The following is a 144,179-nucleotide window of genomic DNA, read 5'->3' as shown; positions in this document are numbered from 1 at the left end:
AAGCCGCCGATCAATGACTCTCTCATCATTGATGTTTCCATCTCTCTCTCCCTCTCCCTTCCTCTCTCTGAATTCAGTAAAGATATATTAAAAAACAAAACAAAACACAGGATTTGCAACATTTGTCAATTCCTGTGGTGTAAATTCTCTGACAGTAGCCCATGACACACGGCATCATTGACCATGGGGTTGGGGAGAGGTGTACACAGTCGTGTCTCTGGAGCCTGTAGGAGTCCAGACCAGCGCACCACCCCTGCCCCTTAGTGGCGTGGCCTAAGCCCACCTGTACATTCATTTCCTTATCTATAAAATGCGATAACGATTGTACCTTCTTCATTGGAATAATGTGTAAGAAGTCCTGTGCTTCATTCACAGTCAGTACGCCATGAATGCCAGTTGTTATTATTAGTTATTGCTAATATAGGCACAAAGCACAAACCACCTCAGAACAGCAAGAGTGTTCAGCCTTACTCAGGTCCTAGCACAATTCTTCTGAAATGTGTGAGGCAGTGTCGTGATCCTTCAAACACATAGCACTTACTCCTCCCCCCACCTACACTGAATCTGTTAGTCTTTCTCTGACTCCAAAGTTTTTCAGTGAAAATTCTGCTTCTTTGCATTTTTGCTTTAACTGAAGTATTTAATAATTTTACAAACCAGTTTTCTCAAAGAGCCTCTTAATGCCAAATCATTCTGCCAGCCTATTATTATCTCTCCTGTTTATAAATGCAAATTGCCTCCAGCAGAGTTTGTTTAAAAATAATTATTCTGTTGTGTAGGTGGACAGAAAAACCACTGTCCCTGTGCTCACTCCTCACTTTGTTACTACATTCTGATCCATACACTCCTTTCAAAGATAATATACGCACATATTAAACTAGCTAAATAAAAGTCCCCAGCATCTGGGGTTGGGGTGAGTTTTGGGGCCCTGAGGGCTACCACACCCACCCTTCAGTTCTCTTCTGCGGGAACACTATGCATAGAAAGAGAGGAGCCAACAGGAAAGAAAGTAGTTTATTAATCCCCAAGAGAGCTCTATTTCCACTCCCTGCTTCTTACACCCACTTGCTTGATTCTAAAATGTCCAGGTTTGAGGAGCAAACTCCAATGTCACCTTCTTTCCAGCCCCGTGAGCAAGACACTGGAAGGAAAACTGAAACCTAGAGCACAGGTATGACCACATCTGCTTCTGGAAGTGAGGCCCCAGTCACAAGGCAGTGGGGTGGGAAGTGGGTGGAAAGAGTGGAATCCTGCCCACTAAGGACACGAGGCCCAAGAACAAGCTAGAATAGCCAGTTCTCCTCAGTTTTGCTGGTAGGGGGCAGGGAGTCATACAGACAAAGGACAGCAGTGAACCAAAGGCAGTTTCTTCTTCTCTGTGGGCACAAGGACAAATACGAGGACAGAAGCAGGCATTCCCCTCCCTTCCCCTCCCCACATAAATACCGTATGTGGGTATAAGTTAGAAATTAATAGTCCTATCCATGCTGTCACAAATAATAAGATTTCATTCTTTTTTATGGCCAAGTAATATTCCGTCGTGCCACAGCTTTTTTACTCATTTGTCTGTTGATAGACACGTGGGTTGCTTCCATAGCTTGGCTATTATTGTAAATAATGCTGCAATGGCCCAGCCAGGAGTGGCTCAGCGGTTGAGCATCGACCTAGGATCCAGGTGACCGGGGTTCGATTCCCGGTCAGGGCACATGCCCGGGTTGTGGGCTCGATAAATGACTCTCTCATCATTGATGTTTCTATCTCTCTCTCCCTCTCCCTTCCTCTCTCTGAAATCAATAAAGATATATTAAAAAAAAAAAAATGCTGCAATGAACATGGGGGTGCATGGATTCTTTCAAATTCATGTTTTGGTTTTCTTCAGGTATATAGCGAAATAAGCCAGGCATAGAAAAACAAATGCCATGTGATATCACTTATATGTAGAATCTAAAGAACAAAATAAATGAACAAACAAAATAGAAATAGACGTATAGGCACAGGGAACAGACTGGTGGATGCTGGAGGGAAGGGGGGTGGGGGGTAAGGTGAAAAAGGCAAAGGGATTAAGAAGCACTAACTGGCAGTTACAAAATAGGCATGGGGTTGTAAAGTACAGCACAGGGGATACAGTCAGTAATATTGTAATAACTCTCTATGGTGCCAGGTGGGCACCTGAATTATCTGAGGAAACACACTGTAAAGTATACGAATGTCTACCCGCTGGGCTGTACACCTGGAACTATTACAAAATAGTGTTGAGTGCAAACTGTAATAGAAAAATAAAATAATAATAAAATGTTTAAAAGTAATAATTCCACCAACCTCCAGGCCTACTCCCCAAAGGTAACCACTTTTACCATTTTCTAGTAAATTCATCAATTCAACACATATCTATTTGAACATCTGTTATATGTCAGGCATCATCTCACAATACATCAGTGAACAGAGCATGGTAAACAAAACAAAAAATAGACTTGCCCTAGGAAGCCTACATTCTAGAGGATCTTCCAGAAATGCATGGGCAAATATACCCAACATCCACCTTCCCCGAGCAAGTTCTGAATAAATTGGTAACTATGTCTAGAGAGTAGTAGTTAGTTAACACTGGTTTACTGCTTACTGGAGGTAGGTGTTTTTCTAAATGTTCTACATATATCAACTCATCTAAGTCTGTGATAATTTATTTAGTTGCCCCCACTAAGTCTGTGAAGTAGGTTCTATTATCTCCCCCTTTCATAGAAGAGAAACTGAGGGCTCAGGGGTTTGCAAAGTTCCCATACCAGTTGGTGGCAGAGGTAGAATCTGAACAGTTACTGTGACTCCAGAGTCCAGTCTCCTAAGCAGGACGCCACGATGCCTCCGGAAACCACACTGTCCATTTTATTGCTGACAAAGCTTCAGGTTGGAGGAGACAGTTTCTATCTCTGGGCAAACGAGCTTCGTGAGGGGCCGCCTCGTGGGCAGTGCTGGTTGGGGGCACCTAATGGGGGGCAGATGGGGCTGCCCAGGAATGACACTCCCTGCAAGAGCAGGCAGAAGCGCTGCGGCCTGGGCCACCACCCCCAGAAGCGTAAAAAGAGCCCCAGCTGAGTCGGCCCAGCCTGTTGTTTCCAACTTCTCCAGCCAGACTGAGCTTCTCCACGGGGTGAGGGAAGGAAAGACGGGGTTTGAGGAAGAGCCTCTCCCTCCAACAGGGAGAGCACAGGAAGCTCCGGCAGGTCAGGGAAGCAAGGGGCCCCCACGTCCAGGAAGAAGAAGATTCAGGACAGTCCGAAGACCCGGGGCTAAAGCGAGGCGGAGGCTGACTCCCTGCAGATGGCAATACCCCAGGCAGAGTCAGCAACTACACCATGCCTCAGGTGACTCCAAGCACCTGCACGTGGCAGGCACTTGACACACTGCCCAGCCCACTCTTGACCGGCACCTTTAACAGTATATTCCTTGTGCAGATGAGGAAACTGAGGCAGATCAAGATTTGGGCGCCTGCTCCCAGTTTCCCAGCTGGTGATTGCCAGAGTCACATTTCCTCTGCCACTAATAAACCTCGATTTTTGGCAAAAAAGAAAGAGAAAATTGCTGTAATGTGAAATATCCCTATGCTACCCTAAATTAGAACATTGCTTTTAAAATTCTCCACTGAGGGTAATAAAGCTTTTAACGAAATGTTCAATGTAGCTTCTCTGTAAAAGCATATTCGCAGCCCACAGTTGACAATATTCTCTCATCCCCAAATTAGGACATGTGCTTTTCAAAACAAGACAGGATATTTAGATGTGGGACATCTCTGGACACACGATTGCTTAGCATAGTCAGTTTACACTCTCCTATGCTCACGTTAAGTAGCCCCTAAGCTAATTTCATGATCCCATGAGTGAGCTGATATAATCTGATTTCCTGACTTTCGGAAGCCAACGAGAGACCCAGCACCAACAAAATGTAGACACCACCATAAAGGCCCTGAAAAGTATTATGCCTTTTGCAACTACTTCCAGTTGTGGGGGCTAAAAAAAAATTAATACTTCTCCTCCCGCCTTCTAAGTTCTTCTAGGCTGAGCTAATAAATTATCAGAGACCGATTAACAGGGGGAAAAATCAAGTTTTAATACACGTGTATGAGGAATTCACATAGGCCTGAAAACTCCAAAGACAGTGAGGCAACATTGAGTATATAAGACATTTTGACAAAGGAGAAAAGCTGGGGAGGAAAATTCTTGCTAGGCAGCTCAGAAACAATGGGGCATGGGTTATCTAGCCAACGGGCACCTGCCTGAAACCTTCCTAGGGACCATAATTCAAATTAGGCTAAGGCAACATCCTAAGACCTTCCTGAAGCAGGTTTCTGTTTGAATGTCTTGGACAGGAAAGGGGGCAGAGTCAAAAGTTCTTTCTTTTTTAAAAAAATAAAACATATGTATATCTATCTTTTATTGTTGACACTATTACAATATCTCCCATTCCGTCTCCCTTTGCCCCCCTCTGCCCAGTACCTGCCCCACCCCAGGCCTTCACTACATTATTGTCTGTGTCCACGGGCTATGCTTATATATTCTCTGGTTAATCTCTTCCCACCCACCACCCCCGTCCCCTCAGATCTGTCAGTGTTCCACGCATCCATGCCTCTGAACCTATTTTGTTTGTCAGTTTATTTTGTTCATTAGGTTCCACATTCTTGTTTTTTTATTAAACAGCTTAAAATCAATATTCCAAGAGGCACCTTTAGGGTGGCAGAACTTTGATTCCTACACAGCCTTGTAGCTGGAAGCCTCCTATAAGACTCAGATCTTGAAATTCTCCAGAAAGTAAATATTGCTTCCAGAAAACTTTCCTCCAAGAACTCTCATCTCAGGAACACTCTTTCTAATTGCTTGTGAAATAGCGCCAGAGTTAATACTCTTGTCCGCAGTTAGCTGGAAATTGGGGAGTTACTGATTTAATCGCTGCTTACAACCCATACGAAGGGCGGGAAAAGTCCTGTCATGTTATGATAAATATTTAGTGAGGGGGGAAAAAGAGACTCTCCTCTCCAGGCTCAGTGCTCTGAGGACACTAGGGAATTTGAGGTGTGAGGAGAACTCGCAGCCAAATTTGGAAGAGGCATCTTCAAGTCTGCCAGCAGCTGTAAAGCTAGAGGAGAAAATGCTAGAGCAAAGCAGGGAAGGCGAGGCTCTCGCCCTCAGGGAGGTCTCTGGGCACCGCTCTGGACGGCAACCATCGGAGAAATCACAGACAGCAAAGAAAAATTACACGACTGCCAAGCACGGCCTTCCCGCTCGGGGTTCAGTGTCTAGGGGGGCAGCAAAGTCCTCGGCCTTGACCTTCAGGGGCCTCGATGCAGGCATTCTGGGGGCCCGGGGCGGCAGGGGGGCGTGGGGGCCCACGGCCTGCTGTGGATGCTCGGCTTCCCACGGGCAAGTGAGTTTATTAGTGAAGCAGTGAGACGGAGAGTGGCTACTCCACAGACAGGGCAGCCCCTTTCAGGGGAATTTGCTTCCTTTATTGGGGTTCTTTTCATCGAGGGGTAGGGTGGTCAATAAGGGGCAGGAATATTCAGGGTCTTCCCAGGGAAGGGGGTGGAGATTTCTCGGAAGAGTTCTGTGGACCATTGTGTGTCCTTCCACGGCACAGGGTGTGTCCCCCAGCATGTGGATGTATTACAGTGAGCATAGAGTGAGGCTGGGGTTACCTGTGGGGGAAATTAGTTGCCAGGTTGGATGAGCTGGTCTCTACTGGCGGGGTGGGGCTGTGTGTGTGTGTGTGTGTGTGTGTGTGTGTGTGTGTTACTTCCCTGTCGACAGTTCCTGTAGCTTTTCTCGATGCAGCTGTTTCACCACATGCCCTATCTCAGCCTCACTTTGGAGATGGCAAGAAATTCATGAGGCCAGGTGACTCCCCCCCAACCTTCTATACCACATTCCAGTGACCCCGAAGTGCCCCAAATGCACTGCCCAGATGGCTCTGAGATTGTTTCCAAAGCATGCCCAGGCCTCTTCCCCAGTATGTTCACTCAAGCCCAGGCCAAGGGGACCGTGTACAGGTTAATAAAATAAAATAAAGAAACACCTAAAAAATACACATAGACACAAACAAAATTATTGTGATTACCAGAAAAAAGGAGGGGGTGTGTGGTAGAAGAGTTTAAAGGGGGGATAAATAGTATTGGAAAGAAACTTGACTTGGGCTGCTGAACACACAATACAAAGTGAAACCGATAAATTTTTATTAATCAATGTCACCCCAATAACGTCAATTAGAAATAAAAAAGGGAGAAATGTATATTTTTAAAAAGCATTCCTTTCTTTATTCATTCAGCTTCAGTATTAAAAACCTAACATTCTGGAGCTAATGTTATATAATTAATATTATTCTAAGTGCTTTAGTACAATAAATATTTATAACCAACCTGTGATATATAAACACTACTATATTTCTCCAAAATACTGGTTAGCAAACAAAGGCACAGGCAGGTTAAGTAATTTGCTGAAGGTCACACAGTGAGAAATAGAACTTAGGCTCAATACCTGGCGGTCTAACTCCAGAGTTTGCCCTCCTAACCATACTCATAAATGATGAAGTCAGTAAATAGGACACAAACTAATTCTTTTTTTCTTTTTTTAAATATGTTTTTATTTTAGAGAGAGGATAGAGAGGGATAGAGAGATAAAAACATTGATGAGCAAGAAACACCGATTGGCTGCCTCCTGTACGTCCCCTACTGGGGATCAAGCCCAAAACCCCGGGCATATGCCCTGATTGGGAATTGAACTGGTGACCTCTTGGTTCATGGGTAAATGCTATACCACTGAGCTACACCTGCCAGGCCAGAACTAATTTTTAATAACCACAGAGTTGTTTATGTTATATGTTCATAGCATGAGTTCCTTAACCAAGACCCATTGTTTGATATTTAGGTTATTTCCAATTTTTGCCTATTATAAAACACTTCATAAACAATCTTATGGCTAAATCTTTACACATGTCTCACTTAAGCTAATAAATGGAAGTGAAGTAAAATTTCTGGCTGAAAACATATGCTTATTTTTCAGTTTCAAATAGGTGACCAATTTGCTCTCCAGAAAAGCGTGTCAGTTTTGCCTTTCTGATGCCCCTGCTCACACACCGCTCATTCTAGGGTTATTCTATCTTATTTCTTTTCAACCTGATAGACCAAAATGGGATCTGCTAAGTAAGCATATTTGACTCCTGGGAAGGTAAAACATTACTTCATAAATGTAGTGACAATCTGTATATCTTTATTCCTTTGTCTCCTTTACCACTGCGCTGTTTGCTTTTCTTAGGCAAACGGTACAGAATTGTAAGAACTCTCTGAATACTAAGAAATTCACTAGTATTAGTAATTACATATTGTGCAAATATTTCCTGTTTTGCTTACCTCTAAACTTTGTTTATATTGTGTTTTTGTGTAATCTTCTATTTTGCTTCACTTAAAAATTTTTTTTAAGCAGTCAAATCTGTTAATATTTTCCTCTACAATTTCTGATTTGGGTTATGTTTTGAGAGAGACCTTTGCCACCACAAGATTTTTAACTGCATCTGCTTCTCATTCTTTTAAGTATTCATGGGTTTCATTAACTCTTTCAATTTGAATTTATTTGGGTTTATGATGTAAGATCAGGCTTTGAATTTATTCTTTTGTAAATAGTTATTTAATTATTCCAACAGATTCCGGTGGCTGACTTTCAGTTCCTGTCAAGGCTTCTGTGAACCCACCTGGAATAGAGGAGATAATCACTCAGTCCCCCAGAACTTTCTAGAGGTGCCTTTTCTATTATGCCCACAAATCTTTTAATTGGACTGATCTCACTACCACAATAAATACAAATCAAGAAGCCGCTTCATTTAGTTTCCATACCCAGTTATACTCAGCTGTCTCATCGCCCAAACTCAACACATGAGCTACTTCCTTGTGCTCCAGCTATTTAAAATGTCTCATCACCATATAAAAATTTTACATTGTAAGCTTACTTTTCTATCAGGTCAATGCCCTAGTCCAGCGATTTTCAACTTTTTTCATCTCATGGCACATAAACTAAATACTAAAATTCTATAGCACTCCAAAAAACATATTTTTTGCCGATCTGACAAAAAAAAAAGCTATAATTTTGATTCATTCATTTAGGACAGCTACTGTTGTCCTTTGTTATTTGACAATCTAGGGGAGAAGAGGCCAGTGCCCTGACTAAATAGTCAGGTGCCGCCTGTTTTACAAATCCCTGTGGCGCACCAGGGGGGAGGGGGGATCGCGGCCCTGTTCCCATGGAGAAGCCATAGCACCACAAAAGAAACCTTCCCATATGCCTCTAATGTAAGTTATTAAATATGAGTCAAAACAGCAAAACAGGCCCCATTTCCATTTTTTCCCATCCAGGTACCTGGGCCTTGAGTCTGCTCTTCAGCGGCCAGGCCAGGCCAGGCCAGGCCACCCTTGGGAACCCCCAAAATTGCAGCAGACCAAACCTGGCCGCCCACCACGCACACTTTGCAAAGCTCTGTGTGTCCTTCCAGCCTCGGAATTAGAAAAACTGAAGCAAGTTGAGGACCAGATGGGACTCCTTGCAGCAGCTTCCAAGAAGCATTCATTCCTGTATTTGGCTGGACATCCCACACAGAGCGGGGTTCGAGACCACACGTTCCTGGTACCTGCTGCAGGTCGTCATTGGCGCTTGGTATTTCCAAGAGGAATAAATAGAGAGAAAATGGAGAGAAGAAAAAAGAAAATAATTCATTTTCCCAGGCTATCAGCAAATCTAAAAGACTGTTGCTGGGAATTCAAACTCATTTGGGAGATATTGTCAAATAAAGGGTTAATTTGTACTTGGGTGTTTGGGGGAGGGGGCAGAAAGCAACTTCTCTGTCATAAATAGGCATTTGAAGTAGCTGGGCTTATTTAATATTTTTAGTAATGTGAATCGTGGCCCTTCTCATTCCCAAGCCATTTCGCAGGACCCCTTTATTCCTTTCAGTGTCTCTTCCACTTAAATTTTATTTTCAATATTTCAGAAATTCTCTCCATCTTTCTATTGATCCCCGAGTCCCTGGCACCTCAAAGCCGACTTCAGTGTACGCTGTGTCCAATGACACAGTCTCCACTCTGACTACAAACAGGGTGTTACGGTCTGAATGTCCGTATGCCCCCCAAATTTCTGTGTTGAAAACCTAGTGCCCAAGGTGATAGTATTTCGAGGTGGGGCCTTTGGGAGATGACGAGGTCATGAGAGTGGAGCCCTCATGAGTGGGACCAGTGCCCTTATGAAACAGACCCCAGGGAGCCCCCTCTCCCCTCCCACCCTGCGAGAGCACAGCAATAGGCCAACAGCCTGCAACACAGAAGAGAGCCCTCACCAGGGCCCAACCCTGCTGGCACTCTGGTCTTGGACCTGCATCCTTCAGAACCATGAGAAATAAATCTCTGCTGTTTATAAGCCACCCAGTGTGTGGTGTTTTGTTGCAGCGGCCCGAATGGAGAAAGCCATAAAGCATCTATCTTTTATACAAAGCAGCCCACAAAACGGAAGGCCACAGCTCAGTCCTAGCTCCTCATTCTAGAGAAGCATATGGTAGAGCGTTTGCCCTCATGGCTTTTGGTACTAGGCTGCCTGGTTCAAATCCCAGCTCTGCCCCTTACCAGCAGCAACGTGCCCACTCTGTGCCTCAGTTTCCTCATCTGTAAAATGCAGGAGGCTCAGACTCATAGGTGGCCTGACACATAAGAAGCATTAGATGAGCGTCAGCTGTCATTCTAGTGATGTCTCTAGGTAGACGATAAATCCCAAGGCTGGGTAAGTTGTGTGCTGCTTCTGTGCCCTTCTGTCCCGGGTGCCGCCAAGCCTGTGCCTTTCTAGAAAGCCATTCTGCTCTCTGAGTTCGAGTCCTAGAATAGACATCACCAGGTTATTGGAAACCTAAATAGATATATTTTTTTGAGTTTTGTGAGAGCTTTAATGGCACAAAATGATTATAGCTATGCATTCTACGTGTATTGTAAACTGTACACAATGATACAAAGTGCTAACGAAATAGATGAAGAACGCATATTCACTTTGGCTCAGTTAATTCCAATAATTTCAACAACTGGTTCACTCCTGGCTAAGTCTTCAGTTTTCACTTTTTAGAACAGTAAATATTTGTACTGCAATCAAAGTAAACTTGTTGCACTTTTTAATGTGCAAGTTTGTACAGTTTTACTCTTGACTCTATTTATAAATACTTCAAGCCAGTTCTCATCACACAGCAGAAAAATGAAGCCTGCCCTTTCGTCTCCAAATTGTAAACAGGTGTAAAGCTTTTTAAACATCACTCTTAAAATGTCAACTGTTAATTGCTGACATTCACATAATCTGTTTCTGCTCATAAATACCTTTTTTTAAAAAATTTTTACTACAGTAGTACCCAGCTAAATGTCTTCCTTCTGGAGTGCCAGTTTGAGGAACTGTCGGCCTGGTTAAAGGACAGGATAAAAAGTAATAAAGTGATGGGGGAGATAAATGCCAAGCCATCTCCAACCTTAAAGGCCTGCACCCTGAGATCATAGGAGCTTAGTCTACTGTGGCTTTTCTTCTGAGTCCCCGTTTCCCCAGGGCCAGATCTTGCTGCTGCTCTGGGGAAATGCCCTGCAGGATGTGGTTGTCCAGGCTGACTCTGCCCTGGCTCAAAATCGATTGATCGTCTCCAGCAATATTACTTCTTCCTTTGAGAACGTCCCCTATCAAAAGTGCCGCTCTCATGGGATGGGAATTTGTCAAAGACAAGAGCACCTGGTCCCACAGTGACAGCACCTGGCAGAACAATGCTGAACAGGTCACAGTCCCTGCTGCCCAGCAGTGTAGGTTAAGGCTGCGATTCTGACGAGGGGGTGATGAGGATCCAGAAACCTGGCATCCTATTTTGTCCACAGCTATTCCTGCTGGGCTTTTAAGCCATTTAGGCTAAAAGGACAAGGCCAGGCAAGTGACAACTAATCACTGCTAATGAGGATTTGGCCCAAATCCTCCTGTGGTCTCCTGCCAAATCAGTCATGCTACTCCTTGCTTAAAACCCTCCGATGACTTCTTATGGCTCTTAGGATAAAATCCAAAATCCTGAGCAAGGGCTCGGCTGAGCAGGCTCCCTTCCCTGTCCTCTCTGCCCCGTCACTCTGCCTTACGGGGTGAACTTGCTCGCTGCCCCCCGCCTTCATCAGGAAAGCTCTGCCCCATCCACTCAGCCTCTTCCTACTCATCTCTCAGAGCTCAGCTTCTGTGTCCCTGGCCCCACCCCACCCCAAGACTAGTTCCCAACTTCTTTGTGTGCATCCCATACTTCTTGGTGGTGCTTATTAAATTATAATTACTTAACTAATTTGTAATTATTTGGCCAACATCTGTCTCCCTGACCAGACGGTGAGCTGCATGCAGGCAGGGACCATGTCCATCAGAATTCCTGCGGCATCTCTGTGTCTAGTACAGAGCCTGGCACGTAGCAATAGATCAAGAATATCTATTGACTGGGTGAATAGATTAAGTGAGGTTCCAGTTTTAATACTAACTAAAGAGTTCCTAACTTTTTTTTTCCATTCTGGCTTTAAATTTTTCTATCCTTCTTGAAAATCTCAGTCTCCCTGAATGACTTGAACAGTCTCCTAAGCCCCCCTTACCAGGCTTACGCACACGCAGAGACACGGTCAGCCAAGTCACGTGATTTTATTCCTCATTGTCATTCTAAAACTGCATTTTTAGCTCCAGTCCCCATAAATCAATCTGTCCTGCTCTTCCCACAGACATCAGCTTTGACCTTTGAATTACTGCTATTTTTCCTAGAAAGCTCTTTGCTCTTAAATGACAAATGAAGGCTGTTAAATCCTCCCCGTGCCATACCATCTTTGTCTCTGTAAAAATAAAGTGTACAGAGTATGTCCTCACTGGTAAGCCCTGGATCCTGGTCCCAATCACGTGAGACCACACTCTGAGGCCTTGGTGTGTAGGCAAAGCTCAGCCCACAGGCTAGATGATCTCCAACAGCAATTCCAACATGAATGCTCTGCAATCCCACGATTATATGATTACTCACAGAGGGTCGGGTTAGGAGTTAGATAAGCCTTTGGGGTTGAACGGATTTAGATTTTAAGTCTGGCGGGCATTAGCCCGTGTGACCCTGTCCACCCCCTGAGTCGCTCGCAGCCTGGTGGTCTTCTTCTATAATAAGAGGGTAGTAATACACCTCAAAGGGCATTTGGGGAATAGAATGAAATGGTGTCTGTGAGTGCTTAGAACAGTTCCTCGCCCTCAAAAAGGTAGTTTTTGTGAATGTCACCAATATCACCTTCCTGGCTGAATCCCCTCGCCCCAGGCCACAAGGCCTGCATTCTAATCCTGCGGGTGCTCATCAGCTGCGTCCGGAGTGACTGAAAAGCAGGAGGCAAACCGGCCAGCTTGTAGAACTTGGTCTTTCAGGACTTACCCATCCAAAGAAATGATCTCACTAAATTTAGTTAAACACAATTGTATTGGATTAGTCAGGGTTCTCCAAAGAAACAGACCAAGAGGACGAACATATATAAAGATTTATTTTATTATAAAAGGATTTGTTATAAGATGTTGACTCACACAAATCTGGAGTCCGAGAAGTCCTACAATCCGCCGCCTGCCAGCGAGAGGCCCAGGAAGGCCGGCGGTGTAGTTCAGAGGCCCGAGAGTGGAAGAGCCCATGGTATAGGCTCCATGGTATAGATTCCAACCCAGGGTCAGGAGAGCAGAGGGCAGGAGGGAGCAATATCCCATCTCCAGCCGTCGGGGAGGGGGGCGCGTCCCACCTTCCTCCGCCCTTTCTGTTCTGTCCAGGCGCTCACAGGCTGGAGGGGCCCGCCTGCGTGGGTAGGACCATCTGCTTCATTCGGTTCAGCAGTTTCAGTGCTAATCTCTTCCAGAACCACCTTCACAGACACCCCCAGAAGCAATGCTTGACTAGGTATCCGGGAGCCCATGTCCCACCCAAATTGTCACATAAAATTAACCATGTCAACAATTGCAAACATTGAGTTATATATATATTTTTTATTTTGTTATTTTTTATTTTGTTTTTGTTTTTTGTATTAGTTATAAGCATTTTATTTATTTATTTGTTGTTTGTTTAAAATATTACAAATGTCCCTTTTTCTCCCTGAGTTGTATTTTTTAAATTTTCAGTTGGGATTTGGATTTTATGATAACCTAAAATTCTGACTATTCTTTTTTTTATTTTTTAACCAGTAGTAATTACGTCATGTGGACAGAGTTTATGAGAAATCAACATAGGGACACTGTACGGGTCTTGATAAAGTAGCACTTGTAGAAATAACTTGGGTTGTCAAAATATCCTATTACCAGCTAGCTGCCCCTTTAGGCTCACTGTTGTATATAATCTGCCTACACACCCCTCTGCATTAGTTTCTGAGGGCTGCTGTAAAAAATTACCCCAGACTTGGTCACTTAGAACAACAGGAATTTATTCTCTCTTGGTTGTGAAGGTCAGAAGTCCAAAATTAAAATGTGGTCAGGGTTGGTTCTTTCTGGAGGCTCTGAGGGAGAATCCATTTCATAACTCTTTCTTAGATTCTTGTACTTGCTGGAAATTCTTGGTGTTCCTTGGTTTATAGCTGCATTACTCCAATCTCTGTCTCTGTCTTCACATGGTCTCTATCTCTGTGTGTCTTCTCCTTTTTGTCTCTTGTATGAACACTTGTCATTGGATTTAGGGTCCAACCTAGTCCAAGATGATCTCATCTTAAGATCCTAAACTAATAACATCTGCAAAGACCCTTATTCCAAACAAGATGGTCACATTCTGAAGTTCTGGGTGGACATACCCTTTGAGAAGCTACTATTCAACCTAACATACCCATCAAACTAATAGTTCTGAAGTAGCACTTGGGAGGCAAATCTGCAGTTGCAATATATAATCTATAAAATTAGCTGAGACTCTTTAGCCTGGTTTTTGGCTAATCCTACCTCAGCTGCCTGCATTTCAGTCTTATCTCTCATTTTCCCTACATTGGGTAAGCACTTCTGCCAGAATTTTCTACTCACTGACAAGCTACAATTTTCTTTTCCACATCCACACTTAGAAAGCCCTCTCCTGTTTTTCTCTCCCTTTATGACATCTTAAATCCCAACTTCTCCAAAAAGGCTTGTGTGATAATATCTGCATGAAGCACAAGTATTCATTGCTAGCGTTTTCCATCTGGGAGACTCTTGTACTGCCTTTCGACACCTTTTGTATTAGTCTTTGAGCATTTACTTAAATTATATTGTAATTTAGCTTTTTATATGTTTCTGTTTGTCTCCCCATGTTTTAAGTTTTTTGAGGTAGGGCAACCTTTACTTAAATTCCTTGCATCCACCCCCCAAAAGCATTCTCCAAATCAGGGTTCTCCAAGGAAATTGAACCAGTAGGATATATATATATATATGAGAATCATGTGATTATAGAGGCTGAGAATCCGAAGATCTGTAGTGGGCAAGCTGGAGACCCAAGAAAGCTGATATATCAGTCTGAGTCCAGAGGCCAGAAAAGACCAAGTCTGAGCTCAGGCACCTAGGCAGGAGGAGTTCCCTCTTCCTTGGCCTTTTTGTTCTATGCATGCCTTCAGCTAATGGAATGAGGCTCACCCACATTTGGGGTGGGCAATCTGCTTTACTCAGTCTACCTACTCAAATATTAATCTCATCCAAAAACATCCTCATAGACACACCCAGATCATGGTTGACTGAATATCTGGGCACCTTGTGACCCAGTCAAGTTGACACATAAAGTTCATCATCATAGAGAAATACTTAGGGATACCAATTGACCCCCACTCTATTAATGAATAATGCGTCACAGAGCCCTAAAATCAGTCTCGCAACTTGAAACCACTAAATCTTCCGGCAGGGTTTCTGTAACTACAGTTTTAGTGAGATGTTTTTACAGAATCTCCCCTTTGTCAGGGGAGGTGGTTGCCCTTCCCCTAGTGGTACCTGAAACAGAGCAATGAAATAAAGTAGTACTTATTAGCAAATCAAATAACAATGTAAATATCAGTTGGCCTCTTTTCTTCCCAACCCATACCCCACATGCAATTAGCTCTGATGATTTATGCTTGAGAGAGACTGAGAAATCAAGCTCATAGCTTCCAAGAGGAGTGTTTTAAGATCCCCTTGCAAATCATTACATTTGCGCTGATGTACTGTATCTGAAAGGTCACTTTAACTCTAGTAAAACATGCTTAAGACCCTGCTCTTTGCATGTAACACATAATAAATATTCTTGAATCAGTGACTGCAGAATATCCCTTTTTACTTTTATGCTCACACTGCTAAAGTACTTTTCTCCTATAAATGTAATATTGTATTTCATTTCATCACTTGGGGAGATTTCTAGAAGAGATTAACACTTTGATGCTATGATTAATCCTTCAAATGAAAATGTACTGAAAATAAAATAAGCTCTTTCTGTCCAATAATCCACTTTCCACTGCCTCCACTTCTGAGCTCTATGTAATGTCTTACCTCACCCCACCTTTTCTTATGCTAGGCTTGACAATGTTCTCTTGTAACAACCCCCAGTGCCTTTGCTTCCCATTTACTTTAGGATAATGCCATCCTGCGTCTGTACCTATGAACGTCCAGCAATAATTTAATTCATTTTAAGTAAGCATTTCTTATTCATTCATTACATGCTGAGCACTGGGCTATACTCATAAGCTTATTAATCAAGAAGATGCCACCGTGGCTGTATCTGTCCATGTCCAGCCAGGAAAATAAGCATCCCTTTAAATAATCCAAATAACAGTATAATGCAGAATTAGTTTAAAATGTGTTATACTGGCTGGAAAGGCAAAGCAACAAGGGTATGAAAGGGAGACTAAGAGAGCAAAAGAATTGTCACCCAAATATTAGAGAGCCGTCCTGGAAACCCCAGGCCCACAGTAGGTGCTGAGCTACTTGACTCATGGCCAGTGCTGCTGGAAGAGTCATGCTGCGGGCTCAGTCCCAGGGGCCCATGCACCCACTGTGACAGCGGAAATACACCTCTGCTGCTAGAGCCCAGGATGCCTGCAGTCCCTCAGTCCCCTGCCACGGCTACTTTACTGTCCCCACGGCGCTCTCATGTTCCTGTGTGCCTGGCCGGGTATGCCACCAACTAGCATAGACATGCTGTTGTGCCTGGCTTTGTCAGATTTAGCAAATAAAAGTACAGGGTGTCCAGTTAAATTTTAACTTCAGATAAACAACAAATAACTCCTTAGTCTAAGTATGTGCCAAGAGTAATGAGGTCCTTCGTGTCTGACTCAGAAGACTTGTGTCTTCTGCCAGATTCCATGGAAGAGAAAGACTAATTTCTTAACTTGACAGGAGGGTAAACATCAAATCCCAGACGTGGCCCTAGGCAGCCCTCAGTGCTAAGGCCCTCCAGATCCGCAAGTCTGATATTCATATTTTTACATGCAATATAAATTTCTGACGCCAAGTAATCGGCACCCTCCCATTTTCAATAACCCAATTTGCTTGTAGAGAAGAATCCGGTAAGAAGGATCACACTACAGGGCACGTCTACACACTTCCAGTCATGCTGTCAACTCTGGAAGAAAACTACTCCAACCAAATTGAAAACTTGAGTGAATTAGTTGGTTGAATCTTTCACTTTCCAAATGATTGCCCCTCTGTGGTGACAATCACCTTAGTCTACTGACTCTTTAGCTTGATTTTGGTGCCCCTACAATCTACCTACAAGTACCCAATAGAGGGCTAAGTTATTTGACTCAGGCCCAAGTGCAGTCAATAACTTTTCATTGCGCTCAGCATGTACTAGACCATATCAAGTGTAGCAGACAGAATTCTTGGCTATAAGCAACAGAAATCAGTTCTCACGGACTTGAAATTTATGAAAAGACTATCAACAAGCTCAGAGAATTGGCAGGAAGGCTAAAGAACCAAGCTAAGAAAATGAGCAATATCCATCAAGTGGGTCCAGGCAGGAACATAGACAAGGTCACGGCACAGGGTCAATCAGGTGGGGACACTATTCCTGGCTCTGATTCCTCTGCCACGACCAAGAGCTGTTTTCAGTGGGTAACTCTCCCTGCACTGACCTGCTGGTGCTGCCATTGTCACCTTGAACAATTTGTCAGCTTTTTTTTTTTTTTTTTAACCTGTATCTTTGCAGTACTCTGCAAATTCCAAGTTCCAGGCCAGCTGAACTCAGGCTGTGCATCTAATCTACCCGCCGGGAATGAAGAGAAGGGAGTAGAGAGTTCCTGGCCTCTTCGGCTTCCACTGGAGGGAAATTGTCCTCCACCAAGACTCACATTAATTTAGGTTTCCCTCATAATAAGAAAAGAATTGATTCAATTACTGGAAAGAAAACTGAAAAACAGTCATTTAGGGGGATATCAAAAGTATGACATGGATCTTGCTCTAAAGCAATTTAGCTCTAGTGTCCATAACAAAACAAAACAAAAAGGAATAATTATGACCTTGCCCCTAGGGAATTTAGGTAGAAGGACTAAAAGAACTATGAGAAAAGGGAGAGATTAGTGTGAGCTGGAGCAGCCAGGATGTCTCATGATAGAGCCTGGTCATCATTCAGGATTAGAAAGATAGGAAGACTCTGAGAAGAAGTGGGAGGAAGGTACTTTGTGTGGGGTAAAACAAATGAGCAAATATGTAAAAATGAGAAGGAGTGGAGTCTGTGTAGTGATGGATAGTAGAATGCCTAGGTTGGCTGGAGGAGGTTTTTCTTGGAAATCAGTGCTACGTGGGTTGAAGAGTCGGGGAAGGAGTCTAGGGGAGATTTGTGCTTGATGCAAGAAGCAATAGGGAGACATGTACATTTGGTAGTAAGAGAAGTGCTACACTCCAAACAATGATGCTTCAGAAAGATTTATCTGGCATTATTGGGAAGAATGGCTTGGACAAAGAAAACACTGACATTAAGGTCTGTTATGGGGTGAACTTCCTTGCCTGACTTCATGTTGAGATATCCATTAAAGTAATACTTCTGACCTCCCTCCACCCCTTTCCCACCCCATCCCAGCTTCAGGAGTGCTTAGTTCATTTGGATCTAGAAGCTGAACATTCGAGGCTCAGCCCCTTTCTCTGGCCTTCTCTTAGGGGCTCTTCATGGCTCTTCCATGCCCTAAGTTTCACAAAGGTAAGCCCCTACAAGGAGGCCCTGCTGTTGCCAATGTTACCTGTGACTGTGTGGGCAAATGTGGCTCATTCAGGGCTGATCTATGAGCCAATCCATTTGGTCTTCAGACCCAAGTCTTATTCCTGGTCCCATTTCTCATTTGGTTCAGAACTCGGGCAGGCAAAAAAAAGTATGTTGGAGGACAATGTATTAACCCAGGAAGAATATGAGGAAGACTTAGATCAGAGTATTTATGAGGTGGATTTGAAATCAGGACTCAGAACACCTGGAATCTGGTGATGGATAGCTTGACTACTAAAATGCTGTGTGGCCTTCATTTAATTTCTCTGAATTTCAAGTTCTTCACCTGCAAAATGTGACTAACTCCTGATCTCATCTCTCGGGATTGTTATGAAGGTCATGCAGAAAAGAATAGTTTACATCACTCAGTGTCTGAGTATCCCTCCCTCCCATGGGGCCAGAAACTTGGTCAACACAGGGTCCTTACAATGACCCTATAAATTATTGAAGCCTCTAAAGCTTGTATATGGAAGGTTGCAAGTAATTTCTGCACTTTACAGTAAAAGAACAAAAGTATCTTCAAGACAGAGCTTCTCTTTTTCTGGAAGCGTTGCCTTTGTGAGATCTGTTTAGTCCTGCAGCTGTTTCTGTAGATGCTCTGAACACTGGGAAATAACTCACGAGCAGGTGCTTCAGGCCCAGATGCTTAAGTGTCTTATTCAGTAGGTTCACTTGGGTAATTTTGGAGCATAACCAGGCTTGCACCTGTGAAATCCAAAAAGGTTTTCCTTAAATTTATTTTGACTTTCCAATCCTTAAAAATGATCATTTGCCCTTGGGGAATGTGTGTGTGGCATTTTGTCCTGGAATTTGAGGCCTTGAATGCAGTAGAAGTGTAGACTTGGTCTTTTCAGGAGGAAAGATTATGAAAAGGTCAGATTGAAAATTGGTGCAAAGCACACTGAACTGGACTGTTGGTATCATGTGCAAGTAATTATTTAGAAGAAAATAAGCACAGTTTAAGACATCTCTATTGTGATTGCCTTATCTGGGCCATGAGGGTCAAGGTGTCCTCCTGAGGGATTGGAGCTCCAGTAGGCAGTCATCCTAGAGAGCAGTTAATCCTGGGGCAGTTAAGGGGGGCTCTGGGCCAGGGGAGGTGACTCAGCTGGGACTCTGAGCTGCGGAGTCGCTCAGATAGAGGTGTACCATGATCAGGCCTGCTGGGATCAGGCAAGGCAGGTTTGGGCCTGTTCTTTCCTGGAGCCGTCACCTGTGTTCACCGCTGTAGGTTGTTCTCAGTGTTGCCGTTAGTCCTGAACCTTTAATCACCGTGCGTCAGGGCACAGTTTGGCTGCAGTTGTGCTGGAGAGAAAGAGGACGTGCATTTCTCCTTTCAAAGGCCAGAGTTCGGGGTACTCATGATGGGCACAGATGGAGACGGGTTCCCACCAAAAGATGGGCCTGTGGGGAGCCAGGGAAGCTGAGCTGCTGCTGGTTCTAGACTCTCCCAAGAGAGAGTCTTCAGAAACAGCTCAGAGAGGGTGGGTTTGACATTTTCAGGGGATAATGTTTCTAGAAAGTAAGTCAGTGTATGAAAGTTTATATAATTTTGTAGGCTCAAGGTGGTGAGACTGGGAAGGTATAAGTGTGAGACACTATACTAAGCATTTAATATATTTATTTATATTATTTAATAATTTGATCCTTACAACAATGCTATGAAATTGTATTACTGTTCCAATTTTAAAGCTGAGGTAACTGAAGCTTAAAGATATTAAATAACTTGCACAAGGTCACACACTTGCTAAAGGGAATAGTTGGGATTCAGACTTGGACCTAACACCTAGGTCTGTGCTCCTGACCCCCACTCTCGGTTGCATGCTGGAGTGTGTCTCTTCTCAAAGGCTCCAGGGAAACAAGTCAGATGGACATGCAGAACAGAGACTTGGCCAAGGACTCTAGTCTAGTAAGTCGGGGAGGGAAATTAGAACAGGTTATCATAGCTAAAGAGAAGCACCTCGGACACTGAGAGCCCATGAAGCCAGGGGTGGGGGTGGAGGGTTGAGGCAGGAGACAAGAACAAGCGTGAGATGGCGCTGGGCCACCGAGGCCAGCCATTGTCGTGAGCCATTCTATTGGTGGCCCTCTTCCCAGATGGAATGGGACTGGGACTTTCTTGGTTTGCCAAGCAATAAACCTTATGATGGTAATTTTAAACGTCAATTTGACTGGATTAGGGGGTGCTCAGATATTTGGCTAAATATTATTTCTGGGTGTGCCTGTAAGGATGTTTCTTGAAGAAATTAGCATTTGCATTGGTAGACTCAGTAAAGCAGATGGCCCTCCCCAGTGTGGGCCTGATCCAACCCACTGGAGGCCTGAAAGAACAAAGACGTAGAGAAAGGGTGAATGTGCCCTCTCTGCCTGTTTGAGCTGGAACATCGGTCTTCTTCTGTGCTCAGACTGGGACTTATGCCAACAGCTCCCTTGGTTCTCTGGTCATCAGGCTCAAACTGAAGCTCACCACTGGCTTTCCTGAGTCTCCAGCTTGTAGACGGAGATCAGGGGATGATTTCTCAGCCTCCAAAATACAAGAAACAATTCTTCATAATAGAGCCCTTTCTTTCTCTCTCAGTAGATATGAGATGCATTCCTGTAATGTTTAAATTTTTGGAATGAGCATATTTTTATAATAAATAAAAATGTTTAACATTTTTAAAAGAAGATATGGTACAAAAGCCTTTAAGTATTAGTCATTCCCTATGAGTCTTCCTTCGCAGAAATTCTCTTCAATATTCAGTACTTCTTAGTCCAGGCATTTTGGAAATTTGTGGGAGCTAGATTTGACTGGTTGGTTGGTTAGTTGGGTGGATGGATATTTGTTTGGCTTGTTAGGTTTGAGCTGTCAAAACAACTAAGAGGAGTTTCTACTGGCATTCCATGAGTAGGTGTGCTAATATCTTGCCATCCGATGGTAGATTTCTGCACAAAACACCAAAAGTGCCTATCCTAAGAAACCCCAAATCCTGCTTTAGAACATTAGATCTATGTCTTTCTGCTCAGGCTTTCGGTCTCATCCCTTTACCAGTATCAACCATGGACGCACAGAGCTGCACCATCACTTGCTTCTTGATACCCAAGTGTGCAGATTTCCGAGAACAGGAAAGCACCAGCGATCCAGGTGCTGATCTGAATCTGCACCTGCCCAAGCCACCATTGACAACGTGGATGGTTATGCAGCCAGGAGGATTCCTGGCCCCACTACAGCATGTGATTGGCCCTTGTTAAAGCAATCCAACTGATGCAACCATTTTAATTTTTGATTCATTGCCCAGCCCTTGCCCATAATGATTGAAAAGTATACAAATTAAAAATCATCCAGCTGGGATTTCAGCTCAAAGAGAGACTCACACACAGAAAAGGGAAAATGTTATCTCCTAATGGAGTAGAATAGTCCTTTGACCTCAAATGTAGAGTCTCGGGATAGGAGGTCAGAACCCTTACAGAGAGAATCAAGTCCCAACCCTGAAACTTCTTGGTGAAAACCATAGTCAATATACCACATTTTTAATAAAACAGTGTACACTTACTCCATTATTGAAAGACTAGTATTCCTTTTGCCAGAAGAATACCTTCCACAGTTTTAGGTCTGCAGTCTGTCTATTTTTAGGTGAACCCAAAACTATAATATCACTGACTCTCCTGATGCATTTCACAAAACCAAAGGAGGCAGTTAAATTAGATTATGAAGCTTAATTTTCTTATTCCTAGCCTCCTTGCATTACCCAGGGAGGTTTCTACTTCCATTAGGGAATACTCAATTATAAATCTTGCCCTAAATGCCTTTGCATATGGCTCTGTGGACACTGATGGCCTCCAGAGACTCCTTTAAAATTACACTCCACTCGTGTCTGAATTTCAGTGCTCTTCCTGGCTGCCTGAGGACAGGGTTTGATACCAAGAGGGGAAAGCCCACTGAGGGGAAGGGAGGGGAGGGGACATGGTACAAGGGAGGCAGGTAATCCTGCATTCACAACAAGCTCATAAAAGAGAGGGATGGAGGATGTCATTTCTCCAACCAGATTCATGCAGTAAAGATCCATAATTTTATCCTCAAAGGTAGATGAAATTTCCCCCATGGTGAACTGGCTGCATTTTAGATGGCGCTTTAATTAGAATCTCGCTGTTATAATTGTCCTAGCTCAGTGACGATCTTGCAAAGTGCCACAAAAAGAGACAGTCTTCATCATTTGCTTGAAATTCTGTTTTTGCCTAGGGACATCTGGCAGTAATCATAATTTACTCATTTGGACTGGATAAATGGTGTACTATTTCCTCCCCTATGTGCAAACCCTCAAGTATGGCCATGAGAGGAAGTGGAGCCCTCACATGGCACCCATTGCTGCTCTTTGCCAAGAAAGCCTTGTTCCCTATTTTTAAGCTCTTAGAACAATCCCGTTTTAGGATATTTGCTTTATTTGGACTAGCTTTTTGATAATTGGCATCACCTGTGTTTTCCTTTAAAATGATTTATCTTCTTTCCAAGCTGGGTCACCTCTCTGGATCTCCTGCTGGAATGTTCTTGGGTCTCTGTCCAATGTTCCTGCTCGTTCAGTTAAGAAGGAAGCAGCCCTTACACATAGTCTAGAGTCAAGTTACAAAGAGTCAAGTTACAAAGGTTGTGCTGGTGGTTCCCAACCTTGACAGCACACTAGAATCACCTGGAAAGATTTTTAAAATCTCAGTGTTCCAAAGATGACATACATGATATGGTTCCATTTAAGTGACATTTTTTAAAGGGGGCAGGGGGGCTAGAGGGACAGAGAACACGCCAGTGGTTGCTAGACTCTAGGGCTGAGGGTGAAACTGGGGGAACCTTGAGGACCCCAAGATGACCGCAGAGTAGACCCACCTGCTCCCAACCCCAAACAGCTAAATTACAGAGCAATCAACCTGAGTAACCAACTGAAGGCCAGCTGAACTGAAATATAATAGCCAAAGAGTTACAGAAGCAGCCACGTAGAGACGGGTGAGAAGGCCGAGGAGCACGGGGTCGCCAACCCATGAGGCGTCCCCAACCCAGAGCAACAGAGACGGGAGGAGGAGCCCGCGAAGCACCGGGCGGTGAACATCTGTGGGCGTTCAGCCCGCTTGGGGGACCCAGAGCCACCTTCCCAAGGACAAGCGCTCCTGCTGTCACAGCGCCGGCCGGGGAGGGCACCGTGTGGACTCCGACTGCTGGTGAGGCCACACTGCGGAGGGGTCTGCTGGCTCCACCCGCAGTGACTTTAGGGGGCCCTCTTTATTCTGGGGAGGCTTTTGGTGGAGACCCAGACAGTGGCTAAGCTGTGTGGCTTGGGAAAGAGGGCCGGTGTCCCGCACCTCAAGTGCACAGCGGGGCCTCCCACCCTGATGTGCTGAATCCTTAACCCGGCCGCCCTGCTGTATATGTGCACAGTAGTCCCCCCTTATCTGTGGGGGATATGTTCCAAGATTCCCAGTGGATGCCCGAAACTGCAGAGAGTATCAAACAATATATATATATATATATATACACACACACTATGTTTATATATATATATACACACACACACTATGTTTTTTCCTTTACATACATACCTATGATAATGTTTAATTTACAAATTAGGCACAGCAAAGGATTAACAACAATAACTAATAATAAAGTAGAACAATTATAACAATATACTATAATAAAAATTATGTGAATTTTTATTACATAATGCCTCTTTAAATATCTTATTGGACTCTACTCGCCTTTTCACTTTAAAGGAAGCACTTTACAGCTACTCTTTGGTGTATCCAAATTGCCAGCATCACTGCTCTTGTGCTTTGAGGCCATTACTAAGTAAAATTAGAGTCACTTAAACACAAGCGCTGCAAGACCACGGCTGCCTAGCTGTTAACTGAGATGGCCATTAAGTGGCCAATGGGAGGGGAGCATACACATTGTGAATAAACTGGGCAAAGGCACGATTCATGTCCAGGGTGGAACGGAGCCGGACAGCATGCGATTTCATCACACTGCTCAGAATGGTGCTCAAGTTAAAGCTTATGAATTGTTTATTTCTGAAATTTTTCATTTAATATTTTCAAAACAAATATTTGGGGTTCTGAAACTACAGAAAGTGCATCCATGGATAAGGGGGGTCTACTGTGTATATGTATATGATGTATATGTATATGTATGTGTATATGTATGTGTCTGTGTCTGTGTCTATGTCTATGTCTATGTCTATGTCTATGTATATATGCATCCTATTTTATTTGTTCTGTTTTTCTGGAGAATCCTGGCTAATACAGATCTCTTAAAATTCACAGCTGCTGACCAGGTTGGCCTAAGCAGCACCAACTTAAAGGTAACAAGACGGCACTGACATGGACCTCTCTAGAAATACTACGGAAGACTCACACACCCTGTCTATTGTGTACTTCTGTTCCTAGACACCATCCAAGACCCTTGGAATAAGGATCTCACTTCCTCATACTGCCTCACAGATCACTACTCCAAAATTGAGAATAGAAGGAAAAGGTAGAGACGCCTTTCCCTTCTTTCACCTGGAAGAGCAATTTTCAACTGGTGTGCTACAAGGATGTTTAAAACATGCCATACCTGACTACTTAGCTGGGGGCACTGACCTCTTCTCCTTAGATTGTCAAATAAAAAAGTGACAACAGCCAACACAACAATAGCCCTTTGGTATGAATGCCCTGTCTTGAACCATAAATATATAGGTCATAAAATAGAGTTGCATCTTATTGGTCATGTTGCATAATAAGGTTACATCTGATTGGTCAATTCTTGGTACCAGAAATCCTTATATACAAGTATAGGCACTTGATTTTTTAAAAAGTCACTCTGGAGCAAAAAGAGTAGATAAATACTATTATTTTTTGTGTGTAAATCAATCAAAATTGTACCTATTTTTTTATCAGATCAGCAAAATATATATTTTTTGGTGTGCTGCAGAAACTTAGTAATTAGTTTATGTGTGTCATGAGTTGAAAACGTTTGAAAATTGTTGGCTTGAACATGGTGAACACGCCTTCCATGGGACAAACTCAGGAAGATTGGTTCAAGCACATCTTTGATTATTGCTTCCATTTCCGTTGTTTGGTTTCCTTCTTTGGAATATCTGAAATTATGAGGTTGGCTGTCTGCTATCTTCAGTGGCCATTGCCCACCCCCACATCATCTTGGTTAAAAATCCTTCTACTTTTCCTCTGCATTCCAGGAGAGATTGGAGCATTTGTTCTCAACCTCAGTAATTCCATTGCTTTCTGTCCACCCTGCAGTTTACTGCCCTCAACGTGGGTAGCAATTCAGCTATTGCATTTTTAATAGCTTTGCCACGGTTCCTTAATTTACCCAACTCCCTTCTGGTCTCATCCTCTTATATTTCCATGGCAGCATGTTCTCCAGTTATAAATTTCTATCCCTTTGTCATGGAAGCCGTGTCTTTCTGCAGCCTATTATACAAGCAATTCCCTAAAATGTTCCTCTAGGTTTGAAGTAGGTTGTTTTAGACTTTACTTTCCGTTAGAATGTTTTCTGGAAAATGTCCCCCCCCCTTCCTTCTGCAGGAGGATTTTATAAGCCCCATGATGAAATGTTTCCTGTCGACTTATTCAATAAAGAGAAGATATCCATCTGGATTCAATGTTTACTAAAATTCAAGGTGTGTGGGCTATCCTTGGCGCTGAACTCTCTCCACTGGGGTGATGACTGAATTTAATTCTCAAATATGCAGCTGGAGAGGAGTTGATATACGCAGCTTCTGGATCAATTTTCTTGTTTGGGAAGCTTTTATCTGATGTGATTCTGTTAAGCAAAAATGTAATCAAATTGTGTTTCCAGTACCTGACTTTCTGATGCTGTGAATAGATGAAACACATATACTACAGTCCTACAAATGAACTACCACTGAGTTATTGTAGTCTCTGACTCCCCCATAGAATGCTTAATTATGGGGAGCAAGTAAGGGGGTGTTAAGTTTCCCATGATGCAATTGCACCCTTGCCACCCCCTTCCCTCTTCTTTATGCAACCTGTGAGTGGAGATGAAACAACAGGCGGGATGAAGGTGCCTGGCAGCAAGTAGCCACTCAATGCAAAATTTTCCATTTCTTTCATTGAATAGTTAATGAACCTTCACTTTGATTCTGGCACTATTGTAGATGGTGAGGGCGCAGTAGCAAAGCAAAGCTCCCCCCTCCTGGAAGTTACCTTGTAGTGGGTATAGAGTTGAGGCCCAGCCAAAGAAATTTCTCAGGTGGGTAACTGATATGAACAGCATTAGCAGGGGGAGGGGGTAAAAAGTGAGGGAAGGGCTTAAGAATTTAGAAATGGCATCTCATAAATGGGCTTTTACTGGCTTTTCCCCTCCAAAATAAATTAAATAGAATCTCCATACAGAAAACACAAAATGTCCAATTAAAATGGGCACTCAGGTATGTCCACAGCGCTTTAAGGGGCACAGCCGTAAAACCACTGAAATGAGTCCAGGAGGCACATTTTCAAAAATTTTAGTGGTATTTTTAATTTTTGAAACAACTGGTAGCCGTTCCAACTGGCACTAATTCCTAAAGTAGATAGATAAAAAATGTGCCAGGTGGTTGGAGAAAACAAATGTTTTACATTCAGACAGACCTCAGTTTGAAGCCCAGATCTCTCACATGATACCTACATAACCACAGGCAAGATACTTAAACTTTTAAGCCTAGGTTTTCTCATCTGTCAAATGGAAGTAAAGAGACATTTTACATAAGATGAAATACACATAGCCAGGAAACATGGGCAGATGTTCAACATCATCTGGTTCAGGGAAATGTAAATCATGACTATGAGATGCTATTTTACACAAATTTGATGAGAAAAAAATGTAAAAATTTGACAAGATCCTGAACATACACTCACATGTATTCTCACACATAACACAACTCTCTTAGACAACCATCATATGTGGAATTTAATGAACAAACTGAACTACCAAGCAAAACATAGGAAGCAAGCGACAGCTCTGGTGGGGGGAGGGGTTGGAGGGATTGAGCAAAAAAGAGAAAAAAGAGAGAGAACTCATGGATATAGAGAAGAGTGTGGTGAATGCAGAGAGGGTAGGAGGGGTGGGTGGACGTGGGAGAAGGCATTGAGGGGATAAATGGTGATGAAAAAATAAATTAAAAAAATAAATAAATAAGAAATGCATCTGCATTTAAAAAATAAATAATAAAAATAAATAAATATTTATTTTATACTTGTATATAAGGATTTCTGGTACCAAGAATTGACCAATCAGATGCAACTCTATTATATGACCTATATATTTATGGTTCAAGACAGGGCATTCACACCAAAGTGCTATCGTTGTATTGGCTGTTGTCACTTTTTAATTTGACATTCTAAGGGAAAACAGGTCAGTGTTCCTGAGTAAATAGTCAGGTATTACATGTTTTAAAAATTCTTGTGGCACAGCGGTTGAAAGTCGCTGGACTAGAATGATCAAAAAAATGTATGGAAAAGACGGTCTTATGCTGGATTCTGAAGGATGGTAGATTATAAGTAGGGAAGCCTAAAGGCATTCTCTTCGTAGCTTAGAGAATTTGTAAAGATGGAGGTGAACTTAGAAGGCTTGCAGTACAGTGGGGTTATCTGGAGAATAGGACAGAACATATGCACTGAGAAGTGGAGCAAAGCTGGTCAAATATATGAAGACTGGAGGGGAGACTGGGCCTAATTCTGTAGGAAAAAAGAACCAATAATTAGGTTTTTTGTGTTTTTTTACTTTATATAAAGACCTCATTTTCAGAAAGGTGAACCAGCAAACTCCAGTTCTCCATGTGATGATATTCTTCATCACTAAAAGACATAATTTCTATATTAATGCAGTTCCAAGTACTGAAACACTCTGATTTCTTCTTTTGCTTTAGCTTTCAGCCAGGGAGAAATGTAATTGTTATCGAGGCATTAACATAGCACTTTAAGAAGTAAGAAGGATCCTCTTAGGATATGGCCTTCGGTTTCCAGCATGGAAGCATGGGACCTAAGTTCTTACATTGAATTATTGGACACAGGATACAAAAAGTTAAGACCCTAAAATTGGTGCGATTGAGTTTTGTCCACAGAGCTGAGTAATATTTTTTAATTATTTAAATGGTCATTTTGACATTAAGTAGACTTAACCAGTAACAAGTTAGACTTTCACTTTTTGTGCTCTGAGTTAACGCATTTAGTGTCTAGAAAGTCACCCTTCATGATAATGCCAATTAACACCGTGGAGAGATGGCCAACATTTGGGGAGCTGGTCGGCCCATCGTGTCAGTCCTCTCGGCCCCCTGTTCTCTGTGAAACCTCCCCATTGCTTTTCTGTGTTCTTCAGCTCTACATGGGCTCCTACTGCAGCTTTCTTCACTCTACAGCTTTTATTTCTTTTAGTTTATTACATTTATAAAAGAAAAAGCACTCCTCCATAATTGAATCCTACGTTAACAGAAAAATTGAATTGAGAAAAAGCAGAGAAGATGGGAAATGGGAAAGTGTCTGAACAAATCGTTGCAATTGAGGGCAATTTTCCAGCTTGATCTATGTGGCGATTAATTGCCGGCTCCCAGGAGCCTCTTCTGCTCCTTTAACAGGGAAGGGGGTGACCTCTGCCTCCGCTCCGAGCGAATCTGAAGAGGTGGCCGGCTCCGGCATGCGACACTTAGGCTCTGCGGGTGCGACGGAAACTCCCTGCCAGGCCTGAAAGCTCAGCGCACTGGTTTGCAATTTTCATCAAAGCCAGAGCCACACTCAGGGTGCATTTGAGTGTCACGGGGCCACTTCACCTATTTTAGAGCCCGGCGCGTGTTGTAAATTCTCTGTCCTGGAATTCACAGGGCGCATTTCATACCTCCCTGCGAAACTGGGGTGAAGCACATTTGGAGGTCATCATTCAACTGCCAGGTGTTTTAGTAGCGTATGTTCCCTTATTTAGAGATAAATTTTCTTTGGAAAATACTATAAATATGCAAAAATACATCACCTCTTGGCCTACTACACAGAGATGGCCACTGTTAAGTTGTTCAGGTATATTTTTCTTCCAACACCTTATAGGCGAAGGTGCTGTTATGGACTAAACGCTTGTGCTTCCCTCCGCCCTCAAATTCATACATTTAAGCCTCAATTGCCACGTGATGGTATTAGGAGGGGGGGCCAAAAGGGGGGACATCTGTATACTCTCAACAATAGAGATTTTTAAAAAGTTAAAAAGAAATAAAATACAATAGCGTCATACGTCATTTGAGAAATGCAAGCTGAAACAATGAGATACCAATTAGAAATGGCCAAAATCCAAGACACTAAAATACCAAGTGGTGGCAAAGATGCAAAGCAGCGGGAAATTTCATTCATTGCTGGTGAGTACAGCCGCTCTGGAAGAGAGTTTGGAAGCTTCTTACAAAACTAAAATACTCTTACCATATGATTCAGTAATCACACTCCTTGGTATTTACCCAAAGGAATTGAAAACTTATGTTCACACAAAAATCTGCACATGAGTGTTTATAGCAGCTTCATTCAGAACTGCTGAAACTTGGAAGGAGCCAAGATGGCCTTCAGTTAGTGAATGAACAAATAAACTGTGGTTGATCCAGACAGTGGAATATCATTCCCCACTACAAATAAGTGAGCAATCAAGTCATGAAAAGACCTGGAGGAACATTAAAAGCATATTACTAAGTGAAAGAAGCTGATTTTAAAAGCCTACACAGCCCTGGCCTGTGTGGCTCAGTGGTTGGAGTGTCAGCCATGCGCACGGTAGGGTCAGGGTCTAGGGTTTGATTCCAGGTCAAGGGCATGTTTGATCCCTGCCCTGGTGGGAGGCACTTGGGAGGCAACCAATCAATCTCTCTCTCTCTTTCTCTTTCTCTCTCTCTTCCCCCCCTCTTCCTCCCACTCTCTCTAAAAATCAATGGAAAAAGTATCCTCAAGTGAGGATTAACAAAAAAATTATTAATTAATTAAAAAAGTAAAAAGCCTACACACTGTACATTTCAACTATATGACATTCTGGAAAAAGCAAAATTTATGAAGACAGTAAAAATATCAGTGGTTGCCAGGAGCTTGGGGAGAAGGAGGAAGGGATAAGTTGGCAGAGCACAGAGGATTTGGGGGGCAGCGAAACTGTTCTGTATGATACTATAATGGTGTATACATGTCATTATAAATTTGCCAAAGTTCATAGGATGTAAATGCAAAGAGTGAACCCTGATATAAACTATGAACTTTAATAATAATGTCTTAAAATTGGTTCATTAATTGTAACAAACGCACCACACTAAAGCAAAATGTTAACACTAGGGGAAACTGGGCAGCGGGGGTGAATGGGCGCATGGGAACTCTCTGTGCTTTGTACCATTTGTCTATAAACTAAAATGTCTCTAAAAAATAAAGCCTATCAATTTTTAAAACTCTGTTTATTCTTTTCTGACAGTGGGTTTTGCCTACACACCCTTCCAGATTTTTTCTTGCATAAAAGAAAAATGAAATAGACAACATTGGGATTACATTGTTAATAATCTTTCATAGATTTTATCTTTTTTGGTAACTGTATGTTATTAGGATCCTTCCAAGGTACTAAATATTCTACATTATTTGGCTATATTGATTTCCCTTTATATATACAATAAGTGATGATGCCAATTTTCTATTTTAGATATTTTGATTGGTGGCAACAGCTGGTAAATAAATAGCACTGTGATAATGTTCTTTCAATTAAATCAATTCAAACATGAGTGATTCTTTGGTTAGGATAAGCTCTTAAAAGCAGAATTGTTTGATAAAGCCATGTGCATAGTTAAAGCTTTCCATATTTATTACAAGATTTCTCTCCAGAAACGTCCCAGTTTTCACTCCCACCAGTCTGTTCCCTCATCAGCACTGAGCATTTATCATTATGTAAAATAAATGTTAATTCCATAGACCAAAAAACCCCCTCATTATTATTCATTTTAATTTGCATTTCAATATGTTTTTGGCCATCTAGAATTCCTTATGATTTTACTGAAAGGTGTTTTAAAATTAATTAACATATTAAAGGAAATGTTGGCCGGGTACTCAGTTTTATTTAAAAAACAAAACACTAAATCTCTAACTGTATAGGCCCACATATTTAATAGCGGTCATTCAAAAAATGCTTTTAAGTATAACACATACGACTAATTCAGTTTCTTCAAAGAATTTTAGATTTATAATTTCCAATTTTGTTAGTGACTACTGATTTAAAAAAACAACAACAAAAACACCTATTAAGCATCTCAGTGTTTGTTGGAAATTTTTTAAATAAGGTTTTGTTACACAGCACATCTGGTAGAATCAATCTACAGAAAGACAATAGAAACAAAGGAAATGCCCAAAGCAGAAAGGCTACTTCTACCTGCGGACCTTTCCATTCAACTGTACTGGTGTGTGTGTGTGTGTGTGTGTGTGTGTCTGTGCTAATTGATTTGAATGAACTGTGTTTGCTGTGAGTAGCTGGCCTGGATTCCTTGAAATCTTAGAACCATCGTCACCCAGGATGCAGTAGAACGAGAAACTTCCATTTGACTTTCTTTTGAAACTCACCATCCTGCTGCTAACAGGTTTAAAACCAAACTTAACATTTTAGAAAGAGAATGGGAGGAAGTTCAACAGTAGATAAGAGATCTCAACACATCTCTGAAAGATGGGAAGTAAACGGAGGCAGAGAGCTAATGAAGCGGAGCTGAGCAGCCACGGCTTTGAACCAGGCCTGCCCAGCAGGCAGGGAGGAAGGGGCTGGAAACTGACCTTAATGGAAGGTCCCCGTATGTAGAAGTTCACCCACCTCTACAACCACCACAAAGTAAGCAGAGAGAGTAGGTGTCTACGGTCTCCTCCTGACACGCTACCAGAAAAGATAGAAGGAAAAACAAAACGTAAACTAGGGATGCTCTTTTCCAAATGAACCAGCTGTCTTGCCCTCAGCCAAGTAAAGATAATGACACCATTTGAAGGGCATTTAACGTAATGACAGCCCTGCCTCCCACCCAGTTAGCAGGTCACCTACACGTCAGTCTTTTTATCGCCTTGTATTTCAATATGAACCAGCAATCCAAGTTTTCCAGACATTTGAGGAAAACCTACACCATGAAACATAGAGACAGACCAAGACAAACGTACTAGTTCCAAGATTTTGTGAGACTGGATTCCTCTTTTATTTCACTTGCCATGAACTATAAGCACAAATGCAAGTTTGTTTGCAAATTCCCAACGAACAGCTGGTGTTTCTTCTGTAAAGATACAGACAGCCAAGATGTCAGACAGTTTTAATATGTGGCATCTGGTCATAAACAGAGTGAGCCAACTGGAGGTTTCTACTAATATGTGTGACTACCACAACCAGAGGGCAGTTTGGTTTGCTCAGTACCTCAATATTTAACTTCATGCACAGTAATGTCAAGGTAGCACTTGCAAAAAATATTTGCAAGAACTAGACTCCCATTGAGTAGCTGCTGTCCATGCCTCGAAGTTCGGAAGAGAAATAAGTGCTATTATTCAGAGCTCAGTAGAAAACAAGGGCAGCTTGGCTGTACCTGTGCTGACGCTTGCTCTGCTGGGACTGACTATTGGATGGTATGACAAACCTTCATTTCCCTTCCTTGAGGCTCACGTGCTACCATTTTAATCATGGGTGAGATGCTGGTGAGGATTCCTTCAAGTTTCAGGGAGAGCTAAGTCACCACACTCCCATGATTAAATTTGTGTTCTAGGCATTAAAAACGATGGGCGTTCCTACCAAAGGCCATTATTTTTTTAGAAAAGCCAGGAAATGTTCTTCTATTGACTCTTTCTACTTCATTTTCTTCCCCTAGTTCAGGGATTTATGGTGCTGCTCTATTTTGTTTTCAAAAATTGAACCTAGAGCCCTAGCTGTTTTGGCTCAGTGGATAGACTGTTGGCCTGTGGATTGAAGGGTCTTGGGCTCAATCCCGGCCAAGGGCATGTACCTCGGTTGCAAGTTCAATCCCCAGCCCTGGTCGGCGCAAGAGGGAAGCAACCCATTGATGTGTCTATCTCACATCGATGCTTCTCTCTCTCTCTCCCTCCCTCTCTCTCTCTTTCCCTTCCACTCTTTCTGAAAAAGCAATGGAAAAAAATATCCTCAGGTAAGGATAAAATAAAATAAAAATAGAACCTAGAGCAAGTAACTGGTGTGCTCCCTTGACGATTTATAGAGAACAGTTGTGAACAAACTCTTGTATTTGTGGTTTAGTACTGAACGTTATCGACGTTTCTGTCAGTGCTCTATATAGCTGATGTTAACTTGCTTTCAATGGAATTATGAGTACTTCATTAAGGTTGCTGCAAACCTCACAATCAGGATACTAATCTGCTTACCAGAAGTGGACTTGTAGCAATTAGAATGAATTTTCAGAAAGAAGGACTGAAAGACATTCTCGAGTGTCTCGAGTCTAATTTGAAAAAGCAAAAGCACCATTTCATGCTACCTAAGGCCAAGAGTGGATGCAATTCATGAGTCACTCCTTCCTTGCAACTGCTTAGAAGAATGTAGTAATACAGATATCATAATTTTAGGAAATGAAATTGAAGCGAGTAGTGAGGGACATAAATGAATGAGCATAAAACTTGGCTGAATTTCAACCCTGGCCCCATAACATTGACAGAGGACATTGCTGACATTGCTATAAATGTCTAGGACCAGGATCTTCTGTGCTTTCAACTGGTTCTCACAGAAAAATGATGGGATTTACACTAGACACTCCTTCAACACACAAGGAATCTGCCAAAGAGCAAATGTATCTCAGTCTGTATCCTTGACTCTGATTAATCGTTATCAAATTGGAGAGGACATAGAAAGAAACCCTTCTTCAGCAGATAACATTTATAAATGATCCCCAACTCCAATTCTTATAAAATATGTGATGTCAGAGACATAGCTATTCATAAAGCAGTTGGCATAATATTTCATGGCACTTCAGCTATAACCAACCATAGCCACCAATGAGAGAAACTTCCAAACATTGATTCCTCAGATCTAGCTTAAGTTGCAAGGAATCTGTTCTGGAACCTGGTGTATTCGAATGTACTTCTTATGAGCAAGGCAAAGTCTCATGGCTGATGGAAGGGAGGAGTTCGTTCTCACACTCTAACTTGAACTAGCCCCTCACTGTGTAAGTACTCACAGAAGTTCCCAGCATTGATCAGAATTTCTAAAATGGAATTTAAATTCAATTTGTAAGCTCTAGAGATCTACAGGAGTAAACAATCCAATGCTAGCTGTTTGATCTTTTACATACTAAAACAATAGTAGTTAGCAAACTAAGTTACTGCACTTAGGATCTGGTTATGGTGAGCATTCAGAAAAGCTTCTAAATAATTTCATATTATCAAAGACTAGAATTAAAACTGAGTCTTGTGTTAGAGAATGGTAGGAAGTGTGGAGGCGCAAGAGGGCTGGCTGAGCTCCCACAGGCAGCAGCTGAGGGTATGAAGGGATATCTCAGCTGTGGGGGGTTCCCACTGAGAACCCTGGGATCTAAACATCAAGCTGGCTCCCCAGCCTAGAGCACCAGAACTGAGAAAGGTGACCACAAAACATCTGGCTGTGAAAAGCAGTGGGGTTTCTGTCTGCCAGGGAGAGACTGCTGGAAATGCAGGCACCCTCTTAGGGCCAACACACAAAGTTTCATGTGCAGCCACTCACCTTGGGCTCCGGTGGAGGGAGGGCAGAGTGGACTGGACCTGTGTGAGAAGAACCCAGAGTTGCTGGCTCTGAGGACAGAGCTCGGAGGGCAGCCATCTGGATTCCTGTGCTGAATCATTCTCCCATATGACAGAGGACATCTTTCTCAGGCAGATATTTACCAACCAAGCCGCTTTTGCCTAGGGCAGGGGGAAGCAATGCCCCACCCTGTTGGAAAACCTCTCGAAGCACCCTGTGGAGTTTCTACAACCTGAGGCTCATTAAGAGATGGAATAACATCAGCCATCCCACATGGTGGAGTTTCTACAGCCTGACGCTCATTCAGAGACTGGATAATAATCAGCTGCTGGGTGCTTTGAGTCTTTGCCTGATTTGCTTCTGGACCCAGGGCTTGGAAAAGCAGACCTTGGTGCACATCTTGGTCCTTTCCAAATGCACCCAGTGCCAGCAGAGGGAACCACAAGCTGTGGAGTATGGAAAGCTTCAAACACGGTACTCAAGGCCAGTCACAAACAGTGTCTGACACTGGCCTGCACCAGACACCATCCAAAAAACTTGGAGTCCTAGCAGATCTACCTGATACATAGAAACAAAGCCAAACAGGCAGCCAAAATGGGGAGACAAAAAACAAACCCCAAATGAAAGAACAAAAGAATTCTCCAGAAGAAGAGCTAAATGAAATGGAGATAAGCAATCTCTCAGATACAGAGTTCAGAATACTGATCATAAGGATACTCAACAGCATGAGAAAAGATATAGAAACTATAAAGGTGTCCACATGTTGGCCTGTATTGTTTGCATTGTTTGGAGCCAGCTTCAAAGCTCTGCAGCATCTTCCAAGTTTTGAAAAGCACACCACGTTGCTTTAAGTCTTCTTTTAAGAAATTGTTTTCAAAATTTTATAACTTCTCACATGAAGACATTGGCATATTTCTTTGCCCAATGGTCCTAACTATGGTGACCCTTCAAAGAAGCCTCTAGACATGGCTGTCCCTCTCCAGGTAGAGAGCACACGTGGAACAGTTTGGTCACGCGGTTCTCAGGGAATCACCAAGGAATTGGCTCTAGCTGCTTCCTGGAAAGTGCTTCCCTGAAAGTAGAATTAGCAAAGGCAAACATGATTGGGATAGTACAATGGAAGCATTGGCACTCTTCCTGGTTAGCCGCCCGCCTAAGGGATATATCAGCTTAGATGCTGCATATTGTTATCGCAGCCAAGGGACAGATTTTAAGCTCTTATTTCTCTTGTCCCATTAGCTTCAGAGTTTCCATGAATCTCTACTAGCTCTCACTATGGACAAACAGAATTACTGGTATTCATAAAAAAACATTATTATAAATCATGATACATTCCATAAAGGGAATGAATAGGATGGTATGAGAAAGGAACATCATGTGGGATGGAAGGGATCAGGGAGTAAACTATTGAGGAGGGGCAGATGCAAAAGCTGGCACTGCATGATATGATTCAGTCTTGTGGGAGAGGGGGACTCCCCCCCTTTTCCCCTCTTAGTTCTTTTGGCTGGTCTAATAATCAAATTGACATAGATTGACAGGAGAAAATAAATTTAATTACATATGTACATGTGGGTGTTCCGTAAGAGTATGGGGCCAGAGGACAAATCAGGCAGATGAGGCTTATCTGCCATCGTGAGCTAAGGGGAAACGGAGATAGTGGTTGGGATTTCAAAGGAAACGCAGGCAATTTACAGGTAGATTAGAGGGAGCAAACATGGGATAAACACATTTTTGCTGGGTCACCCAGGAAAAAATGAGACACGAGAAGACTTTAACCAAAGAGGCCTTGCTAGGTTCCTCCCCGTCTGCCACTCGTAGTTCATGTTAAAATATAGTTATCTATGACGATAGTCCCCTTCCCAGAGCCGGTCCTCTGTCTAAATTCTTTAGGCAATTAGGGGGGACATCAGAGTTTCTTTCTGAATCTTTTGTTTCTTAAAAATACCAGCTTAATTTTGTTTGTTTTGTTCTCTAGATCCCACATATAAGTGATATCTTATGGTATTTGTCTTTCTCTGTCTGGTTTATTTCACTGAGCCTAATACCCTCTGAGAAACAGACTCATGAATACAGAGAACAAACTGATAGAAGCCAGAGGGAAGGGGTGTTGGGGGACAGGGTAAAAAAAGATGATGGAATAAAGAAATACTAACCAGTAGTTACAAAATAGTCACGGGGATATAAAGTAGAGCATAGGGAACAGTCAGTAATATTGTAATAACTATGTATGGTGCCAGGTGGGCACTTGAATTATTGGAAGGACCACTTTGTAACCTATATGAATGTCTATCTGCTGTGCTGTACACCTGAAACTAATATAAAAAAGTGTTAAATGCAAACTGTAATTGAAAAAATAAAATTTAAAAAATAACCAGCTTAAAATAATATCTCAAAAAGGCATATTTGAAGAGGCAAACTCTGCTTCCCTCAGTCTCAACTATAAAAGCATCACTTGCTCCTTCCAAGTTCATTTCCAGGGAGCAAATGAGGTCCAGCAGGAGCTTCCGACAGCGGCAGGAAGGTATTACCTATGGTGGCACTGAGCAGCGCTTCTCCATGGCCAGAGAGGTGTGGTGGAGCTCTGAAACATCTGCCACTGCCAGGGTTAGACTCAAAGGCTAGAGCTTGGGTCACTCTCTTCTCCCTAAAATTTCAAGGATTCCACTCAAGATATTCTGCTCCGCCTGCCCGGCGTGGCTCAGCGGTTGAACATCGACCTGGGATCCAGGAGATCGGGGTTCGATGCCCGGACTGTGGGTTCAATCCCCAGTAGGGGGCGTGCAGGAGGCAGCTGATCAATGACTCTCTCATCACTGATGTTTCTATCTCTCTCTCCCTCTCCCTTCTTCTCTCTGAAATCAGTACAGACATATTAAAAAAAAAAAAAAAAAGCTGTTCTGCTTCCTGGGTTGTTTTCCAAGAACATGTTTTGTAAATGTGAAACGCAAGCTATAATAGATTCTCAGTGAGTTCCAGTCCTGGCCACAGGGAGCTCAGATGGAAGCTTCCACAACATGTACTGAATGACCAGGATTCATCCGTGTGCTGGATTCCCCCCTTAGAAGAATCCACTCACACAAAGCATTAATAACTCCTAAGGACTTTGCTGAAGATCTCACCAAGGAGACAGTGGAGGGACATGCGTTGCATCACACAGGCCACAGCACATTCCTTAAAGTCCTAATTAAAGGTTCACTGATGCTCCAGCCCCTGCACCCAGTTCACATTCCCCAAACCATCACTAGGGTCCTTCAGTTCACTGGATCCACTTTCCTAGGGAGGTAGTTACGCGCCAATTTTTATTATATTATATGCTCTGGGGGATCTCATTTAAGATCCTCACCCCTGGTAGTTTATTTCTCTAAACAAATTTATACTCTTACAAACAAGAACTATGGTGAGTGAAACTGTCTAATTACATTGATAACAGCAACCCGGTAATCAAAAAGTAAAGGACCCCAGGGCGTGTCTCAGTGGTCGAGCGTCCACCTGTGAACCAGGACATGGCTGGATTCCCGGTCAGGGCACATGCCCGGGGTGCGGGCTCGATCCCCAGTGAGGGGCGTGCAGGAGGCAGACGGTCAACGGCTCTCTCATCATTGATGTTTCTCTCTCTCTCTCCCTCTCCCTTCCTCTCTCTGAAATAAATAAAGATAAATTTTTTAAAAAGAGAGAGAGAGAATGAATGGTAGTGAGCAAAGTGCCAACACCCTCACAAACCTCTTTGGTGGCTCTCTCCTGAATGCCAATGTGACAGTGGAGGATGCCTCTACTGAGATGGGCTCCTTGATTCCAGGGGATTGATGGGATCGCAGAATAGAGAGGCCAATGGCAGCATTTAATTGTCAGAGGCAAAATGGGCATAATTAGAGTGAGAGCAACAGCAGTGCCATGGAAATCGGAATCTTTTGATCTGCATAGGTCTTTGATCCAATGTGGCCCGTTAATCATAATGTTCCTGGGAATGGAGTTGATGAGCAACCTACTACCATATGTCTTGGTTTCTGTAAGAGGAAAAACTCCAGTTCTGTGGGCAAAAGAATCTGACTTGGGCGACTACAATGGAAAAACTTTTCTCCAGTTTCTACATTCAATCCATTTCACAAACCCTTGATTGAAGAGGAGACTAGGTTACCTTAAGGAAAGACCTTGTACCACTGTACTCCTGCAAGCCGGCTCCCAGAGGACACGTGACCCTAATAAGTGGTGACTGTGCACTGGGAGAGGAGCATGCCCAGACCTTTTGGGGATTATAAACACTAGCCCCAAACCGATGGTTATTCCTAAGGACCCAAGACTCTATGTGTCCACTAATCAAAGTGGGGGTTATAACAGTGAGCTGACCAGCAGAGTTTTAGCTGAAGTCTAAGTCACAGTGGGCCCAGTAGGTCCAAGGGCCGTGCTTATAGTCATTTCTCCATTACCTGAATGCATAATTAGAACAGCTACACTTGACAGCTGAATGTATAATTGCAACAATCCCCATATTATCTTTCTGACCCAGCAGGTGAGAGCTACTATGGTAGGAAGGGCCAAGCAGAGTCCTTGAAACATCCCCTCTCTTCTGTTCTACATCCTGAGGGGAATGTGCAGAAATCAGTGCCACCGCCAGACCCGAAGGAAGGACAGGTGATACTTACCATGTTTCTCATTTAACACATCTGTTTGGCCTGCCAGGAGGTAGCTAGATCTCAGAAATGTCTACTACCATAAACTTAAACAGGTGCTGGCTTCTCTCACAGCTGCTCCTCCAGATGTGAAATCTTTCCTGGAGCAAACTGGAACAACTCACTGCATTTTGTATGCAGTGCTTGATGTAGCAGATGCTTGGTTTTCTCTGCAGTGGTTTCCAAGGACCACCAGAGGCCATCTGCTTTCATTGGCAGGGCCAAGAGTACATCTTCAAGTTTTGCCAGAGGTGGAAATATTAATGATCTTGACATCCCACAAAAATCATACTGGTCTACTATATTGATGACATTATGCAGATTGGGCCTGATGCCCAAGAAATAGCAAGTACCTTAGCTGCCTTAGTAAGAAAACAAATGCAAGCTAGAGGATGAGAGATGAGTCTTGTGATTTCAACAGAATGTGTCAGGATATCCTCTCCAACGTGAAAACACGTTGTTGCACCTTGCACCTCTTACCACTAAAAGAGATGGCAATGCTTGGCAGGTCTTCTTTTAGTTCAGAGGAAATATATCACATTAAATGTTCTATTCTTTTTTTTAAAATCCTCATCAGAGGATATTTTTCTATTGCTTTTCAGAGAGAGTGGAAGAGAGAGAGAGAGAGAGAGAGAGAGACATCGATGTGAGAGAAATACATCGATTGGTTGCCTCCTGCACGTGCCCTGACCAGGGCCAGGGATCGAGCCTACAACCGAGGTATTATGCTCTTGATCAGAATTGAACCTGGGACCCTTCAGTCCACGGGCCGACACTCTAACCACTGAGCCAAACCAGCCAGGGCTAAATGTTCTCTTCTGATCCATCAGGCTTCTGGTACAGAGCAAGCTGCTCTGTCACTTGGGCCTATTGACCCAGAAGATCCATGATGCATGAAGTTTCTATGGAAACCTTAAGCTTTGGAGCAAAGCCTTGCCCTCTTCCACAAATAATTATTTTATTTTTGACAAATGGGTCCCGTATTTCTACTGGGTCTTATAGGGACTGAATAGCTAGCCATGGGATATCATATGGTTATGGACCTGAGCATCCCATCATGAACCATTGCTATCCTAAACACTGAGTCATGATGTCAGAGATGCACATTTCCAGGTAGAAATAGAACAACAAACCAGGCTCAGACAGGTTCAGAAGCATGAGCAAGGGTCTCCGACTCCCCTGACATCTGCTCATATTCAGACCACATGCATGACCTCAGGCAAACTTGCCTGACTCTGACTGGAGAGGGAAAAGGCTCCGCACCTGTTTCAGATGATTTTGCACAATACGTGAACCTGCGATGGACTGCCGCATCCTCTGACCCAATCAGGAGTATCCTTGAAAGAAGCTGCAAAGAACTCTAATCAGAACATACGCGGTCCTCTTTGAAGGGGTAGCCGGAGGCACAGTCTAGGCCCGTTCATGAGGAGGCGCCGATGAGTTGGCACTTGGTCAGGGGCTTAGAGGGAACAGGATTAGAAGATTGCTGACAAGGATGTCTGGCGACAAAGAGGTCTGTAGGCGGATCTCTGAGGATAAGCGCGGGGAGTGGAGCTGTATGTGCTCCGTGTGAATGCCAACTACAGGGCGCCGCTGCCGTGGAGGCGCTTACTAATTAAGAGAACGAGCGGGCCTCGCTCCCAGCCCCCAGCTCTCTATAGGTGCGTGTGCCAGAGGCTCTGGCGTTGGAGACGAGGGCTGTCTTAGTCAATCCGGGCTCCTCTAACAGAACATCACAGACTAGGTGCCTTAAACAACAGACACTTATTTCTCACAGTCTGGAGGCTGGAAGTCCAAAATCAAAGTGCCAGCAGGTTAATGTCTGGGGAGGGCCGTCTTTAACACTGCAGGTGGCCACCTTCTTGCTGTATTCTCACGTGGGAGACAGACAGCGGGAGAGCTCTCTGGGCTCCTTTTCTAAGGGCGCTAATCCCACTCAGGGGGGCTCCACCCTTAGAGCCTAACTACTTCCCAAAGGGCCCGCCTCCAAATACAACACTGTGGTATATGAACTGGGGAGGGGGGGCACAAATATTCAGTCCACAACAGGGGCTACGCACGAACCCACACATGTGGGCTTCTTCCCAGCGGGGCGACTCTAGCTACTGCGACTGCCTAACCCGTCAGCTCCGGAGACCAGCGCTGGGCCTGCATTATGGTCCCTGTCCCTGGGAAGGCCAATCCGTTGCCTGGTAGCAGTGGATATTGTCAATTTATTATTAGGTTAGTATTCCAGGGGACTCACACTAAATTTGGGGAGCAATGAGCATCACCCGGAGGTGGATGCCATGACTGGCTTCCAGAGGGGGCTGCTCTTGAGGCTTCGTGTCGCCCTTAATGAGGGAGGGAGTCATTGTTATTGTTGTCATTTGGAAGTTCAAATGTGTGACAAAGCTGTGGATATGGATACTGAGTACCCAAGAGGTGACTGTAATATTATGCTCTTATCTTTTCAATTCCACATCCCTGTGTTCTGCTCTGCGAGGCTAAGACTGGAATTCTGCAAACTAAATGTCATTGGGCCCCCTCTTAGGTTCTGCCAAGCAGGGCAGCAGGGGGAGAATAGAAGGCTGCCAGAAGGACGGGCCATGCTTCCAGCTTATTTCCAAACTTCCAGAACCAGCACCTGGTGGCACCTCAGATGTTCAGACGACAGTGTCCACTCCTCGGAGATCAGGGATCTGAGTCTCAGCTCCACAGAGAATCCCCCTCCAAACTCCTTTATTTTATTTTATTTTTTTAACATCTCACCCCCTCCCCATCTTTGCCTAGCCCTAGGTGTGCTAGCTGCTCCCTGTAATGACCTCAGTGTCCCCTTTTTTCTTCGTCAGTTCTCCAATGCCTGTTTCACCAATTCTCTATATTAACATTTCTCTGTTAAAACAACTCATATAGTTTCTGTTTGCCCCCCTGGATTCTCACAGGTATTGAACGATATATATAAGCACACAGCTAAAAACCACAAGCAATACGCAAGGTGAAATGGTTGTTTCAGTGTGGTGAGAGCATGGGTGCTCCAGATATTTGTAGTCCTGGTATGATTCAGCTTCATAACGCCAAGCCCTTCTCAGAGGACAGTGTGTGCCCTGTGTGCCAGAGCAAGCTACTCCTATGTGCAAGCACAGGTAAGGCGATCAATCTATGTGACTCGCAGGTAATTGCCAGGTAGGAGGGGACAGAAGGCAAGCGCTAGGAAAAAAGCAAATAGAATACTGACAGAGATGCTATCTAAGGGAGAGAAATATGTCCTCTGGTAACAGGAAAACAATCCAAGAGTTCACAGAGAATGCAGCATTTTATTACATTAGAAGTTTCATTTCTCTTTTTCTTTCTCTGCCATTTGAAAGTGGATGGGGGACACGAGTAAACTGGGGTACCCCCAGGAGAAACAATGTGTGTTTCCAGAAGCCTTCTGCAGGGGGAACTGCTGAAGGCCTGACCTTCCTGGGTGCGAGGCTGTGAGCGTCAGCGCCCTCTGTTGTCAGGGCCCTGAGGGTGACAGGCCACCACCTGAGTATCATGGGTGAATGGTGTCCCCTCCAAAATTCCCATGTTGAAGTGCTAACCTCAGTACCTCAGAAGATAATTGTATTTGTAGATACCGCCTTTAAAGAGGTAATTAAGGTTAAATTAGGATGGGCCCTAATCCAATCTGACTGGTGTCAATGTAAGAAGAGGAGATTAGGGGGGACACACACACAGGGAAGGCCATGTGAAGACACAGGGGAAAGATGGCTATCTACAAGCCCAGAAGAGGGGCCTCAGAGGAAACCGTGACACCTTCATATCAGGCATCTACTCTCCAGAACTGGGAGAAAATAATGCCTGTTGTTTAAGCCCCCCATCCTGGGTATTTGTCTGGTAGCCCCGGCAAACTAGTATACTGCGCCTTTGATTACCATGCCCACAGCACCCCTGCTTTGACCCCACTCCAGGAGAATGCACGTTCTGTTACTAGATAGGGCTGTGGCCCCAGACCCCATCAAGTCCCCTGCTCTGGAGAATCGGGCAGGACAATGAACGCAGGGGCTGGTCCTCAGGCTGTCTCAAGTCCAAGGGGGACGGGCCCTCTATTCCGAGAATAAGGACCGGGGGGGGGGGGGGGGGGGGGGCAGTGTGGGCGGCGGGGAGGCACCAGCTTCGCAGTCAGCTCTGCTTTCAAGCCCAACACGACGCTCATTGCATGCGAAAGCAAATCAGTTCCTTACAGGCGCCTTCTCTGTAAAATAAAGATACGGATATTTGCTCCATTGTTAGGACTGAATATTTGTGTCTCCCCCAAATTCTTATGTTGAAGTCACAACTTCCAGTGAGACTGAATTTGCAGATGGGGCCACTGAGGAAGTAATTAAGGTTAAATGAGGTCATAAAGGTAGGCCCTGATCCGACAGGATTATTGTCCCTGTCAGAAGAGGCACCAGAGACCTCTCTCCCCCCTTTCTCTCTCTTTCTCTCTCTCTCTCCTCCCACCTCACCCATGCACATGCCCTGAGGAAAGACCATGTGAGCACACAGCACAAAGACAGCCACCTGAAAGCCAGGGAGAGGACTCACACCAGAAACCAAACCAGCTGCACCTTGACCTCGGACTTCCAGCCTCCAGAACCGTGAGAAAAGGAACTTTTGTTTTTAAGTTATCCAGTCTAGATATTTTGTTAGAGCAGCCCGAGTTAACTGATACACCTGTAGAGATACACTGGGGGTTATATAAGAGAACTAACCATCTAACCCAATGTTCAATAAATACTAGCAGGGATTATTAAAAATCTGAGACTAGTGGGTAGAAATGAGAGGTGGCTTTCGTTTCTAAGGGTGCCTTGGCAGGTATGACTGTCACCATGAAGTTCAAGCATAGGCCAAAATGCCTTTGCAGGGCGTTGTCATGGAGATGATTCAAGCATCGAAAAGCGGTTGGAGAACATGTCTCTTCAGCTCCTTTTCAAACCCAAGAGTTTTGAATGTTTGCACTGGGATTTTGAAACCTTTCCAAGCTGCCTTAATATTCATTTGTTCTGAATAATATCTTTTCAAACCTATAAAGTGATCATCAATGTCATAAAAAAATTGTCAGAAAATGTGTCTTTATAGAGCTATCCTCGTGTGTGTGTGTGCGTGTGTAACTGTTTGTGTGCTTGTAGTACTGAAAATTCCTCCTTTCTTGTTTCTCTAGTATCAGTGTAGTATATTTTTCACATGCACATACACACGAGGAAAAAAAGCCAATAAAACAACTACAAGCAACATAGCAGGGCAGCCCTAACAAATCTCTCCCTTTGGCTTATCACAGGAAACTTCCTCCCCTGAGGCTCTGCATCGGGTGTTAAGGGTTGATTTTATTTTTTAGCAACTGAGGGTCTTAGTCAAGGGGCTGCATCTTAGCCCCAAACATGTCCTGACATTTTCCTCCTGCAGGGAGACCCCTGCCTGGCCTGCCTGGCCCTCCCCATGTCACCGGTCCAGGTGTGTACCTAAAAGACGGCCGGCATAGGCTATTGTTCTGGGACCCATCTCACAGGACACAGAATCATCACAGTGACTGAGGCTTCTGTGTCTTTCTCGGCGTGGTTTCCTCTCCTTGAGAAAAGCCACAAGCAGAATGCTACAGTGAGCAGAACGCCTTGGGTTTTGGTGCCTCTCGCATCTGTAAATCATTTGGAAGTGACAATTGCTTTCTGTGTGCTTTGAACACCTTTGAATCTTGTCAAAGACGGACAACTGTGTGAGAATGGCGACTGTCATCGGTTGATAATTGCAGAGACCCAATCTGTTAGAACCACCAGAGGTTGAGAGCCATGAACTTGGGGATTGTGCTGGGTGCGCCCTCTGGTGGACAGAGAGAGTGCTGCCTCGTGGCGTCTGCAAAACGGCTGAAAAATTGTATTAAACTATATTAAATCCATTTGGTAACTTTAATAAAGTCAAGCATTTTGTCTTATCTTCCAAAGTTGATTGGCAAGCTTTTTTAATGTTACTGAAGCAACACAGTGGCTAGGAGTGCAGGAATTAAAGACAGCTTGGGTTTGACTGCGAGCAAAGCCACTTTTCAGCTGTATAAACCAGCGATTTTTAAACGGTGTGCCATAAGAATTTTTAAAACATGCACTATCTGACGATTTAGTCAGGGGCACTGACCTCTTTTTCCTTAGATTGTCAAATTCAAAAGATGACAACAGCCAGCACAGCAATAGCCATCCAATGTGAATGTCCTGTCTTGAACCATAAATATATAGGTCATATAATAGAGTTACATCTTATTGGTCATGTCTATAATAAGGTTTATCTGATTGGTTAATTTTGGTACCAGAAATCCTTGTATAAAGTATGGGCACCTGATTTTTTTAAAAGTCACTTTAATTACTCCTTTTTCTTTTTTTTTGTAAATCAATCAAAAGTATACCTATTTTTGTCAAAATCATAGTAATTAGTTTAGGTACCATGAGACGAAAAAGGTAGAAAATTGCTGGTATAAACTTAGGCAAATTATTTAAACTCTATGCTTCAGTTTCCTGCTCTATAAAATGCCTCACTTTATTGTTTATTGTTGTGATAATTAAATGGGTAAATATATACAAAGTGCCTAGCACTAAATAAATGTTAATTCTTAATCTTAAAAGGTGCTGAGACGTCAGGTGTCTGATTCAAAGTTACCTTCTCCAGAAACCTTTCACTAGCCGAGGACCCTGCTTTGATTAGTCTCATAATGACCAAAATCCCTACCTCTGAAACTGACACAAAAAATAAAAATAAATAATAAAAACTGTATGAGTAAAGGTATTGAGAAATACAGCATTCTTGAATCAAATAGGTGAAAACCAACTAAGTTTTTCAGGGAGTTATCCTTCCAAATTAACAACCAGTCCAGACCAAAAGGGACTGCGACAGTTGGTCCCCTACTTAGGTGGGATGTCCTGTTCCCATCAGTCTCTCTCAATTTCACTCACTTTGTGGCAGTGTCAGGGTATCTGGTGCTGACTAAGGAGGGGTTAACCCCATAGTTTATCCTGTTGTTGGTAAAGAAATAGCCAGAGGCCTCTGTCCTGGTCAAAGTACAGCTTGGACCTTTTACATGAAGCCACAGCTGATCAATCCTATCTGTATCCCCCGATAAAGAAAAATCCCATGTCAGATAACATGGAGGAAGCCTGTGTTTTCTTATTGGTGTCAAGGGCCTCTAGTATTTTAAGGAGGCCTCTTTAATATGTCAAGCATTTTACACTCCCCCAGTCTTTACATATAAAACAAGTCACATTCCCTTAACTGCACACACATTTATAACCTAGTTATGGCTCTGGGCTCAGACAGTTTTATGGGTAAGCTTTTCAAACTTTCAAACAACAGACAATTCTTATGCTATGTAAACTCTCCTACAGCACAGGGGAAAAAAGGAAAGAATCCCAATTTATTTAAGAGAATACCACAGCTCCAAAGCCAAAAACTGACAAAATCAGCTTACACAAAAATATTTAGGCCCGTCTCAATTATAAATAGTAATCCAAAAAGTTTAATAAAATTCTAACAAATTGATATCAGCTTTATGCTAAAAGTAATATATATGAATTAATTTTATGTCACTTCAATAGATCAAAAAAGAAAAATCACATAGACATCTCAACAGGACTTGCAAAAATTTGGTATCTGTTCTTTCAGGGGAGAAAGGACCCTTTCTAAAACAGAATTTTAAAAATATTTTTCCAACATAGTGAAGAATTTCTATGTGAATACAACAACCATATCTGCTTATTAGTTCTTAAAATATGTCTCAAATAATTACAGTTCTCGGGGATTTTAATAGTAAGTGTAAAAATAGTGCTATGCTCAAATAAATTTGACATGATAAATTTACCAAGTTAAACAGGCTTTTGTGTGTTTATATGTATTCTAACTGTCCAAATGTTCCATACCCATCTGACACCAGAAAACATTGTTTCCACAGAGCAGCTCCCCAGACTAGTATGTTACAGGAATTCACTTTGGAAAATGTTGTGATGACTGTCTCCACAATGATGTGGGAACAAAACAAGAATGCTGCTGTTTTACTTTAACCTTGTTCTAAAATTTCGAATCATACTGTTCTCAGCTAATATATTGGTATGAACTGATATAAGAAGTAGACAGATAATCACTGTGGACACTGGGAGATGTGAACGACTCTTTCAGCCACCTTGACCTGCTGACACTTACGGAGCGCTCCGTCCCCCAGGAGCAGAAAACATTCTTCACAGGTGCGCTTGGGACATTTTCCAAGACGCACCACATTGAGGGCCATGAAATAATTCTCCATATATTTAAATTTGTTTAAGTCATACAAAATATGTTCTTTAACTACAATAAAATTAAGATATAAATCAATAGCAAAAAAAAAATCTCTGGGCAATCCCCAAATATTTAGAAATGAAGTAACACACTTAATACTCATGGATAAAAGAAGAAAACACACTAGGGTGAAATTTATAGCACTAAATGCCTACTTAAGAAATGAAGAAATATTTCAGATCCATTTTAGGAAACTAGAAAAAGAAGAGCAAATTATACCCAGAAGGGAAGGAAATTATAAAGATCCGGGTGAATTATCAATTAAATAGAAAATAGGAAAACGATAGAGAAAATCAGTGGAACCAAAAGCTGGTTCTTTAAGAAGATCAACGAAACTGCTACACTTCTGATTCAAGATGGGGGCATAGTAGGTGGAAGCTACATTCATTCACCTACTCCCAGGACCAAACTAGAATTACAACTAAAATGCAGAGCAAGCAACCTGAATGACCAACTGAAGACTAGCTGAAGAGAAGTCTTAAAACCAAGGATTTACAGAAAAAGCCACATCGGGACTGGTAGGAAGCATGGACACACGAAAAGGGCTGGCCCCACTCAGGCCATCTGCAAATTAGAACAGGCTACCGGGGGAAATGAGGGGCCCAAATCTTATTGTGCCTGGTTGGCTAACTGAAGGTACTGCCAGTAGTCTATTAGAAAACAGGCCCCTGTAAAGGAAGACCCTCTTACTTAAGGGGGCTGGTGGGGGCCATCTGAGACTTTGGCTCCTAGTCATCAACTTTTTTGGTGACTCTTATTAAATCTACACACCCACTTTGTATTAATACTCCAAACTCAGTCATCCATTGGTCTCCTCTTCAAAGAACAAAGCTGGTATCCCTGTGAAGCTGGCTGGGCGCTCCTTTAGGAATGGGCTGTTCACAGATGCATTCTGTTCTCCTTGCTCTGTTTCAAGGGTTCAAAACTTGCTCTTGCACAGCTCACACACCGCTGCCACCTAGTGGGAAACCTGTGCAACCTGCCAGAGCTAAGTTCTCTCTTATTTTTTTAAAAAAATCCTCACCAAGGATATTTTTCCATTGATTTTTAGAAACAGTGGAAGGGAGGGAGGAGGGGGGAGAGAGAGAGAAACATCAATGTGAGAGAGAGACATCGATGACCGTTGCCTCCCGCACATGCTGGGCCTGAATCCAGCCTGCAACCCAGGTACATGCCCCCGACCGGGAATCGAACCGTTCCGCTACCCTGCAGTCTGTGGACTGAAGCTCTAACCACTGAGCAAAGCTGGTCAGGGCCAGAGCTAAGTTCTTAACGCTTCATTCCAAATTCCTCAACAAATATTTTGCCAACTGAGATAATTAGGTCTTAGGCCTGTCATCCAGGAGGAAAAGGCCAAGGCCACGGCACACAGGACCCCATATTAAACTGGAATTAAGCATTTAACGGCAATCAGGCTAAGGACCATTCATCTAAGTAAGAATCTGGAATGGGTGGGTGCTGAGTGGCAGGGAGCGGTGTGGAGAAGATGGAGAACTGGGAGGGAGGGAGAGAGGGAACAGTAATAATTCCAATGGAGTAATCCTTTGTGAACATTATAACATTTTAACAAGCAGCCTCATATCACATCTGCAAATGACTCACTAAGAACAGATAGAAAACTTCCTGTGCAATGAACAGCAGGACCAGAAAAATGGAGCATCTGGTCCACTTGGTCCTAAAACAGTTTACACAGAAAGTTCAAGTTAATGACCAGATTAGTGCCCTTGGAAGTGAATTGGGCCTGGGCTATATAGACAAAGGGCCTCTGGGTAGCAGTAGCAGGCTTCTCCACTGTTTTCTTTGTTCCATTTTCATATTTTACAACTCACGAATTCTTTGTGGAATCTTTCCCATCTCCTCAATTAGCTAATCCTCTTGCTCGTAGTATCTTGTGGTTTATAGTCCTGGCACAACTCGAACTGCAATTGTTTGTGCATAAGTCTGCTTCCCGCTCTGCACCGAGACCTCATCCGATCGGTCCCTGTGGCATCCGGCTGTGGTGCGGGACCCACCTCTCCACAAACCGCCAGGGAGAGGGGGTCCGGGGAAGTGTGTACGCGCAACCATGCCACAGCGCCCCTTCTCTCTGCCAGGTAAGCCGCCCATGAAGGGGACGTATACACGAGCACTGAGGACAGTTGTGTCAAGGGCTGAGGTCCTAACCGAGAGATCTCTGGGATGCAGCGAGAACCCATGGAGTCTGCCTAAAAAGCGGCAACACTTCAAGAATCCATTTCCCATTTCTTAAGATAAAAGCGACACGATCGCCATCTCGTGGAGAATAACTGTAATTAACCCGAGGGAGTAAAATCACTGGTGCTTTCCATCCCTCTCCTGCTTCTATCACCCCATTCTCCTTTGGGGAACTACCTCTTCCCTAGTGTGGCAGAGACAATGTTCCGTGTTAACCAAACCGTTTCCTTGTCATCCTGGGGACACAGGAAACCTCTGTTTCCCAAGCCGCTTGCGTGTAGGTGGGTTAGGAAATGAGTTCTGGCCGATGGGCCGCGAATTAAAAGGAGGGACCTATTTCTAGGCCTGACCTACTCTCCTCTCTCCCTCCCTCTTCTGCCAACGCTGGAAGGCGCGTGTTGAGGGCGGTGGTTCGGGAAATGGACAGAGCCAGGGTCACTGCGTTACCGTTTAGAGGAAAGACGCACAGGAGAGCCTCCTGGTCTCAAAAGGCCACGCTGGAATAAAGCGTTGTTGTTCGTCACTTTGATTTAAATGTCCTGTTCCAAAGAGCTTACGGTCTACTCTGGGAAATGAAACATGCACCTTAAAAAGAAAACGACAGTAACAGCAAGCACTGCTGCAGGGCTTATGAGGAGCCAGGCATTGTTGCAAGCACCCCACGTATAAGAAGTTATTTAATCCTTACTGGAAACTTACGAGGTGGAAAATATGATCTCCAATGTGTGGGTGAGGAAGCCGGGGCACAGAATACTCAAGTAACTTGCTCAAGAGCACACAGCTAGTGACAGGTCTGGGCTATGAACCCAGATTAGGGAGGCTCCAGAGTCTATGTTCTTAGACACTATACTGTCTGCTTGTAACACAGCTCGACTGACATTTATTCAGCACCTATTTGTGCAAGAAACTGTGCTAAATGCTGTGAGGAAATAAATAAAGCAAGTCTCTGTTTTTAAAGAGCTGATAATCCCTAAGTAAAATAGAGAAGCATCTGCTGAGTACTGAGCAGTGACACATAAGAGGTCAAAGGAAAAGCTAGCAATGCAGCGAGTGTGACTTAACTAACACCTACGGAGCACTGAGTGAACCAGCAGTGACCCAAGGGCACTTTCACACACTAACCCACTTAAGCCTCACCACAACCATAAAAAGCATGTACTGTTATTATCCCCAACCTACAAAGGAGGAAAGAGGCGCAGAGTGTCAACGACTTGCCCACTCACCCAGCTAGGGGAGGGCTAAGCTGGGGTTCACCTCCACCCAGAGGGCCGCAGAGCCGGCTTCTCCCCGCTAGTCTCCATCGCCTCTCACGACCCAGCCAAAGAGCCCAGGGTGGGACTCCCGGATTTCAGATGCTGCCATTTCCAGGACTAGCAGGCTGGGCTCATTATTCAACTTCTCTTAGCTTCAGTTTCCTCATAAAATGGAGCTAACAGTTTCCCCTTTGCTCACTAAATTATATGCACTAATATTATTGGTATTATTACCAGTATTATCAGTAGGGACGGAGGCAAACAAAAGAATGAAGGGTGGGGTTCCAAGCAAGCGTGCCGAGGTAGCAATGCCCCAAGGCGGGTAGCCCTGCCACACGGGGGCTGGGGGGGGGGCGGGCAAGTATGAGAAATAACTGGGCCTTACTGAGCCAGTTATTGCCAATACACCTGGTGAAGGCGTTTCTGGACTATTTAGTCAGGAACTTTCTACGAGTGAAGGTTCTCCTGGCTCCCTCTACAACCTTCCTTTTCTACCATTTAACTTCAGGTCATCAGCTTACCCAGAACGGCATTTTTTATATCATCTTCAGAGAGGAGCACCTATATAATGGGGGGGGGGGGGTGGGTGGAATGAAACAAAAACCTCAACCTCTCTTGCTGACATGGGTCACCTTTCAAGGCACAACTCCAAAGCATAGTTTTGCCAAAAGGTCCCCTTCACACCAAGCATGAGAAAGGGACCAGGGCAGGGAAGGGCACAGGCGTATTTGGAAAACAATATGAGGACTAGTCTGGCCAAAGCACATTTCATTTAGATAACAATGTAAAGAATTTAGTGAAAGGAAACCTGAGAAATACAGTTTAAATTAGCATATGAGGCCCAATTTTACAACCAAAGTCCATCCTGATAAGTCTACTCAAGACCAGCCAACCTCAGTACAAGTCCCTCCCTGATGGGACGGGGCACATGGCGGGGACTGCCAGGCAGCCTGGTCAGGAGGTCCTTCACCGTGATGGGTGTCTCTGCCCTCTGGAGTGGGTGCTCTGCATCGGGACAGAGGGGTGCAGGGGCTGCCACCTGGCAGGGCTGGATCTATGGTGGGGCTCCAAACGGGTGTGTTCAACAGGTACAATTGGGGGACATGGGCTCTTGGAAATTGAGAGAACTAGTAAGAGTTAAAATGCCTGTGAGGGGTCCTGGAGAGATGCTGGGGGGAAGCTAACAGCCGGAGGACAACCCAGTCCCATGACTGAAGTGTGTAGTGGAGGGGCACATAGGAGAGCGGGCCAGAGAGTGGGAGATAAAGTGGGGCCCCACCTCCCTACATCCAGCGGGGACAGCCACAGTCCATCCCAGTGGACGGCTGGCCCCCCTCCTCCTGAGAAACAAAGCAGGCCTGGTGGACATTCTGCTTTCTCACCTCTTAGATACTTAGAAGATACAAGATGTGTGTCCAGCAGAGGGAGTGCACAACCACGAACGCGCTGAGCTCCTGAAATGGGCTCATGCCAACCCAGAGGCTCCTGAACTGCTGGTGGGTGAAAACGGTGAACCCTTGGAGTGAGAGGAAAGGTCAAGGGCAATAGCCACCGGCCTGTACAGCTAGTCCCCTCCAAGGACTGACCCGAAAGAGCTGGACACTAAATCAGTAAGTTTCCTCCTGCCCCTTCTCCTCTGAGGGGTCCACATTTGGGTCCTATCAAGGTTCCCTGGTGTCCCACGAGTCACAGATGAAGCTGAAAACCATTGGTCCTGGGCAAGGTCATCATGGGGGCTTACAGCCCGCCCCCTCTGCGCCCCGCCTTTCCCATCATGCACACCAGGGTGCCAGATGGTTCTGGGTTGTGGGATGAAGTTTGGTAGGATGAAGACTGTTTGTGTAAATACAGCACTGCTTAGCTGCCAAGATTATTAGTCTCATAAAAAATCTCACTGTAATTAAGTATTTGAATCATAAATCTTTATATGTCCCTCATATTATGTCCAGCTTTGCAAGGACCCAAGCCGGGGCCTGCCTGTCCCCTTCCTGACTGTACCTTTGACATCAGATCTTTATGAAATGACAAGGTACTTACATGTCTAGGTCCCTTTGCTCCTTTTCAAAATATTTTCAATAGGCATTATTTTATTCATGTTTGTAATATCCTTATTAAAATTATCTATGTGCATATAGCCACTCGCAATTTTTCACCAACAAAATTTCCCCAAATCTTGTATATAAAAGCAAACATACTCAAATGATTAGTTTTCCTTTGCACTTTCTGAACTTCTCTAAATTATTTTTCTCCTGTGTGTTTTATAGACCTCTCATTTCTTTTTACCTAGAGCCCATACAGCTCCAAATTCATGTTGGCTTCATGAGATCATGAATTCTTTTCTGCAAAGCTCATTTGTCCACAGTTTTGCTCATGAGGCTGCTTAACCACCTGCACAGCCTTGCCCTCTGGCACTTTCCATCTCTTTTCCCCACACCCTTCTAAGGGGAGTGTTCTCATAGATGGTAGGTAATAGTATCAAAAACATGGCCAGTGGCCCCAGACTGAACCGGTTCAAAGCCTGGTCAGAGCAAGTTGCTTCTGTCTCATCTATACAATGGCAAAAATTATTCTGGGTTGTTGCAAAGATTGAGTTAACATGTGAAATGCCCTTAAAGTGGGTGACACCTGGCAGGTAATAATAGATGTTAGCTACTATCAATGTGACTTTAACCAACAGATTGTTTTATTTAACAGCCAATACCATCTCTGATGTCTCATAGTTCTACGATCTCTGCAGTCAACTAAAGACCTTTGCAGACATCAGTCTTCATCTACTTCTATTTTAGAAAGAGACACTTAGGACACTGTTTCCAACAGCTTCTGATTATTCCTCCCCAATCCTCTACTCTGCACCGTATCTGATTTTTGGCTCACCTTTTTCGACTTGCATCTAAGCTGGGGGTTAGGCTGAGTAGATTAACACCATCTCTACGTTGCAGAGTGAATAAGGCCCATGGAAGTTAGACAGCTTTTTGAGAGGCACATATCTAATCTGTAGCACAAGACTGATGCCCATCTAGCTGGTGGGAAAGAAATAGATATGCCTTTTCTTACAGTGTATGCTACAGAGATGCAACTTTCAACTCAAGATTTAATACAAGGCACAAACTCTTCCTGGAGGATATGCATTCCACTTACCTTTTCTAGATGCCCTTTAATCTCTTTGGGTTAAATCACACCAGAGTTACATACCTGGCCCCACTCTTTAGCCATTTGGCACCTATGGGATTCCCTCTTTCAGGTACCCGCCTCTTGGCCAGCCTCCTGCAATTCCCTGCTCAAATGGACCCAAGCCTACAGCCGGTGCCTGCTCCGGACCCTCTGCTGGGCTGTCCTTTGGTGGGCAGAGTTCATGGCTGATGTGAGCAGCCTTTGGAGTGTCTGCCAGGGGTTGGACAAAACTTGGAAAGTGAACTGGGGTGTCCAGTCATGAGCATGAGCCCTGCCTGGGTGTGGGATGAAGCCAGAGTGAGACTAGGAGGATGGCCCAAGTCCCAACAGTGTTAGGGTGAGCCTTCATGCCCCCCCCCATGTCACTCCACCCTACTCTTAGACAGATTTGCTTTTCCATGACCGCGATGCTGTGTCATGGGCACACAATGAAGGCAGCGTAAGAGCCAGCCCTAGGCATGCTCACTGGCTACTGGGGGTCCCCACACTTGTCCTTGGGGCTTAGGACCAGGAATCTCTATTTTTCCTGAAGGGCATATTTACCTTCTGGTCACTATAAATGCTTTCTCACCTCTGGCCATGTCTCCCTGTTTTGTATTTGTCACTGGGACGTTCAGAGCTCCCTCCCAGTTTCCCCGCAGAGCCGTGTTGTCCTAACCCGTCAGGCCTTATCTTATTTTTCCTACTCGCCTTTTCCCTTTGCTCAAATACTGTTTATAAAAAGCTTCGTACAGTGTCCATATTTTTGTAAACCACCTGATATCCTGTTGGGTGGGGCAGGTGGGGTAGAAAACAAAAAGAGAAAGGAAGAGAAAGATGTCATCAACCCTAGGCCGCCGGGGGCTCCCAGCACACCCCCCCCTTCACTCCGCTTTGGGAGCCAGCGACGCCAGGGCCAGTTCGCAGGGTCTCTGGCCCTGCCATGTGCTCTCGGCACTTGCTTGGGGACAGAACAAGCGCTTCATGCCTGGGTTTCCTGCAAGCTCCTGGACTGAGCTCTGGATGCCAATCAACACACACTAGTCTCTCATGTTCCACATGCCCAATGTAGCTCGAGGGTGTCCCAGGGAGCCCAGAGGTCACCCACACTAAGCTACATGACCCCAGCCTCTTCCCAGGTCCCGTGGTAGGTTTGTAGCTTGATCCTGGAGCCCTGGTGGCCTCTCCAGGTTATAGCCTATGAGTTTCTGACACTCGGCACTGCCGTGCAGAGCTCTGCTGGGAATTAGCCCCCAGTGGCCTGAACACAACAACCTGGACATGCAGTGAAAACTCTTGAATTGGGACAGTCCCCCAAACACGGCCAGAGGTGCCCAGGAATGCTCCAGGAAGGGAGGTGGTGTTGGAAGGCCAGGCCAAGCAGCTGCCTCTCGAACATCTCGACACAGACACAGCCGTGAAACAACCACGTTTTGCTTTATTAGGCGTTCCATGGTAATATAACACAGAGTTCTAAGGAATAATAAACACGAGACTTGGTTTTGTTTTTTGTTTTTAACCATAATTATTTTGTCATTAAGACAGTGGTTACAAAAAAAAAAAAAAGGTACTCTCTGGCTACACACATGATGATCAGCTTTAGCACTGAAAGTTCCTCCTCATGGGCCACAATCACAATTCCAAGGGTTAAAAACCAGCTATGAGTAAATCCTACACGGTTTTCAGAGCATCAAGTCACTGCAGTTATTCAGTTCTGAGACAGTCGATTATTTTAGCATTTACATATGACATTCATTTAACAGACACACAAAGCAAGCCAACAGGTAAACATGCTTACACAGCCTGCGGAAATCTTCAGCTTTTAAGTTGCTTAAAGGACACAATCCAAGTAACCAAAATGACCATGACCTGGCACAGGAAAGACAGGAAGACACAAGTGAACACTGAAGAGCTGCGAGTGTTTTTCAGGATTGAAACCAAAAAAAAAAATTTTTTTTCCAACTGTTTCAAATTTCTTCTAAGTGCAGGTGAGAGAAAAAAGTGAATATATTAAGATAACCAATTATTCTCTAAAAGTGCAATTTCCTTTTCAAATAACAAATAAACAACAACAATAATAAAAAAATAAATCCCAACCATAACCCCAAAGGCAAAACGTGTGGAGACGAGTGGAATGATGGAATGACCTACTTTTTTGTGTTACGCTTTACAAAAGCAGATTTGGTTTTATAAAAGCCTGTGAACAGAACATTGCTCAGGAGAAGCTGTAAACACACTCGGAAGGAAACGCAACACAGATCAGCAAAGACAGGGATGGGCGCAAAGGCAGCTAGTGGAGAGGGTCGCTGAGACAGAGAGGGAAGATGTTGACACAGATCACCTTCGGTCTCTAAGGGGCCACATGCTTGATTTGTAAGGTTTTCTCCCCACAGCAGCTCTGATGTGACATAGCACTCACTAAACAGATGCTTCCTCTTGCAAAGTATAACGGGCTTTAATTAAGTCCAATTTCCCAAGGATTTTCTGAGTTTAAAAGGCCTCCCTATATTGCATGATGTCTGTCAAAATAATGGGACAAGAAAATAATATTTCTCCCCCCAAAGTGAGAAGTCTCCCCTGTGTATTCTGGAACCCCAAAAGATACTTAGCCAGGAGACAGCAGACTCTTGGGGCCACACTCCCATTAGCTCAATAATTCTGAGCTGGTGCTTGGCTTGAGGGGCTGGTTGGCTCACATGGGTTTTGGGGCTCAATTTACAGATTTCATCATGTCTAACCAGCTAGCACTGCCTGAAGGAAAAAACTCTCACGTCCTGTAGCCTCAACTTCTGCAACATCTCGGCACTGTTTCGGGGCCTATTCTGGGCCCACATGTGATAATGTGGGTGGTACCTCGGCCCTTCCCTGCACCTGGGAAGTGTCTCGAACTCACATGCATATCCTCATGGTGGTGGGTGGGTAGCACCAGTCTTATAGGGACCAGGACAGCAGATTACTATGATTGTGACGACAAAGCTCACACCCTCCCAGGCAGGTTCTTATGACCACAGTAGATGGTGGACCTGGTCATTTGAAAAGGCAGTGGGGAAGGAAAGGAAACTGTCTCAGAGACAGGGCTGGAGGAAACACAAAGAAAGAGATAGAAGGAAAGGAATTAAACTGAGAGAGAGAGAGAGAGAGAGAGAGAGAGAGAGAGAGAGAGAAGAGGTGAAGTGAGGAAAAGAGAATCCTCAAAAGATGTAATCTGCAGCAAAATCTAGGCCAAAAAGAAAACCTGCCCTTCATCAGCAGTCGACCCAGAAGACTATGGAATGGTGATGTGGACATTCTGGAACCTATCAGGAGGGACATGATGAGTTTGCCAACCACCTGAATCAGCTTGATGGTTACATAATTGCATCGTTAGGATGTCCAGTTCAAACCCCTTGTATTAACATTGAATTAGGTTTTCTAATTTAGTATTAAAAAAAATCTCCCCCCTCCCCCACCCACCTCTCCCCAACCCCACAAGAAAACATTTTTTTAATTTTTTTTTTTAAATTTAAAAAGAAAAAGGCAGCTCTGGGCGATTCACTTTATCTTCCCTCCCAGTGAAGAGGAAGGTGAAAAGTACAACAGAGGTTGGAGATGGGAAACACCCTCGTGGCGATCTGCTCTGTTTCGCATGTCTGAGTGTTGGATGCAGCCCCATGTACGGGGTTGGTGGAGAGACGTGGTGTGATGTTTGTGGGTGTGTAGGGAAGTGGGTGAGCAAAGTCAGTGACTCCGGGTGAGGGACGGAGTGTGAGGCCCAAGGGGGAGCCCCGTGAACTGGTTGCCCCACAGTAACTATCACAGGCTCTTAAAAAAAAAAAAAAAAAAAAGGAAGGAAGGAAGGAAGTCTCAGAATGTCCTCAGGTATCCCCTCCCCCGCCCCATCCCCAAGTGGAACGGGCCCGGGACTCTAGCCCAGGCTGGTGATGTTGGCACGGCCGCCAGGGGGGGCCACGATGCGCTGGGTGGTGCGACGGGGGATGTTGTCGTCGATCTGGGCTCCTGGAGAGGAAAGAAGGGTGCGGGTCAGCAGCAGTCACAATTCCGGAGTTAAGGGCCAGGCCCATCCGTTGTCCTCAAAACCGGACTGAAAGCTTAAACTACAAAGAAGTGATGGGCTTAAGGTGGCCAAAGGCTCAGACAGTATCAAGCAGCACTTGCAGGAGCCAGTTGGATCCATCACTTGAAAAAGTAAAACTAGCCCAGCCGGTGTGGCTCAGCGGTTGCGCGTCGACCCAGGATCCAGGAGATCAAGGTTCGATTCCCGCTCAGGGCACATGCCCGGGTTGCGGGCGTGCGGGAGGCGGCCGATCAATGACTCTCTTATCATTGATGTTTCTATCTCTCCCTCTCCCTTCCTCTCTCTGAAATCAATAAAGACATTAAAAAAGAAAGAAAGAAAAAGAAAAACTACATATAAAATAACGTTACATTTCAGGCTTTCGGCGGACTCAGTTACATCCTGCCCCTATTCTGAGAGTCAATTTGATGGTTTCCTTACATTTGAATGGCCTGGTGATATAAGATAGCACAGGCATCATTATGCCCACTTTAATTATGACAAAACTAAGGTTTGTTATTATTAAATCTTTCGAAAATGGGTAACCTGTATACGGCATATATGGCAATGTTCTAAAATCCAGTATATCTGACCAAAAAAAAAAAAAAAAAAAAAAAGAGAGAGACTTAATTGTTGAACACACCATGGAAATCTGGGTACAGGGGGTTAGAAAAGTGGAAGGGTTCCAATTATGGGCCAAACGAAGGACTGGAAGGAAATTTCAAATGAGGAAGCTCTAAAATCTTGACCTTTTCCTCTCATTATCCCTGACATCACATATTTTATCCAAGCAAACAACTCTCAAATGGCTCTATTCTAAACTCTTTACATGCATATTAACTTATTCAATTCTTACAACAGCCCCATAAGGTAGCTACTACTATTATACCCATTCCATAGAAGAGGAGACTGAGGCACAGCTAGCAAGCATCTGGACCACAAAGTTAAGCTGTTGAAACTCCATAAGCTGAACTACACAATATACAGTTGACCCTTGAACAACTCAGGGGCCAGAAGCTCCAACCACCAGCGCAGTCAAATCTCTGTATATAATTTTGACTCCCCCAAGACTTAATTACAATTGGCTTTTCACATCTGTGGACTCAACCAAACATGGACCAAAAACACTATTTTAGTTTTGTATTTGGGCATCTACGATTGGGAATGCAGAAATATTGTTTTCGATCCATGTTTGGTTGAATCCACAGATGTGAAGGTCCAACTGTATTTACTGAAAAAAATCCACATATAACAGTTCAAACCCATTGTTCAAGGGCCAACTATACTGCATATTGGGGGAGAAGAGATCCTGAAGCACCATCACAACCTTTTTTAGGGTGGCCACAGTACATAGAAAAAAATGTCCTCCTAATACACTGGGCATTGCACAGTGTTTGCATCATGCCATTATATGTGATACAAACTGATGTCGGGCTTCTGAAACCCAACTGGCCATTGTCTGTGAATGACAGCTCTGGTGATATTAGTATTTCCCACTTTGGGAAACACCATTCATTTCTGCTTTTTCTCCTTCTACAAAAGTGATTCCAGACTCACCAGCCCCCTACAGAGCTGGGCCCTCCCCAAACCATAACCATACCAGACAAGCTGAATCCAGACTGGTGCAGGTTCCGGACAGGTGGGGCCTGCTGCTTTGCAGGAGATGTCTTAGCCGACGAGGCTGGAGTGACTGTCTTGGGTGTCACAGACACCTCGCACACAGGTCCATCGTACAGGCCACGAGGAACCCCTCTCAGCTCTGCAAGCTGCAAAACACAAGAGCCCCTCGATTCAGGCCTCATTCACAGAGGATAGCACCCTGGCAATCCTCCCAATGTGGAAGGAATGGAGGCTAGAACAGAGGCCTGTGAGATTAGAGATGGAGGGCTCTCCTTGTGAAGGGTAAGGCAGGGTCAGTCAGACGTGAGCATGGGGCCAGTCCCATGACTCCAGGCCAAAGATCCTCCAAGGTGGGTCATGGGTAACTGGTTACTCTATAAAAATTAACTTTCTTACCATTTCCCCCAAGGCACTTCCACTTAAACCTATAGGAATCCCAAACATATTGTGAAAAGGATCTGTTTTCATGTTCATGATCTGGCCCCAGACTTTCTTTCCAACCTCACTCTCTTTAATTCCAATCTCACTCTCTTTAATTCCCTTACAGCTCCATTCATCCTGGCCACACACACACACAGCGCTGTGGGCTATTTACCATGCCCCAAATATGACATAACATTTTCTGTGCTCATGACATTCTCTCTACATAAGTACCTTGTCTCCCTTTGACTTGTCAAACTTCCACTTAACCTCCAAGACCCAACTCAAAACGTCCTCTCTCCATGACACTTTCCCCCATGACTCCACGCAGTGATCCCTCCTCTGAACCTTATCACAGCACGTGTCACAGCCTCCCTTCCTTCTGGCTGGCTGTGGACACACCTGACTCCTCCGCTGGCATTCTGAACTCCAGGAATAAAAAACCCCAAAAACATGTTTCCTTTTTCTCGTAATCCTCTGTGCTCATCTTGATATTCTGATCCAAAGTGCTTAGGGGGTTTATGGAATTGAATGTAATCCGTGGCAAAACAATTCATATGCTCAGAGCTACTTACCCTGCTCCTCGCCTTGATACGCTTGTAAACAAAATCAGGGAAGGGCTTTCGGGGGATGTAGCGTCCAGAGCCTTCGGTGACATGAAGGGTGCCGTCTTCTAGGACAATCTTCCCCTGGCTGATGACCACCAGTGGAGAGCCACGGCACTCCATGCCTTCAAAGATGTTGTACTCGAGAGCCTAGGGGGAGGGGGCACAGAAAACTTTAGGATACGCCCTGCAGCCCAGACTGGCAGCACCCCCTGCCTGACGTCACCAGGACAAAAGAAAGACCCAGAGCTGGAGTCCCTGTCCCAACTGACCCCACTGGCAGGCACTTAATCTCCAAGTCTTAACTTCCCTGCCTAGGAGGGAGAATCATCTCTTTCCACTGGAAGAGCGTGAGGCTTTGTAAACGCTGCACAAACATAAAAGGATTCCACGCATTAGCAGCGACTCTGTTCTCACGAACTCAGGCTCCAATCAGGTTCAAAGGCAAAGCCTTCTGTGACTGAGTTCTAAATTTAACCTTGAAGTGGGCCATCCTCGAGTAGGTTTTCCCGCTGGTCTGCTGGTTCTCCAATCTGTTAGCGATGTGGTTAAACTGAAGTCCCTAAATGAAAGGACTGTGGTAATTTAAGAGGCTTGCCTTCATAAGATGTTTGAGGTTTAGTTAATTCCCAAACATGCAGCAGTCCTTCTGGTTTCAAGTTTTTCAGGGTGAAAGAGTGGTGTATCTGTGTGCCTCTCTTGGAAAATATGCTGGACAACAAGGCAACAAAAATCAGGGGCACTGTGCTCACCATAAAAAACTCCACATGTGAGTCTCATCCCGTGGCTTTGGCTCACCCCAGGCTATCCCCAGACTCCAGGAGGCCTCCTGCTTCTTCCCGCCCGCCCTGTTCACAGGCACCAATGTCTGCGCTGGGCCCAGGAATGGAGCATAAAGAGGCAGCTCCAACCATAAAAAGCCGCTTGGGCTTCTGGAGGAATTCAGACCAGGTTATCAGCACTAAAGGAGTGAGCCTGTGAACAGCCGTCACACTGCAGCGCAGGACAGCACCTCTACTCAGTGCACTGGCCGGTAAGAATGGAGAAGCCCCGGCTGGCCCCTTAGCTCACATTCGGAGTCAACATGCAGCGATGCTGACTGGAAACAGCAACGAGGGACAGTCAGTACTGCTCTGAGGCTCCGAGGGCTCGTGTGGAAGCTACTGGAGGTACGGGGCAGAGAGGCACCTGGGAGGAGGGAAGGGACTCCACATGGGATTCCCGGGCACAAGTGCGTGTCCCCAAGTCTTTCGTCAATTCTAAGACACTCTTCCCTGAAGCCCGAATGTGTCTTACAGCAGATGGACCTGCACAGCCAGTCGCTGTCAGTATAGACTGATCCGAGTGCTTCCAGGGGGGACGTGGGCTTGCTTTTCCCCCAGGCCCAGAGGATGACCACACTGAATCCATGTGACATTAAATCCTCAGCTTCAGGCTCTTCTGGAGCCTGCAGGCGGCAGGAACTCAGGCCTCTGACTTGCATGAGTACCAGCTTCCGGTTCATCTTCTCCAAGGAGGCATTTTGCCCTCTCTGTACCCAAAGTCAAGGCTCACAGACGTTTGCCACCCCTTCCTACATGGCAGATTCACCTCTCACTTATCCTGCGCCAAGCACAAGCTGGCCCTCGGCGGCACAGTGTATTTTTATAGCGGTCTCCTCTTACCTTCTTCATCTCAGCTGTGTTTTCCCTTCATCGTGGTACATAAACTAATGGAATACCTGAACATCAGTGGCACTTAGAGTTGGTGAGATCCAGATTTAGATTTGGTGACTATGGGCAGCTTACTTCGGCCTCAGAACTTCAATGTCTTCAGCTGCCTCTCTCACAAGGTTCACGGATGATCACAACACAAAAGCACCCTATGTGTGTAGATCCCTGAGAGAATCCTGTCAGCTCTGAAATGACCCTGGAAAGGGTACATGTCATCTTTTAAGGGCTGGGTCAAGCCCTGTCTCTGCCATGTCACTCCACAGTAATTGTCTGTATCCTCACAGACTTCTCTGCGCCCTATTGGAGTAATGGAGACAACCTTGGACATGGTGCCATCTGCCTGGGGTTCACATCCCAGGGCTGCCACTTGCCACTTGTGTGACTTTGGACAAGTCCTTTATAGTCCTTTGAGCCATGGCTTCCTCATCTACAAAAGGAAATAGCCCACTTTGCAGGAATGATGCTAGGATCACAAGAAATAGAAAAGCAAGAGCATCTAGGATGCTACTTGGCACAAAGCAGGCATTTAGAAAACATTCACTTTCTGGTTTTTTTATTGCACTGTCCCAACAAGACGGCAAGTCCCTTAGTGTCAAAGACATCATAAGACTCATATACCGAGTTTAAATATGTGTGAAGAATTGATCAGAACTCCCAGCAAGAGTTCTGGACCATCTCCCATTCCAGAAAGATGAAGGAATCAGCCCAATGACTCTCAGCAAGTCAATGGTCAGATCACAGCTCCCCTGGGTGTTCAGAGCCCACCCTCTGCCACAGCCTTACTCATGAGGCAGTCAGGCTTTATCAGTCACCAGGTGTAGATGTTTTTACCCTACATCCACATGGGCCCCTAAAATTACTCATCTGGCTGGATGCCTGGAAAATCCAAGCAGAGGCTTAGCAACAGGCCGTCAATAATAGTTAGCTAAATGCTCCCAATTAGAGCTAATTAGCACTGTGGTAGGAAGCACTGTGTTACATGGGACAGCCTCCTGTCTGCACTCTCCCAAATGATTAATGCTGCACAGGCGTGCTTAGTGTGGGCTCTTTAAAACAGGTGAGGGCGCAAAAGAGGCACTTTTGGAAGTCAGCATTTCTTAGATGAGGTTCCCTGGAGGTAAAGGCAGGGCAGGGCTATCACCTCGAAAGGTTCAGATGGAATATCTGGAGGGCAGAATCTGTCTTCTCGAATCTTCGCTCCTTCCCATCCTCACTCCTTCCCATCTTCTCTTCTGCCAGGTTAAGGGCTCCGAGTGCAAGCTCCCTGGCTAGGTCATCTGCAGTTTAAGTAATGAGTCTAGCTCCTCCTGTATAGTACCTCAGGGGAAAGGACTCTGCAAGGGAGGGGAGGCACTTTCTCCATTTAACCCGGACCCAGAGGCTGCATACGTAGCCTGGCAGGGAAGAGCCCTGGACAATTTTGGGTTCTAATTCTGGCCCTACCGCAAAATAGCTATGTAACATTAGACTGAAGCTCTCTAAGCCTTCGTTTATTTATCTTCCCAATTGGGATAATAATACCATCCCTTTATTGAAAAGGCCAAATGAAAGAGTAAATGGGGAGGAATATATTAAATGCGTAGGAATACATGGGGTTCACTAAGCAGGACCCTCTGCCTGTAAAGAAGCCATCCTGGACCCCAAGAGGTCATGATTAGGTTATGAGTCGGTGTGGCCATAAGGCTATGCTGCAAAGCTAAGCCAACCAGTGGGAAAGGAGGGAAAAAAATCAACTATAAAAAATACTGAGTTGAAAAGCCTTCTAAGAAGGCACTCACCATCCCAGCACCCAGAGGGGCGAGCAGAAGCTAGAGGTGAGCCCCACACCTCAAACCCCTCTGCCCCCATGGGAGAGGACTTGGGTAGGGCAAAGGGCCCAGGGCTGTCCTGGAGAAGTGCCGGAAGCCCACCCCTGGGCTGCCGTGGCACCTGGGAAGCCATCAGTGCTTGCTGGCCCTGGCTAGCTGGGGTGGGCAATCTAGAATGAGATTCCCTGTTCAGCCAGCTTTCAATTCAGAACTCAAATTCACTTAAAGATTCATGAATTTCTGACAAACACTTCTGTCCTATGCCCATTTCTTTTCCAAAGCTCCCTTTGCCCATATTCTTTCAATACTATATCTACAGATATATAGATATATCTATATATATACATACGTAACTTTTTCTGTGCACAACCAGTGATATCTAACACTTCTGCCTAATGTCCCTGATCTCACTGAATCACAGGACGTTCAAGACCTTGTCTAAATCCCTCATTCTCAACTGAGGAGCCTGAGACATGGCATGAAGTCACTTGCCTAGGGTACCATTAACAAGACAGGGCATTCCCCAGCTCTGCAGTCTAGACTAAGAGACAAGAGATACCGCAGGGCCATGGCTGGGTAGATCAGTTGGTTAAAGTGTTGTCCCGATACACCAAGGTTGTGGGTTTGATCCCTGGTCAGGGCATATACAAAAATCAACCAATGAATGCATAAAAAAGTGGAACGACAAATCAATCAATCTCTCTCTCCCTCTCAAATTAATAAATAAATTTTAAAAATGAAAAAAAGTGATACCCCAAAACTCCAGATCCTAAAATCATATCAGAATGGCTGTGGGGGATATTTCTTCAATTTGGAGAGAGGTCAAAGTCAATTAGGTCCTTGATGACAATAAGAGCATCTGTCACACATGTTTCTATACAGCAACACTGACATGAGAAAACAATGGCTTAAGAGAATAAACGTGCCCAGCAGGCACCTTGGGGGTGTTTACTTAGGTCCCTTGCACCAAGTGCTGCCATGGGACGTGTGGCACCAAATTATAAAAATGGAATGGTACCTGACTTCTAGAAGCTTCTAACGTCCAGTATGATTTTAGAGGCCCTGAAGGTCTATAAATAGAGACCTCTATCTATGAGAGAGGCTGTGGTACTCCAAAATGGTAAGAGTAACTTGCCAAAAAAAATTTTTTTTCTCAGCAACTTGCAAGTTATAATATATCCTGGGGGAAAGTCCATTCCTATCACAGTGAGCTCTTTTCCTAATTCCTGGGGACTCTCCACAATTCTGTCTCTATCTGTGACTCTGATTTGTTTGGACTGGGTCCGCACAGTCAACAGGCCTTACACTGTTGTGGGTCTTGGCAGAGATGGTTTTAACGCTGTCGGGGTCCCAGATGACCAGGTCAGCATCAGATCCCACAGCAATGCGGCCCTTCCGGGGGTAGAGGTTGAAGACTTTGGCTGCATTGGTGCTGGTCACGGCCACAAACTGGTTCTCATCCATCTTCCCAGTGACCTGAATAGTACGACACACACACACATGCGCACACGCAAAAACAGGTCAAGAAGCTGAAGGGTGGAACGCGACTTAGCAATAAAAGTAAACACACTTTTGATACATACAACTTAGATGGATGTTAAGGGCCTTATGCCGAGTGAAACAATCAATCTCAAAAGGTCACATATTGTATGATTTCATTTCTATAAACATTCTCAAAATAACAAAGTTATAGAGATGGAGAACAGAATAAGAATGACATGGCGATCCTTCTAGGGGACAGGAGTAGGTGTGACTATAAAGAGGCATCATGAATCTAAGAACACAGACAATGGTGGGAAAAGGGACTGGGGAGGGTGGTGGGACGGGTGGAATGGGTCATTGGGGAGATAAAGGGACATTTGTAATATTTTAAACAAAAAAATGAAAATTAAAAAAATTTTTTAAAAAGAGGCATCATGAAGGGGGTCTTTGTAGTGATGGAGGACATCTGTATCTTGTTTGCCATGGTAGATACATGAATCTCCATAGGACAAAATCACACACATGGCACCATCGCCGATCTCTGGGCTTTGCTATCTTACTATAATTACGTGAGATGCAGCTCTGGGGGAAGCTGGAGAAGGGTACACAGGCTCTCTCTATCTTATCTTTGCAACTCCCTCTGAATCTATAATTATTTTAAAGTGAAAAGCTAAAAAAAAAAAGCTGATGGGGCTGCACCGCCTCTTGAGGAAACATCTTTTGTCTTGAGCTGAGTGAATGGCTGTCCTTCTCAAAGACACAGGCGCAGGCCTAGGCTTCTAGCCTGGCCAACCTAGAGCCTCAGCCCCCGTCTGGGCTTCTGCAGCCGAAGGTGCCGATCACATTTCCTCACGTCCTTCCTGCACGCTCTCATCTCTACCACTTGTGCTCCACGTCCCTTTAAATGCAGAATGTGAGGGCGAGACTGCATCTCCCTGAGTTAGAAACCCCACTCCAAAGCTAGTAGAAAACTGGGCAAAGGAAATGAGCAACTTTAAAACTCTATTTCACCATTCATATGTATCACCAATAAGAAAAAGTTTGCTTGGTGATGTTAAGACATAAAAGGGCATGACAGCCCAGCCAGTGTGGCTCAGTGGTTGAGCGTCAACCTATGAACCAAGAGGGCACCGGTTTGACTCCCTGTCAGGACACATGCCCGGGTTTCAGTTCAGTCCCCAGGGGGGATGCAGGAGGCAGCCAACTGATGATGTTTCTCTCTCATCGATGTTTCTATCTCTCTATCCTTCTCCCTTCCTCTCTCTCTCTAAAAATCAATAAAAACATATTTTTTAAAAGTACACAACAGCGTTAGAATTGCCCACTGCTTTCCTGTGCTCCGAGGCTTTCATAACTCAATTCTTTGGATTCTGTATGAGGAAAATAAAATTTCTCTGCAGGTGTAACTTCTCAGTCCCGGTAGAAAATAATTTCCACTTAAAGGGCATATCCAATTTCTCAACTCATAAACACGCAATTAAAAATCAGTCTTAAGACCACTTATGCAGTTACCACTAAGCTACTGTCAAAACAGAAACAAACAACTTTTCCTGCATTAAAAAAAAATCAGAAACAACATATATATTCAAAGAATTGTAAGTGAATTACAGTTCAGCATTAAAATGGAATAGACTGCCACTTACAGAACAAGTTTTTGGGGGGAGGGGGCAAGAAGGGAGAAAATGGGCGACATCTGTAACACTATCACAATAAAAACATTTTAAGGAAAAAAACAGGTTTTTCAAGTATATTTAAGGATGTGGAGACATTTTCATGATATAGTCTTAATAAAACAGGCCACAAAATAGTATGTGCGATGCCATGTTATTTACACACCCACCCACGTACATATCATATACACACATGTGCACTCTTGCACTGGCAAAAAATGGAAAGACATTTGGCAACATGTTAATTGTCATTAAATCTGAAAGATGGTATTATGAGTACTTTTTAGTCATTTCCGTTCTTGCTGGAATAAGAATATATTGTTTGCATAACTTAAAAAATTCAGTGAGAAACAGAAAACCTGTGCTGTTATGTTTTAAAGCACAGAAAATGAAAAAATCACAAGACCCTTAAAGGTCAGTGTATGTTCAAAGCAGGCCCCCCACAAGCTTGTGGTTGTCGTGGGTAGGAATGCTAAGCCCAGAGAGCCCCAAAAAACACTTTCAAGGAAACTGAGTTCATTTCTAAGAATAGAAGATTAACTGAGAAAGTCACCAGGTTGCTAAGGAAGTTTTTTCCTGACTAATCAAAAGAGTCATATTTTAAAGACTCTGTGGGTCTGTGTGGTGTTTTTTTTTCAGTCTTCACTGATCACAGATGATAATGATAAAAAATATATATGAAATATTTAGGAGGAAATGACCTATCTACGGAGTGGTCTTGGATTCCCAAACCTAAGAAACATTGTCACACAAGCTTCTAGAATTTTCTCAATTGACATTTCAAGGACTACGCAACGGCCCTCAGATGAAGAGGCAGGGGAAAGCCGAGACCAGCGCATAAGTGAGTCCACTGCTCCTTACCACAGCCTTGTCCCAGATGACTGACATCCGCTCCTCAGTGCCATTGGTGCCTTCGGGGATCAGGGTGAAGTTGTCCTTTCCTACAGCCTTCTGGGCAGTGTTGAAAGTACAATGGGCACTGCCAGTGACTTGGAGATCTCCACTAGAAGGAAAACATAACTAGCTTTTAACTAATCTTTGGCTTTAAAGCATCAAATTTGAATGCATTATTTCAATGCGCCAATCCACTGATAGTTTTTGAAATAACCTGTCCTCCCTTCAGGAGAAAGGAAATTTGGAAGCTATGACACGATACTGAAGCTTCGCTGTAATGCTGAGCATCTATCTAAACCTATTTTGTGAGGTATCTGATGGGTGTCACTGCACCACAGTGGAATCCTTTGGATACCTCATGCATCCTCTTTGGTTGACTTTCAAGATGGCCCAAGTTTTTATTCTGAATCCCCGCCCAGAACGGTGTCAAAGTGATGACCTCCTGTTCCCGTTATGGATCTGAGCTTGGAGAACAGGTCTGTCTGTCTGCAAGTCTGCTTTTGCCCACCATGTTGTAACCCAGGTCATGTTGGGTCTGAGCAAAGACTGAGGATGGAAAGTGTGAACAAGTCGCCAAGACTCACCAGGACAGCAAGGAGTTCAGAAAGTCCGGAGTGGTCGGGTCAGGGCTCAGGGGTGGGGAGGTGACAAAAGCAGCGGCCTTGGCCCAGTTCTTGCTCCAGTAGTGGGAGCCGTCAGTTCCCAAGCTGGCGGTGATGGGCTCGCCGTACACCACAGTTCCTGACGAACAGAGCAAAGCTGAGTACCATGCAGTGACGAGAAAGAAACCACCCTTGTTGGGAGTAGCCACCTGCCCAGCAGCGTGTCGACTCTCACCATCCCCTCATAGAAGGGACCAGCCTCATCTCACAGGTGAGGACACTGATGCCTGAGGAGGGCAAATAGCCACCAAAGTCACCAATTCAATTGTGCTCCCTCAGAGTTTACCCTGGGACCTTGCTCTTCTAACTCAACACACTCTCCCTAGGTGGTCCCAAACGTTCCACCTCCTACACTGCTGATCCCCAAATCTATTAACACTCTCGGACTGCATTCAAGCACCCAGCCCAAGTGATGTCCAGACCCTTCCTTTTGCGTGATCCATGGCATCTCAGACTTACTGCTCACCAAATACTCCCCTTGCTCTCCCGATATTTCCCAGCCCCCCTTGCAGTGTCTAGTTCTGGCTAATGAGCTGACAGACAGGATTAGATATGGTATCAGGGGGCAGAAGCATTTGACAGAAACTACAGATCTGCCCAAGAGACAGTCTGGCTCCCTGAGTCACCACCTGAAGGGAGCTGCCCTTAGTGCCCCCAGCGTCACAGCCAGCATTGTAAGAGAAACAAAGGACTTTGCACAGTTCACTACTGAGATTTCCGAGCTTCCAGAAGCCTAGTCTAGCTTAATTAATACATTGTCAAGAAACAAAGTCAGTCCCCTGACGCTCAAACCATGTCCTCTTCTCTGTCCATTCATGCGCACGCCAGAAAGGTGGGAATCGTTTATATCCATCAAAGCGTTGGCTTTGATGCCTGAAATGCATCCTTCCCTCCACCGCACGCACCATCCCTTAAATCAGGCCTTCATCAGTTCCCCCAGCTCATTCCCACAGAGCCTCCCAAACACAGCTTGGGTTTACCCTTGCTTTCCTGACCTTCTTCCCCACCTCTCCATTCATTCCCCATGACACTCCAGAGTGATCTTCCTAAAACATAATCTCCCCAGCCATTCCCCTGCAAAAGGCCCTCCTGAGGAGCATTTTGCCTTCAAGGACAAAAAACAAACTCCTCGCCGACACATCTAATCCCCTTCTCTTTCCAGCGACCTAACCAAGCTGATCTCCCCGTTAACGTCACCCAAATACAGTCCCGTTCTCTGCTCCAATAACCCAACAACCGCCCCGTTTTGAACCGCTCGCTTCTCTACTAGATGGAGATGCCCTGAAGAAAATGAATCTGCCTGCACACAGGAGGCACCCGATAAATGTGCGTTAAGTTGACTAACGGTGTCATCTTTTATTAATGAAAGGCATCAGAGCTGGAATTTGATGTCAGGCCAGCCTTACCACCACCAGGAATCCCTCTCCTCACCTCCCCCTACCACAGAGCCACCCCCAGCCCCACCGCGGCCCTTCCAAGTCTTCTCTATTCTCCAAACACAGGGTCCTTAGGGACAAACACTTCTGAGTCAGGAATGTGTCTCCTTGCCTCTCCACAGCCTTTCCAAGGCCTTATCTCTTGATAATAAGCTGCAGACACCGCTCTGAGAGCTGGCTCCTCCCAGCTGGCCCCTCCAGCCTCAGGAATTTCATAAAGGAGCCCCTGTTCAGCCAGGGAGTGTAAGAGGCCCTAGCAGGCAGCTCACTCGGGGAAGCTGGTAACAATCCAGAACAGGAGGGGGGGCTCCAAACCCAGGGGAAGCCTCACCCAGGAGGAAGCCCCAAAGAGGAAAAGGGCCAATGTTCAGAACCACCTGGAAGGTCTCCTGGGTTCCTGACCTACTCAAAGCCTCCCAGGCAGAATTCGGTCAGAGGAGCCAGCTGGATGGCTGTGTATGCAGCTCCAGTTCACCCCAAAGTAGAAAAACACCGCATAATGAGAAGGCCCTGGCTGCTGCCAAGTCCGCTTATGAAACGCAAATGGCTGAGCAGGACCCAGCCGGCCGGTGGTTCTCAGGACCTCCGCTCCCAGCTCTTCTGCTCAGCCAGGTCTGCAGGTCCAGCTGGCTATTGTCATAGCACAGGGGTGAGGTTAGTACAAGTCATTAGGAAAACAAAGGACCCATAACCCTAAAGGTTTCCTGGTCTTGTTGCCATGAAAAAGTTCAAAAGGGCAGAACTGCTTGGAGAAAAAAAAGAGTAGCTTGTTGGTCTTTGAAAAATCCTTGGGCAAGCATAAACAGTTTCCTGATTTTCCCGTAATCTGCTACTGCTCATCCTCAACCTGAATCTGCTCTTCAGCCCTGCTCTGGGAACTTGAGTACAAAGAGAGCTTGGTTCCTGAACGCATCCCAGATCCCACATGTGTGAGCGCCCTCAACGGTGGCCTGCATCTCAGTCTGTGAAATACAACTTCTGGCGAGTGCGGAGCTGGAGCCCAGCTGGGTCCCGTTCCGGGTGCACAGAACATGCCCTCACCACAAAAGAATGAACTCGGCCTTCAAACTCTGGAAAACCCAGAAGTGAGTCAGAGCTTCAAGGTCACTGCTGACCAGACCTGCCTCCTTAGACCCAGGCTGAGCCGGGGCTCCTGCGCTGAGGCGAAGCTGAGATGGGGACACTTGGAGAAAGAGAAAGGCATCATGAGGTGCGTTTCTGCTTTGTCCTGTTCAGATTCCAAGGGATTCCAAGGTGCTTGCAGTCTTTTCATTTATTCATTTTCTTAGGCCCCTAAAGGCAGGGCAGGAGTTAAACCATCCTGTGGGAGACCCCTACCTCCAGGGGGAGTGTGGGCCCACGGGTGGGGGCCTGCCTCCCAGTACCAATGGCCTGCAGCCTGCCCGGGGCACTGCTCCCCGTTTTATATACACTGTACCTGAGTGAGCCATGGATGAGCTTCTGAACCTCAGTCAGGCCACAGACACCACTGAACTGTGTGCCAGAAACAATTACCGCTAATAATAATAAACCACGGAATAGGCTCGACTGGCTGTTCTGCACTTCTCTAGACACGCTGCTGATGCTTTCTTGGCGGAGGTTAGACCTTCTGATTCTCTTCTGCAGGGAAAGTCTAAACTGAAGGATGTGACCCTGAGCCAGCAGCTGGCAGGCTCTCTAGGACAGCTCCGAACTGCAGAGGCCTTGGGGTGGTATTTACTCGCACGGGGCCTGGGGCCTGAGCGCATTCATGAAGAATAAATGGAAGGCTGGGGCTGTGACAGCTCCCCCGTGAAGGAGAACAAATCCAGAGTAGACACAATGGGAAATCAGGTATATATATTTCAACACACAAGCACAAAGCACAGTGAAACACTGACTTCTCCCTCCCCTCCCCTCTCTCCTCAGTGCCAGAAGCCAACAGCCAGGCCTGCCCATGGGTAATCCTGTTAGATTTTGGTACCAAGAGTGGTTCCAGAGGAAGAAAGCCAGAGTTCTCTGAATGAGTCTGGGGTTTGTGGACTCGGCTCTCTAATCTGATTTGATTTAAAAGCACTAATCACTCATTTCCAGTAGCAAAGGGGGCACCACTCATGCAGGGGCAACAGGATTCGCAAAGTGTATTCACCCACCACCGGACACTCCTACCACTTAATCTAAGAAGCAACGTTTGGGTTGACCGTGTATTTGATACCCTAGAACATTTTTGTCAAACTGGGTAAAAGGAGATTGGCTGGTTGTTCCTAATCATGTGGACAAAGTGGGGAAAGAAAGGGATGAGCTCAGGGATTCTAACTCGCAGCCCAAGTGCCGCATCAATGACCCCAAAGTTTCTATCCGCCCTGAAGATCCTTATCTGCCATAGCCTCGGGGTTCAGGTGGCTGGAAACTAAACCCAGACTCTCACCCTGCCAGTGGCTATATTACAATGCAAATTGAATTCCCAACACCTCCGTGTCTGCTGTTAAAGTGAGGGCATTGACTGGGGAGGAATTTCTGCCTCCAGACAGCCTTGGGGCTCCAGGTGCAACATCAACTCTTCCCCAAGTCTCCACGCCTCCCGGGCACACACTACAAATTTCAGACTTGCCAGCTCCCGCAACTGCATGAGACTCCTTAAGATCTCTCTCTCTCTCTCTCTTTCTTGGTTCTGTTTCTCTGAAGAGCCCTGGCTAACACAAATTTTTATGACACCCACAAGCCAAACCATGTGCAACTCTTTGGGTCCAAGATAGCTAGGCTGCGCATTAGCTTAACACTAAGGATTCATCCCAAAGTTGGGGTGGCCCTCATGGCCCCATCCATGACCACAGTCTTCTCATTACACCTGAGTCATTCCTATTGACCTGCAGGGCAAAGGAAGTCTTGTCTCGGGTTTGAGTTCCCAGGGTTTCACGTCCCTCGGGCAGCCACCCAATGTTTTGAACATTTCTGCAACTGGGTGACAGGGGTGGGCAAGGAGCAGGATGGAGGTCATCTGCCAGGTAAAGTCAGGCACTCACTGCCTACGCCCTACCTTCCACCCGCAGAAGGCACCAGCAGCCACGCTGGATTTCACACGTGGACAAGATGCAGTCTGAGAGAGCCATTCCAGAGAAACCCCCAGAGGGGCCCCGCAGCGGAAAGTGAGCTGCCAGGAGTCCAGATCCCCGGGTTCTGTTTCTCACGGGCTGAACGATCTGGGGAGTAAGATACTCATTCCCACATTTCAGTTTCTCTTTCATGATATGAGCCTGTTACATCAACAGATGTCTAAGTTCTTTTGGAGATCAAAAATTGCTCAGGGCAGTCTGGTCCTGGGTGTGCTTTCATTTCCTTCTCTGAGGAATGGGGCTAATGACCGGCTGTCTTGCTGGACGGCACAGAGGAGGGAAGCCGTGTGTGTAAGGCGTCCCTGGAGAAGCCACCGTGGTCATGGCGGGTCAAGAGGGCATGTGAAAATAGTTTTCATTTAGGTTTTAGCTCATACCCTTGCTTACCCAAACACCCCGTTTGAGATTTAGGACCGGTAGGTCTCTGGGTGGGGAGCACTTGGGGGTCGATCAGAGAAAACGATGTAGGGTTAGGATTTTTCAGCAGCTCCCATCTGCAGAAAAGTGGTGAGTCCTCTTACCCAGCCTGAGACAGGCAGTGCACGTCTGCAACAGCGGCGCCTTCCTCTGTGCTCTGACCACACCTGCCACACCTCTTTGGTAACACTGACCATCTGCCATTGTGCCTTCTGCCCGTGTCCCTGCCCTGCTGGCGAAGGAGCTGAGGGCTGGGGCCATTTCTCGTCTGCAGCATGAAGGCCCGAAGTATTACACGGTAAAAGTAAATAGTAAGAGCTCTTGAATGAATGAAAAACCTCTCCAGTTTACTGACGAAGAAATGGAGCAGCAGAAAGTTGGCCTCATGCTTGCCCCCAGGGCTAGAAGAACCCACCTGAAGAAAAGAATCCTTAGCAGAAAACCCTTGCCCTAGGTCAGCAGGCATCTTTCCTATGCTTTTCTAACCAGCGCTTCACTCACTAACCATGATAGTAGCAGGTATACTTACTATATGCATCTTTATGAACGGCATCTCATTAAAGCATCACTGTCATCCTGTGTGATGAGTTGCTATTACTGCTCTCCCCTGCAGATGGGAAAACAGGACCTAGACATGACACTGATCCTGCCCAGCATCAGGTGCTAGTGCACAGCAGATCTGGCATCTGACCCAGGACAGGAGGCTGATCCCAGAGTGCAAACGTTTAATACAGCCTTAGACTGTTGTTCTTCTCGGTCCATATTGTCCATGACTGTGCCTGGCATCAGGCTTCTGTTTTACCAGGCTTGTTGAGGAACTAAACCCCAACAGATACCGACAAGAAGACAGTCAAAACATTTTCCATATTAAAATAATCTCAAAGCATGAAGTCAGATATTAACATGGATATTCACGGCCTGACATCAGATGCGTAATGATTAAAGCCCAATTCCACCACTTGCCAGCTCCAAGGTCCAATTTACTCAGCTGCAAAGTAAAACAAAGTACAACGACCCCTGCCGGGCCACCTCCCAAAGTTGTTCCAAAGTTCCAACAAGACAGAAAGAGCCTACAGAGCCTACAGAGCCAGCTAGGATTTCGCATTCTTCCTCGTAAACACCTGAATGCACCAGGGATTTCCTGGCAGCTCGGGTTCCTCTAAAGCAAGGGCTTTCACAGACTACAGAGTGAGCGAGAGTTTGAATGCAAGAGCTGCCCTGGGAACCACGATGCAGGCACAGTTGGGACTCACACCTGGAAGGTTCTAGAATAAACAGACTTAAGTAGTCCCTTCTTCACGCTCATACCCTAAGACTCACACAGGATCAAAGTCATAAAGACAACAGAGGGACATCATCAGGCACCGAGTCACAGAGTATTAGAACAGGACGGGTTTGTAAAATAACAATCTCCAGCTCCACATCTTCAAATGGGGAAACTGAGACACGGAAAGGAGAGGGATCTTCGGCGCACCTGCCAGGGCTGACCCAGAGCCCAGTGCTCTGCAGCCCAGGCCAGGCAGCTCCACCTACCCTGACTCAGGTCTGGTGAGAGGCCCGACACCTCCAGTCTCCAATTTGTGCAAGTCAGAGGCTGAATTCAAACACAAAGCCTCAGTTTTTAAATTGTATTAAATGGAATGTTTAATTATATTAAAGTTACATTCAATTTTTAACATTTTGTTTCTTATTACCATAAGCTGCCCCCTATCTTCCCCTTTTTGGACACTGTGCCCACTGTCCCCATGCTACGGGGAAGCATCAGCTGCGACTAGTGTTGGGTGCCCGGGCTGATTCCCACATGTGCCCAGCCATGTTACAGATGGGTGCCTAGGTGACAGAGGGCCCAGGTGAGAGAGGGTCCCTGACAGTCACCATCCACAATGTCTCCTAGAAACAACTCAGCCCCTTCTGAGCAGACGAAATTATTTTAGGTGAATGTTCTTTTATTTCAAAAAGGCGATTCCTTCCAGCTGCCAGGAGAGGACAGGCTACAGGAGGAGGGCAAAGCAGCAGCCCATTTGATCTAGAGCCTGAGGACAGAAGCCCCGGGAGAGTGCCAAGGAGTAGGGCCTTCTGCAAGCCATCCTCTCTTGGGACCAGCTGACTCCGTGGTCACTCGGCAGTGTGATCTAGGTCCTGCCCCAAGTCACCCATCAGTGAAGAAATCCTGGTTCTCCCTATCCATGCGGATCTCATCCCACAGAGAACTAGAGAACAAACCACGGGGGTTAAATTGCTCCCTTATTAACAGAGAAAGAGGGATGCAGGGAGAGAGAGAGATAAAGGGACAGGAGAATGACAGAGAGAGACCAAGGAGGATACAGAGACCAGGAGAAGGCAGGACAGAAATCAAGAGAGAAATGGAGACACAGGGATGGAAGGAACAGAACAAGAAATAAAAGAAATGGAGAAATACAGAATCAGAGAGATCCAGAGAGGCAAAAGGGTGGGGAACATAATTGGGAGGCAGGAAGGAAGAAGGGAGGGAGGGACGAAGGGCCCTTTGATGATTTTCATGTTCACATCAGGCCAAGCGCCACCCTCAGAGCCCACTATGCGGGATCAGGCTCTCTGTGCACGAAGCTGCCCTCCCACGCAAGGGACATGTGGTGTGATTATCCAAACTCACTGCCAAAGGCAGGTTATAGCCGGGCTCGGCTGCATCCATAATAGATAAGGTGCCCACGGAACAGCCTCTGGAAGCTGCACTTAGTAAATTAGTTTCCAAGATCCTTCTCGATGGACTCCCAGTGAGTAATAAGAGAGCCAGCCTCAGCCCAGAACATATCGATATAATGTACAGGGAGTGACTTGAGCACCAGGAGGACTAGACATGACATGTCCAGGGCAACATCCCCCACCCCACGGCCCCCACAAGGCTCTCTTACTCCAGGGGACAGCACTACCAAGGGGAAATGCATTTTGCAATAGAAAAGTTCCCCAGCAGGATGATTCTGTGGCAGATGGAAACTGATGTCATCTGTGTATGTGCCCAGTTTATTTAGACTGTATCAAATTAAATCCAACCTTTCTATTGAAGGGGGGTGCAGGGGGGAAATGTGCCTGCCCACCCCCTCCACGCTGTGCACGGCTTTAAATAGATACTGACGAGGCCGCCGCGTGCAGCAGAGGGAGAAACTGGAGCTCCCTGCCTCACCCAGTGGTAATTAGGTTAATGCTGGGACGTGGTGAAAACGGACCACTTGGCATGAGGGTCTGGAAGAGGAGCCGTCCGTCTTCCGCGCCAGGAGCGCTTACCTTTTTTCCGGGCCTGCGCGATGACTTCCGCTGCGCTCTTGCTCATCACTTTGGTGACATACAGGGGGCAGTTGGTCTGGTTGGCGATGGTAATCGAACGATTCACGGCTTCAGCCTCCACCTGCAGAAGGGCATCTGAACGTGAGAACTGTCCCCACTCCATGAGCCCATCCTTACCCTCTACCTGCAAAAGAGGCTCAGACGAATGGGAGACCACTGTGTCCCCAAGGTTCTACCCTGAGTGGCACTACAGAAGGGGGATGTGACCTGCCCAGTGTCACTTCATACTGACTGAAGTGAGGGGGCATTCCTTCCTGGCCCCTCTGAGTGGTTCTAAGTGTGGTCAGCAGACCTGCAAAGCCAGCATCAGCCTGGAGTCCGCAAGAAATGCAGATTGCCCGGCCGGGAGTGGCTCAGCGGTTGAGCATCGACCTAGGATCCAGGGGATCAGGGTTCGATTCCTGGTCAGGGCACATGCCCAGGTTGCGGGCTCGATCAATGACTCTCTCAATCATTGATGTTTCTATCTCTCTCTCTGCCTCTCCTTTCCTCTCTCTGAAATCAATAAAGATATATTTTTTTAAAAAAAAATGCAGATTCTTGGGCCTTGCCCCAGACCCAAAGGATCAGTACCTCTTGGAGGTAGGAACCAGAAATATGGGTCTTAACAACCCTGGTTGGTGGTTATGCTTGCTAATGTTTGGCAAACACTATGCACAAAAACATTGCTCCCAATTTTAGTGCCTTCGTTCCAGTTGTATGGCCTTGAGTCAAGACCTTCGGTGATGTGATCATTTGTGCTGGGCTCCTGTCCGATGTCCACAGAGGAAGCCAGCACTACCGAAGGGACAATGTGGCCTCACAGGGCTCTGAGGACGGAGTAGGCAGCATTCATGCAAATCAAAGTCCCTCTGTATGTGAAACAGGACAATGGCCAGCCACAGACTGGTACGACCTTCAGCACAAGATGGGAAAGAGCTGCTCTAATTAATAATCTGATTCTTTAAACCCAATGCTTCACTGGATGAGATTCCAAAGGCCCCATGTGATGACTGCTAAATACCTAATCAGGTAAGACTACTTAGAACAAGTTATATGTCACAGAGGAATCAGCCATGTGTGTTTAGAATGGGCAACTGAAAAAGCAGCTAAAACAGTGAAATGAAGGATCTCGAAGAGTCTTGCTCCCTCCCAAATCCCAGCAAAAGGCTGTGGCTTCAACTCCTCAGGGCAAGGCGCTAGGTGTTACTCGATTTTTTTGTACCTTCCATTGTCCACCCTTGATAGTTCCCAGTGTAACGCCTGGTACACAGCAGGTGCTCGAAAATGTTTACTGAACAAATAAATGACTTCATGTTATGTTCATGGTTAAAGCTAAGCTGTCCCATAAAGAGCTGTGATTTTTTTTCATAAGAAATGACTGAACTAACTGAATCATCTTAACTAACCAAGTCTCTACAGGAGCTTGGCCAAGAGCTCAAGTCCTATAATTGCATTAACTGGTAATCTAATTTAATAAAGACAACATCATTCACATTTGGCCTTTCAGGCGTAAAATATGTTAAGAGAGATGTCTAGAAATCTAAAGGCAAACCAAATGGCTCTTGAAAAAGCTCATTAAACATCTAAATGTTTTTAATTCCTGGAATAGCTCAACGATCAGCTCTCTCTTTCTCCTTGGCTCCAGTTACAACCAAAGTGCTTCTGGCCCGGGGAAGCACACAGGACAGACGGCCTGCATCTTTGCGGTCACCTCAAAAGTCTGCAGAGTAAAGAGTGAAAAGGATTCCCCTAGAATTCTCATCGCTTCCCAGGGGTGCCGGTGACTTCCCAATTTACTGTCCCAACCCAGACACTTTGAAAGTGAACAAAGGCCCTATTCATAACTGCATGGGAGCAATGGGTGGGGACTGAACTGTTCTGAGTGAATTGGAATGAGAAATCATCCTAATTAGGGAGTAAATGGAACAAAAGTGCCAGTTCTATCGGGGCCCTAACCCAAGAAGACTGGCTTCCGGGAAGACTGGCTTTGATTTGAAGAATCCAGGTTCCAGAGTCCTGTCTGGATTCGCTCATCTGCTGTGAGGTCTGACTCCTCGCCTGCCCCAATCCCGCACAGGCCTGGAGTGAGGGCAGAGGCCACAACGTTGCCTTGTGGAGAGAGGTCATTTAAACACCAATTCTCCAGGTTGCACCCATAACCACAGAAGGGTCCATACTTCACCCTTCTGTGTGTACAGCTGTGTGCCTCTGACATACAATATGAACTGTCTTACACACACGGAGCTCTGTTTTAAATACTATTGCTTTAAAATATTATACAAATAGTATCAGAGTTAAAAATAAACACATTTATTTGCCTCATTATAGAGCTCTCAGAGCTTAATACACAACAGATCCTTGGCGACAAACTGAAAATTGTCACCAGTAGCCGAGGGAGAAGGCGCCAGATGTGTATTTGTATGTGTGTGCATGTGTGCACTTCTATCTGTACATGTGTATGTGTGCATGCTTGTGCATAAATCCAGCCTCAGGTACTCTTAGCATCAGCTACTGAGTCTGTCTCCTTCTCTCCTACAAGCTGCCTCCCCGAATCACTGTCCATCAGCCAGTCACAGCACGGGGTTCCCCGAAGCTATGCAGGGGCCTAAAGAAGTCACCTTCAGCCTCCCTCACCCTCGTGAAAGCTCCGGCTCACACCTTCAGCTTTTTAGCACACCTGGGAAGCTTAGATGGTTATGAAAGGGCCTAGATCCCATGGCCTGGAGAGGAATATACAATACTGAAAATTTAACAGCTTCTGCCCTTTCATGTGGGGAGAGGAAAATGTCCTCAGGGCCTCAGATGGTGCTGAAGGTGTCCCAGTGTGTCTGTGGCTGCTTGTGTTGTGTGCATGTCTGTCGGTCTCTGTCTGTGATTATATCTGTCTCTGCCTGCCTGTCTGTGTGTGTCTGTGTGTGTATCTGTGTGTGTGTCTGTATCTATGTGTGTGACTGTGTGAGTTTGCAGTAGGACAGGCAAAACAAGGAAGTTTAAGTGCTCAATGTAAGACATTCTAAGTGCTTCCGCCTTCACTTTTTTCTGCCTTAAATTCTTTTTGGTTTTCCAGCCTCACCCCTTCCCCAAAGCCTGAGATAAAAAGGCTGTGGATACCATGCCGCCTCACCCCCGCCTACCCCAGGCAGCCTGTTGACAGCACCTTTAATTCAGCTCTTGTAAATCCATTTTAATTCTGGGGGGAGCAGACCCCCGCACCCACAGGCCCTAATGTGCACACTTCCCAGATGCAGCAGGAACATCCCAGTTCTAAAGTTCTGAGATTCGAGGGTCCTGTTCCCATTCATACCCCTCTTGTCAAGCATCTCTCTCCACCTGTTTCTGGGGGTAAAAATCCTAATTTTATAGCAGTATCCAGTTGCTTGATGATTTATCTGCCCTTCTCTGCACCCGTCCTTTTCCATTAGTTATTTCCAGTAAAGAGAAAGTCTGTTCATTTCCAGGAGACTCCCCAGGATTCTCTTTGCTCAGGGGCAGATCCTCGAACGCGTGACCTTGACCCCTTCATTAAGGAGCTGACTCCTGAGAGGCACTGAAAGGCTATAGATTCTACTTTAGAGAAACCAATTCTCCAGAACATATGATATGGGCACCCCCCACCGATAACTTACAAGCCTCGCCATCCAAGTCATCAATTCTCAACCTTTGTGCCAGCAAAGCCCCTGCTCTTAATTTTGAAAGGTTCTGTCTACCAAACCACGCTGATTACACTGTGCACACTTACCGTGGGAAAACATACAATCCTGTTATGCTTTTTAGACATTTAGAAAAGCTTTTAGATCCCTGTGACTATGTTTTGGTGACTGGTGAGATTTTGGAGGCCCCAAGGTATGAACCATGAAATCCAGATATTGCAGGATGCTGATAAAAAGCTGTTTGTGTCTCCCCGAGAAAGGGCTGGAGAATCAGGGACAGAAAGGGGAGTCATCAGGCTAAACAGGCCACACTGCTTTACCCCTCGAATAGGTCTAACCCTTCACTTTGCCTGAGTGGACACACACAGGTAACCTGTGACTTCTCAGAGGGACCAAAATCAGCATCTGAGAAGCCCCATGTCGACAGGCAGGAGGGTATGTTGGCTCTGGCAGCCCAACGGACACGTGGGACATTCATTCCATCCAGCAGATGCTCACCTCCTCAGGCCGGCTCAGCACATGTCCCTCGGGGCCCGTGATGCCCAGATCCAGGATCCGCTGCTGTTCCTGCAATGTTTAAAGAAAGCCAAGCTGTCAGGGATTGCTCTGTGTGTGTGTGTCCGTGCATACGTGTGTGTCTCTCTGTGTGTGACTGCAGGTGGCTCTGAAGACCTGGATTAAAGTTACTCAGGCAAGATGTAAAAATGGCCCTAATCCCAAGATCCCATGAAGAGAAGGGCTCACTACCCTGTCCCCAGTCCTGCCTGAGCTATGGCAGATCAATCACAGCCTCCCAAATACATGCAGCTACTCCCCTGGGATGCTACAGTATAAAATGTTTGCATGTGGGGGTCCATGTCCCACTCCACACAGACAGCTACATCACAGCACGGAGAGAAACAACATCTCTGTGGAAAGGGAACAGGCTACGTGTCCTACAGAACACACCAAGAGGTGCCTGCGCCACACGCCGTCAGTGAGACTGTTAGCACAGCACCGCAGGATGGTTACATCAGGCCCCCCTGCTTTTCCACCTGAGAGCTGAGCTATAGAAGTCAGCCCTTTCTCAAGCCTGCCTCTCATCCTGTGGTTCATGCAGAAAGAAATGGTGGAAAGGAAGGGACGGTACCTCTGCGATGATGTCACCATTCTCTGCGTGGACTTGGGCAATCGCACCAATATCCCGGATCACACTCAGTACTTCATAGATCTGAAAGGAAGGAGTTGGGGTCAGAGACAGGGACTGCCAGCTTCCTGTTCGCAAGCACATCCCTCTCCCTGTCAACCACAGGGATCAAAAATGCCACTCCTCTCCTCCGCTGCTTCTACAAGCTGGTTTTTTCACATATCCCGAGGGCAATGCTTCTGGCCACATGTGGCAGAGCAGAAGCTCTCAGTAATTAACAGAGGCGGAGTAACCTAAAAGGATGTAAACTGGGAGTAAGAAGCTCAGAGAAGATCACAGATGACACCAGGCTCTGAGTGCACCTCTTGACCACGCTGTCCTATGGCATGCTGATTCCAGAGCCTGGTAGAACACCGGTCCCAGGGGGTCAGGGCACTGGGTTCACACCCTCCCTAAAGGTAAAGTTTAGCAAGGACTTTATCCACCAGCCATTTCCCCTGAAGCTAAGGGATGTGCATACACTGGAGGCAGCTTTCAAAACAACAGTAGTGGCCCCAGTACCAAATGCCAGTGAACCTGCTCAGAAAAGCCAACTTTTCTTACCTGGGAATCTGTTAGCTGGAAGCGATCTTTGAAAGCCATGTACACGAGGAAGGAGTTTACCCCTGGAGGACAGACAAAGTCACAGACAAAATTCATGACTGTAACAGATCATCCAAATAATGTGGAAGGAAATAAAAAAGTTCCAATACCATGCATACGTGTATATGTACAGGGTGGGGCAAAAGTAGGCTTACAGTTGTTTGTATGGAAAAAGACATGCAGGTTATTATTATTACAATAGCTTTATTAACTCTGTGTTTCACGTACCCACAACTGTAAACCTACTTTTGTCCCACCCTGTCTATAGAGAGAAAGAGCGACAGATGGAGACTCAGAGAGGTTGATAAAGCAAATGGGGCAAAATATAAACAACTGGTAAATCTGGGAATGGGGGGGAAAGTTCTTTTTAGCATTCTTGCAATTTTCCTCTAAGTTTAAAACTATATCAAAATGAAAAGTTGCTGTTATTTGTACACCCATACGAATACATAGCATTACTCACAGTACCAAAGAGTGGAAGCAGCCCAAGTGTCCACTGACAGATGAACGGATGAACAAAATGTGGCTGGATAGCCGTCTAATGGAATGTCATTCAGGCTTAAGCGGGAAGGGAATTCTTGAGGCAGGGTAGTAAGGAAAATTCCTTGGCAAGTAAAATGGGGAAACTGATGGCTAGCTGAACAAACTGGCCAAGCAATTTACAGCCAGATACAGAAGGTCACCAGGGTTAAAAGCCCCAGGTGCAAAACTGGCTCCAGACCTCGCCCCAGGATGACCTTTCCTCCCCTGGCATATTGCTGGTCTTGTGGATTAAAACCCCCTGACCTTTCCTCCCTAGAGATAACATCTAGACCTCGGTTGTATTTCAGCTCCAGGCCCAGAAAAGCAGCAAAACCAGGCGGGCAAGGCCAGGACCAGCTGCAATGACTAATGACCCCCTGCCCTGGGCTGACCATCAGGGGAGACCAGGATCCTGAAAGGACACACCTGGGAAAGCTGATGAATATTCTGTTAAGATCTTCCCATAAGACTCCCCTAAACTCCCAGCCTTTAAAGCTCCTCAAAACAAAGGAGCCAGCCAGCCTTCCAGGGAACACCTTCCTCCTCTTCTTCCCTCACAGGAGTGCATCTCCTAAATTCTAAGAGTCCCCATGAGATTTGCAACCAGGGGAGCACTGGACAGCAGCAGCTCATCCTGGGCTAACCCCCTGAACCTGTCTCCAAGGCCCTCTTTTCTCTGACTTTGCAGGGAGCTGACAGCAGCCCTGCCTCAGCTCATTTCTTTCCTATATCATTTTTAAAGAACCAAAGCAGCACCACCTAAGCTCTCCTGTTGCTTCTATTCTAAACCCTTCCTTGTTTCACTGTCCCCAGGTTTAATAAATATACTCTCAAAATCACCTAGAGTCATGTTGTAAAATCTTTCCTGCACAAAGTGAAGAACCCACACACTACCGGTGCCCGAGGCAGACCAGCTCCCTCTGGTCACCTTTCCAGTAACATTCTGACACATGCTACAACATGAATCAACCCTGAGGATATTATGCTAAGTGAAATAAACCAGTCACAAAAAGACAAATACTGTAAGATTCTACTTATATGTCAAATTCATAGAGATAGAAAGTGGAATGGTGGTTGCCAGGGGCTGGGGAGAGGGGGAATGGGGCATTTTTGTTTAATGAGGACAGAGTTTCAGTTTGGAAAGATGAAAAGCTCTGGAGATTGATGTTGGGGATGGTTGCTCAACGATGTGAATGCACTTAAGGCCACCGAACTGTACACTTTCAATGGTTAAGATGGTAAATTTTATGTTATGCTGTATTTTACTGCAATTAAAAGTAAAAATTAACACAAAAGTTCCCCCCAACTATTGTGACTTTAACAAGAAAATGGATTAGAAGATCCTGTTGATGAAGATCTATAATAGAAGTCTTTTCTTTAGTAAACAGACTGCCTTCCATGCTGATTTTTAAGAAAAGGTCCTTGAGTGTGACAGGCATATATCGAAATTCTCATCCTGGTATTTTATAGTTCTTGCCTCCCTAGGCACCAAAACAATATCCCTGCCCAACATTCATCACAATGGTAAACAATTGTACTGACAATCTCATAGCCGTGGAGCTTAATTCAAGCCACCCGGGTGCTGGAAGCTGCTTAAATCCAAGCCTGAGGGCATCTCAGTCCTTCTCCGCTGCCAGGCAACAGTTGTTATGGTAACTCTCTTGGCTGAGTTAGAGTAGATTCATCATAAGTACCAAAAGTTAAATCTTGGCATTCTCAAAAGTGAGAAAGATCAAGGGTTAGCTACTTTCTTTTATGTTGGATCTTCATGTTAGAAAGAATCTTAAGATATCTAGTTCAATACTCTCCTGTAAGAGACTTTTTTTAAAAAATTGAGACTCAGAAAATTCAAGTGATTTGTCCAAGGTCATATAGCTAATTTGTGGAAGAGCAAAGCAATAAACCTAAGACTCCAGATTTTCATTCAGGGCTGCTTCTAGCAATCTCTGGATATCTACCATATCTATGTCTAGCAATTTCCCTCCTGCCATTTTACTCACAGCTCATGGGACTTCTGAGCTTAGAAGTCTTCAAACCCAAAAGCAATAGGTGCTTCCCCAAAAGGTAAGGTCCAAGGAGGTCTACAAGTGACCCAGGAGTCGAGTCTAGTTACAGCCAAGTTCAAGGGGACCCTAGAAGACGATGTGATCTGGCAACACCACCCAAGACCCCAAGGTTCCTATGGACAACGAGGTCCCAGAGGTACTTTGAAGTAGTCAAGATTTCTCCAGCCTCCCTGGAAATCTGTAAGAACCCAATCCTTGGAATCCTGCTCCCTAAAATAGTCCTATGGTTGTCCCAGGGCCTCCTCACCCTCAAATCTGTCCTGGTTCTTCCAGGTTTGCAGCAAGAAGCTGCTCAAGTCCTCTACTCCAGATCCCAGGAACCCACCTATGACTGCCCAGAATCCTCACTGGCACATCTTGTAGCCTCAACACCCCAACCTGGCTTGGGCATATGGTTCCCTCAAACCAATAAGCTGCAAACAGTTGTTACATAAGAAAAGGTCCCTGGCATAAGGCTCGGGGCCCCATATCAATGAAAGCTTCTATTGCTGCACTGGGTTTGGCCACCTCCAACCAGGATGAGCTATTGCCAAAGCCCTTACAGGCCTGGGGTGAAGCCCAAAAGTGATCTATAAGCACCATTCACAGAGCCTGTCTCCACAGGGCTGTGCAAGTTCATGTACTGAGGGTGTTGGGTCAACGAAACCTACCGTGGTCCTTCACCAGGGCCTCCATCTCCTCTTGGATGCCCTTGTGCCACTCGGTGATGTCCACGTGCAGAGAGTAGTCACAGCAGGACTTGCTGTCGGCCCATTCCCTCCACTGGTCAAAGGCAGCCAGCAGGCTTGTCCCAGGCTCTGGCACAACATGGTCAACTAGAAAAGAACAGATATTTGTCATCACCAACAAAAGCCTCAAGGGCCACAGGCCAACAGCTGTTTTCCCATTTCAACCCTGAACAAGCCTTCTTGGTTTCAAAGTCGAGATGGTGATCTCTACAACCAGCTTCTAAGAATCCACTTAAACCAGCTGACTACCCAAGAGGGAGAAAGCAGAAACTTGGCATGGCATGGCTACTCCAGTGAAACCACGCATGAACTGCCCAGATCTGATTTCCCAGCTCAGAGTCCCTGAAAGTACACACCTTGGGCACATTTCTCGGACAATGAGTCATTATGGACAATGGCAGTGTCAAATGGCCAGGCAGAGCTGCCAAACCCTTCCTTGTGTTGATAGCTGCTTGTGAGACGCCCCCCACCAGACAGCAAGGAACTTGAAGTTGCTGGAACCTAGCCATGCAGACAGGGCCTTTTAAAAGATCCCCGGCATATCCACTCTCTCATCACCACTCGTATTTCTGCAGCATAATACCACTTTGTAAATTAAGGGAGAGCTTTCATCGTAAGAGTTCAAAGTGTTTTAGAACTGTGGTCATTGTTATATTATTATTGAGCTCGGCTGATCTGGGGACGGAGGACTCTGGAGTCAGGCTGACCTGAGGTTTTGGGTTAGCTACTTAATCTCTACTACCCTGAGTTTCTGTGTGGGTTTAAAATAGGGATATTGCCTACCACATACATTTGTCATGAGAATTAAATGAGACAGCATATCAACCTTAAGTCACTCCCCTATTTAAATCCCCAATGGCTTCCCCTTACTCTTCAGATAAAGACTGAAGTCCCCAACAAGGCCTACATGCTCCCGCCCAGCTTGGCCCATGACTACCTCTACCACCTCACCTTGGAGCACCTCCCCTTCACACTCTGTGCTCCAACAACACAGGCTGCCTTTCACTTCCTACAACATCGCCTGCTCCCTTCGCAAGGGGGCCTTTGCACATGCTGAATCTCCTAGGTCTTGGAGAGCTTTCGCCCAGTTAGCATGGCAACAGGAAGTTTACAAGAACTATTACTACTCATCTTCCACACAGAGACACTAAATTATAAACTGAAACGACTTGTCCAAGGTCAAATCAAACTTGTGCAACAAAGAAGTTAAACCCCAGGACTCCTGACGCCCTTAAGCAATGAATCATTCTTCTAAATAAAATATTGGATTTTCTACACCCAGGTAAGCAGTTCTCGGCTAAAAAAATGCCAGCCCAAGCAATGCTAGTGGGCTCAGATTTCTGAAATGGATCAAACCTTGCAGATGCTGCTAAACTGGAATCAACTGAGCTTGGCTCTGTATGTCTCAAAAATGTGGACACCTAAGCTGAATTTTCTTTTGACAGAATTTAGTTTTTATAAGTAGTAATATATACAATTAAATAGGTGCATACATAGCAGGTACTGTAATATAATGTTGTCTAATGAAAGCAATGAGGATGTGTGTACTTCTAAGTCTGTTCCATCTGTAAAATGCCAACACAAAAACCCTGACAAAACAACTCCTGGACCGCCCGGCCAGTGTGGCTCAGCGGTTGAGCATCAACCTAGGATCCAGGAGATCCCGATTCGATTCCTGGTCAGGGCACATGCCCAAGTTGCAGGCTCGATCCCCAGTGTGGGGGGGCGTGTAGGAGGCAGCCGATCAATGACTCTCACATCATTGAGGTCTCACCTCTCTCCCTCTCCCTTCTTCTCTCTGAAATCAATAAAAATATATTTTTTAAAAACCAAACACACAAAAAAACCAAACAATTCCAGAATCTCTTCTTAAATTGTGTTCCCCTGCTTGGGAAGGGACAGGGGGATGGGGAGGTGGGGAAGTTTGGACAGAATTTCCCTCGTCACACCCCACACCCCTGGCTGTGTCTCTATTCACCCTCCAAACCACTCTTCCTAAGCAGCCAGAAGGATCTTAAACCTTTCATCAGATCCTGTCACTGCCTGATTAAATCCTTCAGTAGCTGGCCACCATCTTCAGAGTAAAAATTCAAACTCCTTCCCTGGGTCCTGTGGATCCAGTCCTGGCTCATCTCCCCCACATACTCTGCCACCTGCCCCCAGCTCATCACCATCAGGCCACCGCAGCCGTTTTTTCAGCCTTTGACCAGCCCAACCCCTCCCAAACTCCAGGCCTTTGCACAAGCAGTACCCTCTCTCTGCAAATCCATTCCCCTTGCTCTTTACTTAAGCATCTTCCCCTCCTCCTTCTCATGGGGCTAAATGTCACCATCCCAGGGTCACATTCCCATTTGAAGGCATTTCTGTATCAGTTTCCATAATTTACTATCTAACCACTCCCCACTAGGTTCTACATGCCCTCACAGCAGGGAATAAGTGCCTAGACACAGTAAGTGCTCATTAAATGTTTTCAACAAATGAAGGGCTGTTCTCCTGCAGCTCACACTCCACCTAGCAAGACCAGGTCAAGCCCAGAAGGAGGTGTTCTCCTGGGAACACACCCAGATTTTCCTGCTCAACCCCAAGAGTGTACAAGATCATCTCGTGCTATGCTCCTCACACTTCAGGGTATATGAAAGTCATCTTGAGAGCTTATTAAAACATAGGTCCCTGGCCATCACCCTGAGAGTTTCAGATTCTGTAGGTCTGGGCTGGGACCTGAGAATTTGCATTTTTAATAAGGTCCCTGGGGGCTAATGTGTCTGCCTCCGACCACTTCAACATCACTAAGGGCAAATCTTTTTCTATTTACTTCTCCTGCCACCTCTATTCACTTGTGCCCATTTTACTGCACAACAGCATTATCACTTACAAAAACAATTCGGTTCCCTGGCTGTCATACTGTGGCTTCCCTCCCCATCCACAAACAACTCCTACAGTTGTGAACCCTTGAAAACTCAGGACGCAGACAAAGCTGAGGGCTTCAGGGAAATAAACATGTTTCCTCCAAGAGCCCATGACACTCAGAAACGTGTCCATGAAAAGCTCCCACATGTTTTCCCACAGTTTTCTTTCCATAGAAGCTCTCCTGGGAAGAGCTGCCTCAGGGAACAGGGCAGAATGTCATGCTCACTTCCGGAGGGAGCAGAGATTCCCCACTGAGGGCACAAGCCTCAAATGACCTGCACGCAACTCACAGGCCTTTCCTCGAGTGACTTTCCTAAGCTATCTGTCGCTACACGAGCCTGGCTTTTGCCTTGCAGCTGACTCCTCTCTGCTTGTGTAAGACGCAAGGGAAAGCTCGTCAACCCAGCCTTCCACCGGGGAGTGAAAAGAAGATGGACTTGGGCTCGACGGGCCCCAAGTTCTGCTTCTGTTCTTGCAGCTCTCTCTTACTGCACACGTTGTCTCTGGGAACTCTATTTCTCCATGTATAAAGCATGGGCATGAAACCACCTAGTGTGCAGGGCTGCAAGAAGGTTAAGAAATAGTGTGTAAAAGCACCCGGCAGAATGGCTGCTACACAGTGTTCGTTCCCCCAGGATGAACAGACGAAATTCCACTTGGTTTCAGCAACAGGCCTGTGAATCTGGTTTATGAGACAGCCATCGACATGCCCCAGGACACTGGCCTGGATTTAGGAGTTACAACCAGCGTCTAGAAGTGCTTTTATCTAGAAGACACCGGCTATTTCCAAAGGACTGCCATTACTTCTCTTAAAAACTGTCAAAGGACCCTAAATTGTTTAACAGCTTTATTCAGATATAATTCCTGCACCATGCAATTCACCCATTTACACGGTACCATTCAATGGTTTTTAGTGTAGTCACAGAGTTGTGCAACCATCATCACAATTTATTTGTAGAACATCACCCACAAAAGGGGAATTACCCAAAAAAGAAACCCCGGACCCATGAACAGTTTCTCTCCCTATTCCCTCCTGGCCCTGCTACTCATTTGCTTTCTGACTCCATAGATTTGCCTATTTTAGAAATTTCAAACAAATGGAATCATACAAGATGTGGTCTTTTGTGTCTGTAAACTGCAAAGTGCTGGTCAAATCTGACCAACCATCACTCCTCTTCTCTGTGCCCCCCAAAGCACTGAGCAAGAGGACTGGCCTGCGGAAGGCTAAGACCAAACGTCCCGTGCCTCTGGCAAGCAAGGCCTTGGCCACCTTTAGTGCTGGAGCGCTGGGCAACCTCTCCCTCCAAGGGGCCCTGCATGGGATCGTGCCAATCTAAGAGCCCTTGGGGCGCCACCAAAGCCCTCGGGGCACACAGCCATCCGATCCATCAGCCATCTAGACTCCCGCACCGCGCTGGCTTTAAAACCGCAGCCCTCCTGAATGCTGGCGAGGGACCCCGCTGCCTTAGGTTAACACTAGTGGAAGAAAGAGTGGCTAACTTTAACCTCAGGGTAATTCGTATACTTCAAGCATGGGAATAATAATAAAAATAATGAACATGTATCGAACACTTCCTATGTGTCCGGTCCTGTCCTCCACGGTTTATCCCTTTCATCTTTAGACCAGCCCCTGACGTCGGAGCCAGTGTCAGCCCCAGTTTTCAGTTGAAGCAGCTGAGGGACGTGAGATTAAGTAACCTGCTCACGTTACTTAAAACACACCCGGCAGAGGGCCTGGCAGACAGAAGGTGTGCAACACCCACACCACCCGTGCCTCGGCCAAGGCAGGCCCGGGGAACTCCGGAAGGTGGTCACTAATGTGTCCTTAGCGGATGCGGCTACTGGGGGCAGAGATGGAATGTGGCCCCAGAGCCCCTATTCTTAACCACCCCTGCTCGAGGGAGCGGGGAGGGGCACCAAGAAGTGAAATGCAGCCTCATGCCTTTATTGTTTATAACTACAGCAAGTAGTTCAATAATTCAATAAACCTAGAGGAAAACTGTGTAATTAGCCTGATTGTCACAGGCATAGTAACCTGTGCTCCTAACTGCTTGAACCTGGAGGCCCTTGAGTAATGACTTCTCCTTCCTATACTTTCTCGAACGTAATCTTGCTTTTAAGACTAGACAGTACATTCACATAAACCAAGTGGCGCCGTAAGCAACTGTTCAGCATCCAGCAATCACTGTTAGAATCATTAAGCCAGAATCTGGCAGGAACAGGGCTGAGGCAAGGCCCAGTAAAATGTATTTATAAACCAAACAAACAAACTCTTAGGTGATCTGATGAGCAGCCAGCTTTGGAGGAAATGAAGAGGTAAACGTTATAAGCCGTGCCCTTAAAATATTTAAAATCTAGTTGGAAAAACAAATACATTAAAAGGTAACCTAGGAAATGATTCTGCTTGATCCTGGGGCTCTGCCCTCTTCCCAGCCTATCCTTTCTATCAAGTTCTAGAAAGAGCTAGACGCTGTTGATGCCCCAAGGTCTTACCTCCCATTCCCTCTTGGCTCACTGCAGCCTTGGCTCCTCCTTGCCCCGCAACGTGCTCCTGGTTCATCCCACCCCTGTCCCCGCCAACCGCCTTCCACGGCATGGGGTGACCCCCTTGACATCACGGCCTCTACCATCCACACCTGCCCAGCTTCCACACACCGCTCTGAAATCTGCCTCTGCTCTCTGAGTACTTCCCGGCTTCTCTTTCTTCCCCACATTTTCAATGCTGGTGTCCCCTGGAGCTCCGTCCTACTTCATTAGAGTCCACTCACATTTCCGACATTTATTCAAAAGGTCCTGAGCTGGGGATCTGAACAGCGGAACAGCAGGTCCTTCTATGGCTGGCCCAGCTGAGGCTCCTTTCTTCCTGCTCCTGTCTCACCTCTCATTCCTCCAGCCACATCCTCCCTCATCCCTCCTAATCTCCTTCCCCATTCCTCTGCTTCCCCCACTCTTCCTCAAGGCGCCTTGGGCTCAACACTCAGCAGCTGAGGAGTGGAACACTCTACAGTCTCAGGCAAATCCCTGTGATAAGCAGTTGGAAGCAGGTGGGACCCACAGGATGCAGCACTTGTCAGGGGTGGCTCCTGCTGCATGAAGGAAGCTGCCCATCCAAAAGCTGAGACTGGGCACCTGGGGCTGCCCACACCTGCAGCCCATGCCCCCTGCCCACCAGATTTCCTTTCTGGTGGCCTGGGCCTGCTGGAATGAGGTTCCCTATTCCATCCAGCATGCTGGAAGAAGACTCTGAGGTTCCAGGAGGCAGGGCCAGAAACAGAGGGTGGGAAAGGAGAGGTGGTAACAGGGTACAGAGAAGGCACAGACCTCAACCCCAGTGCTACTTCTGATATGAAGATGACCTTGGAAAGCCATCTTCAGCTTTTCATTCCATTTTCACAATGGTTATGCAATACAGGCATAACCAGAGCTCCCCCCTTTAGGGAAATATATCCACCCATCCAGAAGTATTTTTTAATGGGAATGGAATGATTGAACCATGTTATAACTGCACACCACTGTTTGCATTTATTTGATAGCAACAATATTAACCTCACATCAGTATAGCTTTTTAGTGGTTCACAAAGGGCTATCACGTGCCTTATCTCATTTGCTGCTCAAACTAGGTAGCCAGGACAGGTTCATGATGCTCCTGTCACAGATAAGGAAATTGGGGGCCACAAGACTCGCATGAAGTCGTGCACTCACTCACTGGCAGAGCTGAACCCAAGCCTGCCTTATTTTATAGCCTTTCCTACCCACCACCTTTTCTATCATCGAAAACATATGCAAGATCATCTAAGTGGACAGCTAGTGAACTTAACCCAGTGGACAGAGAGGGGAATAGCCAATAAGAGCCAGTGAAAGTTAATTTGGGGCACCAGATAAAGAGCTTGTCAAAATGTCAGCAGCTCATAAAACCCTTTTCTTTGAGGCTTGGGGTAGTTTGCACATGGCCTGCTTGCATGCAAGATCAAAGGCCAGGCTAATGAAATCTGTGTGCGGTGATGAAGGGTCGTTTATAATGTGTAAATCCTAAGAGTGACAAACCAAACGCTGAGTAGAAAGAAATCCTCCCCTTGACTCATCAAAAACAGCCGTGCAGAGACAGAAGAGCAGGGAGTCCATCTGTAGGCAGCATGGGGTCAATCTTCCCAGGAAGGGGTCCACCAGAGTCAACTGGTGGACATGGGGAGGGAAGGCCCTAAGTAACCCAACTTCGCTAGAACCAGCTTTACTTGAAAATCAGCCTCCGTGGCAGGACCTGGTAGATTGCTCTCGGCTCTACTCAGAATGGATGTGTATGGACTGAGAGATCCTTAGGGAAGATTTCATCACACCCTGAATGGTAAGAGTGCTGTTAAACCACCAGGAGTGCTTAAAGGACTTCAGTCGTCTGCACAATGATGCTACTAATTGTGTATGAGTCTCATTTACTGATATAAGCAAGCCTGGCAGACTCTAGTTGAAGAGATAGTTTAGTGGCTAAAGTCAGGTTCACACCCAGGGACCTAAGAAATTGCTGTATCTTTTTTTTTTTTAATATATTTTTATTGACTTCAGAGAGAGGAAGGGAGAGGGAGTGAGAGATACAAACATCAATGATGAGAGAGTCATTGATCAGCTGCCTCCTGCATGCCCCCTACTGGGGATTGAGCCTGAAACCTGGGCAGGTGCCCTGACCGGGAATCTAACCGAGATCTCCTGGATCACAGGTTGATGCTCAAAGGCTAAGCCACGCCAGCTGGGTGCTGTATCTTTTTACTGATGAGGAATGTGATTCCCAGGGAAGTTTCAAGAGTTGCAAAAAGACACAGAATGAGATGTGCCATTATCAGAATTAATCCTAGGTCTGAATCCCAAATGTGTACTGTTTCCTTTACCTTTTTCTTCATAATAGGAGAAAATATTACCTATAATCCTGCCATCCTACCAATAACTATTAATCTTTTTAACTATTAATCTTCCATATTTGTTATGTGCATATATTTTATGTGGGGGTAATCACAGGGCATGCTCACTTTTAAAAAAAAATATATGTCTTTATTGATTTCAGCGAGAGGAAGGGAGAGGGAGAGAGAGAGTTGAAACATCAATGATGAGAGAGTCGTCATTGATCGGTTGGAGCCCGCAACCCGGGCACGTGCCCTGACCGGGAATCAAACCGCGATCTCCTGGATCCTAGGTCGACACTCAACTGCTGAGCCATGCCACGCCGGGCCATATTCACTTTTAATTGTGGCTTTTTTCTTAATACCACAATGTCTTGGAGTCTTTATAATTCAATTTTTTATAAAAGAGCTATTCCTGGGGAAATCTATTATAACTTTCTTAACCATTACCTGATGTTGAACCTATAGACTCCTTCCAATTTTCCTCTGTTACACATAATGTTCTTATGAACATAATCACACAAATAACTTTGCCCTTATTTTAACTGGTTTTCTCTGGAGTGGGGATTGCTGGATGAGCTATGGTTCTTAATACAGGTGACCACGTTGTATCCAAAAGTGTCACCACTTTATGCTGCTACCAGCAATGCACTGAGGTGTCACCCCAGCCACTGCTGCTATTTTTATTTTATTTGCTTACTATTTAAGGGGGTAAAAAACAAAGCCCTTTCACTAGACTAGGCCATCTCTGTTTCAGATAAATGGCCACCTTCCAAGATTAAATAGAGGACTGAGTAATCCCTGAGAGATCAGATCCACCAGCTATACAAAGAAGTTACTGACAATTTAGCAGAAACATGATTAAATGGCTACTACCAACATGTTAGTTCTAACCCCGCTCAGCCTTCTCCCAGCTTTGTCCGCCTGAGCCCTAAGCTGACTCCTACTGAGGCCACCTTGTTAGAAGGACAAGATGTAGGCAAGGCAGGACCGACGTGGTGAGAGCCCAGACCCCTGGGCCCAGGTGGACAGACAGACTCTGTACTCTGTCTCAGCTCTATGTCTGTTCACTTAAGAGGAAGTGCCATCCCCAAAGCAGAATGAGGAAATCGTGGCCAGGAAGATGGCATGGAGAGCCAAAGGTAAAAATCCCAGCCAAACCTGTTAGAATGCAAAGCTTCAAACTCCAGGTCCATGCAGAATTTCTCCAAGAGATGTTCAAATCGTTGGCTAACTGTGGGGGAGGGTTCTCTTTCCTGTAATTAGAGTCAGAGTCTAAAAAGAAGCCAAGTTTATGGTATCTCATATCCATGCACCATGCACTGGTGGGAGAAACACAAAGTTTGCTTCAAGCTAGCATTTTGACCCTGGAATATCTCCAGCATTCTGAAGTCAGTCCTAGGGAGTGACTTCTGGACAGGGACTTCACATGTCCTCAAGCTTGCTGGCTCTCAAACGCCCTGCTCAGAAAGCTGGCCCTCAACTCCGCCATCTGAAAAGCTGAACTGAAAGACATTCTCATGAAAGAAACATCAGAGAACCAGAAAAAACAGGGCTGTGTGAGAATGGCTCCCAATGCTTTCACTGTCCACACTGATTGTATGGGAAAAGCACAGTGAAAAACACGAGGCGTGTACTACGGAGGGCCACAGCTTTGACTCCTGAACCCACATGCTGATGTAGAAGCTGAGCTCTGCCACTGAGTAGTTCTAGGACCTCAGGCAAGTTACTTAATCCCTCAGTGCCTCAGTTTCCCCATCTGCAAAATAAGAATAGCAATGGTACCTACTTCATAGAAGAGGGGTTGAAAGCATGAACTCTGGGGTCAGACTGCCTGAGCTGGCAGCACCCTAGCTCTGCCACCCGCTAGCTTTGTAACCTCAGGATCCTTTACCCTCTCTGGGCCTCAGTTTTCTTGTCAAATGGAGATGGTAATAGTACCCATTCACAGAGTTGTTATGAAATGGTTTCTGTAGAGGGTTTATAATAGTGCCTCACACAGCTGGTCCTACATAAGCATTTGTTAAATAATTAAAAGTAGCATTGGATTGCCTGATGATATAAGGCTGCTCGGCCCACTTCCTGGCATGCAGTCAGCCTTTGCCTAATGTTCAATTTTGCTTTGAGGCATAATGCGAAGGGAGTCAGGGCTTGGGGGCTTCGGGGACACAGATTCTAGGAGGCTGAGGGGACCCTTCAGTGCTGCTGTGGGCCAGGTGGCAGGGGCAGAGCTCGGAGCGGTTGGCTCAGGGCCCATGAGGAGTAACAGGTGTGGGAAGGGGCCAAAAGAAGGTATTATTGAGAGGAGGGGGCCCAAAGCTCCTGGTGCCACAAGAATGGCATGGCATGTGGAGTCATTCATCTAGCAGGACAGTCTCCTGCATAAAGCTGGATAAGACCAAAACGAGCAAAAAAATCTGGCCGGTTTACACAGCAAGTAGGCCCTGGTCATAAAATAAAAGATGGTAAAACCCCCTGTCAACAGACATAAATGTAGACTTTTCACCTCCTGAGGAACCTCCGCCCCACCCCTTCTGACCCCTGGACACCATCATGGAAACAACCCTCCAATCAAATGGAATGCATTAGGAACGAATAAATTCACAATTCACCCCCCATGTTTTATGAATCAAAAAAAGAAAAACTGCCCATCAGAGTGGATATGCAAACTAATCATCATTTTACAGAATTCAGGTACTTCTGATCACAAGCAAAAAAACCCGATCCTACCCTTAAAACACCACTTCAGTTAAACCTTCAACACCCTTTTCGAATATTGAAACTCTGTTTCCAAAACCCCTTAGGGATATGGGTTTTGATCCCACAGGCTGGGATGGCTGACCTGGTTCTCCCCTTCCCCCTCCCACGCTGGGAGGAGAGGGCCTAGCAGGAGATGAGCGTCCTAAGAGTTGCTGGCTTTCCTCAGCAGAACCCCTTCATCAGCACCTCTTACTAGACACAAGGCCCTGTGCACCAGGATACTGACCAGAGAGTGCTTGTATATGTGCATGTGCACGTATGTGCATGGCGCATGTGTGTACATGCACACGTGCCTGTGAGTGGGATGGGAGCAAAGGAGATGAGCTCCCTACTCTCCCTCCCGTGGCTTTCAAGCTGCTCTAAGGAAATGGAGCCTGCCATAAAATAAATTTCAAACGGAACCAATTACAGAAAGACTACAGGAAAGTAATGAGCGACAGGGAACCACCTAAGGGGCCTCCACGCGGGCAGGTCAGACTCGGCTCTGAGCAGCTCCACCTCCGAAGAGGGGCAGCAGCTGGCTGTGCAGGGCCAACAGGAGGCGGCTGGGAAACGTGTGAGCAATGACACTTCCTCTGTTTGTCTCGGCTTTTGGTTGCCCGGGACTACCAGACCGCAGATTCCGTGCGGGCCTGCCAAAATTATGAGGTTACAGGGCTGTGTGGAACATCTCAGAAGAAGAAAAGTCCACCACATGCTCTCACGTGCAAAGACTGAGTTTTGCTCAGTTTTCCTTCCTGAGGACGGTTCCTTGTTGGGACCGGAATCCGGCAACAAACTCGAGGACTTGCAGCTTCCTAATTAGAGACTGACATAAACACATGTACTTACATCCACAATGTGTAGAATCATGACGAGACTGTTCCAGCCAAAGCCCCAAGGTCATTGTCAACAACAGGAAAGAACATGGAACAAATAAATGAAGCAGGGTTGTGTTTACATTCCTCTTGCAGTAGATAAGCAAACCCTATGCCCTGATGACAACAACCCTTCTGTGAAAACATGGACAGAAATAGAAGGCGTGATGTTCACACCTACTATATTTCAGGACATCGTCTATGGACACACACCAAGTCCCATAACAAAGACACGAGCGCCTAGTTCAAATAAGAACTAGCGTAGCGTATACACAGGACTGTACACGCTTGTACGATGAATGGCTCTGGCTCTTGAATGCCCTGCTCAGGATTTGTACGGATGGTAAAGAAGATATCGGCTGTTGGACTGGCGACCAACCCAGAAACAAAAGCATGAGGAGCCTGGCCCCTGTTCTGTTTATTTCAACATTAACAATTCTTCTCCTTGCATCGCCTCCAAATAAAGCCGAGCAGGAAAGGAAGAGCTGGTGATGTCATATGTTGACTGGAATCTATCTAGAGCCAACATAATCGACGGGTGTTTTCCTCCTAGGAACCTGGACTGAATTCAAAAACACAGCATAGCATCTCTGGAGTCTGAACCACAGCCATTGTACTACCACGTGCTCCCGTCTCAGCTGAGGGCTCACTGTTCAATGGGGCATTTTTCCCCCCAGTGGGTTAAAAAAGCCAGAGCCAATGCATATGGACAATAGGTTTACGCTTGATAAGGGGCCAGTTGTTCAGGGAGCCTCTATTTATTTTCTAACTGTGTGGACAGTTGAAGAGTTCAGGGTCCACCCAAGCACCAGCCTGCACCACTGGACATAAATTCAAACACTTCCTCACATTATGTTCTCTTCGATCCCAGGAGCAACAGGGGTAAGAAACAGTAACCCAGATGCAAAGGAGTGCTCCAAAGGGACTTTTCATAAAATTTCTTTAAGTGCAAAAGTACTTAAATGCCCAAAAAACTTGGAAAACCAAAAAGAAGTGAATTTTCCACTATTCCATCACCCAAAGAAAAGTGCCTTTTTTTTACTATATCTTTATTGATTTCAGAGAGAGGAAAAGAGAGGGAGAAAGACAGAAAAATCAATGATGAGAAAGTCATTGATCGAGCCCGCAACCCGGGCATGTGCCCTGACCGGGAATTGAACCCCAATCGCCTGGATCCTAGGTCGATGCTCAACCGCAGAGCCACGCCCGGCCAGGCAGAAAAGTGCTTTTAATATATTGACGTGTGTCTATCCAATCTTTTTTCCTACCCACTTATTCATACACATATATATTCTTTACAAAAGTAGTATCATAGTTTCATAGTGTGTAAATTATACTTCAATAAAGCTCTTTTTAAAAGTGTGTTATCAAACTGGACATAGTGATCCCAGATTGCTTTCTTTCATCATATATTGTGAACATGTTCATATTCATATTTTTCACTGTGGTTTTTAATGACGGAACACTAATTTTTCCTCAGGGTGGACAAAATTTACTTAACCAATTGCCTATTTTGGTCATGTAGGTTGTTTCTAATTTTTTTCTCAACATAAACAATGTTATGATGAACATCCTTAGAACTAAATGTTTGCACATCGATTAGCCTGCATCAAGGGGTATGAATATTTTTTTGTTTGGAAACTTTTAAAGCTCTTGTTAGATATTCTCTTACTACCCTCCAGAAAGGCCACACAGTGTAAATAGCTACCGGCAGTTTATGAGCGAGCACTCATTTCACTACAACCTAGCCAACACCTGGTATTATAATTCTTTTTAACATTTAAAAATTTAGTAGACAAAAACTTAGCTCACTGTTATTTATTTGTTAATCCTCACCTGAGGATATTTTTTCCATTGGTTTTCTAAACAGAGTGGAAGGGGGAAAGAGAGAAAGAAGAGAGAGAGAGAGAGAGAGAGAGAAACATCGATGTGAGAGACACATCAATTGGTTGCTTCCCTCATGCTCCCTGATGGTGGCTGGGGATTGAACTGCAAGCCAGGTACGTGCCCTTGACTGGGAATCACACCCAAGACCCCTTGGTTCTCAGGCCAATGCTCTAACCACTTAGCCACACCAGCCAGGGCTATATGACTATTTATATGAGGTAACTGGAGTAGTAAAATTCATAGAAACAGACAGTAAGATAGTGGTTGCCAAGGGCTGGAGGAAGGGGGGAGGGGGGAGCTGTTTAATGGACAGAGTTTCAGTTTAGGAAGATGGAACGATCTGCAATGGATGGCGGTGATGGTTGTGCATGCACTTAATGCCACTAAGCTGCACTCTTTAAAATGGTCAAAATGGTAAATTTTATGTTATGTATATGTTACCACAATATTTTAAAACAGAGAGAGAGGAAGAAAAAAAAGGAAAGTATGGCTCAAAGAAATGAAAAATACTGTCCCATTAGAAGGCAGCGAAGGTGGAACTCAAACACCACGTGGCCAAATGCAGAGTCCGAGACCCCTTCCCTCCATGGGGCCTCCTGCGACTCCCCCACCCCCACCTCACGCTCCTAGAGACCTGCCCCCACACGGCCCAGATCCCTGTGGATGCCCTGCCCCTGCCCTCCAGGAACTGGGTCTCTAGCGAAGGAGATTCCTTTGCCATCTGCCACCCACTTGCCTGCCAGGCCACAGGCAGCCAGGAGACCCCCAGCACTGCCTGTGAGAGAACTGGCTGGATCGTGATGGTAAAAAAAGGGGGCTGGAGACGGGAGAGGAGCTGAAAAAATCAGCTAACCAGGGGTGACCTTCAACCACAGTGAACAGTGAACGCCACTCATGCCTCAGCCCTTCACACTAAAACTGTCTTTTTAATACCCAGAAATATTTACTTGTAAATTCTAAAGCTTACCAGATGCTTATTTACCAAATTCCACAGGCCTCATCCATCCACGCACCATCTCTCTTTTGGTTGGACACCCCCTCCTGCTGACTCCGAGGCAAACTCTGCCCAGCCTGTGAGCCTGGGCTCACACAGGACCTAGTCAGGGAAGCCTTCCCCTGACTCTCTCAGGGAGATTGGAAAGATTTCTTCTTCTCTGTTGCCCTGAACCTTAGTATAGAAATTATCATATTTTATTGTAAACATTAATTTGTAGGTCTCCCCAATAGCCTGCAAGTCCCTTGAGGACAGGGATCATATCTGCAGTTTTAATGCCTAGACCAGTACCTCCCACGTGACCTAGCGAACATCAGCTGAGTGGACAAATGACGCAATGAATGAACAGGGTTTCTTAGCAGTGGAAACCACAGCGCTAATTAGCTTGGTTTAAGCAGAGCACTAGATGTGATAGCAGTGGGAAAGTGACCACATCCCCTCTTCTCGCTATCACCCTCCATCATCCACATCAACGCAGCCTCAGCGGTCTAGCAAATCCTCAGTTCTCAGTTCTATCAGGTGCTACCACTGTTACATCATTAGAAACACCCAGAAGGCAAGGATGGAGTCGCCTCAAAGTGCACAGCCTGAAACCACACTTCACACCTCATGTCCCTGATGACAGAGACCCAGCAACATGCCCAGCAGGCCAAGCACTGGCCAGAGGGCCAGAGGACCAGGATTTCTGTCCTTGTTTGGCCTCATTATTAGTTGGGTGGCCTTGGGCAAGTCATTTAACCTTTCTATTCTGCAGTTTCCTCATGGGAAGTGGGGGATATTTCCGGCCCTATAAATGCAGAATGTAATGAGGCTCCTTACTCTATGAAGAGGGGGCAAGGCCATCAGAGGCAGGAACAGACTGGCCTGGGAGATCCCCAGCACTGGGCTGAGAGCCGAGCCTGGCAGGCCCCAGGCAGTGTGCTATGTTAGAAGAGGGGCATTGGAGCAAAGAGGCTACAGGGCCTCTGCCAACTTCCCTCCCTGGCCCAGGCCCATTTACCTGCCCACCCTGCCGGAAAGCAGAACAAAGGGTGGTCATAAAAGATGACAAAGCGGGGCTTACTCAGGGCCATATGCTGAGAGGGGAGCAGCAAGTCTGGAGGGAATGGAGTCAGCCATTCCTGCTAGCTAGGGACAGGAAACCCCAGAGAGAAGGCTACAAGGGGTATCGATGAGGGAGCGCTGAGTCCTGCTTCTCTGGGACATGCCTAATTTCAATTCTTCTTTCTCATCACTATGAACATCCTTCTACTTTTCACATCAGATGTCTCCATGCAGGATTAGAAAAACATACTCAAAACCAAGTTCTCATATCCTAGATCAAGATAAGTGTGGCTAAGAATGAGTGTAAAACTGAACTGGCCTTAAAGTAAAGCCTAAAGTCAAAACCACAATGAGATACTCACTCCCCCCAGGATGGCTGTGATCAAAACGATAGATGATAACAAACGTTGGCGAGGATGTGGAGATTGGAGGCTTCATGCACTGCCGATGGGAACATAAAATGGTGCAGCCCTTGTGGAAAGCAGTTTGGCAGTTCCTCAAAAAGTTAAAGATAGTATTACCCTATAACCCAGCAATTCCACTCCAAGAGAAATGAAAATATGCACATGTAAAAACTTGTCCATGAATGAACATTATTGTTTTTTTGTGTTTTTTTTTTAGTCATTTAATTTTTTAAAAATCCTCACTGCAGGATATGCATTTATTGATTTTTAGAGAGAGAGGAAGTGAGAGGGGGAGAGAGAGAGAGAAACATCGATCAGTTGCCTCCTATGCGTCCTGACTGGGGATGGAAACCACAACCCAGTGTGTACCCTGACTAGGAATCGAACCCGCCACCTTTGGTGTACAGGACAATGCTCCAACCAACTGAGCCACACTGGCCAGGGCTGAATAAACATTAGTCATTCACAAGAGCCAAAAAGTAAAAGCAACCCAAATGCCATCACCTGATCAGTGGGTAAGCAAAATGTAGTACATCCATACAACACAACATTATTCAGCCATAAAAAGGAATGAAGCACCAACACAGGCTACAACCTGCGTGAGCCTTGAAAACACTGCTGAACGAAGAAGCCAGACACTAAAGGCCACAGATCACAGGATTCCATTTATATGAAATGTCCAGACTAGGCAAATCCATGGAGACTGGAAGTAGACTGGTGTTTGGCATGGGCTGGGGAGTGGGGAGTTGCTGTGGATTGGTATGGAGTGTCTTTCTGGGGTAGTAAGAATGTTCTGAAATTAGATAGAAGTGATGGTTGGTTGCACAATTCTCTGACTATACTAAAAACCACTGAGCCTGGCCAGCATGGCTCAGCAGTTGAGCATCGACCTAAGATCCAAGAGATCGGGGTTCGATTCCCAGTCAGGGCACATGCCCGGGTTGCAGGCTCGATCCCCAGTGGGGGGCATGCAGGAGGCAGCCCATCAATGACTCTCTCATCCTTGATGTTTCTCTCTCTTTCTGTCTCTCTCTCCCTGCCTCTCTCTGAAATCAATAGATATATTTTTAAAAACACACACACAAAAACCACTGAATTGTACACTTTAGAAGAATGAATTTTATGGTATATAAATTAGATATGAATTTTAAAATAAATTTTAGAGTCAATATAGTTTGTGTAAGCCAACACATAACATAAATAAATAATGAATAAATAACGAATGACTAAATGAATGAAGCCTAAAATAAGAAGACTCTTGTTACTCAGCATGTCTGTTTGATGAAATTCCTTAAACAAGAAATAAAAATGGGCTATAAGAACAAAGAGAATGAGGGACAGAAAGAGCCGAGCCCATACAAGAAGCGGGAAACAGCCAGGGAAACCACATTTTCTGGTACAGTCATGGATGGGAAACCTACAGGTCGCTAGAGGCCACCTCTAACTGGTACAGAGACCGCAGAAATAAGGGACATAGGTCAGAGAAGCAGAAGTGACGCACAGAACGAGGTTTCTGGCCACCTGACTCCAGAACGCAGACAGTCAAGTTCAAATGCCCATTCACACGCCAGAGGGCCCCGCGCAGGCGGCCGAGTGAGGATTTCCCATCCACCACGGAAAAGAACCTATTTTTTTACTGACCAGCTTTTCCAGTCTGTCTTTCATGAAGAAGCCTTGCAATTAATGAAAATCCACATTTCACCACAAACCGGGAATGATAACACCTTCTAAGGTTATTCTCTGGAGAGGAAGCTTTTCCTTACCGACAAGTTTCTGCAGTGGAAAAGCTCCGCGCATCCCCAGCGCTCACGGTCGGTAATGAGCTACACAGTAATGGGCTACACAAGCAGCACTAGCATAGATATAAACATGCACCACGGGAGAAAGGGCACGGGAGTGGCCACAGTTCTGTCCCCAAGGCCACACCACATCCTGGGCCTGAGTTTCCCTGCTGCAAAACAAGGAGATTGCAGTAAACTATCTCTAGGCCCCAGACGCAGCCCTCACCTGGAGCTTGCAGTCGGGGGGTCAGGCTCCCCACGCAGCTTCCAGTAATAAAGCTTCACCTGCTCTTCAAGCCAACCATTACTTAAAAGTACCTTTTTCTATAACATAGAAGGAGAAACGACCAGCTATCTTGAATCTCCCACTAAGCAAGATATAAAATTCACCAAAGCCGGTCTTCTCTTTACAAAGTAAGACAGAAAATACATTTTCATGGGGTGGGGCCTCTTCAATAAACAGCTGAATGCTTTTAGCAAAACAAGAAATTCAGGTGAGGAGGTATGTGCCTCTGTAGCATCAAAAAAAATACCGTTTCACAGCTGTGCTGACCCTTTTGTTTCTTGATGAAAAAAGGGTTAAAAAAAGGTGTGTGGTGAAATGAGAGGGTTGGTGAACTCAATAACACAAAACACAATGAGCCCTTCAAATTTCCAGTGTTCGGGTGTCGTGATGAAGAGTTTTGACCTTCAGGAGCAAAACTGGACTGAAGGGCCTAACCCCTGCCCCCACCATTGGTAACCTGTCCTACCCACCATCTCCCTGAATCCTTACAGCAACCTTATTAGGCAAGAAAGGCTGATCCGAGCCCTCCTGACAACTGACAAAAGCAAGACAGAGACGTGGGGCGACGTGCCTGAGCGGATGAGCGGCAGAATCCAAACCAGAATTCAGGTCTCCCGATTCCCAGCTCCAGGAAGATGTGTCGTTAAGAAGTTTAGGCCTCAAATTCTTTCCGTTACACCTCATGCTTCCCCTTGGATTATCTCCATAAAGGAAAAAACAATGTACAGAACAGCAAACCCCACTCTGAGAAAGTGTCCGATTTTCCTCCCTGCCCCTGTGCCTCTCAGAAAATGCCATCTGCCTGCGGCGTTTCCCTAACGAAGCTTGATGAAAGACGAGACCCAGGCAAGAAGGCCCCCGAAGCTGCCTGCGTGAGGGAGCTCAGCACAATCTGGCCCTGCATGGAAAAGGGCCCCTGGGCCTCCCGGAAGACAGCTTAAGTTCAGATGATGAACGCATGACATCAGTTAGTCCTCTTGATTGCTCTCCAAGTGCCCCCTGGGAGGCAGAGGGAAATCGAGGTCAATAATGCAGCGGCTTCAGTTGGGAGACCAGAGGTGCTCAACCCACCACCCCCTCGCTGAGCATCTTCCCCCGCTGGGCACAGCCTCCTGCTTAGGGAAAGAGGTTCACTATCTGATCATTTTCTCCCTTTATATTACAGAAAAAAATACTTGTAAATAAAAGTTGGATCAAAGGGCAGGATAAAGCGTGAACACCGAAATCTTTCTGTTTCTAAGGAGGGATCTAACCCACCGCCTGATCGCAAACTCCAGCTAAGGCTGCACCTGGGATGTCTGTGAAGCACCAGGCACGCGGCAGGGCACACAGCAGTGTTCACGAGCGCATTTTTTAATTGTTAAAAAGCAAACAGGGCTCTAGCCAGTTTGGCTCAGTGGTTAGAGAGTCAGCACGTGGACTGAAGGGTCCATGGTTCACTTCTGGCCAAGGGCATGTACTTCGGTTGCAGGCTCCATCCCTGGCACCGGTTAGGGTCCTTACAGGAGGCAACCAGTTGATGTGTCTCTCTCACATTGATGTTTCTCTCTCTCTCCCTCTCTCCTTCTTCCACTCTCTTTGAAAAGCAATGGAAAAAATATCCTCGGGTGAGGGTTAAAAAAAAAATTAATAGTACCCATTTTCACTCTCCAAAGTGCATCCATTTGAGCAGTTAAACGCCCGCCTCGCCCTACTTATAGGACTGAAGCTTCCGTCTAATGGTGTAAAATGACACTTTAAACACACACCACCAATACTGGGCCTGAGCTGTGACACTCAGGTTTCATTGAAAGCTCTGAAGCAAAAATTGCATTTCCTCCAAACTACTAAGTCCAGCCCCTCCCCCAGGCTCAGAGGGGCCCCCAAGTCAACCCCTAGGACATAGTTTTCTAACTGGACTATCTTCTTACCTTAACTATGGATGTGCTCTGACCGCCTTTTTATGCCCCGTAATTTGTGTAGCTAATAGGTCAAGGCACAAACCAAATAAGTAACAATAATAAGGACTGTTCTCTGAATGGAAGAAGCAGGAGATGTAAACAGCAAAGTAATAGCAGCTGTCTGTCTCTGCCAGAGCTGGCAATAATGCATGAGGGACCCGGACTTTCATCTCTGCGGGGTCCCACACAGCTGCTCCACTGGATGCCACGAAAGAGGAATGAATTACCCCACGGCTGACCAGAGGAGAGGCCCTGCATTCTGCTGGGACTGTCGGCCATGCTCCTCTGAGTGGTAGGCCCTGCATGACTAAATGCTTCCTCAGCTGAAATACCCTCTGGGGAAGAATTTGTCACCAATGCTGCCAGAGGACTGACACCCCCACCCCCACCACCCCTCCCCGGGTCCTGCATGGGAAGCTATGTGGGCTGCAGGGCTGTGTAAAGGGAAACGTCAGCAAGGAAGGCAGACCTCTTTGAAGAAACCATAGTGAATCTACTAGGAGAAACAGAGGGGACCGACCGCCTTCAACAGCACGGTTATGACCAATTATAAAGTTGGTCTCACTTGAATTCTTTTTTTGGCTGAAAATTCAAATCTAGAGCGAGTTATTAACTTGATGAGCTGTTTCCTGGTGACACCGCTTTGCATATCTGTGGGACCAGGTCTGTTGCCAAGAAATTTAGGCCCCAAATTCTCCAGCGATTATTTGAAAGGGAAAATAAGTGAGAAGTAGAATTATTTATTTATTTATTAAAGTATAAGAAGCTTCTTACACAGAGCTGCTTTTCCTGCTGTGTTCCAAACACAAACTCCATTATATGAAAATGAAGCAGGCCTTGAACTCTCTTCCTGATCTCACCTAGCAGCAATAAAGGGAGATAACTTATCTGGAATCAGCTGGCATGTGACTGTATCCTTGGATCAGAAGAGATGAATGGGTAGACAGACAGACAGATAGATATTAGGTAGATAGATGATGAGATATTAGATTTGATAGATGCTAGAGAGTTGGATATATAACAGAAAGTAGACTAGATAGCTAGATATATAGGCTAGACAGATAAGATAGATGATAAATTAGAAATAGATGATAGATTAGATGATAATTGAGAGATGGATAAATGTTAGATGATTGATAGATAGATAGATAGATAGATAGATAGATAGACAGACAGACAGATAGATACATAGATAGATAGATAGAAAGATGATAGATAGATTCACACAAGTACCAAAAGTGTCACAATAATCATTTTTAAATTGTTTGGTACAAACAATCTCACCCTTCACATAATCCTACGAAATAAGAATCTATTGTGTCCATTTTATAACGTGGAACTAGCCATCTAGAAATATATTAGATGGTCACACTTAAACCAAAAGTACTAAAAAGAGAAATTAAATGTAGATCTCATTCTTGGAGTGCTCCCATCCTGGCCTGTGGTGCTCCTTGCAATCTCGCCCTCTGAAGCATGTCCAGTAACTTTCACCAGCTGGGAGAGAGTCTGGGAGAGATCTCAATGGCTGCCTTAAGAGCCTATGATTCTATGTTATTACCAGGCTCTTTCGATCTTTTCCTCTCAGACTCCCCACAAGGAAGGATTCCAGTTCTGACCTATCATTAGAGGGAGATTAGGTCATAAACACTATTGATTCAACCTAAAGGCAGCCGGGTTTTCTCAGGGAAACCAGCACAGCAGGTGGCCCACAGGGCTGGAGACAGCGGTCCCATCCCAGCTCACTCTGCCTTCGTCTCTTCCTCTCATCCCACCACCTGGCCCTATTCCTGCTCACTACCTCTCATCCCACTAACTCCAAGTCCTAACCAGTGTCCTTTTTAGCCAAGTAAAACCTCAGGACACCAGAAACAGCAACTGAAGGAAGAGGCCCTTTTCAGTGACATTAGCTCTACCCACCCTGTTTCATAAGCTTCTGGAGGGCACCTGGCTACAGAATCTACCTACCCTCGTCATGACAGTGTAATCCCCTTCCCTTCAAAGAGGACAGGACACAGCGGGGAGCAGAGGGCAGAGGTGCGACACCTCTAGCTCTTAGAAAACCTTGGCAGACATTCATTCAGTTCCAGCGGAAGTGCCTGCCACTGTTTGGAAGAAACACCTAGATCATAGCTCTAAACCCTGGTTGTCCCCTAGAAGCCTGGGCCACACCCAGGCCCACCCCGAACAATGAAGTCACAAATTCTGGTCTCTGAATTTTATACAAACTCCCCAGGGGGTTCTAGTGTGCACTTGAGGTTGGTAACTACTGCCCTGGCTCATTGCAAAATCCCTTCTACCAGATAGTCAGCGTTGGCCACAGAGACTCAACCCCCGCCGCACCCTCTCTATCATTAGGGGAACATTTAGTCACATTCAAAGAAATCTGCCTCCCAAATGGGTTAACCAGAAAGGACTCTAATTTCTACTCACTGTAATGCCCCTGTATCATTACCAGGGCAGTTAAGACGGACTAAAAGCAAGGAATTTGGGTAAATGGCTTCACCCAACAACAGCAGCAAGTCAGAAGCAGAGCCCTCAAAACCCAAAGAAATAAATAATCATTTTCCCGAGAAGTAATAGGGAGATCATCTCAAAGAGAGGAAGGGGAATGAAGGGGAGAGGGCCTCAGATGGAGTGGGGTGATCTGGGGCCAGAGCTACGCACAGTAGGTAAAAAACTCAAGTGACTTGGCCAACCATCCCTAAGAGCCGTTTTTCCTTTAAAATACTGTGTACCATTCATTTTTTTTAAAGAAAGGATATTCACCTATCATGGGCTCTTGTGAAAGGGAAAGCAAACCAATGCAGACCTAGGCAGGGGAACCGAAATGACAGTTCTGTCCCGGTTCCTGTCTTGAACAGAAGGAAGTATATTAAACAAAACCACTGAAAAGTTACAGTGTGGCTGCTGGGAGTTTTCTTAAGTGACTAAGTGGGTATGTTCCTTCTTACGGAACACCCTTTCCCCCGACCCCTCCACATGGGAGCTGTGCGGGGCTGTGCTCTGAAGGGAAGGGAAGCGATGGGGGCAGCAGGGAGGGAGCGGGGTGGCTTCCCAGCTGTGCTTCCCCAAGCCCTAGGATTCCCTAGACAGACGGCCAAGAGGGGGTGAACAGGGAGCAAGGATGGGGGCTCCCCCCAGCCCACCACTCCAGCCAGAGCAGCTCTGTTCAGTCAGTCTTACCTGCCCGCTAGAGGGGTCCCATGTAAGATTTCATATAAAAAAAAGGTGCCCCAGAAAAGCAGTGTTAAAGCCATCAAGAGCAGAAGGAAGGAGGACAAGGCGTGAACCCCGACTCATTTAGCTGCTGTGGGGCAGCCAGCAGGGGCAGCTTCCATGTATGCTGGGGACCGTATAAAAACGATGGTCCAGAAGTCTCTGCCCAGGTCACTGAGCCAGGACACAGAACAAGGGCGTCCTCGACATATGCGTGCCATGCAGGCTCTTCTCTAGCCACACAGAACCCTGAGCCCATGGGATGCTGACCACCGAAAGCCCGTTCCTCACGTCCAAAGACTGGGAAGACTTTGTGGGGCCCCACAAGCCCACTTCCCCACAACCTCTCCTGGCTCTAGCTGTCATTCTGGACAACAGGACTGATAGGAAGCCCCCAAGAGTCTGCACACCCCACTCAATGGAGTCAGAGCACAGTCTCTGGGAGCATCCGAGCACTGAGACGCCAACCTCCGTGTGCAACGCTCGCAGGCAGAGTCAGAGCTGGAAGGGAGGCTGCAGACCCCATCCTGGGAGAGGAAGACCCACTCCCTTCATGGGGTGGAGTGATTTCCGAAGTGGCAGCTCTCGGGCCAGGAGCCAGGGAAGAAGCCCTGGGAAGACTAGGATGACTGCCACAATGTCCATGACACAGGCCTAGGGACCCAAACAGGGATGAACCTGCTCTGGAAGGGCCTGGCAGACCCTAAACCCTACCAGGCTTGAGGCTGGTGGCTGGAGCCCAACCCAGCGGCTCCGGCAGGAGAAAAGCAGTTAGTGAAGTGTGTACCCTGGGCGGCCGGGAACAGCTGTGTTACTTCTCGGGACATGTCACCTTTTTCACTCCCCTCCTCCACTCTGCTCAGCACCAGGTGGCAGGTGATCAGCCCCAAATATCCCAGGAGTGGACAGATTCTTCCAGTCCGGCCATTTGTGGGTGGGATTTGCACCAAAACACCTGAGAGGCCCAGTCCTGTGGTGTCTGCTTGCAGAAGGCACTCGTGTCCTCAGGCAAAATGTGTGACCTTGCCCATGTGGCGCCTGGGGAGAGGACTCGAGGAGGAGCAGACAGAGAGAGCCTACACCAACAGCCATCGGACAGCGTGGCTTTCTAATCGCCAGGCCACGGGCAGATTTTGTGGCGACGACTCTGGTCCTGGACTTTGAAACTTTAGTCTGATGTGGTCGGGCTATTTTGTAAACATTTTCTAACCCGAGTCAAATGAATGCTGCAAAGGGAATAATCAAAGTATCAATTACAGATACATTCATATTATAGAGCGTGTGTGTTCACGCACGTGTGCTCGGTGGAAGCAGGGAGCAAACCCAAATGCCACATGGGTGAAAAAATAACAAGCAGTGGATGTGCCACAGTGACACTGAGCCACGTCCTCTCAGGAAAGCCCAGCCAGCAGGGCATGGGAAGCCACCTCGCCTACTCTCAGGCTGCCTGCCTCACGGGCGAGGCTCTCCAGAAGGAGCTAGGACAAGCCCAGAGGGTTTGGGGAATGACCACTGAGCCTGCCACGGTGCTCAGGGCCACTCCTCAAACAGATCTGCCTCTCTCCCCCAACTGCTGCGAGAGTGGCTCACCGCAGGGACTGGGGGTGGAGGGACAGTAGAAACAAGGATTCTGGTGAAGAGGCAGCAAACGTAATTCACATCAGACTGTAAACCCTCCTCCCACCCCAGGACTCTCAGTCTTCCGGCATCACTCAGATGAAGCAGAAAACCAAGGCCTTTAGCGTATCCATCTATCCATGCTTTCACCCATCCATGCATTCACTCGCCCACTCATTCATTCATTCAAGAGCAAGCAGTAACGGGGTGCCTCAGGAGTGACACGGCTGGGTGCATGGGGAATATTCAAATGAGAGACAGAGGAGCCTTGACCAAACTGTAACACAGGATGAATGTCTGCAGGGCCATAGGATAAAAGCCCAATGTTTGCCTAGGTGCCAAGAAGCAACAGGTTTCAGGAAAGGGGGGCTGAGCAGAGGCTTCAGGGTGGAGGTGGCACCTAGGCTGGGTCTTGAAGGGTAACAAAGATTCCCGTGGGCAGAGGAAAGAAGGGAAGGACATTCTGACTGAGGCGACAAAGTGAGTCAGGCTGAGTAGCAGGACTGGGCCATGTCACGGAGGGCTCTGCACTTGGGCAGCATTCTCTGAGCAATAGGAGCCACGGAGGGTCTCAGAGGGAGAGGCAGGATCAACGCTGTGCCAGGGAAAGAGCCCAGGCTGCAGAAGCCGGATATGGGGGGGCCAGCAAGACTCCTCAGAAGGCGAGGAGATGACAGAGGTCTGAGTCAGGGGCAGTAAGGGAATGGGTGCAAGAGATAACACAGAGACAAAACTGATTCAGTTCAGCACAGGGTGAGGGTGGGTTTAAGCCAGCATGGCCATGAGGGCAGCCCTCTCTGAGGCTGGACACCAGGAGAGAGGCAGGAGTGTGGGAGAAATGGTGAGTCTGCTTGGAGATGGCACACCCAGGAGCCACATCCAGAAGGTAAGCGACAAGTCCGGAGTTCAGGAAGAAGGGCCCTTTCCAGCACAGCAGCGGCAGTCTGTCCTTGCCTTCTCTGTGCTCAGGTCCCACCTGATCTCTGCTGGGCAGCACCTAGGGGGAGGCGAGAAAGCCCCCTTAGGTGTTCTGTGCCCAGGGTTCCATACCCTCTAAGGGAAAGCCTTGGATTCAGGTTAGCAGAAATGATAGTCAGGCTCTCATCTCAGAGCTGTGGCTCCCCATCCTTGGAGATCTAGAATCATCCCCCAGGGTCCATGCTTTCAAACAATCACCAGATTCACATGCAGATTCACAGGTTCCACCCGCAGATTTTCTCTCCTGTGATAGGCTGGGTGGGGCTCAGGAAGCTGAAAGTTTTAAGATTCATCCCCTCCCCCTGGGTGCCACCCAGCAGTCTGCTGGCCATGCTGGGAGAAGCCTGCTCCCAGCAAATGTTGAGGTCAGACTCTCCTGCAGCTGGAGACTCTTTGCTCCAGCTCTGCTGAGAAAACAGTCGGGGAGGGGGTCTCTACAGAGATGGGAGGTTGCTGGCACCTAATATGAGATGAATAATTCTAACTATCACATCTGAGTGCTCACTAACATGGCTGGGTGCTGCTGTGATGCCACCAAGTCAGTATTTGAAACAACTTTCCCCATTTTGCAGTTGAGGCCATTGAGGCTTAAAGTCAAGTCATCCAGCTGGTGGTGGTGGAGCCAGAGTGGCAGGTGTGTGTCCCATACCTGGCACCTGCACTGAAGCACAGGGTGAGTGCTGGCAAGATATGCCCTTCCCTCTGGTCTGTCTTCCCCTCTATAAAACATAGAGACCTCTTTCCACCTGCTTCCTGGAGACTCTGGGATCTTGATGATGATGGTAACACCGTTGGAAAGCCAGCAGCGTTTTCCCTAAGCAGCACCCATGCCACCTCCGCATCTCAGGGACCCTTCTGCCAGTGTCTGGATGCTGCCTGCAGGGCATGTCTGCAGCCTCTGCCCACCCATCACTGGATGGAAAGGGCAAAGGGCGTTCCTTCTGCCCCGCACTGAGTGCTGCACACAAAGGTCTCACTATGCAAGTCTCAATAGAAGGCTCTGTTTGACGGCAATAATATTATTTTCTGCTGCTGACGTGTCACCTCCATTTTTAAACTGGGCATATTCAGCTGCATTTTCCTCTGCAGGCAGTGCCATTTCAGACAGAAATGAAGCCTCCAGGTCCTATGACCTGGGAAACACAGAGCAGGGGGCAGATGGAGACTGACCTGCAGGGCCAGGTGACATGGCTTGGAGAAACCCAGAAAAATGGCAGAAGGAGGTGCAGGCTTTGTGGGACCAATTTACTTCATTGGCTTGTTTCTGCAAGTTTGCACTTGAATCTCTGAGCATTTATTTCTGGCCGCAGTATTCCTTAAAGAAGCTACGATCTCATCAAAGGGGCAGGTCATAGATACCAATGAAGTCACCGTAAGCTCGCTCTTCCTCTTTGCAAGGCTCCTTCTCTGAAAAGCATGCCTGGGCCACTCAGTCACTTGAAGCAATGCAGAAAGGATGACCAGCCAGAAGACAAAAATCTTGATTTCATCATCTGTATTATTACCATTACCTCCTGAGGGTAGGAAGGGCAGGCTCGTGGAAATTCTAGGGAGGTCAGTAACCACGGTGGTTATCTGTAAGAGTAGTTAACATTTTTCTTCGGCTGTAAAAGCAGTGGAGTTTGGGGTGTGACAACTCTGAACACATCCCTGTCACTTCTGATGACTTTTTTCCTTTGGAGTTTGCTCATTAAATCACCCTACCCTTTAGTGTAACTGACTGCATCTCACACCTGCATTAAAATGTGATCACATTCTGCCCAACTGAGCAGGGCAGGCGGTCTGACTTTTCATTTCTCCTTCATTCCCAACTGCCATTAGGTCATCTGCTGACTACTCCTCGTCCCCTGGGCCAAGAACTGGACTCATGAGGATGTCCCTTGTCCCTGCACAAAAGAAACCACCTGAACTGAAGGAAAAGAAGCCCACAGCCACTGAGAAAGAAGGGCAAAGAGAAAAGTCAGGGTGTCCGCAGGAAGGGATATGCCTACCTGGCGAAGGGGGCAGGAAGGGGAAGGCACAAAAGGGCCAGGAGCAGGAGAGGGACCAAGAATGGGCCCCGTGGGAGGAGTGCAGAAAGGACATTCAGGAATGACAGAGGACAAACATACCGATGGGGCCTTTCAAGTATGTCTGAGAAAAAAAGGGATTTTTCTGTATCTGTTGAATGAAATGCATTTTATCAGAGGCAGACTCTGTCTCTGAGCTCTGTGGTGGAAGCTGGAAAGAACATCCAGGGTGATCTAGTGCAAATTCTTCACTGTGCCGATGAGCAGCTAAAGCCCAAAGAACTGAGGTGACTTGCCAAAGTCACACAGCAAGTTAGTGTTGGAGAGAGACCCGAACTGCAGACTCCTGGCTGGGGACATTTCCACCATGGAGGGTTCAGGCCCAGCAATTCCTCCAGGGGCAGACATCACTGGCACTCACTCAGGAAACATTAGTTGTGGCTTATTAACATTCTGTGATCAATGCAGGGACCTGCAGGGACCCCATATGAACTCCACACCAGAGGCAGATTATAACCTTGACCTGACCTTGCAGGCTGACAGCAAGCATTCTGTACTTTTCCAAGCTCCAAGCGTGGCTCCCCAGGTGGCCTTGGAAGAGGGACGGAAATGCTCAGTAGTGCCAAGTGCATCCTGACAGACACCACTGACAAAACAGCAGGCTTTCCCACTAGGCCTGAGTCCCAAGGCGTGTGTGGAGGGCCCCCCTTGAGAATGTACCAACTATGTTAGGTGATGTGTGCAGCCAGAAGGAAATACTAAAGCCTAAATTTGGAGGCTCTTTCTGGGCAGTGATGAGAAAGGTGAAACAGAAGAGTGGTCTCTGATCCTACAGACACACGGAAGACCAGGACTGAGAGAGCACAAGGAGGTGATTATGTGATTTAAAATGTAGGGGAGCTCAGATTAGGAGGGCATGGCAGGGCAATGTTCTTCAAGGTGGTGGGACAGAAAGAGGAGCATCAAGACAGACCCTGAAGTCACAGGTAGGGACCATCATTCTGAAAAATAACCAGTTAAGACAGGTTTTCCTAAAGCATAAATAGCTAAGTCTTTCAACTTCGACCCTCTTCTGTTAGCTTTTAAGACAGATTGTTTGTTGACTTTCACTCTTGGATAAAATCTTTTTCTTTTCTTTTTTAATATGTGTCTGCTGGGCCACTGTGCAGCTTTGCCTACCTCCTCAAAACAAAATGATATTTGTCAAAGGGACAATCAGTAGGCATGTTGGAAACTGACCCTTCACAAGCAAACGCCTAATGTGCGTGCTATAACCCCAGGAAATATACTTTAGATTAGACTGAATGAAAAGCATAAATTCTTCAGAGCAAAACATGAAGGGTACCCAGCTGTTGGTGGGAATAGTTTTCTTATCTAAATGGCAATTAATATTATCTATGGGTCTTTCTCCAAGCAGGACTGCTCAATTCCATGTATGTCAAATCCAGGCCAGGAAGACTGCCCCCATTTGATCTTCTTATCAGTGGAACAGAGATCCCTGGTTCAGCACTTGCTGCACCCCATCCTCATTCCAAGAAGATGCACCCGCGGGAATTCTTTAAAAGTCAGAATGAGCACCAGCTCAAAATTGATAGCTTTGGAGATTACTCTGAATGCTGTGTTTTCAAAGTAACCACAATCAAATCACATTTTCAGTTCAACTTTTGTCTAAAAGTCCTCAAGCAGAGAAAGCAAGAAGCCACTCCTCTTACCCTACCACAATTCTCTAGATTTGTATTCTCAAGTTCCACTGGAGAAGGTGGAGTTGGATAGAAAACGAGACACCTGCCGGGCCCACCTGCACCCCCACTCCCTTATGTGGCAGATCAACCCACTGCTCAGTTCACTGACTTCTAGAAAGAAATAGTCAAACAACACAGACTCATCTTCCCATGATAAAGGTTCCCAAGTCCTAAGATTATTATTTTAAGCTGTCTTACTGATCATGGTGGTTCCACCAGCCAGGGCTGCCTTGGTGCCTTGAAAGAAGTCATCAGCAGAAGTCATTCCCTGGTCAGGCATCTGGAAGCGGGTATGGACGTCGATCCCTCCAGGAATCACCATCCTGGAATGGGCCTCGATGGTCTTGACCCCTCCTGGCACAATCAGGTTTTCTCCTATTTGCCTAAATTAACAGGGTGGATGACAATGGTGGTAAATGAAATATCCTGGAATCAAATGAAATCTGACAGACACTTTCACCAAGCCCGAACCTATCCTTCCCTATGTTCCCTAGACTTTTCCAGTTACTATAATTATTCATTAATATATGTGCCCTCCCCATTCCCCGCCCCCAACTAAGAAGCAATGCAGAGTTTACTAGAAAACAAGTTAAATAAGGCATCAGAGGCCCGATCAAAGAGGCTTAGTTACCAGGAAATCCCTAAGATCAAATAAGTCCCCAAGAAATTACATAAAATGCCACGACACTTTCTCTATAAACACACAGCTAAGCTAATTATCCTATAGCAATTTCCTCCAGACCTGTTTGTACTTTACAAACATGTATTTTCACCAGATCCTTTGCAATAGAGAAAATACGGGAGAAGCAAAAAAATAAGTAAGTGAACACTATGATGATGTAAACAATTTGAAAATTTGGAAGCATGTCATTAGCAACTCAGATAATACGGCAGAAAAACTAATATTCATTATGTTGGGGGACATGAATTCATTTCCAATTTTTAAAAAGATATCTCTGCTTCATCTTTCTACCAGTTTGTGGGGTTTTTTTAAAAAGGAAAAAGTAATTAAGGAGAAGTTGATAAAGTTCAAAAACAAATTAGCGATGACTAAAAATAGAACCCGGGCTTGCTCACTTCTAGGCCAGTGTCTTTCTGCCAGACCAGATCATGCTGTCTTCTATCTGGGGGAAAATGGGACAGGCACGTCATGGTATGTGAGACTGGAGCTGAGACTGTCATAAGCAAACACACATGGAGAAAACATTAAACGTGGAAATGGTAAGACCTATTTTAGGTCATAAATCAGGGTGTGAGTTTCCAGGCAACAGACATATCCACTCCAGTTTTCCACTCCTCAGGACTGGTTTGCTGTAGCACTTGATGAATGCTGCTTATTCAAAAGATGTCATTTGGAGCAGTGTTTGTCTTTAAACAGATGTGCTATTTCTCTGGAGCCCTATGAGCTGTCCCAGTCGGAAGGGCACGAGGATACTGGTATGTACTCAGTTCACTTAACCCTCTGGAATCCAAAAATACCCTAATGCAGTAACTTCTCTGTTGTTAGTAACACAATACACAAGCAACACAAGGACTGTCTCAGTGGTGTTCGTTGGCACTTAAAGAATGAAACCTAAAATTCCCTTGGGATGAGGCAGCAATTTGTCTGTGTTACTTAATTTGTTTTCCTTTGGCCCCAACCACTTGGATTCTTGATTCAGAAAGCAGATGTGCTATCTTGATAGAAGAAGATATATCCCACATTGTGTCCTTCAATTGGGTAAGCCATGCAAACAACTACATTCTAGGAAAACCTTTAACATATTTAATAGATTCTAGACCAAGTATTTGAACTGGCAACGAGAAGAAATTGTGTCACCTGGGTTAAAAATAATAAATTACATAATGTGTAAGGAAATGGGTGTGCGCATTTAATTGTGGCTTTGAATTACCTAAATCTGAGTTTTCAAATTCACTAATTACTACCAATCAAAGTGGGCTTAACCAGATACTAAGTCAAAGTCACTCTTTGGAGTCACTAGAGCTTGATATTATGTGTGTGAATTGTAGGTAATGCTTGGGAATACTGGAAGGTACATGAATTCTTCTATATGAGTTGCACTTACTTGATCAACCCATCTTCCATGTATATGTCTGCATAGAATGACTGGTCATCATTAACGATTTTACCTCCTTTGATCAGAAGACGATCACTCTGAAACAAAGACATAATAAGGTCACCATGCATACCTGGCCCGTGAGGAACATTGGTACTAATATAACTGAGCTAAGGACACTTTTTCACTATTCAAAAGTGATGCTCAAAATGAGCCAATTTTGACCCTGGCCTGTGTTCTCAATGGTTAGAATGTCAGCCTGCACACCAGAGGGTCTCCGGGGTTTGATTCCTGTCAAGGGCACGTACCTGGGTTGCAGGTTCGATCCCAGGCCCCAGTCAGGATGGGTGCGGGAGGCAACCAATCAATGTGTCTATCTCACATGGATGTTTCTCTCTCTCTCCTCCTCCCTCCCTCCCTCCCTTCTACTCTCTCTAAAAGTCAATGGAAAAAATATCCTCGAGTGAGGAGTAACAAAACAAATAAACAAAAAAAGAGCCAGTTTTGGAAAGGTTCAGTGACAATGGTGAACCTGTATGTGGCAACCTATTCATCACCTAATGAGTCAAAACACGCTGGTAAAGCTCAAAGCTTATCATAGGTTTTTTAAAAAACAAAAACCCCTCTTTCCAGAAGACAATACTTTTTAAATGGCTTTAGGCTAAACTTAAAAAAAAAATACACCCACATGTAGGGAAGTCAATTCTTGGCAAGCTTTGTGTCAGGAAAAATTAACTAAAAGTCTGTTGTCATGACAAACTCAACACAAACACACTTGGTTCCACCATAACAAGGTTTCAATTCAGCGTGTTCATTATATTTGCGTTTCATTTTGAGGTAAATCACGGCGATTGTAGCAAAAACAGAAAAAACTCTTCAGTATACACCATTTTAACTATTAATCTGTTAAGGAAAAGGTAAAGTTTTATGATAAAGCAGATGAGATGGCAAGTTCTAAAATCTAACACCACTATAAATTGTCAACTCACTTATGATATAATTAGTGTAAAATATATATATGACAAGGAGCACATGAGGGCCAAGAATGAAATGAAAATGTTACATAATGACTCATCTCTATTCCAAAGACTTTGATGGAATGGAATGTTAAAATCCTGCATTCAGTGGATATACACCTGTGTTCTTTCACACTGAGTTGAAATGTTACAAGTTAAACCATAGATTGCCCTCTTAATATGCAAAATATTTCAAAGGAATGGCATTCATCTTGACAATGGTTAACTCAAAGTTGTTGCAAAACAACATTCTCAGCAAGTGCTATTTATATTTAGCACCTACCAAAGAGATTATAGCAAACCTGTAATAAAAAATATATAAACTATGAGAGACCCAGGAAGATCCTTTTACACAAAAATGCACAAGTGGGTTTACAAAGTATTTATTGTTTCTCTGACGTAACGAAAACCAGTAAGATCACTTAAATTTTGTACACTTCATCCTGCTGCAGACTTTGGAAAGTGACATGGGACTAAATAGTCAACAATTCCTGCACTTGTATAAGGTAAATGTAAGAACCTTTACAAAATCCAGTGAGGTGGATGGAGCCATACATAGTCTTAACCCCACGATGCATAAAGAAACTGAGGCCCCAAGAGGTTAAGTCACTTGCCCAAGGTCACCGGATCCGGTACACTTTCCTCCGTCTATACTGATCTCCCCCTCAGGATCCAACTGGCAGGATAAATATTGCCTGGGAGGCAAGAACAAGCCCTGTCCTTCACCACCTGCTCCCTCATTGGATGTGGTACCTGTCCCAGCCATCACTGCAATCCCTGAGCCAGCATCACACACACACACACACACACACACAAAGAAACATCACAGCCCTGTTCACTCTAGTGCCTTCCAGAGCCTCCTTACATAAGAGGCTGGCGGTGATGATGGAAGGAGGGAGACCATGCTATATAGGTCCTCCATAATGCAACCAGATTTTTTTTAAAGGTAGAGGGGGCGCTCTTTTAAAAAATCGGTCTTGTTTGCTTTTTAAATTTTTTTCTCCCCACACTGTCAAAGCGAAACTGCCTTTTTCATTCACGAAGACAGTGAATTACTTGAGGCTTTAAGTCAATGTGCTCTCCACCCCCACTCTCCAGACTTCTTCCTCCCACCAGAGAATACAGAAGGTGGGGTCCCCCTGCACCCGGCCCTTTGGGATCTGGGGGTCTCTGGCCTTCTAGAAAAAGCTACTACCCACCCTCGCCATAGAACAGCCCCCCTTATCCTACAAAACCCGCTCCAGCACACGCCCCCTCCCCGGCGCATTTGTTTCCACATCTCCCTCCTGCGGATGGGTGTGTCCCCGTGCATCCAGAGGAAGCCGGGGTGCCCGTGGCTACCGAGGAAGCCGGGGCGAAAGCTCGCCCTCCGGTCCAGCCCTGATCGTGTCCGCACTCTCCAAGGGTTCTTTCGGTCTCTGCCTCAGCCCCGGGTTCTGCCCAGCAATCAGCTGCCCAATGGCAATTGCACATCATTATATAACAATGAATTTCCCTCGCGTCCCACCCTCCCTCCCCAGATTGCATTTGGGGAGGTAGACAACTAAGGCTGGCGAATTTTTTTTTTTTTTTTTCCAGGAAAAAATAGGGAGAAGATGGGCGCAGTGGGAGCAAGAAACTGTGTTTATCGCTGAAGCATCGCTAGTTCACCGCGTCCTGTTTTTCTCGGGATTTGCAAACTACCCGCCCCAGGCCCCGCGCGCGCCGACCCCTCGGGCCGCGGGGATCATTGTCTGGCCGCGGCCGGGCCGGGCCATCTGCTCCGCGCGTCGCGCAGCGCCATTACCTCCCCGAGCCCCGCTCCGCGCGGTCCCCAACGCCCACCCTCCCAGCCCGCTTTGTATGCGCCCACACGGACGCCTCCTGGCTGCGGAGGGGCGGACAGACAGAAGAAAGCGAGCCCAGAGCCCTGCCAGGCTCCCAGCCCCGGGCCAGAGCGAGAGAAAGCCCAGAGGGCCACCCGAACCCGGTCCCCGGGCAACAAAAAGCCCACGCCTGGCCCCCACCCTCCGCTCCTCGCCGCGTCCCCGTTCTCCCGTCGCGTCTCCACGCCACCCCGATACACCCTGCCCTTTCAGCATCCCTCTGCTGTCACTACGCCGCCGGGCTGAAACCTGCGCCTTTTCTCCAAGGAGCAGGAGGAAGGCTCCAGAAAGCCCTTTCGGGTGGGGGCGGGAGACGCAGGGAGAATCCATTTCCCATCTCCCCGTCCCGCTCCCGGAGCCCAGCCTCGCTGCACGCAGCCCGAGAACAATATCCGAGCTTCGACCATGCATATTCAATCTGGCATCCATTTGCTGACACCCCGCAGGCCGGCTCTGCAGCATCTCGCCCTGACAATAAAAGGATACAGCGGATCTGGCGCGCTACCCAGGACGACCTCGATGCACTCGCGCTATTTTAATGCCTTCGAATCATGTGGCTCATCATTCTATGATTGCGTCTCCCACCACCACGATCGCCTTCTTTAGCAACAGAAGGGGAAAGAGTTGGGTCCCTCTTGCTTCCCCTCCTTTTAAAAAAAATTCCTTAGATGTTCTGTGCCACAAAAGGGTGCTGGCCGACCACAATTTCCCAAGTACCAAACTCACCGTGATGCGTGGAATATTTTTCTTCCCCTGATAAGACATCTCTCTCCTGAGAAAAAAATTAATTTCAAGAGGGCAGCTTTAAAGCCAAAAATGCCAGGAAAGAGAGTTGGTATATATTTTTGCAGGATTGAAAAAGGTGCAACAGCTTAGCTAGTCTTGCTGATAGCAAATTCCAGGAACGTAAGGGATAAATGCAATCCTCTGTCTCTCTTTCTTCCTCTCCTCCAACACAGCCCCAGCTAGGGCGGAAAAAAAAGAAAGAGAGGGAGAGAACAGGAGGGAAGGGGGTGGAAATAAACTACAGCAATAAAAGCCTCGGTTCAAGTCGGCCACCGCGGCGCATGCGCCGCCAGCCACTCCCTTTCCTCTCAGGCAAAAGCCATCCGCTTCGGGAGAGACGAGCCCTGATTGGCCACAACCGTGGGATATGCAAATGATGCAGGCGGGAGGGGAGCGGCGCGAGAGCGCGAAATGCTGCAGTGTGCGGCCGAGGGCGGCGGTCGGGGCGGGCGGCGGACCGGGGAGCGCGCCTTTCGCGCCTTTTCTTTGGGCCGGGGCCTCGGGGACGGCGGCTGGCGGCAGCCCCAAATTCAGCAGCCGCGACGCAGGGCTAATGGTGGGGTCACCGTTACGAACAGGGGGAGCCCAGCTCCGGGTCGGTGGGCTTCCGTGCGGCCCGGCGGCACGCACACGTCCGCGCGCGCCCCGGTGGATGCCCGCCCGCGCGCCAATCCGCGGAGGCCGCCGCTGCAGCCCCGCGTGGGGTGACTGCGCCGAGCCAATGGCTTCGCTGGCGGCGAGCGCGCGACTGCACCGCCGGCCGGCGCCGCGCCGCCCGGGAGGGGCCCCCGAGCCCTCCTCCCGCCGCCCTCGCCTTTCCCGAAGGCTCGTTCAGCCTCCGCCCAGGAGTCGACGGGGGAATTCAAATGGCAGCGAGCGGAGGGAAGGGTGAGGGGCGGAGAGGGCTCGCCGCGGCGCCGCCCGGCCCCGGAGAGGGGCGGCTGGGCCCGGGCCTGCGAGCCGGGCGGCGCGGCGTCGGACGGGGCTCCCGCGGGGCGGGGAGGGGCGCGGGCCCCGGCGAGGCTGGAAATCTAGCCCGAGGGCAGGCGCCTGGCTGCGGGCACCCCCGGCCTGGCAGCTGGAAACGAAAGTCAGAAGTGGGGAAGGAAGGGGGGCAGCTGGAGGAGGCCGCAGCCCGCCGCTGGAGGTTAAACCGCGCCCCGAACCGGCCCACGAGGAACTTGGGGGCTGGGGGCGCAGCGGCTGCCTGGAGGCCCCGTTCCCTCTAACAGCCACGCCCACCGAGGCCCGTTTGTTGGTCGCATTTCTCTGGCGACTGCAGCTCTGTGGAGAGAAAGCTGTTGGAATCACAGCGCCCCAGGAGCCCGAAGGATTTGCAGAGCTGCAGGCCGGCCTCCACGCGACACAGTGAGGCAGGGAGCGGGAGGAACGGAGGAAAGGAAAGCTCTGTCCCAGGAGGGGGGAAACTGAGTCAGGGAGCAAGCCTCCTGCAGTCAGTTAAAAACGCGGGGTAGGCTTGACTGCCAGGCAGAGGTGCTGGTCGCTCCTACAGCGGGCGTTCAGGGCGCCCGTCCTTGGCGCTGGCACTTGAGCAGGCCCAGGACTGTGGGCTTTGCCCGTCTCAGCCGTGCCCTGATGCCCGTACTTCAGATTCCCTGTGGAAGAAATCGCTGGTCCAGTCGACCCCGAGCAGTCTGACAGGGATCATTTCTTTGGAAGGGTGCCCAGGCAGGTGCAGGGCTAAAACCAAAGGCAGCCATGGCGCTGAACTTCTCTGCTTGAGATCAAACAATAGCTGGGATACCTACATAATCTAGGCTGTCCAGCGACCATGGGGGGGGGGGGGGAATCTATTTGATTGGCTCACACCTGCTCAGCAAAGATTAGCCAGATAAATACAAAATAATCCTGGGGCTACTGTGGGCCCAGGTTCTGATGTCCTTCCACATCTGGTTACTTTGGATTGTTATCTGTCCAGAAGGTGTGAAATGCACCCTTTCATTCCTATTTCTGTAAATTCTAAAGCCCCAGAAAGGGGCCCTGAGGCATGCAGGAAGCTCCCAAACTGGTTAATTCATTCAAGTTCCAATTAGCTGTGCATCTTGAAAATAAAATAGAAGCACTTTCCCCTCTTAACCACGAAATGTGCGAAGAGAAAAGTGAGTTGATATCAGCAAGTATTGTCAGCCTGTAGGGTTCAAGCCACACGTCTGGGAACGCATGAAATGGGCCTTCCTACGTGTGAAAGCCAACTGGGGGGGTCTAGAGTCTTATAAAATCATAAGAAAAATACCACCTGGCAAGCAAGTAAATAGATTCAGAGTAATTTAAAACAAAATAACCTCTAATTATATTGTTTATATTTTTCTTAGGTTTTCCTACTCCTGAATTGTTTGATCTTAATGAATTTAACTATATCTAGTTAATTGCCAATTTGCCACTGAATATTTTGCTTTGCAATAAAAGCTCCCAAGAGCTTCTGTGCCATTCTTATTTCTGTAGCAATTGATATGAGGTTCTTAGTCCATAATTGACATTTCCTCTCATAAATATCCAAAGATGAAAGGTTTAAATTGATTGGTCTGTTCTGACTAGGTAGGGCCTAAGAGAATTTGGCACATAGAAGACAGCAAATAATTTTAATGGACCAAGGAAAAGAACTGCCTGCAATATGCATTTCTTACCATACTTACTGCTCAATGCAATGCAGAAAAGTACCCATTTTGTAATGAAAAACTTGTTGTTATACACTATTTTTTTTACACTGCCTTTAGACAAACATTCCATGAGAAATTTTTGTAAAGTTTCAGATCATTATCCCTCTACCAAATATTTGAACCTATTCTCGGGTATGATTTTTCCAAATTTTTAAAAAATTAAATGCATGTCAAACATGAAAAAAACATTGGAAGATGGCCTATTCCACATTATGCCCCTCACAAAGCCCCTGCTTTCCCATACTCCTCCTCTGGCACCTAGAGAGAGCAAGGTGTGATGACTGAATGACACATTTATTTACTGAAATGGTTCCCTCCCTGGCATTTTGGGTGGTCTGGGGGAAGGGAGAATCTGCCTAAACAGATCCATGAGCAGGAGTGACTTCTACCCAGGCGCTGTATCAGACCCTGACCACAGCCCCCTCTGCAACTTCCTCTCCCACCCCTGACCCGCACGTCCGCATCCCCATGCTCAAGGAGTGCATGCAGACATGCACCAACACACTGCCCCTTCCAAAATCTGCCCTGCCCTGTGCTGTTCCCTTCACCTCCCTTCCTTTTCCCTCAACACTTCCTCTGAAAGTGAGCTTAAATATCATCTCCTCGACAAAGTCTGCCCTCATCCTTCCTCCTAAAGTCTTAAGCACACTTTCTGTATTCATCTCTGCCGCAACATACATCCTGTCATATTGTAATTATCTGTCCATTTCTTCTATTACAGCATGACTCCTAGAAGCTAAAAGCTTTGCATTCCTCTTTTTCCAGGAAACAGCACTCGGCCTGATCCATGGCAGAGGCCCTCAACATCGGGTGCATAAATAAATGCTGCCATTGCTATGACAAGAAAAGGTTCTTCTATGTCACCATCGTGGTGAGCCTTGACGTCAACAACATCCCCAACTCAGGCATTTCTCTTAGCACTGTCGCCTTGCTGGGCCTTCCTTCTTGGCAACCCAGCTCCTCTCCTGCAGCTGCAAGAGAACCTTGTTATCACGCAGCCTCTTATTCCTTGCGTGGGTGTAGCTGCCTGAATTTTACACCTTCCCTAAACTAACTGCCACGTACCGTGAAGCCTGAGAAAACAGGGAGAGAGCATCCAATCCTAAAATGAACTCCAGAATCGCACAAGGCATCTCCAGGAATTTTTTCTCAGCACCAATGTTTTAAAGGCTCTCTGCAGCCTCCCACTATGCTCTGCGCACACCTATAGTCCACCATTTACCCTGTGATACCACCTACGCGATGCTGACCTCACTGGTACCATCACTAAGTGAGCATGACTGTCCTCCATTTAAAGTTAGAGCTCACAGAGACTAGGAACGCTTTCAAAAGTCTCACTCATGTCTTACCCTCCTATAAGGTCCACTGGGGTGAGGGTTCAGGAAGGACGGGATGCACGGAGGGATGTCCAGGTGATGATATCCAATCAGTATTGTTAAGATGTTCAAATCACACAACCTGCCGGGCCCTGGGGGTGGGGAGATGGAGCGCTGTCGCTCAGGCGCTGCTGGATAACTGGCTGCTTTCAGTTCCTCAGTGCCCTGCACATTACATGTCGCGTCGGGAAGCAGGCCCGCCACCGCACTTGGTTTCATCTTCCCCCTTTGGGAAGCAGGAGTAACCATTTCTGCTTCTGTGGCCCCACCTAGGCCTCTGCAGAAGTGCAGCGTTCAGGATGCCATATAGCAGAGAAACTCCAAAACAGAAATTGCTGACAGAAAGAACGGAGCCTAGATGTGGCTGAAAAGAGAAACCCCAAGTCCCCACATTGCTGCAGCACTGACTCCAAGGGCTGTGGCCTCAGATGCAGCCTGCAGAGAAGTTAGAATTAACGCTGTGGCAAAGAGAAGGTGCCGGAATTCTTTGCCAAAAACTGAAGGCATCGAGTAGGACACTTGAGCTGGAAGTGATGCTGTCTTCTCTGCTGATGGAACCGGGCCATAATGGTTGCTTTCTTTGTGCATGTAACTCTGAAGGGGCAGAGTCTGCTGAGGGACAGCCATGGGCTGACAGGTCCAAGCCTGCCCATGACATTCCCCGGTCAGTGCATCCTTTACCAGGGGGACAGATAACACTCAGGAATGACTGGCCCTCTAAGCTAGACGGTGGTTTGCTAGAATTGTAAAGACTATCAGTCAATTCGGTGGAGGCTGTGAGAGCACACTGCAGAAGTCCTTACTGCGTGAAGACACATCTGTCCAAATCCATCAGGGCACAGAGGAGAGTGTGCACTTCACAGCATGTAGTAAACTTGGCTTTCTCCTCTTATCTCCGGTTAGTAGTATACAGTCCTCCCAAGTGACCCCCGCATTACCTACCTTGCACATGGAACATCCTCTGTGTGACTGATTTTCCCTGGGGTTTTTGTACAGGGCAGGAGACAGGCAGCCCTGCTCCGGCCGTTGTGCCTCGGCCTGCCCTCTGGCGGTGAATGAGGAAAGTGCACGGTGGATCCCCTCGGTCGGGGTCTGACTGGTTGGTGACTCAGGGCTAGAAAGGGGTCTTGTTCCCCCATTTCCGGGTCTGAATCACCTGGAGTGATTTTGCCTCTGCATTGGAACCCTTTGGGGCCCCAGCTCAGACATCCTGATTAGAGTCTGCAGAGATAAAGCCCAGGAATGTTAACTAGTCTACCTCTGGCCACGAGCGCCCCAGCCTCCTTTTACAGAAGAGGAAGTGAGGAGAACCATTTCACTGCCTTCCCTAGGATTTTTCCAGCTCCCCAAAGTACATCAATGCTCCTCTCTTTAACCAGTGGGAAGGTGTTACGAAAGAGTAAATATTATCATCATGACCCTTCTACTTGTCTGCCTTCTAGTAGAACGCTGCTATGTAGTCAATAAGGCGGGAATTAACATTTACTGAGCACCTACATAGTCTAAGTATAGCACTGGGTACTTTACATACATCTTATTTAATCTTCTCCAGAATTTCACTAGGTAAATCTTTACCTTATAGACAGGAGAGTAGAGCTCAAAGAAAGCTCTTGTTCCAGGCCCAAGTTCATGCAAGAGCAAGAGCTGGGTTCTAATTCAGGACTGTGAACCCAAGAGGACTCAGTTTCCCTCAGTGGCCCAGGGCTCCTCTCATTGGAAACATGATAAATTAACCCGAGTTTAAATAAGCAATCAGCATGCTAAAAGGGGAAGACCTGGATTGGCAGAATTTCAGACAACAAAGCCAGCTGCTTGCAAAAATCAAATGCAAACCATTTATCAAGACTGTCTTCCTTCCCAGCCTCCCCCTGGGCTTTCCTCCGCACACAGCACCCTGGTTTCCTTCTGTTTTCTGATTTTCTCACAGTGGCCCCTGCTGCTGCTCTGTCCCCTCTTCTGAGCATCCCTATGATGACTTCCAGAATCAGAATGGAGAAGAGCAATAAGGAACTGTTTTTTCCTTCATTCTTTTTGCATTTTCATTCCGTTTTTCTCTCTGCGTTTCAGGACTGAAAGTTTCTCTTGACGTTTCTTCAGGCTCGCTCATTCTTTCTTTGTCTGTGTCTAGTCTATTTGTAAGCCCATCAAAGACATTCCTCATTTCTGTTACTGTGTTTATGTTTTCTAGAATTTCCTTTTGATTCTTTCTTACAATTTCCATCTCTCTGGTAACATTATCCATCGGTTCTCGCATGTTTTCCACTTTTTTCCTTACAGCCCTTAGTATATTAATCATAGTTGTTTTTAATTTCCTGTTTGATCATTTCAGAATGTCTGTCATATCTGAGGCTGTTTATGAGTCCGGTTATGCTCTGTGTCTTCAAACTATGTTTTTTTGTCTTTTAGTATGCTTTGCAAATTTGTTGAAAGCTGGCCATGAGTTACTGGGTAAAAAGGATCCAGTAGTCGTTTCTGTGGCGGGCTTCTCTCCAATAAACTCTGATTCTCCGTATCAGCCAGTCTCCCTGATCGTGGGGGCAGCAGTTTGCCCTGTGACCTCACTTATCTAAGGGATCTAAGAAGAGTTGTTGATTTTCAGGTGGTTCAGCTTTTTTCTTGTGAGACTAAGAGTCATGGCTTCCAAGCTCCTAACCTGTCAGATCAGAACAGAAAGCTCTCTCATCTTACCCCATTTATTAAAATGTGTTATACACAGGGCATATACACAATAAATGTAAATAAATGCATGTGTATAATTTTTTTAAAAAGTCTCTAGAAGGATATACACTAAAATGTGAATAGTATTAATATTTATGAGCAGTTGCTAAGTGCCAGATATTGTTTCAAGTTTTTTACAACAATTATTATTACATTATTGTTATAATATGTTATTATATAATTACTACTAATAATAATTGATTTATGTAATTTACTTGAATAATTTAAATAATTGTTTAAGTAAATATTTAATGAAATAATTGTTTAAATAAATAAATAGTTCATTTATTCCTCACAACAATCCTAGAGACAGTTTGTTTTTATTATCATTTCGGTTTTATAGATGAAGAAACTGAGGCCCAGAAAGTCAAGTAACTTACCTCAGTAAGTATTTGAACTTAGGCAACCTGTCTGCAGCATCTATCTGCACACTTAACTGAACAATAACAGCGCTATTCTTGGGGTGGTATTAGAGATGAGAGCCACCTCTTTATACTTTTCTGCAATGTCTGAATTCCCCACAATGAGCATATGTTCTTCTGTAATAAAATAAAGATATTGCCTTTAAGAAAAAACAGTAGGAATGTACAGCAGCCAGGGGAGGAAATCACAGAAAACATTTCAAAGTCAAATTTAAACTGCTTCTGTATCGTCACATCACTGCTTGGCTCCATAAAGGACTGTGGTTCATATACTATATCTAGCAGAGGCTTTAGACCAGTGTTTTGCAAACATTTTGACTAAGTTCCTTAGTAAAAACTATATTTTACATCATGACCTAGCATACATATGTGTCCACGCAATTGGAATGAAACAAAATATCTTTTTAAAAAATTGGCCACAGCCCGCAACAGTGTGCTCAGCACCCACCACCCCCAACTGAAAGGCTCTTAGGCAACTATAACGAAGCCGTAGTTGGTATGACTGATCGACAATACGACTGCAAGTTCCTCTCCCTGACTTCTAACAAAACCCAGTGTGAGGAGTTTAGAGGTTTATTCAACGTATACAATTTGCCTTCACAACTCATGTGCCATCCTTATCCATCCAATTCTCAGGTGGCCTATGTTCGAAACTGGAGAACTCTCATGGCCTTTGAAGGTCCTGGTCTACCATGCATCAGGCGACTGCTGTGAAGCCCACCAGCTCCTGGGACTGTTTAGTTTTATGTGTCAACTTGGCTGGGTCCCAGTACCTAGATATTTGATCAAACATTATTCTAGATGTTTCTGTGAAGATATTTTTAGATGAGAGTAACAAGTCAGTCAGTGAATTTTGAGTAAAGCAGTTGACCTTCATGATCTGAGTGGGCCTCATCCAATCAGTTGAAGGCTTTCAGAGTAAAGAACTGCCCTGGCCGGTGTGGCTCAGTTGGTTGGAGTGTCATCCCATATACTGAAAGGTTGTGGGTTCGATTCTAGTCAGGGTGCGTACGGAAGGCAACCAATCAATGTTCTCTCTTACACCAATGTTTCTCTCTCTCTCCCTCCCTCCCTCAGACTTGAACTGCAACATCAACTCCTCCCTAGGCCTCCAGTCCCCCAGCCCACCCCGCCGATGGTGGCGGGACTTGCCAGCCTCCATAATACCATGAGCCAATTCAGCAAAATAAATCTTTCTGTAAATGCACATTGCATTGGTTCTGGTTTTCTGGAGAGCCCTGACTAAGAAAGTGATTAAGTTACAGAAGATTATGACTGCCACCTCACTAGCACCCCCTCTCCATCGCCTCGCCTGCTTGCAGGCTTCGACAGAGCCAGCTGCCACGCTGGAGACCCACCGGCCGGCAGCTGCGGGCCTGCCAGCAGCCAGTGAGGAGGTGACACTCTCATAACCCACGAGGAGATGAACCCTCTGACCACCAGGCGAGTGGGGTTGGAAACAGGCCCTTCTCCAGTCAAAACTGAGATGACTACAACCCTAGCTGGCACCTGGATCACAGGCCTGCAAATCGCCAGGAGCCCCTTGTGCTCTACCTCCATTCCCTTGCCCTGAGTCCCCTATAGAAGCTTCCTCCTAACAAGCTTAAGGGGAAGGTGGACGTTAGGGCTTTTACCCGTCGCCTTCCCAGGTTCCCAGCATCTGATATTAAATGCGCACTTCTAATCCAATCCCTGTCCTCTCTGGCTGGGTGGTGGCAGGTGGCATGAGTCCCCGTTTCAAAAGCACAACCACCGCACCAGAGCAGAGATCACAGATCCCCTCATTGTTACTAATATCATGTTAAGTGTGAACTGTTAACTATCCTACACCCTTCTATGTAAAAGAAGTATGTGTCTGTACCTTTTACCCTTTTTCCCATCTTAGAGATTTCCCTAAGTGGTAAAACTGTCACTTCCCAGAGCATTTTCTCAATCCATTGACATTTTGCTTCCCAGCAATTGTCTTCAGTTTGGCTCAGATAAACTCATAAAAATTCTTACAGGTTTGGACGTTTCTTGCATTGGCACAGTGGTATTAGGAGGTGAGCCTTCGGGAGGTGATTAAGTCATGCGGGTGGAGCTCTCATAAATTCCATCAGTGGCCTTAGGAGGAGAGGCCAGAGCGCTCTCTTGCCCTGTCTGCCATGTGGGCACACACGGAGCAGGCGGCTGTCTGCACCTTGCAAGAGAGCTCTCGCCAAAACTTGGTCAAGCTGATACCCTGGTCTCAGACTTCCAGCCTCCAGAACGGTGAGAAATAAATATTTGTTATTTAAGACATCCAGTCTATGGTCATTTATTATAGCAGCCTGAACTGACTAAGATGCCTAAAGACTTGGATACTGTTCATATTCTTTATTGATTTATTTAATCATTGAAGGAACAGTCACATAAATATTATTATTAGAGAAAATAGCGAATGCCTAGTTAAATTTGGGTTTCAGATAAACAATGAATAATTATTTTAGTGCAAGTATGTCCCCAATATTACATAGGATATACTTATTCTAAAAAAGTCAAAAATTATTAGATGTTTATCTCAAATTTAAAATTAACTGGGTGTCCCATACTTTTACTTGCTAAAGCTGGAAACCCTACACAGAAAGGGTGGGTAAGTTGGCCAAGGTTAAACAGCTGGTGAGCAGTAGCAGCTGCTGATACAAAGCCAGGCAGCTGACTCCAGAGCTCATACTTTTACCTCATGGATCTTTGTAAGGACTAAATGAGATAGTCCACATAAACGGCCTAGCATGGTGCCTAGCACCTAGTAAGAATTCAAATGCTGGTTGTAAATAATAATAATACTAATAACTAGCATTGTTGCTGTTGTTAGTCCTAAGATCTTCAACTCTAAAGGACACTATCAAGAAAGTACAAAGACAACCCACAGGATAGAAAAAAAATATATTTACAAATCCTATATCTGATAAGGGACTAGTATCTAAATATATAAAGAACTCCTATAACTCAATTACAAAAAGACAACTCAATTTTTTTAATTGGCAAAGGATTTGAGTAGACATTTCTCCAAGGAAGATCCACAAGTGGCCAAGAAGCACATGAAACGAAACGACGCTCAGCATCATTAGTCGTAAGGGAAACGCACATCAAAACCAGCGAGATACCAGTTCACATCTACTAGGAAAACTATAATCAAAAAGACAGCAGCGGAGGTTGGTGAGGGTGCATAGAAACTGGAACCCTTGTACAGTACAAGTGGGGATGTAAAATGAGGCCTTCACTGTGGAGAACAGTTTGGCAATTCCTTAAAAAGTTAAACGCAGAGTTAGTGTCTGATCCAGCAATTCCACTCCTAAATATATACTTAGGAGAACTGAAAGCATATGTCCACAAAAATCTGTACATAAATATTCATAGCAGCATTATTCCTACTAGCCCCAAAGTGGAAACAACCCAATATCTGTCAACTGATGAATGGGTAAAGTGGTCTATCCATATCATGAAATATCACCCCCCCCCCATTAAAAAGAAAAATGAAGTTCTAATACATATTACAACATGGCTGAACTTTGAAAACACTATGCTAAGCATCTTAGTTCGGGCTGCTTTAAGAGAATGCCATACTCTGGGTGGCCTGAGCAACATTTATGTCTCACGGTTCTAAAGGCTGGAAGCCTAAGACCAGGATGTCAGCACGGTCGTGCCCTGGCGAGGGCCCTCTTCCTGGCTTCTAGGTGGCCACTTGCTTGTATCCTCACATGGTGGGCAGAGGACCAGCTCCCTTCTTCTTTTATAAGGACACTAATAGCACCATGGGAGCTCCACCCTCCTACCCTAATCACCTCCCCAAGACCCCATCTCCTACTACTATCCCACTGGGGGTTAGGGTTTCAATGCATGAATTTTGGGGAGACACAAACACTCAGTCCATAAAATTAAGGGGAAAAAGCCAGTCACAAAAGGCTTCATACTGTACGATTCCATTGATATGAAATGTCCTGAACAGGCAAATCCATACAGAAAGAGAGCAAATTAGTGGTTTCCATGGGCTGAGAGTAGAGGGAGTAGAGAATTACTGCCTAATGGGTTTGCTTGAGGAAAATATCTTGAAAGTAGAGAATGTGATTGTTACACAACTTGTTAATAACCAAAACCACTGGATTGTACACTTTAAAGGGTGAAATGTTACGGTATGTGAATTATGTCTCAATAAAAAATGATTGACCAAAGCTCACTCTTCTGAAGCCTACCCTGGGCCCACTTACCCTTGGAAGATACCCTCCCCTTCTCTTTTACCTAAAAATAAAACTTATTCTGTATCAGCTCCCTCACATGTCCTCCGTTCCCCTCTGACTTCATCCCTGGGGTCACAGTCTCTTCCCCGCTGCAAAAGAGCCCAGCCCAGCCCCGGGCACCCACAGGCACCCCTGCACTTGAGGCCCATCACTCCTTCCTCATCGGGGAACCACAGCCCCACTCCCTCCCAGCCCTGCCCTCCCACTGGGCCTTCCTCTCCCTGCACAAACAGGATCAGGGTCCCCACCTTGCCCAGAGCCAATGAACTTACAAACTCACAAGGGCCCCCCTGTGTCTGCCTTTCACCACCCACCGTGCTGCTGAGTGATGTCACCTGGACACATAAGCCCCCAACCCCCACCTTGGACGATGTCCCTCTCTCCCAGTTCCCTTGCCCTCCTTCCCTTCTGGGGGGTGGAGTGTAAAGCGGACAGTCTTTCTCAAGGGTGATTTGACAATATCTATAATAATGTTAAATGTGTTCGGTGTTTCACCGCCCAGTGTCTACCACAGAGAAACACACTCCTGCAGGCAGGCACGTTCCAGACGCTCCCCGATGCTTTGTTTATTGCGCATAAAAACTGGAAATAACAGAAAAATGGCTAAATATGCCAAGAGCTGTTCAAACTGTAGAACAGTGCAGTGATTAGGAACCCATGCTGCGGCGCCCAATGCCTGATTTTATATCCTGACTTCATCCCTTACTGAGCACATAGCCTTAAGCAAGTTACTAATTCTCTCCCTGCCTCAGTTTCCTCATTAAAATGGAGATAATAGTACCTACTTCCCAGGGTCATTGAAAGGCCAAAGTAAGTAACTACATGTAAAACAATTAGAATTGTGCTTGGGACGTATTTAGCACACAATAAATATTAGCAATTATTATTAGTATCAGCAGCTAAAAGAATGTAAGTTTACAGGAACTAATTTACACCACCTGGTGTAATCCAAAAGCTCTCTCCGACATGGTGAGCTCATCTTAATCTTGTGTGCACTAAATTCTCTAGTGACATTCAAGGAAGCCTGAAGGGCTGGCTTTCTCCAAAAGGACATCTTCTTACCTAATGAAATGGCCAAAAGGACAGACAAAGAACAAACTAGTGATAACGCCAAATACTGAGGGGTGCTAAGAGCAGGCCAGGGTGCTTTGGGGCCTGAGAAGTTTGTGGAATGTCTCTGCATGGTTTTGTCTGGTTCCAGATTTGGACAATTCCATGCAGGGCTTAGTTCCTGAATCGGTAATTTCAGAGTCTGTACTTCTTCATTAAAATGTGACCAAAAATACCACAGACCAGTTAAAGGGTATTTCAAGAAAAACATTACAGGCTCAGTTGGTTGGGCGCCGTCCAGTGCACCGAAAGGTTGTGGGCTTGATCCCCAGTAGGGGGCGTGAAGAGGCAGCCTTTTGATGTTTCTCTCTCTCTCCCTCTCCCATCTTCTCTCTAAAAATAAAAATAAATTAAAAATCAATAAAAACAATTTTTTTAAAAGTAACAGGTAATAGATTAAAAAGAAGATAAACTGAAAACTGTTAAAACCAAGAGGGAGTTCAGTAAGGGAATCTATGATTAATTAATATAAAACTCCAGAGTCAGCCAGAATGTAAACTTCAAAACAAAACAGGGAAATTCCCCATTCAAAATAGCAACAGAACATCTGGGAATAAATGTAACAAAAAATTTCAGAGGAATAGAACTAAGAACGTGATTTTTTTTTTTTTAATATTTCTTTTAATTCAGTATATAAATTTAATACAATGTGGTAAAAATCACATCAGGTTTCTGTAATTGGAACTATCTTTCATGGAATCTGCAGGTGAGTAATGATAAAATGAAGAAAAGTAAAGACATTTAAAAAATTGCAGTAACTAAAGTGGTATTGAACCACTGTGAAATTAGTAAGGTGGACCAATGGAATGGAGCAGGAAGCCAAAACACATCCAGACATATATGCAAAGTTGGATATATAAGAACTAAGTGAAGGAACATCAGCAATTCAGTAGCTGCCATGAGGACAACTAGCTAACTCTCTGAAAAATTGTTATACCTTCCTTCAAGTCATAAACAAAAACTAATTGCTGGATTTAAATATAAACACAAAACCCAAGAAAGTTTTAGAAGAAAATGTAAGTAATAACTTGAAAGACAAAAAGCATGTCAGAAAACATGAATTGACTTAACTGTGTAAAATTTAAATTTGGAGGTCAAAAAATAAAGGCCATACAAAAATTAGAGACAAGCTAGAAAAAAGAAAAAAAAAGGTGTAACAAGTGGCATTAAAGTGGTTACAATTTAATATATAATTTTTATGAATCAATGTTTAAAATATGAATACATTAATAGGAAATGGGCAAAAAGAAAGATGCCACTTGTCACCTATAAATTTGGGAAATATCTGTAGGAACTATAATACCCAGTGAAGTCGGGGATGCTAAAAAGCAGCACTTCACATTCATTTTTGGTGGAAGTATAAAGACTGGAAGAAACAATACAACAAAATGCTATCAGTGGTCATTTCTAGATAATATTATAAATTATTTCTTTTATTAAAATATTGCTTATCAGTGTAACTGACCATCAACATGGTACTTTGTTGCGTTACCTCGAAAAAATAAAACAAAACAGAAATTGAATTTAATTAGCTTCTCACATTTATTTTTCCTAAATCCAGCCCTTATATTATCTATATTACCACATAGATGTGTGAACACACACGCACACACACACGCACACACAGGAATTTTCTTTGTATGAACAGGACACTGAGATAGAAAGGTCATACCTCCGCAGTACCCAGAACGCTCAAGAATACTAGCTAACCTATTGCACATGCTGCTCTTAATCAATTTCAAAGCTCCCATAAAACAGTAGGATTTAGTTACATGACTATCATGCTAGGAAACAAAGCACTGGAACTTCTTTGCTAGATTTCAATCAATCTAGCAGTCCCCGAACAGCCACGGATAACGTAACATCAAACGCATAAGCAACAAAAGAAAATATAGGTGAACGGGACTTCATCGAAATTAGAAACTTTTGTGCATCAAAGAACACTCTCAAGAAAGTGGAAAGAGCCCATGAAATAGAAGATATTTGCAGATCATGTATCTGATAAGGGGCTAGTATCCAAAGTACATCGAGAACCCCTCTAACTCAACAAGAAACAGACAAACAACTCAATTTTCAAAAATGCATAAGGGACTTGAATAGGATATTTTTCCAAAGAAGATATACAAATGCCCAGCAAGCCCATAAAAAGATGCTCGCCTGGCCGGGCGTGGCTCAGGGGTGAACATCGACCTGGGATCCAGGAGATCGGGGTTCGATTCCCGGTCAGGGCACATGCCCGGGTTGCGGGCTCGATCTGCAGTGGGGGGCGTGCAGGAGGCAGCCAGTCAATGACTCTCTCATCGTTAATGTTTCTCTCTCTCTCCCTCTCCCTTCCTCTCTCTGAAATCAATAAAGATATAATTTTTAAAAATAAAAAATTTTAAAACCAAGATGCTCAACTTCACTAATTAGGGACATGCAAACCCAAACCACAATGAGGTACACTTCACACTCTAGGGCAGTTAGAATGTTTAAAGGGGGAAACGATCAGATGTGCAGAAACTGAACCCTTCTACGTTGTTGGGGGTGTGTGTAAAAAGGTGGTAAAACTGCGCAAAACAGTTTGGCAGTTCCTCAAAGGGCTAAACTTAGAATTGCCATAGGATCTAGCAATTCCCCTCCTAGGTACATAGCTAAGTGAACTGAAAACATATATTTAAACAAAACTTCTCAAAGAATGTTAATAGCGGTATTATTCATAATAGCCAAAGAGTGAAACCAACCCAAATGTCCATCAACTGTTGAATGGCAAACAAATGTGCTATATACAAACAACAGCATATTGTTCAGCGATAAAAAGAAACGAAGGACTGACACAGCGACAATGTGAATGAGCCTTGAAAACATTACACTAAATGAAAGAAGCCAGACACAAAAGGCCACTTATTGTTTGATTCCACTCACGCAAAATGTCCAGAACAGGAAAATCCGTGGAGACAGAAAGTAGATTCGTGGTTATCCAAGGCCAGGATGGGGTAGGGGTGTGTGTGTGTGGGGGGGGGGGATAATGGGAAATCACTGCTTAATGGATACGGAATTTCTTTTTGGAGAAATAAAAATGTTCTGGAATTAGACAGTAGTGATGATTGCACAACATTGCGAATGTACTAAAGTCACTGAATTATAGACTAAAATGGTTAAAATAAGAATTTTATGTTACATAAATTTTACTTCAGTTAAAAAACAAACAAAAAATAGCTAGGGACAGCATAGCTTTCCTTCACGGCCTTTAGTGGAAATGGGGAAAGGGACCTTACACATTAAGGTCCAGCCTGGTGACAGCCCCAGGTTAGGTGACTGAGCAGTTAGCAAAGCTCGTGGACAACAGAGCCGGGAAGACGAGATGGGCTTCCTGTCCCCTAGCCCAGAGCTCTTTCTGCCAGAGGTGCCTCGGCATCCGACCCCAGGCAAGCTGTCCATCAGGTCTCGAAAGTAAACCCACGCCACCTTCAAGACCAGGTGCTTCCCCCGCAAGGCGCTCTTTGTGTGCATCTCTCAGCCTATGCTACCAACCAACCAAACTCACGTGCCCATCAGCAATCAGTGCTTCTATTGACGGCCCTCTCATTATCTGCTTGTCACTCATGGTTTACATCAAGGGGGAAAATCATACTGTCATCACATTGCTCTAATCTTAGAAAAGCATGTCATTCATGCTCTCAGAGTTGGCCTCTGTCCCAGTGATATTTGAAGGCATCTCTTGTTTTTTTAAAAAAGGGATGGACAGAATATCCGCAGTTTAGGGCACATTCATAAAGACAGATCGATGGTCCCTTTTACAAGTGGCTTCGAAGAGTACATTGCAAAACAGAAAACAAAAAAAGGCAGGTGCAGAATTTTTTTGCAATAGTGAATTCTTTGGAGATAAAATGAGAAAAGAATAGTTGATATAGAAAGCAATTCAGTATCTTACAATGATTAAGAGGCTCTTTAGTCACATAGACCTGTGTTCAAATCCTGCCTCTGGCTTTTAATTAGCAAGTTGCTTTGTACATTTCTTTTACTTTCAGATATTTCTTTTGCAAAATAAGGACAACAGTAGCACCTACCCAATAGTTGCCTTAGCATTAGTAACAAAGCACATATAAAGTACTTAGCACAGGGCCTACCCCTTAGAACACATGAAATTTAATGGAATATGAAATATTTTGCTCACAAAACTAAACTATATCTTTAAGTTCACTATCTGTGACCGCAGAACTGAACTAGAGAATGATGTGTTGCAAGAATATGAGAGAATATGAGACTGAGTCAGAAACCTCGGTTCAGATCCTAGTTCATGTACTTACTAAATAGCAAGACCTTGGGATCCTCAGTAAATCTCACTAAGACTCAGTGTCCTTATTTACACAAAGGGAATAACGCCTATATCAAGTGGTGTTGGGACAAGTTTTAAAGTAATATATCCTATACATTCTAAAATACAAAATCTAGCCCAGCTGGGCGTGGCTCAGCGGTTGAGCGTCAACCTAGGATCCAGGCGATTAGGGTTCGATTCCCGGTCAGGGCACATACCCGGGTTGTGGGCTCGATCCCCAGTCAGGGGCATGCAGGAGGCAGCCAATCACTCTCATCATTGATGTTTCTCTCTCTCCCTCTCCTTTCCTCTCTCTGAAATCAATAAAATTAATTAATTAATTTAATTAAATACAGGATCTAGAATGTAAACATAGATTCCAGAGTTATACAATGCTACATAAATAACAAAGTCTTACTGGTATAGGACTGCAGTGGGACTAGGCAGTGAGAGGCCTCCATTCTAGTCCTGAGACTGTCACCTGAGTTCCATGGGTTGACGTGCTGTTTTTTTGGGCATCACTTTCTCCACGTCTAGAATGAAGTGGTTAAATAATCATGAGGTCTCCTTCAAGCTCCGACGTTCAGATAGTATACATTGGAACCCATGGTCAATTCTGACTCTCCCTTCTTTCTGAAGTAGAAAGTTACACTGACACCAGAGGATCCATGAGAATACTGGGCTTGTCTTTTCCAAAGATAGAATTATGCCCAGCCCTATCCAGATTTCCATGGGCCACGAGCTCATGAACTGCGCAACGTTCAAAGGGTCATGGCCAGATGTTGTCCCTGAAAATTCAATGACAGCAATTCTCCTCTCCACCTTTGAGTTACAAGGAATAAAGGTGTTTAGCTGGTGGGAGTTTTCTTCTACTCAAGCCTTGGTGCCCAGGTGGTGGTGGTGGGGGGAGGGAGTCTGTCTCATCCCAAAAGTAGCTCTTCTTACTTCCTCCCATAATTCATTGCAGGCCTAATTGAGTGACTACTTTTCAATATCAATGACTCATTAAAATTTAACTAATTATAGGAATATTAGTCTGCCTTACAAAGGAAAGAAGTCCTGTCATATGCTACATGGATGAACCTTGAGGACACTATGCTAAGTGAAATAAGCCAGTCACAAAAAAGATAAACACTGTGTGATTCCATTATATAAGGTACGTAGTCAAATTCATAGAGACAGAAAGTAGAATGGTGGCTGGGGAGACGGGTATATGGGAAGTTATTGTTTAACAGGCAGAGTTTTAGTTTTGCAAGATGAAAATGCTCTGGAGATGGTTTGCACATCAATGTGAATATACTTCACACTACTCAACTGTACACTTAAAAATGGTTAAGGCAGTAAATTTTGTATTATGTGTATCTCACCACAATTAAGAATTTTAAAAGTTAACTAATTATCTGATTGCTACAATAATCATTTGGGAAATCCAGAGCAACCAATAATTATGGATTATCACCCTTTCCTTCTCCTCCCAAGCACCCCTCTCCCTTTGAACCCAGATGAGTCATATGCTTTTTTTTTGGAATCCTGAGCACATAAATGTTCATATTTGTGTCTCCTCTTTTGAAACAATGTGGCCTCTAAAGTATCAAATCCATACTCTTGTTCTAGGCTCCCAGACAAACCTCTACCACAACATTGTGCTAACTAGACATTTTTTGTTGTTGAACAGGCTAGTTCTAGCCTATTGTCAAACTAGTATCTGTAGGGACAATTTGTGTAACAGTCACTCACAGAAGGGATGGGCGCCTTCAATCACTGGGATTTCTCCCTAAGACTAACACAGGGTAAAGAGTTTGAATGGGGGGGGGGAACAGGGGAAGAGGGTGATTTCAGAATTTGTTGCTTTTGGAGGAAGAAAGATCTAGAAGCGTCACGATAGGGAGCGGGTAGGAGGGCATTAAACAGTAAGAGGGCAGCAGAGTCACTGGGCACCCAGTGTTGGGAGACAATGGATATGGAGAGGAGGTGGGGACAAAGAATGGAAGGGAATATCAGCATTTTAGAGCTGGTGATTTTGCAGAGTTCAGCAGCACTCTTGTGTAGTTCACCGGCTGGCACCCGCCCTGAAAAGTGGAGAGTCACTCCCCTGCCACTCTAGTCTACCCAGGTTGCTCGCTGCTGGGGGAAGGGCCTGGGAGCCCCTTTGGACGGGATGCTCATGATCTAATTTCCTTGGTGGGACAGCTGGTTCTGGCTGTGTCTGAGATGGAATGGAGGGAATTCCTAAGAGGAAGGGAGGGGGCTGAGGGACCCCTGGGCACTGGCAGGGGACATCTGGCCGGCAGCGCTGACCTTCTGCTCTCTGTTCCAAGAGTCTCAGAGTCCTTCACAGGTGGTCATCACTGCAGCCCAAGGTGGGCTTCCCCAAGGACAAAAAGCAAAAAGGCAGTAATGAGATAGAGGCTTTTCTTATTTGCATCCACAACACTGGCTCCTTCCCTTCACCAAAACCTGGCAGCCCAGCCCAAGCCACACCCAGTGCTTTCTGGGGCTGAGCTGCTGACACTGGCAAATGCAGACACTTCTCGTAGACTCCCATAAGTCACGTTGCATCTGAGCTAAGGAAGCCTTTTCCCTCTCTTCCCAAAGCCTTGCCAAAGGAACAGCAGAGCCCCTAGTGCGACAGGTGGGCGAAGCCACTTCTGACCAGGCATTAACAACACCTACAGACAAAGCTTCAGGGGAGGAGGCATGTGAGTCGGGGCCTAGATCCACTTGCTCAGCTCTCCCCCGCCTCTCTGTGCCAGGGCTTCAGACAGGAATGTGCCGAGATGCTGGCAGTCACCCTGCTCGTTAGCTGAAAACTAAGTGATGGCTACTTGATTCAGTCAAAATGGTGGGCACAACTGCACTTTTGGAAATCATCACTTTTACACACACACACACACACACACACACACACACATGTATACATGCCTTTGTTCTCTTGTACAGAGATGAAATGTTCAAACACTGTAAGTACTGATCCTGGTAAATACTCTCAGTCATGAATGAAACGAATCCCACAGGAACAACCCTTATGTGATACAGCAAGACTGAAAATGAAAATTCAAGGAAGGCCGCAGAAAGACCGAGCCAGAATCACCCTCTGGTACTAATAACCCGACAACTGAAGCACATGTGGGTTTGCAGAGGCTAAAACTGCCTGGGGTTTTTATTGGGTATTTCCTCTTCAAATTTCTCTCTTTCATGTGCCCTAGGATTACAATTTAGAAATTCAATTAAATTTGGAGTGTGTTCAAACAAGTAGCTCTGGTGATCAAATACCTAAGATTCTAAACAAACAGAAAGAGAGATGTGTTATTCAGCCCAGTGAAACTTTGCCTTTCAAAATGGAATTTTAATTCACTGCCATCATTATCAAGATGGCCACTTTTAATCTGCCCCCTGATCTTTTTCCTTAAGTCATTTTCCTGCTCCCTGGAGGTCATTAGCATCACCAGCAAGCACAACGTGTTGAAGGTCGGAATGCTCACATAGCCGCGATGCTATGTGTTCATGGTCCGGCCCCCACCCAATGTACTCACGGAGGGAAGCATTTCACACTCACCCAGCTTTCAGTGTTAGTTACATTATGAGAAACTTTACTTGAACCTTGGCTGGTGGGCTCAGTGGATAGGGCGCTGTCCCGTGCACCAAAAGGTTTTGGGTTTGAGTCCCAGTCAGGGCACATGCCCAGGTTGTGGGCCGGCTGGATCCCCGATAGGGGGTGTGCAGGAGGCAGGCAATCAATGTTTTGCTCATGTGGATGTTTCTCTATCTCCCTCTCCCTTCCTCTCTCTCTAAAAATCAATAAAATATATATTTTTTTAAAAAGAAAAACTTTACTTCAGTGGTAAAAGTTTGTGTGATCACTTGGAACAAAGTGAGTTTTCCGGATTAAGTTCTGGTTGACTCGTAGTGACACCTGGGCATCGAGTACTCCCCGTATGGATAGGTCAGAGGACAGGGCTGGGGGAAAGGGGCTCCGTTAAGCAATCAGTTGCCCCATCTTTCAAAAATGACAGCGAATGGCTTTTCTTTCCTAGAACTGGCCCGATACAAGTGAAAAGCCGCAAACCTCTGTGCCACATCAGGAAACAGAAACATGTCTGGGCCATTATCACCCAGTTAATTGTTTTCTGATGTGTTCATTGTAGCACAGAGCCAAGTGAAGGCTCGTGGAATCACTCAGGGACACTGTAGGGCCCAGCCCCAGCCTCTCTGGAAGCCCCTTAAGAAGTACTTGTCCTGAACTTTTTATACAGCGAACCTTCCCCCAGCCCCACAAGGCAAGGCACACAATAGATATTCAATAAATGATCGATCATGGACTCATTTCTCATCTTCGTCAATGGGCCTGGGAGAGAAACAGCAAACAAGTGTTAAAACATTTCACACTGTAACTCATCGGGTGAGAAATTAAGGCTGGGGGGGGGACTGCACAAGCAGCAGGGTCACTCTGATAAAGAAAAAATGTGGTGCGAAGAGATGGCTTCACTTAAAACGCAAACTGTTCGTTTTTGCCAGAGGTGACAAACATTTTCTAACATCAAGGTTTATACCAAGTTGGTTCTCTTTGTCTCCCCATTAACACAGCCTAGAGGGTCCGACCCATCTTTGACAATCTATTCAAAATGTGAAGGGGTTTTCCCCCCGTTTCTTTTTTCCCTTTGAACATAATCCACATAGTCCCGTCTCCAAAGCGCCCCCCGCGTAGGGCGGAGGAGAGGGGGGGACACTCTGGGAAGCCCTGGCTCCGATACTTGGCGGAACTTTGTTTCCCACATGGGCTATAATTTAGGAGCGTCTGGGTTTCCTGGGGTGACTCCTCTGCCTCCCCGGTTCTTCTCACTTTGCAAACAGGAGTCGGGGTGACGAGAGTCTCCAAGGCGGTCCGGGAGCCGCTGACCATGGTGCTGGCCTCCAGCTCCGGGCTCGGGCTCGGGCGCGCAGCGCGAGCGAGAAGGTGCGGGGCGCAGAGCGCCGGGCGCCGGGCGCAGCGGCCGCCGAGCCCCCGCCCCACCCCTCGACCCCCGGGGAGCCCGCAGGCCTTGGCGCCGACTCTCCGCCGCGTGCTCCGCGCCGCATCAAAAAAGGGTGGGACAGCAGGCGCGGCGGCGATCCGAAGGCGCCCCGGAGGGCTTAAGAAGAATGGAACCGCCGCCCATCCCCACCCCCACCGTGCGACCCCCAGCGGGGATCGGCCCATCCTTCCCCCCGACCCTCCGCTTCCCGACCCAGATGAGCGCGGGCAGCCTTTGTGGACGCGCGGCCGCCCACCGCCGCGCCCGAGCCCCCCGCACCCCGCGAGGAGAGGGGTCGAATAGGGTGGGGTGCTTGTGCAGACTCGGGAGGGGCGGCCGGCGCGCGCCCCGAGCCCCTCCCCCACACCGACCTGGTCGTAGAGGTTCTGCAGGGCTTCCTTGCCCGAGGCCCGCCGGATCTCCACCTTCCGGCCCGATTCAACAGATGGCTCCCCGCCGGCGCGCCGGCCCTGCCGCGAGTGCGGTGGTTGCGGGTCGGGGCCCAAGTGGGCGACATCCCGCTGCTGAGCCACCACCTGCCCCGAGCCCCGGCCCACCGACAGCGAATCGAAGTCGATGGTCTTGTTCTCCGAGGACCCTTCCACCGGGCAGAACATGCCACAGAATTTCTGCCGGGGCTTGGGGCTGCCCGAACCCAGGTTTTTAAAAAAGGCAGGGACCTCTTCTTCCTCGGCCGCCCTGCCGGATGGCTTCCTCTCGGCCATGGTGCGGGGGCTCGGGGAGGCTACCCTCCGTCCGTCCGTCCGTCCGCGGTCCCTAAGTCCGCCTCTCCCCGAGCACAGCCCCCGCGGCTGCAGCCGCCGGCGCCGCGCGCTGCCTACCGCAAGGTGCACAGAAAGGAAGGAGGCTGGCGA

The 144,179-nt window shown here is 45.9% G+C and overlaps 1 protein-coding gene across 1 annotated transcript; it reads right to left on the bottom strand.

The window, feature by feature from the left end:
* Positions 1–55,912: 55,912 nt before the first annotated feature.
* On the bottom strand, positions 55,913–121,736 carry DPYSL2 (dihydropyrimidinase like 2). Its single transcript, XM_081133891.1, has 14 exons — positions 121,376–121,736; positions 117,778–117,866; positions 115,910–116,094; positions 86,326–86,490; positions 83,049–83,110; positions 82,449–82,529; positions 81,818–81,886; positions 77,628–77,748; positions 69,344–69,500; positions 68,727–68,868; positions 66,019–66,189; positions 61,164–61,343; positions 60,149–60,314; positions 55,913–58,490 (listed from the first exon to the last, which is right to left on the bottom strand). The coding sequence occupies exons 1-14, from the start codon at positions 121,412–121,414 to the stop codon at positions 58,399–58,401; spliced, it is 1,719 nt and encodes a 572-aa protein (XP_080990017.1). The 5' UTR covers positions 121,415–121,736; the 3' UTR covers positions 55,913–58,398.
* Positions 121,737–144,179: the final 22,443 nt, after the last annotated feature.

Source organism: Miniopterus schreibersii (genome assembly GCF_964146895.1).
Source record: "Miniopterus schreibersii genome assembly, chromosome: 4".
Lineage (NCBI taxonomy): Eukaryota > Metazoa > Chordata > Mammalia > Chiroptera > Miniopteridae > Miniopterus > Miniopterus schreibersii.
The sequence above is the reverse complement of the archived record's forward strand: the minus strand, read 5'-3'. Positions and strand labels throughout refer to the sequence as shown.

Bases quoted from the DNA above. Each gene is read 5' to 3' on its own strand.
- DPYSL2 (XM_081133891.1), bottom strand. From the start codon at position 121,414: ATGTCTTATCAGGGGAAGAAAAATATTCCACGCATCACG. The intron at 82,530-83,048 runs GTAAGAAAAGTT...CCTTCCTTTCAG, and splicing joins TCCAGCTAACAGATTCCCAG to ATCTATGAAGTACTGAGTGT. The intron at 69,501-77,627 runs GTAAGCGCTCCT...TCTGTTCGTCAG, and splicing joins CGCGCAGGCCCGGAAAAAAG to GAACTGTGGTGTACGGCGAG.